A 121,896-nucleotide genomic window follows, 5' to 3' on the forward strand; every position below is an offset into this window, starting at 1 on the left:
CATGACTTCTCCACGCATTCACAATAATCTAATTATGAAAAGGTAAGCTAATCAAAACTTAGTGAAAATGGTTTTGTCAGTTAAAGCTATCATCCAAATAAGCCACCAGCGGTTAAGGATAATATTAATCGGGTGTAGAGAAAACGGCGCTAAATGTACTGCATTAATTTTTTATCTGCTGATCTTGCATTTGCATATATGTGCTCCGAATATCTCTTCGTACTCTTGTATTTCTGCTTTTTCTACATTTTTTCTCATAAAGCTTTAAATTAGTCTCTGAATGATTTAAAAAAAAAATATTTGAGTTTGATAATTGTTGCAAAAAATCTTGGAGGATCTGAAAGACTTGAACAATCTCCCTTTGATTTGGGTGGACATGCAATCTCCTATCTCTTAAACCTACTTATCCATCGTAAGCACTACACGCGCTGCACAAAGTATCGGTTCTATCTAACTATAAAGGATGAACACTTTTACACTATCGAGTTCTATCATCTCGCATTATTCTCCATTTGAGATTTATATTCAAATATCCAATGAACTTCGATACATCTGACACCAGACATCTCATAATTCATGCACGGCAATTAATTGTTGATACCCACCAAACGTTATGAGAAAATTTTGCGGTGTAAATCACAGTAGAAGATACTAGGTGTAAATAATACCTTATCATGTGAAAATTTAACAGATGGCAGCATTATACTGGTGATTTAAATTTGACAGTTGTGTTGTGTTTTACGCCATTTTTATTGGAAAATCTTTAGTGACGCTTGTGAATAGCAAAGATAAAGTAAAAATTGTAAGTTTCTTTTGTGATCTAAATATATTTAAAATGTCTCAAAGGTTTGCTCCTGGGCAACCAGGACCTGCTCCGGTTCCCGGAACACCTCGATACCAAGCACCACCTTCACAAACATCAGGTATGCGGCCATATACTGCCGGTGGAAGTTTTCCTGTGAGTATTAAATATTGATTTATGTACCAATGCACTTTTAATGTTAAATTTTATATACATTTTCATAGCAACGTGGATTTCCATTGCATCAAAATCCAAGTCAACCAGGGCAAAATAATGCAAATTCACCCGGTGGGCCCCCCTTGCATCCAAGAGCATCGCAACCAGGTTTTCAAAGTGGCCTTAGAGGAAGTGGCTCCAGTGGTGGAAACAAAAGATCGGCTGAAGCTCGTAACATTAATAGTAATCAGAGTAAATCAGATTTTGTAGCAGCAAAGAAAAAGAAAAAACTCGCAGATAAGATTTTACCTCAAAAGGTAAGGGATTTGGTACCGGAATCGCAAGCATATATGGATTTACTTACTTTCGAGAGAAAATTGGATGCCACTATTATGAGGAAGCGTCTGGACATTCAAGAAGCATTAAAACGGCCTATGAAACAAAAGCGAAAACTTCGTATATTTATATCTAACACATTTTATCCCTGTAAGGAACCGAGCAATGAAGGTGATGAAGGTTCTGTAGCTTCATGGGAGTTGCGTGTGGAAGGTCGTTTATTAGAAGATGGAAAAGGAGATCCCACTACCAAAATAAAACGAAAGTTTTCATCTTTTTTCAAGTCTTTGGTTATTGAATTGGATAAAGAATTGTATGGCCCTGATAATCATTTGGTGGAATGGCATCGCACTCATACTACTCAAGAAACAGACGGGTTCCAAGTCAAACGACCAGGTGACAGAAACGTACGCTGTACGATTTTATTATTACTAGATTATCAGCCACTACAATTCAAATTGGATCCAAGACTAGCACGCCTACTTGGAGTGCACACGCAGACACGTCCTGTAATAATTTCAGCGCTTTGGCAATACATTAAAACTCATAAATTACAAGATGCTCATGAGCGTGAGTACATAAATTGTGACAAATATTTGGAACAGATATTTGGATGTCAACGTATGAAATTTGCTGAGATACCACAACGTCTCAATCCCTTGCTACATCCACCAGATCCAATTGTAATTAACCACTTTATTGAAAGCGGTGCAGAAAACAAGCAAACTGCATGTTATGATATTGACGTTGAAGTTGATGATACACTTAAAAATCAGATGAATAACTTTTTAATGAGCACAGCTAGTCAACAAGAGATCCAGGGTTTGGACACAAAAATTCATGAGACGGTGGACACAATCAATCAGATGAAAACTAATCGGGAGTTCTTTTTGAGCTTTGCTAAAGATCCACAAAAGTTCATACATCGTTGGATTGTTAGCCAAACTAGAGATTTGAAGGTACGAGATACGCTATTAATTATTTTATGTAAATAAAAAACATATCTTAATTGTATTATTTATATAGGCAATGACGGATGTTGTTGGTAATCCAGAAGAAGAACGCCGTGCTGAATTTTACTATCAACCATGGACCCACGAGGCTGTATCTCGATATTTCTTTACAAAAGTGAATCAAAAACGTGCGGAATTAGAGCAAGCTTTAGGAATACGTAATGCCTAACTTCTCTATTTGCTTTTTAATTATTTATATATTAATTTTCTAATATTGGTATAATAAATCTTTGCATACATTTGTGTTATGTAATTATTGCATGAAGCCACAGCTTCAAGTACTATTTTTTTTATAAAATGTGAAAGCAATATTAAAAACGCATTATTAATAATTTTTCTGCTAATATATACTTATACATATACATAAAGTTGAAAATCTATAATTTACACGATGTTGTTATTAAAAAGGCGTTGGAAAATTTCTCTACAACTAGGCATCAACATTTTAATATTTCAATCAGTTTTACTTAAAAACAATACAAGTATACAAAGATAAATAAAATTTAATTAATAACAAGTAAGGAAGGGCTAAGTTCGGATGTAACCGAACATTTTATACTCTCGCAAAGTTAAATGGTATATTCGTTTGAGACTTCTTAATATATATTATAATAATTAGAAGTAGGAACCGTTGCCTTAGTTATTTACTTTTCCCTTACAGTGAAAATAATTAGAGCAATTTGTAAACTAAATTTACTCAAATTATGAGAAATCGTTCTTGTGCTTTTTGTATACGCTTATAATTGATTTTATATAGAATGCATTACAACTGTATTGAGAAGTATGAAAAGAAATCGTTTTTGAACAATGAATAACATTTTTTATTTATTATATCGATATTATTATACATGTTTAGCTTAAAAATAATAAATATTAACAACTTTAAAAATGATATAATATTATTATATTAATTTGTATATAATATTTACAATATTAAACATAAATTTTTGTAGAGATTCTTATACATATATCCAAATTATATTTCTTTTTTCCTTATACTATTTAATTTCCATCATATATTTATACAATAATGTCATATATAATTACAAATTATATTGTATGTATAATTTAAATTTTCTTAATTAGATTATTTACATATTTTTCTTAAAATTGTCTTAAAAACTACGGTCAAAATTCCTATACCATTCCAATTCGATTATATTTGGAAAACAAAATGAAGAACTATTGCACTAAGTCCGAAAACTTTAGTTCGAAATAGGGACACAAATACTGTCATGATAGTTGTGTACTGTCTCAAAAGTAATTGCATTGTAGTTGAATATTCTGCACCAAGCAGGGAACTAAAGCTTTTTCTTGGAGCAGATTTCTTATTGCAGTCCCTGTAGACATTAAACAAATGTTAAAATCTCCAACAATCAGCACATTTTGATTGCCTAACTCAGAAGTAAGGACTTCCTGAAGTTCTACAATTAATTGTCTGACAGAGAAAGCTGAATTTCTATATAGAACCAGAATATTAATATTGAAACATTTAAACAAAACCGCTTCTAAAACTTTGCGGCCTGAATAAATTTTCTTTACAGCCTTTGATTCTATAGAGCAAGCAATACTATGCTTTGCATATAATATAATGCCCCGTTTATTTCTGTTGGTTGTTTCCGTGCTATCTATCCTCAGCTCGGGAGTAAATCCTGGTATATCAAAACTTACGCAAGGATAACTCCAAGTTTCTACAAAACATAAAATATCTGAACATAGCATCAAACAGTCGCTTTTTATATCATTAATGTGAGCGTGAAGACTCTGAACATTATGGAATAAAATTTGATGTCCTGATGTTCGGGAAATCATAAAATTGAAACTTGTTGTCAAAGCTTTATTTGTGTTCAATTGCGTCAGTTCCCTAAATACGGGATCTGATTCAGAAAATTTGTTAGGAGGAATAAAATTTCCTATGATGAATAGACCTTCTGCAGAAGTAGCTCGACTACAAGCGACATATATTGAAGCTCTAGGCATTCTGGGTCGAGTATGAACTACAACTTTATTATATGTGGCACCCTGACTTTTATGAATAGTTATTCCCTCAGCCGGAACAACTGGAAAGTGATTTCTTTCAATAGAAATTTGTATATTTCTTTTATATTGAAAAGATTTTAGAACTTTTTCAATTGGTGTCCAAGAAATTTCTAGAGGATGAGGCTTTTTTGATCGTGCTATCAAACCAACAGAAGATTCCAAAAATTTAATCCACAGAATTGTTGGAAAAGAACAATGGAAATCAATTTGCATAAGTTGTCCAGCTGCCCCATTAACCAAGCCATCACACGTGTTTATGTTCACTGTCATCATATTTTTGGCGGAGGTTTTTAGTGTCAATTCATAGGGCAGTCCCTGCGTTTCAGAAGTTTTGAAAAGTTTAACTCTTTCCAAAATATTATCATTTTCATTTATACCAATTCCTTTAACTGAGTCTTTTGCAGTTGAAAGGAAACTTCTGTTGGGATTCGACTGAGCTTAAGGGCATTGAAATTATTTGTCTCTTCATTGGACCAAAATAAATGTATGGCATCATCGGGAACTTCTTCGAAATTAACTACTCGAGTTTCAATGAGTGATATGTCCTCATTTGTCATAGTACCAGATGCCATATGATTTAATGCAATTGCAAAGGCCTGATCCTCCCATTGTCTCATTATCTCTGTTATTTTAAAGTATTTAAATAACTCCCACAAAGGGGAACCAACTAAAGTGCTGTATGCATCATTGGGATTAGGAGAAAATATCCACCTATCTCCAACAGGTGAGAGTTGCTTCAAATCACCAAACACTATGATCGGTATACCACCGAAGCGACTGTCTGTTTTGAAAATTTGTTTTAATCTCGCATCAACAGAGCTAAACATACGAGCACCTACCATCGATATTTCATCAATTATGATTAATTTTAAATCGATAAGTCTGGAATACAATGAATTCACCGTGTCATTGTTAAGTGGTCTCAACTCTCTATTCAACTGATTAACAGGTAAAGAGAATATTGAATGAAGGGTCATTCCACCTATTCCGAATGCTGCTTTACCCGTAGGTGCGCAAAGAAGAATTTTTAAGGAACTTGGATTGGATCCAGGTGTAGAATTGTAACGATGGTTAAGAGCTTGATATATTGCAGATATCAAACGACTCTTTCCTATACCTGCACCGCCGCCAATGAACTCATAAAATGGGAGATTTGTTTTTAGGTGGTGCATCAAATGTGTCAAATAGGTTCTTTGCTTAGTATTTAGACTTTGAACTAAAGAAAATAATTCCTCAACTGGAATTAAATGGGGTAGTTTAATAAGTCTAATATTGCAATCAGATTCAGTGCCATTATCTCTTGAATCTTCACCATGCAACTGCAGCAACTTTATATTTGTATTTCATTTTGAGCACCTTTCACTAAGTCTATGTCATTAAAAGACTTTCTAGAACATTTTCAAGTTCTCTTTGCTCAAAAACATCATATTTTCTTTGATTTTCCTCAATTATAATACGATGTGTTATGCAAGTCTGCTCATTATCGTTTTCAATGAGATCTTGCTGTTCATTCCGCCAAGGATAGTAAAGCATTAACATTTCGTGGAAATACTCAACTCTGGCCAAATCTGGGTTAAACCTTCTATACCGAATAATACAAGGTTTGGTACGTTTTTTCACAAAACCGCTACCGTCTTTAAGAGGCATGACAACCCCGCTTTCTGGTAAATCATCGTCTTCCCTCTCTTCTTCTTCATGATCACTATCTTGTGCTTTTTTACTAGATTTAAAATATTTATACCTAGATGCAAAATCAGCTAAACAAAGAGTTTCTAACTGATCGGATCTTTGAACATAACGGTCTAAAATACCGGCTACGAATATTTCAGTCGAACCTGAAGGTTTTACGATTCGAACACGTTCCTCAGGTCGAGAGGTATTTATAAATATTTCTGCATTACTTGCTTCCGAAAGATGGAGCCCAATGCAGCAATATACTACTTCTTGTGCAAATATTTCTGTGCCTGATATAAATTTGTGACCTATATGTTTAAGTTTTTGCTTAATAGTATAATTTCCAGCATTTACCTCTGATATAGAAGAGCCTAGAAATTCCCCTGTTAGACTTGTTAATATAATTAATTATATATGAACAGCAAGCATATGCATCCAGTATATATTGGATATCCATATTTGCTCTATGGAGTTCCAAAATCAGAGGATTATAAGCGTTTATAAAACGACCTAAGGGCTAACAAATAGTCATCAAAAGACATATTTATTCTACTATCAGACAGGAAGTGTTCAAAATCGTTTAAATTAGAAATGTCTTCTGTAGTCATATTTGAATTTAAAACGTTTTGAATTTTGAAAAAGTTTTCCTTGTGTCTTTCTGAATTTTGACCTGTTTCTGTAAGAGGTAACAGTATTTGCGTTGAAGGCATTGGTGGATATTGTATACCAAAACGACAAAACTGTTGTCCTCTTATTTCCCTAGTACAAGACCGACTGTGGTTATGCTTTTGATAACCCAAATAATTTTGTAAGTGGCTGATCGAACCATCGGTAAAAATATAATTGCCAATAAAACTAATGACATCAGGGAATGTCTGAGGATCTTGAAGGTTGATCCTGGGAGCATTATTAAGCCAATACATGCCATGTACATGCGGGGAACCTCTCTGCTGAAACTCCACTCTCCAGTAGAAATTTGTAACAAAATGCTCTCCAAAAATGCCGGCATTATCTTTAAAAAGCTTAAGAATTTGTCGATAGCGGTAGTCAAAATATCTAGCACAAGTAACCGCGTCTGACCGAACTAAGCGATACCTATCTTGGGTTGTTAAACTGTTGGCTTCCTCTTCCGAAATATCTTTAGAATCAACAGTTTTAGAAAGGACGACCAAAAAGCTCAACCCACTGAGATTCTGCAGCCGATAAAGTGATAAAGAAGGTTGGAAGCCCAAATTGACGAATCATAGCGATTGCCTTTTTCTTCTCAGCTTCCCAGTGCGTAGGTGAGGATCTAACGCTTTCAAAACCTTGTAACCATCATCGTGTTTAATCAAGTTTTGAACAAAGTTTTCGTTTAATAGATTTTGGGCCGTAACTCGGTTGCGACCTGAAAACTTTCTAAGGCAAATGGATGTACTATTCTTAATTTGTAGCAGTTCTAATTTTTTGTAATCATAGAACAACTTTGGAATGGTATACGCTCTTCTGTCAAAACGGCGAATTTCAGAACGTATTATCTTGCTATACGTTTCAGAGCATGTACGCTTCTGCCCAACGTATATTGTTCCAAATGACAACAATTCTGAATTATTATCTTGAATTATGTCAATTGGTCTTTCTCCTTCACCTGGCGCTATAACTAAACGGTTATAGTCTAAGTTTTCTACAGGAATATTGTCCAAAAGAGTTTCTTGACCGCCTGGATTTAGCTCTGAAGGTAAAAGACCCGTGGGGATATTATTACCTGAGGGACTATCATGAGAAGTTTGTGCCGCATGAAAAGATTGAACCAATCGGGAATCCTCTGCAGATGCAACAAACGGAACTTCTTCTTGGTTATTAAATTCTGAAATCCAGTTTTCATTAATATTTATATTGTGCTCACGATACAGAGGGGTATTCACTAAGAACTGCAAAGCTTCCATAATCTTTGCGGGGCGTATGGTATCGATCATGTAATCATGATTGTATTCCAAACGCCTTCTTAAGTGAATTTGTATAACATGAGCCTCATCAAAGGACCTTGGTAGAGATGTCACAATATTGTTAACAGAAATTGGTATATTAACAACAGCACCTTTGAGCAAACTCTGACTGAAATTTTTTCTAGAAAGATTTTTTTGCTCTATACAAAGTCCAGCACTCTAAGAAACTTTTTTAGCATTGTTGACTGGTATATTTTATAATAAATTCAACATGATGGCTGAGAAAATATACCTAACCACTGATTATCACCAAATATTAAAAGAAATATATGTATATAGATATCTATATCTGTCACTTTAGGTGATGCAAACAACTCTTTGGTGAACAAAACTATACTCTGTTGCAACATGTTGCGAAAGTATAAAAATGTTGCGAAATAATTCAACATTCATTACTCGATTATTATTTGGTATCTTATTAACTTATGTTATTGATCATAGATTTATTTTGTGTCAATACTATTTTTTTCTCCGAAATGTTAACTTTCATAAAAAGAAGCTATTTGACTCAAACATGGTATATGTGATATAAACTGAACCAAAGGGGTTAGATTTAATATGTGGGGTATATGAGGATGCTGTTGTACCAGAGGAGCGGAAATCAGTATATTAGGATTATAACGTTTAAACAAAGTCTAGACCAATTTCATTCATATGCAGCGATATACATTATTTTTAAGAAAAACTGTCCATTTAATTTCATTAAATTATCAAATTGACGAAAAAAATTATACCATAAGTAGTACATGTGAGCTGGGAAAATCAAAGACCAGAAAATTCCTCCAAACCGTATATTAAAAAATGTTGAATTAAACATCCATTATTAAATGATATCGTGATTAAATTACAATCAAATTTTGTATCTTCTTGACTTATATTAAAGGCCATAAACTTAGTCTCAGTTTTATTGCTTGAAGTGAGATATACATAAGTATGAATTTGATATTAACTCCACCAAAGTGGCTAAATTTTATATTATAAGCTTAGGTGGCAAACGTCAACCAGAGAATCGGAATTCATTATATGAAGGTGTGAGGTTTAGACTTAATATATACTAATTTCATTCTAATTCAGCGTCAAACCACATAATTTTTAAGAAATCTTTTCCACTTAATTTCGTTAAAATATCACGTTGATCAACCGGAACGGTGTAAAGTCAGGTGGAAAGACGGAAATCATATATATTTTGGCGATAGAGAAATATATTAATTTTGACATTGCTCAGCTTTACTCGAGAACATATTTTGAAGCAATTTTATATATAAAAAAAATATTAATACTCACTGACCGACATATTCGGCATAAAACTGGTTAGAATAACGAAAAGCATTATACGTAGTATATGGAATTTGAGGGCAGTATTAACCCGATTTTATTAATTTTTTCCAATACCACATACTACTAACATGCCACAGACTAATAAAATGCTCCCACTGTTTCATTAAGGTACTTCACATACCATCACCAATCAAATGGAGTAAAGTCAGACGAATGTTCGAAAATCCTGATATTAGTTACATGGGGGCTAAGGAAAATTTTCACCCGATTTGATCTTGTTAGGAGTAAAACACGCTCTCTCATTTTCATTGAGATAACTCACATATGCGGTATATAGTCACGCGGAAGTTCAAAAATATTTATATTAGATATATGAGGGCTACAAGAACTATTGATCCGATTCAACCCATTTTTGAAACAAAGACATACTATTATCGATAGTTTCATTTATTTATTCTATTATATGAATTTCAATTATATATCTTACACAATGGCCGATATTTACGTTAAAAAGTCAACTATAGGTACTGGGGTCCACATATTCAGTACCTAGGGGCTTGAACAGTTTTGGTTCGATTTAGAGAATTTTTGGTCACAAGGTGGCATACTTTAAACGTATTATTCACGCAAAGGTTTACGCCGATATAATCATTGTTGCTTGATTTGCATAGTGGAAAGAATAAAGTGGAATTTAAAATGGTGTCATATGGAAAATAGGCGTGGTTGTAATCCGATTTCGCACCATAACATAGAAATATAAAAAGAATGTTATGTACCAAATTTGGTTGAAATCGGTTAAAAAGTGGGCGGTGTCACGCCCACTGTCTAATTTTGAACGCGGTTCCGATAAAGTCATCTCATACATCCCTGAGATAAAATTTAATGTCTCTGGCGTGTTTAGTGCTTGATTTATCGCGCTTTTAGTAGTTTTTAACAGTACCGTTACATGGGGAGTGGGCGGGGTTGTCACCCGATTTCAACTATTTTCACACCGTCAATAGAAGTGCTAAAAATATTTGCTTTCAGTGAATTTTGTTATTATAGCTTTAGTAGTTTAGGAGATATGCACATTAAACCTATTAGGGGCGGGACCACGCCCACTTAAAAAAAATTTAACTGCAGATGCCCCTCCCTAATGTGATCTCGTGTACTAAATAACAGTCTTTTATCTTATTGCGGAGCTTAGTTATGACAATTTATTTGTTTTTGATTAATGGCGTTTTGTGGGCGTGGCAGTTGTCCGATTACGCCCATCTGCAATACCAACCGTCTTACTGTACCAAGAAACATGTGTACCAAGTTTCATAAAGATATCTGAATTTTTATTCAAGTTACAGTTTGCACGGACGGACAGACGGACGGACGGACAGACAGTCACCCGGATTTCAACTCGTCTCTTCATCCTGATCATTTATATATACATAACCCTATATCTAACTCGATTAGTTTTATGTGATACAAACAACCGTTAGGTGAACAAAACTATTATACTCTGTAGCAACATGTTGCGAGAATATAAAAAGATTACAAAAATATAATAATCTATTTTAGTTAACATCCTAAAATAAGGAATACTGAATATATTTAATATGCCTAATAGGGGATACGCAACTTTATCATGTGATTGATGTTCAAGCGACATTACTGTTCATAGTGCTTATTAACCGCCAGTAGCTTTTGCCTTAAACTAGACCATTTCATAATTTTTCGCACCCGTATGTGTAATAATGAATATTGTAAAATGTTACACTTTAACGCTATGATCAAGTTTATACTCCTTCCGAAAGTTAGTAAGGAAGCCTATTTGAATTTTGTAAGCTCGAAGAAGTAATGAGAGCTTTGCTTAAGTTAAAGCATTGCACATTTGAAACCGGATGTTAAGTATTCATGCTCATCCAAACATTCTTGCTTCAGAGCTTAATAACAACTAAAACATATTATAATTTAAAAACTTCAAATTTCAAGTAAGTAGGGTCGTAATAAATGTTAAAATTCTTTCTATAAATTTAAAATTTTCTGCTGACGCTGACGGTAAACATGTTCCGTCGCTCATGTATGGAGTCAATAAAGTCGACATTGATAGTATTTTCAGCACCCCTTAAATTTATTCAGTTAATTATAGTTAGATAGACAGATTTATAGTTGCAGAATGCACTGCGTCCTGTGGTCTATTGTGTGGTCTGCTATATCACTCTTTATTTAACTCAGTTGAATCAAAGAGGTTTAGTAAAGTTCCTGGGTCAACTTTGCTGATAGTTGGACTTGTTCTTTCGATTGCAGAAAAATAAAATGTTATTTTTCGTGGCAGCACTGTTAAGAATTTTTATACATTACCATTGTTCCTCAACTTCTACTGTGCATTGTTTTTAATTTCAACGGGCGAGATTCCCTGAGAGGTTTGATTATTACTAAGAATGACAATACGTTCCCCCTGATAGTTTTCTTTTAAAAAATCTTTGCACATCTGCTAATGGCGTGGATTTCAACTTGAAAAATTCTTGGAAACCTTGAACTTCTCGAGGAAGGAGTCTCCCGTTCACATTTGCTGCCCAGTGACACTCTGAACCTTCAATATATAATCTTCTGGTAATGTCGTTTCTGGGATAACCATAGCTTCTGGGATAACTAGAGTTAACTTATTTTTTTTCTATTGAAATTATTGTCGGTACTTTGATTTCGAAAATTCTGAGTTACAAAAAATTCTAGTTATTGCTCCAATTTAAATTTGTGCGACTTTACAGAGAGTAAAGTAAGGTGGCAGCATAGTTTTGTTTGTAATACTGCGTTTACATGGGGACCCTTTTGACCCTCATTATCGGCAATTTCTATTTTGGTGTCGTTCTGTGCATCTACACGAGCAAGAAAAGTCCAGCAACTCAAGTCGAGTTTTTCTGTCATTCCTTTTCATAAAATTTTCCATAATGTTTGTGTGGTTCGGCTACGCGACACTTAGAGTGTGTTGCATATTTCATTTGTATCTTGGGATGATGGTCTCACATTTTTATTGCAATGAATTACCATAAATTTGGTACAACGATATGCATAATTCCTACCCGCTTAATAGTTTCAAAGAAATACTTAAGGCGGGAATTTCCTAATCCACCAGAATGTATTAAATACCCGCTACTAATATTTTCAAGAGCAAATTTATAACAGGAGTTTTCGAATCTTTTGGGAAGTATTAAAAATTCATAATTTTTTTACTCCGTAGTTTTTTAAATTTATTCTAAAACATGCTTGAATTAATTACAATTCTTGTTTTAAATAAAATGATATTCGAACTAAATCCTTTCCGGTTAAAAGAAGTAAATATGAAAGCATCTTAAAATTTTATGTATATATAAAAAAGTAAATGTACCATTTGTATTAGAATTATTTTATGTATACTCGTATATTATTTCATTTAATACCGCTTTATGTTATTAAAAATTAAAATTGAATATATTTGAGTATCTAAATTTTCTTCTTATTTAAAATTTTTCAAAATATTTATATTATTCTATGCATAAATACTTGCATAATACATACAAAAAATAGATAACAGAATTTAAAGTTCTGAACGAATGGTATTGTAACGGATTTCTCGATAAATCGTCTACCTGTAACCAGAGAACGTATATCCAGAGAACGTATATCATAGGGAAGGTTCAATTGCGGACCAACGTGTGAATGTCAAAACCTAACAAGATTTTAATAGAGGATTTCACCACTTTTGTCTCGGAAGGAGAAATTTTAACAGTGGAGAGTGAACAGAGCTGAGCATTGTATGAAAACTATGCTCAGAGACTTGCTTTGATATTACAGCTGCATGTTAGCCTTTTGGCTTATATTCTTATACGTTTATATGCAATCATATTTATTGATATGAATATCATTTTGCGAATTTTTATGAATGCATGCAAAACTGATAAGATCTTTTAAATTATGAAATTTCGAAATAATATTTATAGTCACTTTGGGCATTTAATAATTTTATTTAGTTTTTACCTAATATACAAACCTAATAAATATTTAATATTATAATAATAGAGATTAAATTTATTACAATATATGTATGTATGTACATCTTTTATCATATTAATCTTATATAGTCATATGTATGTACGTATGTATTTGAATGTACGCATTCAGAAAGTCAAATCATGATTTTATCACTTATCAATACACTATATGTGCGCGCATTGATTTATATGTACACGCATATATCTACATAAAATTGCCGAACAAATAATGCATACACAAACCAACCTACATATGTGTGTGCGTACACATGTAAATATGTCACCCGCAAAAACTACAAACATTGTTCTACAAAAACAACAATCGTCACAAGTCAATATGTCAGCCAAATAGGCGAAGCCCAAATTTATAGTAAATTACACAACAACAACATTCATGAACGCAGGCGTACTTTTAACAAGCAACCTCGCTTCATTCATAAAAACAGATACCCTCACATCCCCCCGAGCATGCGTTTGCCAACAAGCTTCTTTTCGCGACGATGGCAAAAGCTAAAAATCATAAATTGAGCAAATTTCTGATATTCCCTCTGGAAGGGAAAAGTTGCAACCACGCAAGCCCACAAAACACAGAAAAAATTGACAAAACTGGCAACAAAGCTTTTGTCGATTTAAAATATTTTACAATTTTAAAATATTTTTCCGTGTCTCACAAAAATCTGCGTCAATATGTATGCATGCTCATATATAAACATACATATTTACGATGATTTGTGGGCGAAGCTGTTAGAGCGGCAAGGGAAGCGGTGACAATCGGCGGCCGTTCGTTAATATTTTTTCGGCACAGCTCGGATTTTCTACCAACAACACAATGTTGTGACGCTTTGTCGTCGCGTCAGTCCTTCGACACAGTAACTCTTTGACAAGAAAACAAAAAAGCGTGAGCTTCGGCCATTGGTTGTCCGTGGCAACGGAGATTTCGCATGAAACAATGAGTGTACATATTTACATACATACGTTGCATATAGACAAATTAACAATTATAATGGGTACTTTCATATTTGTTTACATGCACACATAATTATACATATACTTACATATATATGTATAATAATATTTGCGACCGCGTGGTCTTTTCTTATGGGGATATGTCAAGCAAGAGGAGTACAAAATCAAACCCAGAAATCTGACTGAACTGAAGCAGTCCATTAAATAGATATTTGAGGCAATCTCGACTTGAACCCTCCAGCCCGCATTAATTTTCTAATTAGGTGTCCAATATGCATGGCTGAGCATGGAGGAATAATTAATTGTATAAAATAAAATTAAAATTTTCTATACAATACTAAAAAAGATTGATAAAAAGAAGCTTATTACGGTTAATTTTTGTAGCACGATTCGTGAGCCGCCCTGTATATGCAGAATATCTTAAAATTCTATGCAAAGTGGTTTGCGCATTGTAAATATACGAATTTGTAAGCGTACATTTCTTAACATTGAATTTAGCATTATTTTTCTCATTTAACATTCAAAATGCTCAATTCTGCTATTTTGCGCTCCGCAGGGGTAAAATTTTGGTGAAATCCGCTTATAATTTGTTTGAGGTGAGATCCTCTTAAGTTGGCGAGTAACCCTCCGTCAAGAGGAACATTTTGACAATCGGCACACCATGAACCTTCTCTATGATATACGTTCTCTGCTTGAGTGCGATCCCTGGATTGTTAAATAAAAGTCCCAATTTAATGGCTACACACTTATCTTTATTTTTAATTCCAACAACTTAACACTTATTGCTCGTTATTCGAGCTTACAACTTCTTGCTTATAGCTTGATTGCTCTTATCACGACAACACTCTAACTAGAACTGTGTTTGCTGCACAATCCGGCAGCCCTTATATAGTAAATCTGTAACAAAACATTGCTTCTAGAACATTCTGGCAACTACGAATTCGCTGTCTAGTTGCTTCTGGCAATTTATCGTCGATTCGATTTTGTTTTGTCATCCGTGTTCGTCACACTGCCCTCCACCTAAGTCTGATCGTCCCGATTAGACATATTTGTGGTACCAAACGCTGCAAGCCGTTCCAGATGAACCACCTTCATTTTATTCCTTGGTCTTCCAATGGCCTGTATGCGATACACTACATCATTGAGTCGTTTAATAACCTGGTATGGTCCTTCCCAATTACACTGTAATTTGGGAGATAACCCTGTCTTTCGTTGTGGGTTATATAACAATACCCAATCGCCTTCAATAAAACCTTCAGAGTTTATTGCCTTGTCGTATTTTGCTTTCAACTTATCGCTCATAATAAATGTCTTCTTTGGCCTCAGCTTTTGAGCAATGCCTGCATTCCAGATTACAGGGACGGCGGGACATGGCATCAGCATTTCCATGATTACTACCTTTGCGATGTTCTATAGAGAAGTCGTAACTTTGGAGTCTTTCCATCCAACGTGCCAACTGTCCTTCTGGGTTCCTGAATTGCAGAAGCCATTTTAATGCTGCTGAGTAACACAATAATTTCTCTCTGGCTTACTTATTGTCTGGCTGTAATATGCAACCACTTTCTCATGCCCATCAATGACTTGTGATAGAACGCCTCCTACTGCAAATCCACTAGCATCCGTATCCAAAATAAACGTTGATCCTGGGACCGGGTATGCTAACATTGGCGCAGTACTTAATCGCTTCTTCAGAGTTTGGAAAGCCACTTACTGGTCTTGATTCCATTCAAAAACTCTGTTCTTTTTCGTGAGTTCATGGAGGCTACTAGCTACGCTGGCAAAATTTGGAACGAATCGTCGATAATAAGTACACAGTCCAAGGAAACTCCGCAATTCATGTAAATTTTTAGGATTGGGCCAATCTCTGACTGCCTCGATCTTTTCATTAGCTGTGCAAATGGCCTCCGTTGTCACTTTATATCCTAAGTAACTTACTTCCCTTTTGAAAAGGGAACACTTCTTTGGACTCAGCTTCAGACCAGCGCTAGCTATCCGTTGGAAAACCTCTTCCAAGTTAGCTTTTACCCAACACGATGATATCGTCGAGGTATACTAAACAGGTCTTCCAGTGTAATCCTTTTAATACCTGGTCCATAAGTCTCTCAAAAGTAGCAGGAGCGTTACATAATCCAAAGGGCATTACGGTAAATTGCCATAGACCATCTCCAACGCTGAAAGCCGTCTTTTCTTTGTCTTCTTCGTTTACCTCCACTTGCCAATAACCACTTTTCAAATCAAGTGTTGAGAACCATTTTGTGCCTGATAACGAGTCCAGTGTGTCATCGATTCTAGGTAGTGGATAACTGTCTTTCTTTGTTACATCATTCAACCTTCTATAGTCCACACAAAATCTCATGTTGCCATCTTTCTTTTTTACAAGAACTACAGGTGAGCTCCACGGACTCTCTGATGGTTCGATTACGCCGCTTTCACTCATTTCACGTACGTTACAACTTTACGTTTTGCTAAAGGAACGCTTCGAGGAGCCTGTCGGATTGGTCTTGCATCACCTGTGTTAATGAAATGTTTCCCAACTTTGGTTCTTCCTGGTTTGGCATCGTCTTTATCAAATATGGATGAGTATCTGAGAAGAAGTTGTTTAGCCATAATTTGATGGTTTGCCTCTAGTTCCTTGGCCCATTCGTTTATTTCGCTCGATATGTCGTTTTCGTCCATGGAATCTTCCTCAAGACGTATTTCGCAATTTATCACGGCCTCAATCTCTTGACACTGCCCTAATATAGCTCCTTTGGAGAGTTTGATTGGTAACTTGCACTCATTAAGTACTCTTACTGGAACACGTTTATCTTGTCTTGTCATAGCCAGGGTTTTGCCTATAAGTAAGTTAGGTGTAGATTCTTTTGTGGCCTCAACAATCCACCACTTGTTTGGCCCATAGTCTCCATCTATTTCTGCCCAAATAACTGCTTCTGATGTTGGTGGAATCTGTTGGCTCTCTGTTGTTATCACTCGTCTGACGTTGTACTTATTATCGTAACCGAACATAAGTGGCACTTCCATATTTCTATAGGACATAATCCTGTTTTCCATGTCAATTTTGATTCCTTGATTTGCTAGAAAGTCTACTCCAATTATGACTTCGTCAACGATGTCTGCCACTATAAAATTGTGTAACTCGGCTGCCTTTCCAATTACGATCGCGCACGTTACCTTTCCGAGAACTAGGGTATCTTCTCCAGTTGTAGTACGCAACTTTGCCCCAGCTAATGGTCTCACTTCCTTCTCAACCAGATCAGATCGAATTATGGAATGTGATGCGCCCGTATCCACAGTCAGTATGCGCTTTTTACCGTCTACACATCCACTAACGGTAACGTTACTCGTATTCCTGCTTATTTGTGAAATGGAGATTACAGGGCATTTGCTTGCGGGAGCCAGCCCGTGCCCTTTTTGGCTGGCTCGCTTTAGTTTAACGATTGGTTTGATTTGGTATTTCCTTGATCTTCCTCAACTTTGCGTTTACGTCCAACTGGATTATTGGACTGATTACAGTTGCGTGCAATATGGCCACTTTTCCCGCAGTTGAAGCATTTAAACACACCATCATTTTTCCTATGCGCTTCCTTAGATTTTTCCAGTGCTTTCTGCATGTTGTCCATTTTTTCAAGTAATTGGTTCACCCAAGTGTGTTCCTCTATTTCTACTTTGTGAGCTTTAAATGTTTGATTGCAGAGCAGAGATGCAGTTTCCTGTGTCAGAGCATACGAAACGGTTTCTGCAAACGTCAATTTTGGACATGATAATGCAGCGAAGCGTGTAGTGTTATCTCGTATTCCATTGACGAAAGTCTGAATTTTCATATCCTCGATGTATTCCACGGATTTATGTGCATAAGCTAAGTGAGCTAACCTCTCAATCTCTGTAGAAAACTCTTGCAGAGACTCATTGGCTTTCTGGCGGCGATTTCGCAACTCGATTTGAAAGATCTGCTTCCTGTGCTCACTACCATACCGTCTTTCTAATGCACTCATAACTACTCGCCTCGCAGTTTGGAATGGTCTGTAATATCTCCGCTGCAGATCCTTTTAATGCAACGAACAATGCAGCTACTTTGTCTTCAGCGTTCCAATTATTTGAAGATGCCGTCTTTTCGAATTGAAGCTTAAAAACGTGGAACGGAACAGTGCCATCGAAGGATGGAGGTTTTACCTTGGCAGAAGCTGACGACATAATTGGCCGATTTAATTGTAGCTCACGGTGACGATCTCTCAATTCATCCATTTCAGTTTTAATTTTATCCCGTTCTTCCGAAATCTGTGAGGACACTTCTGCTATTTGTGAGGTCACCTGCGATATCCGTGCATCCTGCTCTTTCAACTGTGAGGACACCTGCGCTGATATACGTGCATCTTGCGCTATGAACTTCTTCCAAATGCGTTGACAATCGCGTTTCTAACTGCGTTGACATCTGAGACATACGTGTATCCTGCTCTTTAAATTGTGTCGACATTTGCGTTGACATCTGCGTCCCCATCTGCGATATTGCAGAAAAAAGCATGTTCATGTCCACCATCTTTGACGAGCATTGAGCCTCTTCCTTTTCTTCTATCTTTGTTGTCTCTTCTTCTAATTCCATGTGAAAGACATATTCCTCAACATTAATGTTTTCCGCCTCCATGGCCTCTCTCAACCGTGATTGTAATTCAGTTTTTAATCCATTTGTCGCCAAACCACGTTGTTCAAGCTCCTTTTTCAGTTGTGGAATCTTCAGATCGTTAAACTTGGCCATTTTTAAATAATTATCTCCTAGGGAATTTATTTGACAATCCCACTTCTGATACCAATTGTAACGAATTTCTCGATAAATCGTCTACCTGTAACTCACTCTTGAGTTCGATCACTGGATGGTTAAATAAAAGTCCCAATTTAATGGCTACACACTTATCTTTATTTCTAATTCCAACAACTTAACACTTATTGCTCGTTATTCGAGCTTACAACTTCTTGCTTATAGCTTGATTGCTCTTATCACGACAACACTCTAACTAGAACTGTGTTTGCTGCACAATCCGGCAGCCCTTATATAGTAAATCCAGAGAACGTATATCAGAGAACGTATATCATAGAGAAGGTTCATGGTGTGCCGATTGTCAAAATGTTCCTCTTGACGGAGGGTTACTCGTCAACTTAAGAGGATCTCACCTCAAACAAATTATAAGCGGATTTCACCAAAATTTTACCCCTGCGGAGCGCAAAATAGCAGAATTGAGCATTTTGAATGTTAAATGAGAAAAATAATGCTAAATTCAATGTTAAGAAATGTACGCTTACAAATTCGTATATTTACAATGCGCAAACCACTTTGCATAGAATTTTAAGATATTCTGCATATACAGGGCGGCTCACGAATCGTGCTACAAAAATTAACCGTAATAAGTTTCTTTTTATCAATCTTTTTTAGTATTGTATAGAAAATTTTAATTTTATTTTATACAATTAATTATTCCTCCATGCTCAGCCATGCATATTGGACACCTAATTAGAAAATTAATGCGGGCTGGAGGGTTCAAGTCGGGATTGCCTCAAATATCTATTTAATGGACTGCTTCAGTTCAGTCAGATTTCTGGGTTTGATTTTGTACTCCTCTTGCTTGACATATCCCCATAAGAAAAGACCACGCGGTCGCAAATATTATTATACATATATATGTATAATTATGTGTGCATGTAAACAAATATGAAAGTACCCATTATAATTGTTAATTTGTCTATATGCAACGTATGTATGTAAATATGTACACTCATTGTTTCATGCGAAATCTCCGTTGCCACGGACAACCAATGGCCGAAGCTCACGCTTTTTTGTTTTCTTGTCAAAGAGTTACTGTGTCGAAGGACTGACGCGACGACAAAGCGTCACAACATTGTGTTGTTGGTAGAAAATCCGAGCTGTGCCGAAAAAATATTAACGAACGGCCGCCGATTGTCACCGCTTCCCTTGCCGCTCTAACAGCTTCGCCCACAAATCATCGTAAATATGTATGTTTATATATGAGCATGCATACATATTGACGCAGATTTTTGTGAGACACGGAAAAATATTTTAAAATTGTAAAATATTTTAAATCGACAAAAGCTTTGTTGCCAGTTTTGTCAATTTTTTCTGTGTTTTGTGGGCTTGCGTGGTTGCAACTTTTCCCTTCCAGAGGGAATATCAGAAATTTGCTCAATTTATGATTTTTAGCTTTTGCCATCGTCGCGAAAAGAAGCTTGTTGGCAAACGCATGCTCGGGGGGATGTGAGGGTATCTGTTTTTATGAATGAAGCGAGGTTGCTTGTTAAAAGTACGCCTGCGTTCATGAATGTTGTTGTTGTGTAATTTACTATAAATTTGGGCTTCGCCTATTTGGCTGACATATTGACTTGTGACGATTGTTGTTTTTGTAGAACAATGTTTGTAGTTTTTGCGGGTGACATATTTACATGTGTACGCACACACATATGTAGGTTGGTTTGTGTATGCATTATTTGTTCGGCAATTTTATGTAGATATATGCGTGTACATATAAATCAATGCGCGCACATATAGTGTATTGATAAGTGATAAAATCATGATTTGACTTTCTGAATGCGTACATTCAAATACATACGTACATACATATGACTATATAAGATTAATATGATAAAAGATGTACATACATACATATATTGTAATAAATTTAATCTCTATTATTATAATATTAAATATTTATTAGGTTTGTATATTAGGTAAAAACTAAATAAAATTATTAAATGCCCAAAGTGACTATAAATATTATTTCGAAATTTCATAATTTAAAAGATCTTATCAGTTTTGCATGCATTCATAAAAATTCGCAAAATGATATTCATATCAATAAATATGATTGCATATAAACGTATAAGAATATAAGCCAAAAGGCTAACATGCAGCTGTAATATCAAAGCAAGTCTCTGAGCATAGTTTTCATACAATGCTCAGCTCTGTTCACTCTCCACTGTTAAAATGTCTCCTTCCGAGACAAAAGTGGTGAAATCCTCTATTAAAATCTTGTTAGGTTTTGACAATTCACACGCTGATATACGTTCTCTGGTATATCATAGAGAAGGTTCAATTGCGGACCAGCCGCATTGACAAATAATGTATACACAAACCAACCTACATATGTGTGTGCGTTCACATGTAAATATGTCACCCGCAAAAACTACAAACATTGTTCTACAAAAACAACAATCGTCACAAGTCAATATGTCAGCCAAATAGGCGAAGCCCAAATTTATAGTAAATTACACAACAAAAACATTTTCATTCATGAACGCAGGCGTACTTTTAACAAGCAACCTCGCTTCATTCATAAAAACAGATACCCTCACATCCCCCCGAGCATGCGTTTGCCAACAAGCTTCTTTTCGCGACGATGGCAAAAGCTAAAAATCATAAATTGAGCAAATTTCTGATATTCCCTCTGGAAGGGAAAAGTTGCAACCACGCAAGCCCACAAAACACAGAAAAAATTGACAAAACTGGCAACAAAGCTTTTGTCGATTTAAAATATTTTACAATTTTAAAATATTTTTCCGTGTCTCACAAAAATCTGCGTCAATATGTATGCATGCTCATATATAAACATACATATTTACGATGATTTGTGGGCGAAGCTGTTAGAGCGGCAAGGGAAGCGGTGACAATCGGCGGCCGTTCGTTAATATTTTTTCGGCACAGCTCGGATTTTCTACCAACAACACAATGTTGTGACGCTTTGTCGTCGCGTCAGTCCTTCTACACAGTGACTCTTTGACAAGAAAACAAAAAAGCGTGAGCTTCGGCCATTGGTTGTCCGTGGCAACGGAGATTTCGCATGAAACAATGAGTGTACATATTTACATACATACGTTGCATATAGACAAATTAACAATTATAATGGGTACTTTCATATTTGTTTACATGCACACATAATTATACATATACTTACATATATATGTATAAGAATATTTGCGACCGCGTGGTCTTTTCTTATGGGGATATGTCAAGCAAGAGGAGTACAAAATCAAACCCAGAAATCTGACTGAACTGAAGCAGTCCATTAAATAGATATTTGAGGCAATCCCGACTTGAACCCTCCAGCCCGCATTAATTTTCTAATTAGGTGTCCAATATGCATGGCTGAGCATGGAGGAATAATTAATTGTATAAAATAAAATTAAAATTTTCTATACAATACTAAAAAAGATTGATAAAAAGAAACTTATTACGGTTAATTTTTGTAGCACGATTCGTGAGCCGCCCTGTATATGCAGAATATCTTAAAATTCTATGCAAAGTGGTTTGCGCATTGTAAATATACGAATTTGTAAGCGTACATTTCTTAACATTGAATTTAGCATTATTTTTCTCATTTAACATTCAAAATGCTCAATTCTGCTATTTTGCGCTCCGCAGGGGTAAAATTTTGGTGAAATCCGCTTATAATTTGTTTGAGGTGAGATCCTCTTAAGTTGGCGAGTAACCCTCCGTCAAGAGGAACATTTTGACAATCGGCACACCATGAACCTTCTCTATGATATACGTTCTCTGGTAAATCTGTAACAAAACATTGCTTCTAGAACATTCTGGCAACTACGAATTCGCTAACTACTCTACTACTAGAACATTCTGGCAACTACGAATTCGCTGTCTAGTTGCTTCTGGCAATTTATCGTCGATTCGATTTTGTTCTGTCATCCGTGTTCAACACAGTATATATTAATTTGAAACCGAGCGCAATTGCAACCAAGAAAGGAATTTGAAAATAAAAAGGAATGCTGAAAAGGGCAGTTACGAACAAGAACACAAAGTGTGCACCTGAGCACGAGTGGTACTGTCCCTTCGTCTTTCCACGTCGTCTCCTCGCCCACAATAAAACGGTTTGGGTTACAAAAGAGTATGTGTATGAACTGGCTCTCAATGTCTTAGGTAAGAAGAAGCAGTCAACATGAATGTTGAATATGTTACTACAATCTTTCACCGGCCCAGTTGGCTAGTTGGATTTTAATAACAAAAGAAGATAGTAACAGTTTAGCTGATATTGTTTTATTTCAACTCGATGCACGTTTTTTATCGGTTCATGTAAAGTAATGCAATAATATAACCGTTATGTTTTTTCCATCAATTACAACGATATTGGGCGTTGCCTTTATGGCTTACATAGCCCATTCTATGTGGGTGATAGCGCAGCTGTTTACTACGTTACACTGCTCAGATCGACCCTGCTATTCCTCATTTCTTACTGATAATCGACGAATGCAATTGGCACTATTTACATCCATCACCCCAAACCCAATTACAAGCGAAGTGTTTAAAATTTTTAGTACTAAGAATTTCGACTATAGGAATTCATATTTAGATGATTTTCAAATTGATGTTCCATTAAAAACTCGTCGAAATGGAAGCCTCTATTTACAGGTACAATTATTTGATTTGTAAATATATTATAATGCTCATTCGATTCCAATTTCGTTTAAGGTTGTGTTGGCTTTAGAAGGAGAATCACTAGAATGGAGAACACTAAGAAGAGATGGTCCTACCGTAATCCACGTAACCAGATTGACAGAATTTATTACTCCACGAATAGAAGCATTTAATTTACTGGGTGAAAGCGTAAGTAACCGCAATGAAAAGACAAACAAACTCATTATGATTGAATCTTCCATAATATTTGTAGAAGAATTCGAATATAAATCAACCCGAGAAAAATGAAAAACAGAAATCTGGAAAACTTAGCGATAATGTTGGGGAAAAGAAACCAGTTACACACATAATGTCTCAGGTTCACATCAATTTACTCACGGATGCTATATCATTATCAAAAACCGATGTTCCACCTGAGATGGCGAAATTAATACAAATTAATCGCAACCGTCAAATAATGCCAATCCTTAAGACTGATTTCTTTAATACGCGTTTAAAAAATTTGGTACAAGTAACTAGAAATACCACCGAATTCAATATAACATTTTATTATAAGCCAATTGGTATTGGTAAATTACGTTTAATGCTTATGGTTGAACACGCAATGCAAATGATGCAAACTATAGGATTCTCTAGGAAGGATATTGATGAAGTAAAGGGAATGTTCTCTGATACCAACGTATATTTCCTCTGCGGCACCATATTTGTTGCCAGTGTACATGTAAGTATAGTAATTTTGAAACTTGTTGCAGATTAATATTGGATTCTCTTTTAGATCCTCTTTGATTTCCTCTCGTTCAAAAATGATGTTATATTCTGGCGTAGAAAAAAGACCTACGAGGGTCTTTCCACTCGTACAACACTATGGCGAGCATTCTCACAAATTGTGATTTTTATGTATTTACTGGACGAAAACACATCCATGCTAGTTCTAGTTCCGGCTGGCCTTGGAGTGCTAATAGAATTATGGAAGTGTAAGAAGATATTAAAATTAGAAGTAGGAATGCGTGGCATTCAAAGGAGACAGGCCAAAGAACAACAGTCGAGTAGAAGTGCGGAAAAGGAAACCGAAGAATTTGACAAGCAAGGAATGAAATATTTGAGTTATTTATTATATCCATTATGCTTGGCAGGAGCTATTTATTCACTCCTCTATCAGCCACATAAAAGTTGGTACTCGTGGACTCTTAACTCGCTCGTTAATGGAGTTTATGCCTTTGGTTTTCTATTTATGTTGCCACAGTTATTTGTAAATTATAAATTAAAGTCCGTTGCTGCGTTACCATGGAGAGCTTTTATGTATAAGGCGTTCAATACTTTTATAGATGATTTCTTTGCTTTCATCATCACCATGCCTACCGCGCATAGGGTAGCATGTTTGCGTGATGATGTTGTGTTCCTTATATATTTATATCAGCGTTGGCTCTATCCAGTGGACAAGAATAGGCTGGATACAGGACATGTAATTGAAGAAAATACTGAGACTGAGAAAATTATGACGTCTTCGCGTAATTCGAATAAAAAGAACAACTAATGTAGAATTTGTCTGACACAAAGGAATCTATATAAACTTTAACATTCCCTTATTTTGAGTTAAAAGCGAAAGATGTAGCACCGAAATAAATGCACTAAATGTTTTGTAACTTAACTATGCTATTGGTTTTTTTTTATCTGTATGTCGTGATAATTTGGACGAATTTTTGTGAAGAAAAAACGACGTAATGATACATTTGTGTATTGTATTTACAATTTATTACTTTGGAGAAAGTGACCCGTAAGTCATTAATGTTATAATAAAAGCTTGATTTCGGGTGCAGTTGAAAAATAATAGTAGTTTCTAAAGAATTATACTAGGTGTGTAAAATAGCTATAGAAAGCTCTAAATATTTATTCAAATCCAAGTATCTACCTTAAAGTACACCGATCTTACAGAATTCTGTTTAATAATGGTAAGGAGCAGGGTTGCGAGATTTTAAGTTCAAAAATTTTAGATTTTCAATTTTTATTTCCAATTTTGGGATTAAAAATTAAACTCTGAACTTTTAACTCTGATTTTGGGAAATTTTTAATTCCATCTTGGATTAAAAATTGAGAATATATTTTTTAATTTAAAGATTGGCGTAGCAAATAAAAAATTACTTGTCAAATTAAAAGCTGGAATGAAGAAGGATAAAAAAGGAAAGATTTATATATTATTCCTAACTGAAACACTATAACTAAAAACAATTATGTATAAATAAGATAAAAAGAAACAATATTGATATTTCAATAAAAATAAGCATTTTATTCACAAGTATCCGATTTTCTTCAATCCGGCAAATATTTTTTTCAAACCAGTGTTTGAGATTAATTTTTTTCTATCGGTTATTTGGGATTTAAAATTTAAAAATTATAATAGTTTTGTTCACCTAATGGTTATTTGCATCATCTAAAAATAGTGGAGCTAGATATAGCGTTATATGTCTATAAATGATCAGGACGCGTTGAAATCTGAGTGACTGTCTGTCTGTCCGTCTGTGCAAGTGATAACTTAAGTAAAAATTGAGGAACCTTAATGAACACGTGTTTGTTGGACGCGTTGAAATCTGAGTGACTGTCTGCCTGTCCGTCTGTGCAAGTGATAACTTAAGTAAAAATTGAGGAACCTTAATGAACACGTGTTTGTTGGCAAAAAAGTGAGGACGAGTCGTAGATGTGCGTAGTCGGACCACTGCCACGCCCACAAAACGCCATTAATTGAAATTTTATAAATTGCCATAACTAAGCATTAAATTAAGATGTGGAACTGTATTTTAATTCACAGTAGAGTAAAAACACGTCAAGTGGACCCCCCATTTTCCACTTGATCATCGAATTTGAATGTGAGTATTTTTTCATAAAGTAGTCATCATAAGCAAGTAATCCCCTGCTCAGTTTTTTTAAATTTTAATTTTAACAACAATTTTTTTTTAATTGAAAATTTTTTCTACTTTTAGTTAAAAAATTAATAACTAGAAAACTATTGGTGATTTTTTAATGAAATTTTCAGGAGTTATAGTTCAAAACTTTTATTTTGAAAAAATATGTATGAATTTAAATAATTTTTTTTTTCAAATTGTTAATTAACTTTTAAGTTAAGAAATGAAAATTTTAATGACTTCTCCCTCAAAATATAAAAAATTTTTTTTTTAGTATTTTGCAATAAACATTAAAGTAACGAAATCCGCAAAAAAATTTTACCGATCGCGATTAGATTAAGCAAAAAAAAATGTATATGACGGGCGGTAGCGCTGCCGGTATAGCGCTGCAGGTATAGCGGTTCGGCAACGCAACACTTAGAGTGTGTTGCATATTTCATTTGTATGTTGGGATGATGGTCTCACATTTTGAATTAGCATGAATGTGGTAGAACAATATGCATAATACCTACCCGCTTAATAGTTTCAAAGAAATACTTAAGACGGGAATTCCCTAATCCACCAGAATGTATTGAATACCCGCTATTAATATTTCAAGGCCAAATTTTTAACTGGAATGTCCTATTCTTTAAGTATTTAAAATCCATAATTTTTTTACCCCATATTTTTTTCTATTCATTATAAAACACCCAATTAACATTACAATACTTGTTTTAAATAAAATGATATTCGAACTAAATCCTTTGCGGTTAAAAGAAATAAATATGAAGCATCTTAATATTTTATGTCCCAGTATCTACAAGTATGTGAACAACAAAGGAATATCTCGAGCCATTCATAATTTCGTTGATAATTAATCATGAGCCTCGTTAATAAATGCTGCAATTCATTTAATTGGATATTAAAATGGATAATTAAAAAATCTGTTGAGGATGGAGAATTTATCGTTTGCCTTGATTTTTCTAAAAATTATACTTTTACTGTTTAAAATGCCATCCAATCTCATCATTGGAATACCAGTCAGGCTACAATTCACCCTTACGTTGTGTACTATAGAGAAAATGAAGAAATGAAACATATAAACTACGTGGTAATTTCGGAAAAAGTTAGTCACGACGCGAGCTCAGTTCACCTTTTTAATTTTAAATTGATAAAATTTCTAAACAATAATTTTGGAGCGGATAAAATAAAAAAAGATTTCCTATTTTTCGGACGGAGCTGCTTCTCAGTACAAAAATAAGTATAATTTTTTGAATTTAATGAATCATAAAAAAGATTTCAACGTGTACGCGGAATGAAATTTTTTTGCTACTTCTCATGGGAAAGGAGCATGTGATGGTTTGGCAGGTAGTTTTAAGAGGCAAGCTTTTCGTGCAAGTCTTCAACGAGAAAGCGATAAGCACATAACCAATGCAACTTCATTATTTGAATGGGGTAAGAATGCAACTAAAACAATTAACTTTGGTTTTTGCTCTCTAAAAGATCATGACTCCCATGAGAAGATGTTTAAATTACGTTATGACCGATGTGTGACCATAAAAAATACCCGCCAATATCATCATCACAGAGCTGAATATATGAGAATATCATCATTACACTCGAGTGCAAAGATTTCGCCAAAGGCATTAAAATCGTTACCAATAAAGTTAAAAAAAAGAAATAAAGCAATACGTATAAGTTATAAGAATTAATTTAAGAATTATTTAACTTCTTTTTGTTTATTTATGAAAAACTATTTAATTTATTATCTTTCATTTGTTGAAATAAAATTAATCATAAAATAACGATATTTTTAATTAAAAAATGAAGTAGTATTCTTTATTTATAATTACTAAGTAATTCTAAAGATAAGTCAATGACTAAGATACTCAAAAATATTCAATTTAAAGAAATTATGAATTTTTAATACTTAAAGAATAGGACATTCCAGTTAAAAATTTGGCCTTGAAATATTAATAGCGGGTATTCAATACATTCTGGTGGATTAGGGAATTCCCGTCTTAAGTATTTCTTTGAAACTATTAAGCGGGTTGGTATTATGCATATTGTTCTACCACATTCATGCTAATTCAAAATGTGAGACCATCATCCCAACATACAAATGAAATATGCAACACACTCTAAGTGTTGCGTTGCCGAACCGCTATACCGGCAGCGCTACCACCCGTCATAAAAATGTTTTTTTGCTTAATCTAATCGCGATCGGTCAAATTTTTTTGCGGATTTCGTTACTTTAATGTTTATTGCCAAATACTAAAAAAAAATTTTTTAATTTTTGAGGGAGAAGTCATTAAAATTTTCATTTCTTAACTTGAAAGTTAATTAACAATTTGAAAAAAAAAAATTAATAAAATTCATACATATTTTTTCAAAGTAAAAGTTTTGAATTATAACTCCTGAAAATTTCATTAAAAAATCACCAATAGTTTTCTAGTTATTAATTTTTTAACTAAAAGTAGAAAAAATTTTCAATTAAAAAAAAATTGTTGTTAAAATTAAAATTTAAAAAAACTGAGCAGGGGATTACTTGCTTATGATGACTACTTTATGAAAAAATACTCACATTCAAATTCGATGATCAAGTGGAAAATGGGGGGTCCACTTGACGTGTTTTTACTCAGTAGCAAGTGGCACCTGTGAGTTAACAATTTTGGAAAAAGGGCCGTGGACCCACCCTCTAAAAGGTTTAATGTACATATCTCCCAAACCATTCAAGCTAAAATAACCCAATTCACTCAGAACAAATCCCTTAAGCACTTCTACCAACACTGTAGAAATGCGTAAAATCTGAAGATAGCCCCGCCTAATCTACTAGAACGGAACTGTGAAAAATTACTTAAAGAGCGATAAATTAGTAACTAAATACGCCGGAGACATTAAATTTTACCCCCGAGATGGTATGCGAGGACTTTATAAGAGCCGCGGTAAAAATTGGATGATGGGCGTACCACCGCCCACTTTTAGGTGAAATCACATACATATCTCAGGACCTGCTAATGTCTTTAAAGTATTTATGACAAACACTTCATAAAAACCCCTGATCGAAAGGTAAGTTTTATTTTGAGAAAATAATGATTATTAATAATTTTTATTTTTTTTCTCAAAAATAATGATTATTTATAATAGTTTAAATTAAAATTAATCGTTATCGGTGAAGAAAATCGTAAAACGCAATATGTAATCATTATTACGTAATTAAAAAAAAAAACTCATAATGCTTACGGTCTCTGATTATGAATGGATGAATATGGATCTTTTGCTACAAAATAACATTTTTCTAAACGAAATATTTTTATATGATTACTTGATAGTATTAACGGTAGTGGCGAAAATATTCATACCTGCCAAACAATTAGAAATTAAGCGAATCTGTGGTAGTTCAACCTGTAGTACCATGGCTAGCTCATGTTTTAGGAACTACATAACCAGACGACCTAAATCATGCATCGGATTATCTGCTCAATTGATAAGCTCTTAGGGTGCCTGCAGAGTGGATGCTGAAAGCCGAGCGGAGCGCAAAGCTGAATTATTTTCGGTACATGGGTCTAATCAGTTGTCGGGAGTGTACAAGTCTATACAAATATTCACATTGTTAAGGTTGTAATATAAAAATGAAACAAATATGTACGTAGTTTTTTATTTGTGGCTTATAATTACTATGTACTTTAATTTTGTGCATTTGACTTATAAATCATGACATTTATTTATTTCATCGAAAATGTTCATATAAAAAATTTGTAGACCAATACATGCATACATACATATCTACGTGTACCCTTTTTTAAAGAGGTACTGAGACATGTGTGTATAGGCTATATAACTTTTATGCTACTAATCTAAATGAGAATGAGCGGATGTTTTAAAGGTTTTATATCGAATCGGTACATCTGAGTTTTCAAATGCATACTCATTGCAATTTCTGCGTTCACAGCATGAGTGCGTTCGTTAGCTTCGGAATAAATATTTATATGCATATGTTCGTTTATGACATTGTAATATTAAAAGTTAGTGCTCAAAAGTTTAGCCTGAATCCAAAGCCAGTGTTTCAAATTGCGATTCAATGTCACAAATGATGGTCGAAAATGGTTCATGATATATACAATGTGCGTTCCAAAGTAAACAGGACTTTTAAAAAAAAGACAGAACAAATGGTTATCGACAAAATCAATTAATTTTATTCAAAATAGTCTCCTTCTGCTTTAATACAGCTTTTTGCACGGTCCGAAAGCATGTCGAACGAGTGTTTTAGCTCGTTGCCCGGTATGGCCGCCAGTATGCCGGTGCAAGCCTTTTGAATGGCCTCCACGTCCACATAACGCTTTCCTTTCATCGGCAAATGCATTTTTCCGAAAAGGTAGAAGTCGCACTCATGCACTCTGCTGCGGGATAGGCAATCGTCGCCATAAACTTGTTTCATCAATTGAAACGTTTCGGTAAAAGTTTTACCAATTTAAAACAAAATTTAAAGTTGGCTTTGGGAAAGTTGTTCGAAGCTCATTTTCGCACCGTTGACAAAAACATACTGACACTTAAAACGCAATAACTTCACTTCCAATAGATGAAATGTCATGAAATTTTTACTGGAAGTCGATAAAGGATAACAGATTCTAATGCACTAGTCGACATATAGATGGCGCCACCAGAGTTTACTTTTTTACTGTTTACTTTGGAACGCACCTTGTATGTAAGTACTTATGTATGTCCATGCGTGGATAAATAGTTAAAATTTTTATTTGTACCTTTTATACATATGTACATCTAGGTATGTGTATACCATATACTCAAGGGAAATGATAACTGGCAGACAGTTCACTAGTTCAGACACTAAATAGACGCAAACTAGTTGCGCAAGATTATACTGAGCGCGACTTTATGAAGAGATGACTGCCGCGTATTGCGATGGGTCATAAATACAAAATTTCTAGAGGCTACTTCGCTACTGGTAAACTGTAACGGTAATAAAAGTCTTACAAAAAAAGGGTAATTGTGCAGGGGGCCATAAAACTGAGCCGCCTGAACAAGTTTTGCACTAGAGTATTTCCTTGCGGTATGTCAGTGTACATATGTATAACAGTTAATTTTTTTAATGAAGTTGTGCATGTTGATTGATTACAAACTTAAGGAACAAGAGTCAAATGTAAATGAAAAAGTAATTAAATACATACATATGTACATGTATACGTTAAACATATACAAATATTATATTACAATACTTAAATTAAGCGATACGCTTTTTTCGACTAGGAGACAGGATTTTCAACATGGTTACGACGGGTGCTTCGAATGACATCGACACTACAAACGATAACAGATACGAGGCCACCACGAGTCCGAAGAACAATATAACCTGTGTGGAAAAATTATAATTTTATATTATTACATATATCTTCAGATATTTCCAAGAAGATACTGCCAACATACCATTGTGTCACCGCCCAGATGAAGGGGGGCATCGGTGTTCAATGCCATGGATCGTATGACAATCGGATGTACGAGATATGCGCAATAAGTGACCCGCGAGAATGGATATAGGCAAGGAGCTGAAAGCAATGTATTTATGTAGCCGCCATATCCTGTGGAACAAGCAATAGTAATCCATGCCAGCGATAGAGCCCAGGCTGAGTGACTAAGTGAGCTGTACGCGGCTGCCATAAACTGTGACAATTCGGCACGATACAACCCGAACACGAGAACAAATAAGTTGAGCATGGCCAAAACCCAGAGCGTGGCTACCGTTAGACGTGGTAAACGAATTTTACAGTTGGTACGGAATAGTATCCAACCAACAGACATACCAATAAGGTAAGGACCCAGACGTGTCCAGGGCTTGTCATAAATTTTATCGAAGAGTGCTAGCGGATCATCAGTATCTGGACGATGGTTGTTCGTAAACGCTATGACTGCCGTGGTAATCCACGACGATACCAAGAAAAATAGTGTGGTGAATGCAGATAACTTGAAATGCCGTACGCCAATAATTAGGATGATAGCACCGATTATATAAAACTGTGTGTCATTGGCCAGATACCAACTCCATAGCATACACTGCGAAGGAACAAATTTCAATTAATTTAGATAATTTTTTATTCAATTAAGTTATCGTTTAGTGAAGTAATTTTGCTTACCATTTGATCTACTGGAAAGAGTGTGTTTATGTACAGCAAGTTACGCCACCAATATTGCGGACAAGTTTCGTGATCCATAGTCGGAGGATCGAATATTGAATAGGCTGCTAAATATTTCATGGATACTTGCACCACGCCGAGCACAAACATGTAAGGAGCTGTTAACCTACGAATTGTAAATTTATTAATGTTACCACTCACATAATCTGAGAGTACAAACCTCATAAAACGGTAGGCGACTAATCCGAAAAAGTGTGCAGTACCAGCTGCCAGCTCACTCGTTCCTTTCGTGAGTTTATTAAGTTTTCCTTTGGCGTTCGTGCGGAAATACAAATATGAAACCAAGAAACCACTAATAAAGAAGAATGTGTCCACGCTGAATGGTCCGTTGGTGATGGCCTGAAAGAAGAAATTTTTCTCCACTTCCTTGCGCATCTCCATATTGTCGGAGTATTTGAAAACCACTATGCAAGTGTGACCTAGTATGACCCATGCCATGGAAAAGGCACGTAAACCATGTATAGACGGAATAGTGTCTGCACCGACGTTTCGATCACAGATCGCATTGAAATTGGTAATAGCTGAGAATGATAATAATAATTCGGAGTAAACGCCTAGTTTTTCCGGTTCGTGCAGATGGCCTTCCAGATGTTCATCCGAAGTGCTGTTGCTACTCGAAGGACCGCCAGTTATCTCATGTGGTATGTTCAGCACTATATTCAGTTCGTTAAGGGATTCCTTGATGGACTCTTTTTTGAGCGACTCATGAGCCAGTGAATCACTGTAATCAGAAGAAGGACAGCCAATGCCAGAGGAGGTTTCGCTGTTATTCATCATTTCTTTGTCCTGACGACGTAGTGCTGCTTTCAAGCGACGGGTCAAGTATATTTCGTATAATGTACCAGCGGTTATAAGTGTGAAGACGAAAGATGTAACAATTCTAAAAAAATAAATAATTCATTACTCCTCTATAAATATGTACATGTATACATAGTAGATACATGTATAGAATATGAGTTAAATGGGAGAGAAAGATTTTTATTTTTTTATATTTAATTGTCTTGTTCTTAATGAATGGCTAATATAGCAAAAATTGTGTGTCTAAATTTCAAGTCGATTGGAGCACAATTAACGAAATAATGATTATTTTTGTACATATCGTATGAAACTTTCACATCAGATTTCAAAACTTTAAAGAATTTTCCCAACAACTTACAGTTTCAAAGTCAGTGCCCCTCATAACTTCAAAACGATTGCACCGATCGTTTTGTAATTTAGAACACTATTTCTCTACATAATTTACAAGTTAACGCTTGAGAGTTCAAAGTATCCCCAAAAAGTGTAAAATTTAAATTTTGAAAAACTCCCCTGCGTTACCTGGGCATGAAAATAAACTTCAAAACTCTCGCTCAACTTCATAATATGTGTATCAGCCTCTAAACTTACGCTACTAATAAGTTTTTCATTTTTTCTTTCATAGGGGTTATTATAGACGTTTCAATATAATGAACTTTCTCATCTACATACAAAAAGGCATAATTATGAGCAATATATATAATTCATATAAGAATGCAACTATCTAATTATAATACTTTCATTCATTAAAACTTACATTAGAATCCAAAATGTTCGATCATCGTACAAGTTAAACTTCCTGTTTGTGGGCATGCGCACATCCAAAATGTTCACCGTCCGTGTTGCCGAGGGTGTTTGTGTGAATTCTGCTAAAGTATTGACTTCTTTGGTTGAACAGCTGGAAGGTAAACAAACGCCAACGTAGATGGTTCGAGTCTAAAATTCAAACGAAAAAAATTTACACTTAACACTCAAAAATACACAAATATACAAGTATGTACATTAATTAAGTGACTATTTACTATATTATTTATATCTTACTATGGAGGCACCTATACCTGCGTTTAGCAAAGGATAATTTCTTTTTCAAATAAATTAACTGATATTAGCACCTCCGCGCAAGCGCATCCATTTAGAAGAATAAATGTTTGATTTTAAATCAAGTATAAATAATTATCTTTTATAAATGTATATCCCTAGGCTACAGTTTGGTTTACTGTTCATACCGTTTATTGCAAGCAGATAACTCTTACTACTTCCGGGAGGAAAATATTCTTATTCTTCTTTTGAGGAACTACTTATACCCATATTAAGTGGTACACGAAGCGATTACATTAGCGATCTTATTATTCCATCCCTGTAAACTTCACACGATCAGTTCCAATATTGGGTCTGTCTTATGACTAAAATCATGGCGATAGTGCATATGGTAGTTCTTAACTATTCAATTGCTAAAACAGAAGGAACAAAATAGATAATGAAAAAATCATATACTATCGGAATTTAAAATTGTGTTACATAGTAGTATGGTTGTAGTGTCATCGACCATTTTTAAACTGTATATAATGTCAAGAGAATGTTAGTCGACCAGTTGCTGAAGTATGAGATTAAGACTAAAACGGCAACGCCCTTTACATAACTTTTATACCGATTCACATGTAAACCTGCTGTGTTATTTTTACGGTAAAATCTAAAGCTTCGGAATATTTTTCGATCCGCAGTTATATCATTTTTAGTAGTTTTGGACATAATCATTGTGTGAGAAGTAGGCGTGGTTATTATCCGATTTGCTCATAAAGCTTAAGTAGCTTCTGAAATATGTACCAAAATTTATTAGTGGGTGAGACCACTCTCAAAAATGTTCACACCACAGATGATTTTTTTCTCTGTGATCCAAATAATAAATTGAAGTGGCACTTAGTTTTTGACGTAGTTATAACTCTTTATAATGAGGAAATGAATTCGTCGCAGCATACTGATAATTTTTATATAGCATATAACCCTACCGTTAGATGCACAAAACTATTATACTCTCTGCAACATTTAGTGAAAGTATAGAATAACGTCGACTTCAATTCAGTTCCTGAATAAAAGTTTTGCAAAAATTCTTTTTAGACATTTTTACGGCGGATTGGGCAGCATTCATTGGAGTTTTCAAAGTAAAACTGAGCAAAAATACCAATGTTAGCTAGCAAAATCTTGGGTCATTATCTTGAAATTTCATATATAATATGTTAAGCATGATTCACTAGATAAAATATAATATTTGTGAAAAAATGTATTTTGTTAAGTTTAGCTTCGCTCAGTTTTGTTGTATTTTTTGGGGTCCTTTCTGCAAAATTTTAGACGAATGATTTTTTTGGTAGAAACCCCTCTCAATAATCTACTTCTGATAAGAATTTATTAATATGTGTGTAATTACCATAAGCGCTGGAAACGTATCGTTCAAAAAAAGCTTTATAACAAAGAATCCAGGAATAAAAGGTGGATTCTCGTTGTAGACTGTTGTGTAAATCTGCGAATGTGCTTTGGCGAACGGAAGACCAGAGTTTTTCACAGATTTTGAATTTGAGCTATCATGATCATCTTCGTGGTAAATAGATTCACATAGCGATAGAGATCCCAGCCAATAGTTGTTTCCATAGAAGAAGCCAGATGTATAATGACCGGAAGCATCGTCCACTAGAAATAGAAACCTTATGTTAATTTGAATGGTAAAATATTTATTTAAATTTAAAATAGAAGTACAATATTTAGGAAAAAAAATATAATAATAATGAAGCTCAACTTTACTCGTTAATCTCATATGTCATCTAACACAACAACAATGGATTTATCAGATTTAAAATTTTATATACAAACATCCCTAGGTGTATTAAACAACCCTGAACAAGGTGTATTAAGTTTGCCACGAAGTTGGTAACACACAAAAAAAACGTCGGGTACCCTATAAAGTATATACGTATATACATAAATGATCAGAGCGATGAGCTGAGTCGACTGTTTTTCTGTCTGTCTGTCTGTCTGTGTATATACGTGAACTAGTCTCTTAGTTTTTGAGATATCGATCTGAAATTTCGCACACGCCCTTTTCTTCCCGAGAAGCTGCTCACTTGATCGATCAAACTTAAGTCTTTGTATGAAAAACTGTTTTATTTGACAAGGCTCCTTTACGAAATTTGGCATAACAAATTGTTCAGATCAAAACACTATAGCGTATATCTGCCATTCAAACTGATCGATCAAAATTATAGTTTGCATCAACGTCAACTAGGATCAAAGAATACAATTTTTTTTAAATTATGAATTGTTACTACTTTTATTCAAATTAAATGTTTAAATTAGTATTTTTATGAATCATTTAACAATGTTCAATTATTTTCCCAGTCACAAATCTAACAGGTGTATCTTTCAAATAACGTAGAGTTATTAAATGGTTAGAGTTTGATTTAAACAGTATGGTCACTTGTAAAATCTATATTACTTGAAAGTTTCCCACTTCCTAAAGACATTTGTTGAGCATTTAAATAACATTGTTGTCAAAGCGTTCTCTTCATTTCTATTAGTTTAAAGTTCATGCTCAAGAGTAAGCGTATGCTCTATTGCGTACTGCGAACACATAACAGAAATTGTTCTAACATGTTTCCGCTTCTTGTCCACAAGTCCAACTATTTCCATTATTTTCAGGACTTGCCTTTTTCTTTACTTCCCATTTTCAGCTCCAGCGATTTTTTTCGAAGTACTTATGAAAACAGCTTGAACGGTTGTAGCTCATGGCTCAGAAATATTACTTTTGTCGTTTAGCTTGTTAACAATCAACAAGTTCTTTTAAGAAGTAAAAATAAACAAATTTAAAAATGTGGACATCCTTCATGTTTACAAGAGATAAATTTTAAACCTTGGTGTCTCCATATCAATAATAAAAAATTTTGACTTGAGCTGTTATCGTTTATGTACTTTAAAACATTAATATTAGTAACAGTAAACACACGTATGTATGTTAATTTTTTAGCAACTACTCAATAGTTGTGTTTAATCGGTCGAGCTACATGTCAGCTGCAGATTTACTTTGAAATTACTTAGTATGTACAGATGTATTTGTACACGTTGTAAGATTGCATAACATAAACCAGATTTGATTTGCAAATTATTTTAAATTTCTTTTTGTATTCTGCTTCCAAAGTGGATTTATATATTTCTCTCTTTCACTTTCGTTTATTATTCGCTTCAGTTTTTTGAGGTCAGATTCGCGCAAATACTGGTCCGAATGTTTACTGTTGCAAATTTTTGCTATTTTGTTACATGAAGCGAGTTCCAAGTGACCAGTTTCAAAAGTTTCATACTTCATACGTATGTATGCATGAGGTTGCAAGCAGCTTTCCGTTTTTGTTTTGCCACAAATTGGCTTCCAGTTGCTGTCCGACGTCATTGTTTGCAAGTCTTCCGGGCCGGATCACAATATTTCATTGGCAATCTTTTTTTTCGGTGTTCGTTAAGCAACGGTTTTCGTTGGTTTCCTAGTAAAGACCTTGGCCAAGAAATTAAGCCAGAAACCGAGGAGGTCAGAAAAATTTGAAGCAAATTCGTTGAATCTTACGTGATTATATACATATAGATGTAAAGTTTATTAATTGCTTTTACGTACTAACATATGTATATATACGTATGTAAGTATAACAGTACGGATTTTGCAACGGCGGACCATAGTTTTCTGCTCAGTGTTACATGCAACTTCCAATTTTTCATAGCAATACGATGACCATGAAATGCCAAACGATGTAGCGACTGTGGCAGCTCCGCTTGCTTATGTAAGACTATTGACTGGAGCTCCATTCAGTCGCATGCAAATATTATTTATATTTGCCACTCGACCGGAACATGGTGGAGTTAACGGCTTCTCTTAAAATCACTAGAATGAACAACAACTTGTTGGTTTTGACAACGCATAACTTGTGTAAATATTTTAAAAGATAACACGAAATTTTCGACTAATAGCAAGCCATATTCGATTCATCCCGAGTTAATAACGCAATTTCAATTTAAGGCGGTAGTAACAATTTAGCCACCTAAGTAAAAAAATTGCAGGGATACTAAATATATGTTAGACTTTAAACAAGGGGATTTTATGCATAGCATTTATTGGTACGGAAATTATATGGAATGAAGATGTTTTAATATTGTTCCAAGATTTGGATGTGGTAAAAGTTGATAGAAATAGAAATTATTATTCATTATCTGAGATGTTTGTAGTTATCGCCCACATTAATTCATTTTCAATTACATCGATTATTTTAAGTTACCTGGATTTTATTACTTTATATCCAATAAAAAGAATATTTCAAATCAGGGCCGTAAGAGTCCAAAGTCTTCAAATATTTGTATTTCTTTTTGTACCCAACACCTTTACCAAACAAAGCACGAATTAAAATATTTATTTCGAGTTAGGGAAAACTTATAATACTATGTCGAAAGTTATTCGAGAATATGTACTTAGCAATTACTACCATATTGTGATAAACATTTTAAGGACCCAGGCTAGAAAACTGGTTTATATCCGAGTGGATGTTGTGGAGTAGAAAGTTTTTAGAAGAGTTCAAAAAGCTTTAAAATAATACCTTGATGCTGTGGGTACAGTTCCTTGAAGGACAATGTCGTATTAAATAATAAATTGCACCATCTTTGAACTACTCATACACCCGCGTACTCTCTTGTATCAACTCAGCTCATTAAATGTGTTGTTGCTTTTGCATGTAAATTTGGTAAGAGAGAAGAGCTCAAAGATTGCAGAGTAATGGCGAGTCGAAGACAGCTATTAGTAGCAATGAGATAAGTAGGTCACAGGTTGATTAAGAAAAGCTGAATAATACATTTTACTGGGTTCAATTATTTTAAGATTCCATTTGAAATTTTTAATTTGGTGAAATATTTGTATAAAATATGGTACATTAATTTATTATAAGTATATACGTATGACTTATGATATTTTATATGACGTATTTGAAATAATCTAAAAAATTTACTGTTTATATTCTTACACCATATTTGCAAGGCCAATTTCAGCCTATTGTAAATAAAATAGTTTACCATAAAAGTTATTGCATATCAATTCTAAGTTCCCGCTGTGATATACCCATAGTTGACACTTCGTAATGCATAATCAGAACTCATTCGTATGCGATTTATGAGTTGGGATGTGGCGTAACGATGAAATTAATTTTTAAAAGCAGCTGTTAAGTGTTATTGATTTTCGGAATCTTGGCACACAGTGATATTTATGATTTCTTTCACATACATACATACATACATGCTTATATGTTTATAAATAGCCGGTAATAAATCGTGGTAAATAATTTTTATTAAAATCAGAAAAAGGCTTATACCGTAAATGATAATCAATAAGCAGAACAGAGAGAGTAAAAAGAGCTTTCGCAGTTAAAAGTGAAGAGCAGTCAGAAGGCAATTTGACATCTCTGAATATCGTTATTCTAATAACACTAAAAGTCCATAAAGATGTTGATACATCCATATACTCAATTAATGAATCCATTTTTGCTAGCTGGTGACCGCTTACTGCCTTAAATTATTATATTTTCATAATAACTTTGAGCTAAAATGGAGCGAGATGATTTCCTGCATTCATACGAACACATATACGCATGTAGAAACGTGTGGTACTGGATAAATAGCGACTTATATGCGCTTGAGTAAACACATTGACACGATTTTTCATGCGTCATTCCGTCTTTTTCGATAGCTGGGTTCATTACTAATAGGTCTACAATGAGCATTAGTTATATATAATATTATGAGCTCTGAGATGTATTTAATTGTCTGAAACATAACCGTGAACTGAGTAAAAGCATTAATGCATTGTTGTACTCGTAGAAGCGAACAAAGTTTGGCCCTGTACAATACGACGGAAAATATTTATTTGCAACTTAACATTTTCGACAAATTATGGTCTTGTCGCAAATAGTAGACGATTGGGTTAATAAATATACATGTGGATACATGGACAAAAAATTCTTTAGTAGGTAAAATCGGCATTGTGTTAAAGGAAAAGGAGTTTCCGCTTAGTCTTATTAGGGCAAAAAAAAAAATTTTAAACTCGGTAGAAAACATTTCTTGCTAATTTCGAAATTTTTTTTTTATATTTATGAATTTATATAAGCTTGCTAAATTCTGTACATCATATAAAACATCAAAAACTCCACAAAATTATTTTGGTTGACTATATAAAGATATCCAAGACGTGTTGAGCAAATTAATCATGATCGAACTCTCAATTGAAGTTACTGTATTCTCCAGGAATTTAGTGACGATGAAGATATTTAAAAGGATATATGTATGTCTTTTACAACAACCATTTTTTCGAAAAGTCGGTGTATCGTAACATATAATATATAGCTCAATAGCAACTATGCTACATAATAAAACAGACTTTTGATGAAAAAAATGTGTTTCTCTTTAAAATACTATGATCTTTTCAGTCTTTCTGTTAAATATATTTGATACATAAGGGATGCTTACATTATTGACAGATATATAAGCTAGTTTCTACTCCGTTTGTGCTCCTCTGAATTATCAAGAAAGAGTTTAATGTAAACCTTTACGTACTTCTACGGAATGTAATAGACATTTGTAGGGCAGTAGTGAAAAAAGCGGGGTCCTGGAAGGATATTGGATGCAGGCTCCGTGATCCCCATGATCTATTTTACAAAATATACATACCGATTGGTTGAAAAGTTTCTGCGCTCCAAATGAAAAAATACTGTTTTTGGTACGGTTCTTCAATAATTTTATGCCATCCCTATAATGAGTTCTGCAAAATAACCGTCTATGGCTGAATAGCTTCTTCATTCGACGAAAAACGCTTTCCACAAATGCTTGCAGGTTTCTGAGCAGATACTAGTCGCTGGGAGCCAAATCTGGTGAATACGGTGGATGCTCAAGCAATTCGTACTTTAATTCGTTGAAATGTGCCATTGTTAAAACATCTTTGTGAGCAAGTGTATTGTCTTGATGAAAAATGATTTCTTTGTGCTGCAAGCCAGGTATTTTCTTACGAATTTTTTCATCCAGCTGATCCAAAAGGCTAATATTCAGAGTTGATTGTTTTACTTTTCTGCAGATAAACAATCAACAAAATTCCCTTTGCATCCCAAAAACGGATGCCATAACCTTCTTTACTGATCGTTGTGACTTCACCTGCTTTAGAGCTGAACAACCAGCTTCAGTCCACTGTAAACGTTCTTGTTTCAATTTAGGATCATGGTTTTATTTTGCTTAAAACGCTCCAAATAATGCTGAGAAATATGTTTTCGATCCAGTTTTTGTGTGCGGCACTAATTTTCCAAACAGCTTTGTAAAATATAAAGTACTTGTTCGTCTGAGATGCCTATGTCATTACCAATTTCACGCTTAGTCGAACTTGGATTTTCACTAACAATATTATGATATTTCTGGTGTGGTTGCGGTTTTTGGTCGTCTTTCGCGTGGATCGTCTTCAAGCCTAGGTCGACCACGTTTAAATTCACCAGCCCAAAATTCAACGGTGTCTACTTATACACTTTTAACAATTTTTCATAAATTTCCTTTGCTTTTAAACCTTTCAAAACAAAGAATCTAATTACTGCGCGATATTCAATTAATTGACAGAATGATTTGTGACTTTGCATGTGTTCTCATGACAGATGTACCAACTTGAGAAAAAAAATTGGAGCTAGTAGGGTTATTTCTCTGTGAGAGGAGAAACTTTTCAACCAACCTGTATGTATGTATATATATATATTTATACTCTTGCATCATTTTGCTAAAGCTACATAAAAGTTTTGTATACTTAACGGTTGTTTATATCACCTAAAACTAATCGAGTTAGATATAGGGTTATATATAATATATATAAATGATCAGGATGAAGAGGCGAGTTGAAATCCGGCCTGTGCAAGCTGTAACTTGAGTAAAAATTGAGATATCTTTATGAAACTTGGTACACATGTTTCTTGGTACCGTAAGACGGTTGGTATTGCAGACGCCCACGAACCGCCATTAATCAAAAACAAATAAATTGCCACATGCGATAAATCAAGCACTAAATACGCCAGAGACATTAAATTTTATCCCTGGGATGTTAGACAGTGGGCGTGACTCCGCCCACTTTTAGGTGAAAACCCATATATTGGGATCTGCTTAACCGATTCCAACCAAATTCGGAACGTGACATTCTTCTCATATTTCTATGTTATAGAGCGAAAATGGGCGTAATCGGGCTACAACCACGCCTACTTCCCATATAACACAATTTTAAATTCCAACTGATTCTTTCACTTTTCAGTATACAAATCAAGCACCAATAAATGTGGCGTAAAACTTTGCTTGAATAGTGCCCTTAAGTTGGGCGACCTTATTATCAAAAATTGTCTACATCAGAATAAAACTATTCCACCCCCCATGTATTGAATATGGGGACCTCAGTTCCTACATCGAACATAGTATCGAAAATATCGGTCAATCTGTGAGACATGTTATAGAAATTCGAAGAGAATCCTTTTCTGATAATAATATGCCTGTATGTCAAAAATGGGGTCAATAATTCCTTTAGCCCCCATATACCTAATAAAATGATTTTCGAACTACTGGCTGACTTTATATTGCATATATCAGCAAATAATTAAGATACCTAAGAAAAATTTACTGGAAGTATAATATTGGATATACTATAGTTTAATGCCGAAAATATGGGAAATTGGTTCACAAATTACCCAAACTATCATATACTACATATATTGATTTTCTTTGTTCTAACAAACCGTATGTACCTAAAGGTATTTCCCTGGCTTTGAACCTGGCGAGTTGCAAAAGTATGAAATCTTCCTTACTTGTTTTGTTTATGTTTTAGAAGCTCGAGTACATACATACATATATAACTTGATAATAATCTGGTAAAGCATCCAGAAGAAACATTGATACAGATCTGAAACGTGTTTTTTAACTTCCCGCTAAGAAAATGGAAAATTTTCTAAAAATCGGGAAGATATTGGTTTCACCCCATTTTGCAAAAATCGAGTTCTCAACAGATCTCGACGTTCTGAGGGTCGAGGAAGCTTCCCCGAACATTTCTACGATGATGTCCGTATGTCTGTAGGTATGTGTGGATGTATGTGTGTGTGTGTGGATGTATGTGACCCTCTTATAACTATTAAACTGCTCAACCGATTTGAATAAACTAAACGGCATTCCAAAGGGTTTCATTGCACTTGAATTTCGTGTAAGTTTGGACCCAATCGGACCAGTAGATTTCGAGAAATCTCAAAAATATCAAATCAAATTTTTTCGAATTTTTTCCAAACGACTTGACCGATCGACACCAAAAACTAATCAGTTCTAAACCTTGAAACCGGGTCGAAATCGGTTGATTTACTTGCTAGATATCGAAAACGAAAAATTTCGAAGAGCTCAAAAGCAGTGAAAAAAGCGAAATTTGAAGTTGCAGGGATGGCCCTTGAGGCCAACCGTTTTCCACATTTTTTTAATTGATGTTGATGGTTGAGCAGTCTGTAGGAGCATTATTTTAAATTATAACATTACAATTTTAAATTAGCATTACAAATATTGTCATAAATGATAGTAATTTATTTTATCAACAATTGTAGTGAATTATTGCAGAAAAAAATCATTGTTGCAGAGCACCGATTCCTCTGAGAACACTGGGTCCGGGCCCTCTCTCATCGTTACTGATCATTTGAAACATAACAGTTTGTAATCGCGTAGACTTTACAAATTCCCTATCTGACTAATGAAGTAATTTATCTCGGCATTTACTTGGACAGAAGGTATGTGTAAGAAACATATTGTGACGAACATGGACGATAGAACAAAATCGAATTGACAATAATTTGCCAGAAGCAACTAGTTAGCGAATTCGTACTTGCCAGAATGTTCCAGAAGCAATGTTTTGTTAAAGATTTACTATATAAGGGCTGTCGGATTGTGCAGCAAACCCAGTTTTCATTAGAGTGTTGCCGTGTAAAGAGCAATTAAGCTTTAAGCAATAAGTTGTAAACTCGAATATCGAGCAATAAGTGTTAAGTTATTGGAATAAGAAATAAAGATAAGTGTATAGCCATAAAATTGGGACTTTAACAATCCAATGATCGAACTCAACTCAAATTTGACAACAAAGTTATCTTATTTACGGTGGCTATAAAGCCGATATAAATGTATTCAACTATAGGCTATAACTTCTGCAACCAACATTGATGTATTACAGGGGTTCCACTAAAAATGCTTAGAATAATATCGGGTTTATCAAGGTATATTCAAAAAGGATAAAATCTAAAAGATCTTCGTATTACTTACGTATTTAAACTCTGCTAGCAACATATTACCAAACGGGTACAACGATAACTTTGATCGATGATACGATTAAATTAAATGAATCCAATAAATGACAGAGTAGAAAATAAATTCCTATCAACTATTGTATAACTGATTTAATGGATCTGATTAGTACACAATTTTACAAACAATTCAATTGACGTTAGACTCTCATATTCAAATTAACTTATTTTTAGCAGAAATCTACTTTTTTCTACAAATGTATTCATTGAAAAAATAAGATTTCATATTTTAAGACTTAAATAATTGTTGCATAAAGTTTATTTACCAATTCAATATGAGCAATGATATTTACATATGCTAACAATTATAATTAAAATATTAACCATACATATACATATATATGGTATGTATGTATTTAATACAATTTTCCATGTTTTGTTAAAATTTCTGTTTTATATATGACTCTTATATATGACTAAATTCCATTTTACTCAACAAAACATAAAACATTAGCATTTATTTTTTCTTGCATCATGCGACCGAAACTATGCTTGTACTTGTTGTCTTTTGAAAATTTGTGTGGAAATTAAAACAGCTTTGTCAAACCACCAAAATGATAGTTCATTGCTAGCAATGGATGGCATGAAATATACTTAGACATCAATTGCTAAGCATTAGCAATGTGCTGTCTCCATTCGCAATATTGCTGGCAACACAGATTTTTAGCAATCTTAAATTACCAGTCGAGATACTCCTTTATATTTGTACATAACGCAATTTACAGATCATTGTATAAGGCAGGGATAATGGGATGCACAACGCTTTCCAGTATCAGAGCGCAACATTTATTAAGATTAAATATTATTATACATGTTTCCGTTAAACATATGGAACAACTATTTGAATCCATTTTTGTGATTTTGTGATATATTAACTGATTTTTGAACTTTCAATACTTAAAAACTGAAATAATGTATTAACTCTCAATTAGTAAATGTTTTTTATAATTTACAATTGAAAATTAATACTACTAAGTATGGCATCACAAAAGATTTTATCACATACATTTAAATTTTGCATTTTCTTTCATTTTTATTGTTTTCCAATATTTGTTAGCGATCTTCAACAGCAGCAACAAATCTCCTTGTTCACATATTTTTCTGTAGGATTTAAATCTGGCCGTCCCTCTTTTTCTAGTTGCTAAACGTCAGACCTTCTGAACTTTCTTTTGTAATGCCATGCTTAGTTGCATTAATTTTCGATTGAAAATTATAAAAAACATTTATTAATTGAGAGTTAATACATACATATATATTTTTGATTAGGTATTAAAAGTTCAAAAATCAATTGTTTTAATATACAAGTATTACAAAATAACAAAAAAGGGTTTAAATAGTTGCTGCATATGTTTAACGGATACATGTATTATAATACTTAATCTTAATAAATGTTGGGTATTTTAATTTAAATTCCCAAAAATTATTATTTTGTCCGATCTGGCTACAATGGAAAATGTTATAAAAAACGCTAATTTTGAGGCGCTCTCACACTGGAAAGAGTTGGATCAGCATCCCATTATCCCTGCCTTATACAATGATTTGTAAATTGCGTTATGTACAAATATAAAGGGGTATCTCGACTGGTAATTTAAGATTGCTAAAAATCTGTATTGCCAGCAATATTGCCTCCTCGCCCAATGTCAAATAATAATAATAATAATAACCCAACGATTACCCTCCTCCCGCCCAACCGACGCGAGGGGCGCAATCCGCATACGTGCAGAATTAGCCGAGTCAGAAAAGGCAAGAGAGGTTTTTATATGTTGAGATCTAAAACTGCTCAACTACAGAATCAAACATTTCAACAGCTAAGATTTATATTGTAGTTACAATATAATAAATTGTTACATTTTCATTCATTAAGAGAAAAGAATAAAGTCTTTTTAATTTTGAAAAGTGAGTCAGATAAGTCAAATGTGCTGGAATGAGAATTAAAATCATGACATATACGGCGGAATGGCTCGTTTAGTTCAAAATTTGATCTACAGGATTTTAACAGTAAAGGTCTAAACTGCCGGGAAAAGCGAATCGGTATATTAAATTTAATTTCAGACAGGAGAAAAGAACTGCAAACTGTTCCATTCAAGATTTTCATTAAGAATATTATGCCAAGCATTTCCCTACGACTAGAAAGTGTAGGTAGATTAATAAGTTTTAAACGACTAGTGTATGAAGGTAGACTTACCCTAGAATCCCATCGGAAATGCGCTAAGACGAAAAGTAAAAATTGTTTTTGAACAGACTCTAACTTGTCAGAATGGATTTGGTAGTTAGGGTTCCATACAACAGATCCATATTCCAATATAGGTCTAACCAAAGTTGTATAAAGTGTTTTAGTAATATACGGATCTCTAAATTCTTTAGACCAACGTTTAACAAAACTGAGGACAGCTTTTACTTTCAAGACCATGGTGTCAATATGAAGACAAAAATTAAGCTTAGGGTCCATATTAACTCCCAACACAACATATGCAAGTAATTAACATATTCTTTCCTTTCGAATTCTTTCGTGGAGTTAAATGAAAATTATTACCTAATTTCTGTTAAACCAATTGATGTTACAGTTGTTGTAATCTGATAATGAAATGATAACTATGTTTTCTAAATAAACCTTTCGTCATTTAAACATACATACAAATGTATTTTATATACTATTTGCATTCATATGGATGTATTGAATAAGCTTTTAAGCATATAATATACATACTTATGTACGTGTGCAAAAGTAGGTATGTACAAAATATATTTATGGAGTAGTAATGGAGGACGATTCGTGTAAAAATACGATAATTACCAGAAATGGTAAAAAACAAATTTTTACGGTAAATGTGATGAAATTTCGCCTTGATTCAATTATTAGTAACATTGTTGTTTTTATTGTTTTTGCAGCTAGTAGTTCGTTATGTAAGCAGCAGCAGCACGAAATTCAACAACAACAGCCCTCACTCTGGCGACACGTTCAAATATGATGTGCATAATGACAACAACAACAATAAATAATTAGCACAGCTCTTGAAGATGTGGAATCAAATGTACATACATATACACATCTTTGTATATTATACATATGTACAGAGGTACCGGCATACATTCATATACAGTAAGTGTAAGTATGTATGAACGAATGCATTTGGGTTACAAATTACTTATACAAAAATGTTGTTTTTGCATTGTTGCCGGTAGAAGCCAAATCAATAAAATAAACTACTTAACAAGTTTTTTCAGAAAGTCAGATAAAATAAAATCTCCGTGTGCCTTTTCGAACATAAATGGTTTTAGGAGGAAACGGTAGAGACCCTATAAAATATATACAGCCATGGTCACAATAAGCCCTTATACAATTAATAAAGATCTTAAGTTAATGAGTAAGTTAAGTAAAAAATAGCAATATTTATTTCAAACAACGTGGCTAGAAGAACTAATAAAACATTTTTCGTTTGATCAAATATATCGTTGCTATAAGAAATGCATCTGTGAAGGGTACTGTAGCTTCCGTGTAGTCGAAGTTAATTTTTTTTCTTCTGTTTTACTGTTTTGAATTTTCAACTTTTTACTTGAAAGTAGATATGTATGTATGTAAGTATGTGTATTTTAAAGTATAGTGCATTTTGTATTGTAATATATTTGAAGTTTATATTCACAAAAGTTATTATATTTGCCGAAAAATATATAAAAAATTTATTCAGAGACTCGTTTCAATTTGTAAATGCAATTGACTAAAATTTGTACTTTCACAAAAAGATTTGATATAACTATAGTGCGTAGGCATATCACCATCAAACTACTTACGCAACAAATAATTCATCTTGACTTCTAATGCGATTCAATGCCGCAGGTTATGTTTACCTGAACTTGGCCTTTAACATGACCACATAAAGTTTTTCTTGTTGTCCAAGCATCTGCCCACTCATTGTTCATCGCAATGACAGTTCAAGAGAAATTTCACATAGATATCAAAAAAGTACCATGCCAAAGTAAAACCAAAGGCAAATAATTATCGCCTCGAAATCCAAACTTTATTAGAGGTCTTCAGCGGCAATCATCGAAAGTTGGCGCAATGACTGCTAAATGGATTTTATGCTGACATACCTACAAGCAACTCACTTATGTACATACAGATAGATAAATCCATATGTACACACATGTAAGCGTAATGTGTGTGCATGCTGCTGCCTCTGAGCAAGATTCGGCACAAGGCCGACTGGACAAAACCAATTTGAAATGGTATTAGTCGTGCGATCATTACAAGCGTACGAACGCTCGCTGTGTTGTTATTGTCACAATGTTGTTTACACTAGACGAGGCAGAGTTTCAATGTCTACACACTTGCATTCGCTTAGGTAGCCGCCTCGCCGTAGTCGCCTATGTAAATTCTACTTCTTTTTGCTGCATTTGAGGTTATCATTGATGCGCACCGTTTCAGCGCACGCAAATACATAAAAACAAAATAGTTTACATGTTTCTAATCATAGTTTACATTTTGTCGAAGATAAAAGTCCGACAGAACGCATTGCGTGAGTAATTGGTTCACCATAACTGGAAGACATCGACGACTTCTGAGCCATAGGGTCAATGTTATTTGGAGGTACATCGCATCTACATAAACGATTATGCCAATATGCAAATGCCGCACCCTTATGCATGGATACACAAATGGATGTTAAACACATACATATGATATACATATGTACTTATGTAAATAAGCAAATACAACAGAAAGTTATGGAGGAGTTGGCGTAACTGTTCGATATAGGGCTAAATATGCTTAATCAACGTGTTAATGAAAGTTTCGCTTACACTGTCTAGTACTCGTTTTAGTGTGAATTCAAGTGAAAAAATAATAAAAAACGAAATAAAAATTCGAGGGAAAGTACGCCGAAACTTATTTGTATCTAAAGAGCCAATTCCTCTCAAACTTCAATCCAGTAGTTAATACAAAACCGTAAACAAGTGCTTTGTAATAGGAAGCCGATTGGAGTAACTTCAAATGTTACATAATTTGTTAGCTGGTTTTATTAGATTTAGATTTGTTTAAAAACCCAGCATGTATGAGCTATCGATCAAGTCAATAACGCTTCAAACAAAACCTACTATGTGCCCAAACTTTTTCTTTGTAGTTCCTATGGTCAATATGTTGAATTCAATGACAGTCAGACCTCTGTCATTTCAAAGCCAACGCCACCCATCGCGTAAAATATTAATTTGTACCAAGTAATCAAAATCTTCTGATTATGAATAATAATTATTAGTAGGTAACAAATTTCGAAGAAAGCAAAGGTATCTGCGTACAAATGTATAGTTTTTATACTTCATTCATTAGCAATTTTAAGTGAATTACATAATTTCGCATTGCTTTTACCAGAAATGAAATGAAGTTGTTTGTGCACTTCGCAGTGTATAATTACGTGTCTATATGCACATATAATTTATATACAGTCGAACGCCCTTAAAGTGAACTTCCATATAATGAAGCTTTTCTTATAATAAATTAATTTCGAAGACACATCTTTTCGTTCTATTTCCGTATTTTTTTCTATTTATAATAAATTTATATATAGATAACTTTTCTATACAATAAAAATATTTGGTTTTTGTTTATAACTGCACTGCTCTTATTTTCCTCCCAACATGACTTAGTTTCTGCAACTAATGGACCAATGCATTATTTATAACATGAAACAACATTACAGAAAAATTTTAACTATTGTACAATATATAAAATATTGGCTCAACTAAATGAGGAAAATTCTGTATGGCCTTGCAGAATTCATCTGAGCATTGGAATGAAGAAGACCTTCTTTCAATATCGGATTTGGCTGCTTCGGAATCTTCATTTAAATAAGTAGCAAGTATCGAAGCAGTATTTGAGGACAACGTCAATGTTAATATTGGTGTGCAGTCCTGGGACAGCCCGTCCGAAGAATATATCCTTAGTGACGTTCTAGAAAGAAGCGATGTTTCAGCTGTACGAGTACTTGCTAAATATTTTTCATTTTATAGTCCAACCAAAATTTAATAAACATTATATCTACTTTTACACATTCAGATAACGATGAAGACGATTTGACCGTTGAAAAAAAAATGGCATTACCTACATTAGAACAAGTTTCTTCATCCGTTAACTTAATCATAATCTTTGTGGAGATTAGGAGTAACGTACCAACTAATGTTTTCAACTCTCTGAATTATTTGGAAGATTTTGTTGCAAATGAAAAATTTAAGACTGTAATTCAAGTGAACTGATTTTTAGGTTCCGGGCGAATTCACTATAGGGAAGTTCGACTGTATGTATGTATGTAAGTAACATAATAATAACCGTACATTTTGGTAGTTGAATTCAAAAAGCATTTATATTGTATAATTGTTCAATACCTTTAGCTACTTAATGCTAACTCAGCAATCGTTCGACAAGCACGTGTTTTACAAAGTATTTATTAATTTTATCAATATTACAATAACTATAACTAACATAAACGCTATGTCGAAAATTGCTGAAATATTGAAATGTAAACAGTATCGAGTTTCCCGAGGTTGTTGATATAGCAGTGGTTGCATAACTTATGGTATGTAAGCAACAGCTACGCCACTTGTATATAATATACCATACATATATTTATATAGGAGCAAGTAGTAAAAGTACTTGTAGCACAACAGTGGCTTAGTTTTCATTGCGGAAATTTTTACATAAGGAAATCGTCATACTATAAGAGGAAAACATTTCATATCTTGTACACTCGTATGTGTTTAAGCTACCACATATGGGTCATTCCATCGATAATTTACATTAAATTTTCACAAAATTTCGACGCTTGAAAAAATTACTTTTAAACACTAACGTATGCGAAGAAAAGTATTTCATCATAAAGACAAGAAAAAACATTAACTTTGGTTGCACATATAAATCTATAACACCTTTCACAAATACAAAGGTTCCTTACAATAACTTGATACCGATTGTTCAGCATGTATGGCAGCTATATGCTATAGTGGTCCGATATCGACAAATGAGCAGCATATTAGTGAGGAAAGGACACGTACAAATTTTCAAAAAGATAGCTTAAAAACTGAGGGACTAGTTCGTATATATATATACAGACAGACGGACATGGACATGATCATTTATGTATATATTTTATAAAGTCTCCAAGTCTTTCTGGGTGCTACAAACTTCGTGGCAAACTTAATATACCCTGTTCAGGGTATAATAACTAAACGACCTATTGTTTGCTTTTTTTTCTCTGCTTTCCAATGAGATATAAGTTGCATTTTTTCGACTTTCTTTTGCAAACAAAAGGTACATTTTTATAAACAAATAATTTTTTTCAATTCACAATTTTTTATTTAGTTTTTTTTTTTTTTTTTTTTAATGAAAAATGTACGTTAGGCTCTTCAGTCACGACTGTATAAATTTGAAAATGGATCGTTAAAAACTTCATCCGCAATTAATTTTTAATTTTCAACCGGGGATAAAGGGGTGTCCAACTTAGAGCGCCTCAAAATTAGCGTTTTTGATCATTTTAGAGGAATATATCCGAGATCAATTGCTTCTTCTACAGAATTAAGCATTAGTTGGTATTAATTATACCGGTTTTACTCAAATTGGTTATTTTTTTGAGTTTATTTGCACACACTTCTTTATTGGTGGTTTATTTGTAAATACCCAAAAAAGTAAAAGTAATACCTCATTATTTTTAACAAAAACTGTCCACCGACATATCCACTACAAAGTCAGATTTAAAGTCAAAATGAATGAAAAGAACCACATTGAGTATATTGGGGCTAGGCGGAAGTTGAAGAACATGTTTTCACGCACTCTCGTACTGAGCGATATATTGGCATTAGGTCTAACGAAAATCATTATTTACAAATAGTTTATGAAAGCTAGCGTAATTGGTGGACCGATTTCACATGTTTTCGGGATTAGGCTAGATTATATCCAATATTATACGATTACTTAATTTGCTAAGGTATCTTACATATGGACCGATATATACGGTATAAAGTTGATCGGAAGTTTGAAATTCTTATATTAGGTAAATGGGGCCTAGGAAATATATTGATCCGATTTTTTTCAGTCTTGTTGTTATCCAGAGATAGATGATTTCGGTGATTAAGATATCTCACAGATTGGTCAATATATAAAGTATAAAGCCAAGCGGATGTTCGAAAATTCTAATATCAGGTATAGGGAGTTAGGGAGCTTGTCCCACTTTTTCCATTCTAGACAAAATAATACAAAATTATTTGAAATATATTCTTTCTGAATCTAATTAGCTATCTTACATATGGACCTATATATGCGGTATAAACGCCACCGCAAATTTGAAAATATTTATAATTATGTACTTTGGGGCAAGGGAAATTATTGAAATGATTTTATCAATTGGCAAAAGTGCATGCTGTTCTCATTAAAACATTATCTGCGAATATCAATATGCCATATGCACTGGGATCCACATATTCCCATATCACATGAACTATTTTTGCAAAGTATTATTGAATTACGTCATTGACTCTCGTTTACTAAACTGTAAAATTAAAGAATCAGATTGAATTAAAATTGATATATATGGAAGGTAGGCGTGGTTGTATCTAGATTAGTTTTAGGTGATTCAAACAACCGTTAGGTGAAAAAACTATAATACTCTGTAACAACATGTTGCGAGAGTATACAAATTCGTGGTTCCAAGGCAAACCCCAAATACCCGGCAGTTTCGTTGTATAATACAATCAAATCTCTGCCTGCTTATTTATTTTAGGACTTAAAACTAATATTTAGACAATTTGGCAATATCTGTAGCGAAAATATATTTGGGTTAAGGTTAATTGACATATTGAAATATTTCTACGAATACGATTGCCGTTATTTTTATTTATTTTGCAATTTAATGCGTCATTACTGGAATTATACAATAAAAGAGTGGCCAATTGCACAATCACGATAATTATGGTATGTGAATTGAAAACGGAGTAATGTTGGTATGAACCATCTACAACAATAGTGTGAGCAACCAACAATGGTAACCGTTTTATAAAATGCAGCATATACATACATATATACATATGTATAAACACATTATATATGTATGCATGTAGCATGCATATTTGTGTAACTGTACAATTTATTGCATGGTAGTCACTAATGTTGCATGAAAGAAATTACTTGCTTGCTTAACTCGCAATTCTGTGGTTTATAGGACATTTCGCTACTTTTGTTGAGTTTTCGCTAGATTTTCTGTTTAGAAATGCTTATATTTGGCTTAAGGTACAGAAACGAGTGGATTGTATCACCACTGCATATAAACTTAATTAGTTGTGCATGCGACTTCGTTCCCGTGAAATTTACCAAAAGTTGAAATTCTTCTATTTTGCTAATTAATAATTGGTTTTTTGTTATATTCATCCATACAATATATTTTTTCGTTTTTGCATTTTTAGTTTAATTATTATTTATTTTCAGTTTATCGAATTAGATTTATTTAAACTAGTCTTTATATACAACAAAAAGTAGTCCAAGTTACTTCCTTTTACATTAGCTTTCGGTCTGTGAAAGTTAAAGACAGACAAAAATATAACAGAATGTTATTTTGGCACATACCTATATGTACCGTGTGTACATACATATGTATATCGGTATGCATTTCGTAATAAGCTGATATTTTAATAGTACAAACAAACACTCCAATTTAATATATCAGTATAGATTGAAAGATGCCGTTATATGGGCATGTATATAGATACATACATATGTAGTTTTGACGAATATCAACTTTACCATTCTTGAATATTTACACGCATGACTTTTGGGAATATTTTGAGTAAAGAAATCCTTTAACAGGCACTATAGTTATCATTACACTCCAGTATTTTCTCTATATCCCCGTGATTTTGACATTGGAAGCATTAATTTTGCAATCCTTTCAATGAAACAACGACACAAGATTATGCAAGATGGAATTAAAGAAAAAATAAGCTTTATTTCAGTGGCAAAAATCTTTCGACGCCCGGTTTTTGGCTTTCTAATTAAGAATTAAATTTAATAAACTACTACTTCATTATTTAAAATTAATAAAGTAACTTTTATAAATCATTATTTTTATATATTTAATTATAGAAAATGAAATTCGTTGAAAAAACACTTTCTTATAGTAAATAAGCCCCTTGTAAAATGTAAACAAATAAAGCAAGGCAAATGTCAACAAGTAAGGAAATGCTAAGTTTGGGTGTAACCGAGCATTTTATACTCTTCCAACTTGCAAAGATCCGGTCCGGGGAAATAAATACCTTCAGGTATGGGAAATATTAAAAAACCAATTTTATTTGCATTGAGCACATACTATAACTTTATAACTTTAATAAAACGTGCCCACCTAAGTTTATTAAAATATCATACATTTTTATCAACCTAAATGGTTTAAAGTCAAGTGGAAAGTCTGAAATCATTATATAGGGTGTAGAGGCAGAGAAATGGAAGAGCTGATTGCATTAATTTTTGACATTGGCAAGCAATTTTGTAAATATATAAACATATATGGAGTCACGTCAGCCAGTCATAATCCTGAATATCAGTTATATGGGGCCCAAGGAAAGCCTTCACCCGCTTTTATCTATTTTAGGGAAGTATATACCCGATTCAACCCATTTTTGACGCAAGGGTAAATTATTATCAAAAAAATATTTTCGGCGAATTTTAATAACATATCTCACAGATTGACCGACATTTTCAGTCACCACAAGCACTGAGGTCCACATATTCGGTATGTGGGGGCTTGAACAGTTATGGTCCGATTTTTAGACCTGAGATAGCATATCTCAAAGGCTCTATTTGTACAAAGTTTTATCCGAATATAATCATTAGTATGTGTTATATAGAAAGTGGGCGTGGTTGTAGTCCGATTTCGCCTATATTTCTACTTCAATATACGAATGTCATAGTAATGCAACCTCCTGAGTTTGCTTGAAATCGGTCGAGCAAGTCCCGTGATATGGGTTTTTATCTAAATATGATCGGTGCCACGCTTATCGTCCAATTTTGAACGCGGTTCTTATAAAACCCTCTCATACCATCCTGAAAATAAAATTTAAAGTCGTATTTAGTTATTGATTTATCGCGCTTTAAGTCGTTTTTTAACCCCCACCGTTATATGGAGAGTGGGCGGGGCTATCATCAGATATCATACATTTTTGCATTGTCGGTAGGGGTTGTTAAGAGATAAAATATTACTAATTATTGATAGTGGAGTACTCGAGAGCTCGTCTAGAGACACTGTACGCGTATATTATCGTTGTACTATTGTTTATTGTAGTAATTAAGTTTATTAATTTTAATCAAATAACGTCCACAGATTCCCCTTGCTGTTGCGATCCCCTGTGCCAAATTACAGTTTTATATCTTAATTAAATGCTTAGTTACGGTATTTTATATGTTTATACTCTCGCAACATGTTGCTTCAGAGTATAATAGTTTTGTTCACCTAACGGTTGTTTGTATCACCTAAAACTAATCGAGTTAGATATAGGGTTATGTATATATAAATGATCAGGATGAAGAGACGAGTTGAAAACCGGGTGACTGTCTGTCCGTCCGTCCGTGCAAGCTGGAACTTGAGTAAAAATTGAGATATCTTTATGAAACTTGGTACACATGTTTCTTGGTACAGTAAGACGGTTGGTATTGCAGATGGGCGTAATCGGACCACTGCCACGCCCACAAAACGCCATTAATCAAAAACAAATAAATTGTCATAACTAAGCTCCGCAATAAGATACAAGACTGTTATTTAGTACACGAGATCACATTAAGGAGGGGCATCTGCAGTTCAAATTTTTTTTTAAGTGGGCGTGGTCCCGCCCCTAATAGGTTTAATGTGCATAGCTTCTAAACTACTAAAGCTTTAATAACAAAAATCACTTAAGCAAATGTTTTTAGCACCTCTACCTACGGTGTGAAAATGGGTGAAATCGGGTGACAACCCCGCCCACTCCCCATGTAACGGTGCTGTTAAAAACTACTAAAAGCGCGATAAATCAAGCACTAAACACGCCAGAGGCATTAAATTTTATCTCAGGGATGTATGAGATGACTTTACAGGAACCGCGTTCAAAATTAGACAGTGGGCGTGACACCGCCCACTTTTTAACCGATTTCAACCAAATTTGGTACATAACATTCTTTTTATATTTCTATGTTATGGTGCGAAATCGGATTACAACCACGCCTATTTTCCATATGACACCATTTTAAATTCCACTTGATTCTTTCACTTTCCACTATGCAAATCAAGCAACAATGATTATATCGGCGTAAACCTTTGCGTGAATAATACGTTTAAAGTATGCCACCTTGTGACCAAAAATTCTCTAAATCGAACGAAAACTGTTCAAGCCCCTAGGTACTGAATATGTGGACCCCAGTACCTATAGTTGACTTTTTAACGTAAATATCGGCCATTGTGTAAGATATATAATTGAAATTAATATAATAGAATAAATAAATGAAACTATCGATAATAGTATGTCTTTGTTTCAAAAATGGGTTGAATCGGATCAATAGTTCTTGTAGCCCTCATATATCTAATATAAATATTTTTGAACTTCCGCGTGACTTTATACCGCATATGTGAGTTATCTCAATGAAAATGAGAGAGCGTGTTTTACTCATAACAAGATCAAATCGGGTGAAAATTTTCCTTAGCCCCAATATAACTAATATCAGGATTTTCGAACATTCATCTGACTTTACTCCATTTGATTGGTGATGGTATGTGAGGTACCTTAATGAAACAGTGGGAGCATTTTATTAGTCTGTGGCATGTTAGTAGTATGTGGTATGGGAAAAAATTAATAAAATCGGGTTAATACTGCCCTCAAATTCCATATACTACTTATAATGCTTTTCGTTATTCTAACCAGTTTAATGCCGAATATGTCGGTCAGTGAGTATTAATATTTTTTTTTATATAAGAAATTGCTTCAAAATATGTTCTCGAGTAAAGCTGAGCAATGTCAAAATTAATATATTTCTCTATCCCCAATATATATATGATTTCCGTCTTTCCACCTGACTTTACACCGTTCCGGTTGATCAACGTGATATTTTAACGAAATTAAGTGGGAAAGATTTCTTAAAAATTATGTGGTTTGACGCTGAATTAGAATGAAATTAGTATATATTAAGTCTAAACCTCACACCTTCATATAATGAATTCCGATTCTCTGGTTGACGTTTGCCACCTAAGCTTATAATATAAAATTTAGCCACTTTGGTGGAGTTAATATCAAATTCATACTTATGTATATCTCACTTCAAGCAATAAAACTGAGACTAAGTTTATGGCCTTTAATATAAGTCAAGAAGATACAAAATTTGATTGTAATTTAATCACGATATCATTTAATAATGGATGTTTAATTCAACATTTTTTAATATACGGTTTGGAGGAATTTTCTGGTCTTTGATTTTCCCAGCTCACATGTACTACTTATGGTATAATTTTTTTCGTCAATTTGATAATTTAATGAAATTAAATGGACAGTTTTTCTTAAAAATAATGTATATCGCTGCATATGAATGAAATTGGTCTAGACTTTGTTTAAACCTTATAACCCTAATATACTGATTTCCGCTCCTCTGGTACAACAGCATCCTCATATACCCCACATATTAAATCTAACCCCTTTGGTTCAGTTTATATCACATATACCATGTTTGAGTCAAATAGCTTCTTTTTATGAAAGTTAACATTTCGGAGAAAAAAATAGTATTGACACAAAATAAATCTATGATCAATAACATAAGTTAATAAGATACCAAATAATAATCGAGTAATGAATGTTGAATTCTTTCGCAACATTTTTATACTTTCGCAACATGTTGCAACATAGTATAGTTTTGTTCACCAAAGAGTTGTTTGCATCACCTAAAGTGACAGATATATTTTCTCAGCAATCATGTTGAACTTATTATAAAATATACCAGTCAACAATGCTAAAAAAGTTTCTTAGAGTGCTGGACTTTGCATAGAGCAAAAAAATCTTTCTAGAAAAAATTGCATGAAATAAATATTAGTAATGTAGTATCAAAAGGGCTAAAGATTTTTATGTGGTTATAGATAAACTGCGACCATCGGTTTACATGCTACTGTCTATTATTTCAGTTTTGCGATACATTTTAATATGAAGGTCATGAGGTGAACTGTAAACTCAAGAAAATTACATTTTTACCTAGCGCCGCTGGCAGCTTATGAAAGGTTTAGATATTAAGACAGAAAGAAGAAAATCTACATACTTGCTCTACATATGTGTATACCATACTTAATTATATGTAAGTTATTGTTAATTTAGCCTTCATGCGTTTAACAAAAGTAATTTACGGAGGGATTTTCCGAGAACTTAATTTCAATACAATGAAATAAACTACTAATTTCTAAGATATAAATATAACTAAATATTATGTATTATTATGTTAGTGAATAGCTAAGTAATATAATATATAGGTATACAAAAGTACGTAAGCTGTACCAACATGTTGCAAGAGTATAATAAATATCAGTACACTGTGTTTGTAGCTTCAGTTTCACTAGATGTCTTTACATGCAAAGTGCTTTATTCAAACTAATTTTAGTGTATTACACAGTACAGTGTATAGTGACGAGCAATAGCATAGCAAGGACTTACAAGGAATTACAGTGAAAGAGAGCAGCACCTAGGATCCAACTTTTAACACCCGGACGGACTGAATTATATAAGTATTATCTATAAGTATTATAATATATTAATCCATTTATTATTAATTAATTATGCCTAGATTAAGTAGAAAATCTATATTACTAAGTCGTCTTCAGAATAGAAGACGTGTGAGAGTTCTTCGTGCAAACTCTTTATATAGAGATAAAGAGCAGTCACAAAATACTTTAAGTCACGCTAATCGTAGATTAGATTTCGATGTACGTCTGTCCGAACAAATTATCAATACAAATTAACATAGAACCAGGCGGGAAAATCCGCAAATTCGCTCTGAAGAGCAAATAAGAGATACTCGAGGTCATAGATCTCGTCGAGAAAATCCTGAGGTACGTTATGATGAACAAAGTAGGAACACTAGGGATCATAGAGAACTTCGCGCAAGAAATCCTGAGTATAGGAATTTAGAGCGCATTCGTGATCAAATGCAAAGGGAACATGCAAGAAGAAATCCTGAAATAAGGAGAGAGGAGCGTGATAGAGAAACACAACGTTGACAGCTTAGTAGGAGGGGTAAGACAAGGTCAAGTTCGCCTTCGTAGAAATAACCCACTCAATAGACAAATTGAAGACCAAAGGCAGTCCCAACGAATCCGATTAACGAGAGAAAATAATGTTATAGAAACTAATAATAGTGGCAATTTAACAGATTTCAAAAACATTTATTTCCAAAATATAAATAAGGGACCTACTGAAATATGTATTTGCTGCGGCGGCTTATGGTTTTCACACCAAGTTCGCAAATTAAATTTCGAAACTATTGCGCAAGGTCACCCGAATGCTGCATCCGCCTTCTTTTTAATGCAAAAATTTCCTTCAGAAGATGGAAATTACAATTTTTGTGCTACTTGCAAAAATGCGATTGTTAAAAAGAACGTTCCAAAAATATGTTTAGCTAACGGTCTAGACTTTCCTGAAATACCGGATTGTTTGAAAGGTTTAACCCCAATTGAAGAACGTCTCATAATGCCTAGATTGCCTTTTATGACAATCCGTCCGTTAGGATATCAAGGTCAGAGTTTGCTCAAAGGTGCTCTTGTTAATATACCAATTTCTGTTAACAATATTGTGACATCTCTACCAAGGTCCTTTGATGAGGCTCATGTTATACAAATTCACTTAAGAAGGCGTTTGGAATACAATCATGATTACATGATCGATACCATAAGCCCCGCAAAGATTATGAAAGCTTTGCAGTTCTTAGTGAATACCCCTCTGTATCGTGAGCACAATATACATATTAATGAAAACTGGATTTCAGAATTTAATAACCAAGAAGAAGTTCCGTTTGTTGCATCTGCAGAGGATTCCCGATTGGTTCAATCTTTTGATGCGGCACAAACTTCTCATGATAATCCCTCAGGTAATAATATCCCCACGGGTCTTTTACCTACAGAGCTAAATCCAGGCGGTCAAGAAACTCTTTTGGACAATATTCCTGTAGAAAACTTAGACTATAACCGTTTAGTTATAGCGCCAGGTGAAGGAGAAATACCAATTGACATAATTCAAGATAATAATTCAGAATAGTTGTCATTTGGAACAATATACGTTGGGCAGAAGCGTACATGCTCTGAAACGTATAGCAAGATAATACCTTCTGAAATTCGCCGTTTTGACAGAAGAGCGTGTACCATTCCAAAGTTGTTCTATGATTACAAAAAATTAGAACTGCTACAAATTAAGAATAGTACATCCATTTGCCTTAGAAAGTTTTCAGGTCGCAACCGAGTTACGGCCCAAAATCTATTAAACGAAAACTTTGTTCAAAACTTGATTAAACACGATGATGGTTACAAGGTTTTGAAAGGCGTTATATCCTCACCTACGCACTGGGAAGCTGAGAAGAAAAAGGCAATCGCTATGATTCGCCAATTTGGGCTTCCAACCTTCTTTATCACTTTATCGGCTGCAGAATCTCAGTGGGTTGAGCTTTTTGGTCATCCTTTCTAAAACTGTTGATTCTAAAGATATTTCGGAAGAGGAAGCCAACAGTTTAACAACCCAAGATAGATATCGCTTAATTCGGTCAGACGCGGTTACTTGTGCTAGATATTTTGACTACCGCTATCGACAAATTCTTAAGCTTTTTAAAGATAATGCCGGCATTTTTGGAGAGCATTTTGTTACAAATTTCTACTGGAGAGTGGAGTTTCAACAGAGAGGTTCCCCGCATGTACATTTTCCTCTGCGAATGGCAGGCACCTTGCCGTGGTGCAGGGGCTTAAGTCGCAGGCATTCTCGGCATCTCCCAACTGGTGCGAGCGGTGCTTGCACCCTCACACTGGTTGTCAGAAGCCGTATGCGTGCGACAACCAAGAGCTGCCACCTCCTAATCCAGGGTGTTATGCGACTCCCGTGCCCATTGGATGATTTGCAGCCAGGAGGAAAATTCGGCTGTATTCTAACGGAGCCTTCCCAACACCGGGCCGCATTGGGAAGTAACGGTGGCCTTACCGCGTCAAGGGGCTCTGGCGCGGCGGACTATTTGTTCCCCTTTCCAATAGCTGACCCGACGGCGCGCCTCGTCGTGCCAAGGGTCGTACGAACAAGATGAACAACAAAGACAACAACAAAACCACAAGAACAACAACAAAAGGATCCCGGCAACAACAACAGCAAACGACGATGGACATTGATAACGACAAGGGCAGCGGTGCAGGTAAGGGCGAATCAGGGGCTAAACGCAAGTTCAGCTTCCTGGACGCCCTTTCGCCAGAGGAGTGAGCGCTGTTCGAGGAGCATGCCAGAGACGACGACGATGACATGCCCTCGTGCAGCGGCGTTCAGCAGGCGAATTCGACTGCGGCCGCTGCGCCAAAAGAAAAAGAGAAACCCACGGAGACTCTCTCGAGCAGGAGCAACTGCTCGGATGCAGAGGAGTCGCAACGGGCGACCTCCGGTGGGGCTCAAAAACGGAAAAGGAAGAGGGGAGGCAGACTTCCCCCCCTGCCACCAACGGGATGTCCGGGAGGACAAGACGATCCCAGAAGGAAAGGTATGAGCGGTGCCAGCCTGAAGTGGTACCTGAGGCACCTCCAGGAGGGAAGAACTCCGGAGGTAGCAGAAAGCCTAGCGCGGAACAGGGTGAGAGGTGACAGCACTTCCCCGGCTTCCGAAAAACATAAGGGTGGAAATACCGCGGCCATTAGGAAGCGCAATGGCAACAATCGAGGCCACTGCCCAGTAAACGCAACTCAGCCCGCAGGCCGAGGTTGCGAAAGGGCAGCTCCCTCGACCACCCAAGCGGCTAAGCGTAAAAGCGGACAGCTGACGCCACAGGAGCCGAACAACACCAAGCGGCAGAGGGGCAACAACGCACAGGCGACTAGTGGCCACCGCTCCGCCCCAAACCTCCCCCGGCCAGTGGAGGGACAGCGCAGGTATGCGGACGCCCTCAAAGGCATTCGCATGGCTGTGCTGCCGCTGAACTACCCGGCGGAGGCGCTGGGTGCGGAGGAGCTCACATCGCTCCAAGACTTACTCATGGAGGAGGTATTCAGAGGATCTGGATACAAGGCCTCCTTCCATGGGGTATATTTCAAGGGAGACATGCTGCAGGTTGACTGCAAGGATGAGAGGTCGGCTTGTTGGCTGAGGGAGATCGCTCCCAAGCTAACAGGCTGGAACGGCCCCATCCTCTGCGCGAAAAAGGGGGACGAAATTCCGCCCATGCACAGCATGACGGTCTTCCTCCCCAGATGCGCAGGAAAGCCTTACGAGTTTGCTTTAGGTCTCATTCGCAATCATAACGATGGCCTCGATACATCGGCCTGGCGGGTGACCAAGAGCATAGCGGAGGATTCAGGATGGAAGCTCAACCTCTGCATTGATGACGAATCATACAAATTCGTCAGGAGGGTGAGCTTCCGCCTGAACTACAGGTTCAGCTCGGTGGTCCTGAGGCCGTTCAAGCCAAAAACGATCACCGAGGGCGATGCGGGAAAAGAAATGCAGGTGGATGAGGTTGCGACTCAACCCTGCGCAAGTACGTCGAAGCAGGCGGCAACTGCTGAGACAATGGCGAAGGTCCCCTCCGAGAAGACGGGCGAGCAAGGAGGGGCGCTACCCTCCACTCAGGAGCTTCTGGAGGGGCTCACAAACCTGGCGGGAGACATCGCGGAGGACGGTGAGCATGAGGACCAACTCCTCATGGAACCGATCCTGTAGTGGGGCCGCATCTAGAAGTTGCCCAGGTGAACCTGCATCACGCGGCGTCAGCCTCGGCGGTTATCGCGAGCAGGTTCACGATGGATGGACTGGGCATACTGCTGATCCAGGAGCCGTGGGTCAATAAAGGAGAGGTCAGGGGCCTCAAAACGGAGTCAAATAAGATTGATATCACGCTCAGTAACGAGTCTGAGGTAGGGCTGATCTCACAATGGAGGGTATCATCGGAACCCTCCATGTCGGATCACCGTATCATAAGATTCGTGCTGGGGATGGGGGTCAAGCAACTCCCTCCCAAACGTATCCCTGGGAACACGGACTGGGCCGTTTTCAGGGAATTACTCGCAACTAGAATTAGCAGTAGGGAGCAGCTGGATAGAAGCGCAACGGCTTCTGGATTGGAGAGCAGACTGTCTGCCCTAAACCAATCCATTATAGAAGCTTATCATAGCAGCTGCCCCCTAAAGACAACCGCCAAGGGCGGTAAATGCTCCTGGTGGTCTAGTAAACTCTCAGTACTAAGAAAAACGGTGCGCAAGCTATTCAATAAGGCTAAGCGCACCGGAAACTGGGAGGATTACAGATGCAGCCTAACTGCTTATAATAAGGAGATTAGGACCGCGAAACCGAAGAGCTTTAGGAAGTTCTGTGAGAGCGTCTCCTCAACCCCAGAGGCAGCTAGACTGCATAAGGCTCTGGCTAGAGGAAAGACGGACACAGCACTAGCGATTAAACGATCTGATGGGACCTATACGTCCAGCGCAGAAGAAAGAGCTACGGCTCTTCTACTAGCGCATTTCCCGGAGACGATTCAAGAAGACCAGATTCGACCTATGGTCGAACGTAGGCCGTCACGCTTGGACTGGACAGTCGCAAAACAGCTCTTCACTGCAGACTCCATCAAGTGGGCGCTGGCCTCCTTTGAAAAATATAAGTCACCGGGTGCGGACGGTATCCTTCCAGCTTTTCTGCAACAGGGGGAGCAGGTGCTACTGCCCCACCTTGTTCGGCTGATGAGGGATAGCCTAGCGCTGGCGTATATCCCAGAACCATGGCGCACCGCAAAGGTGATCTTCATACCCAAAGTAGGGAGGAAAGACTACTCATTGGCGAAATCGTTCAGGCCAATCAGTCTTACTTCCTTCCTACTCAAAAGTATGGAAAAGATCATAGACCACGAAGTACGATCGAAGGTGCTGAAGGCTTCACCGCTTCATGAGAAGCAACATGCTTACAGAGCAGGCAGGTCAACAAACACTGCTCTGTACCAGCTAACCTCAGAGATCCAGAATTCGTTAGATAGGGGCGAGGTGGTGTTATGCGCCTTCCTCGACATAGAAGGTGCCTTTGACAACACGTCTCACGAGAGCGTGTCAAGAGCACTAGAGAAAAGGAGCGTGGCAGCACCAGTGCGCAGATGGATTACAGCCGTACTGCGCACTAGGGTGGCGGAAACCGCAGTAGGAGAAACTAAAATTCGTCTGGGAACAACAAGAGGCTGCCCACAGGGTGGAGTGCTATCCCCCCTACTTTGGAGCCTAGTTGTGGACGATCTCCTTGAGCGGCTGACTAGCAATGGAATCCGCTGTCAGGGATATGCGGATGACATTGTTATCTTAGCTAGAGGAAAATTTGAAGACACACTCTGCGATATCGTTCAGAGGGGATTGGGACTGGCAAAGGGATGGTGTAGTGGGGTTGGCTTAAGCATCAACCCCGCTAAAACTACAATCATTCCCTTCACCAGACGGAGATCACTGCCGAGCCTCAGGAGTATATCCCTGGACGGCAGAGTGGTTGAGATGGCCAGCACGGTCAAGTACCTGGGCCTCACACTGGATTCCACACTACGATGGAATCAGCATGTGAACCAGACCTTAACCAAAGCTACTAAGGCACTCATGGTGTGCAACCGACTTGCTGGGTGCTCCCCAAGGACTATCAGGTGGATGTACACCATGATCGTGAGACCGATTATCACGTATGGAGCGGTATCGTGGGGTTCGAGAGCATCGCAGACTTCGGTAGGACTTAAACTGTCGAAGCTGCAAAGACTTGCCTGCATCTGCGCGTCGGGAGCAATGCGAACGTGTCCGACCGCAGCACTGGAAGTCATGCTAGAACTTTCACCGCTACACCTGGTAATCAAACAGACTGCCAAACGAACTCTGCTCCAAATGACAGCAGAGGGAGCTGGCAAAGGGAAGGTAATCTCATCCCAACAGATGAAAGAGCTAAGTGAGGAAATACCACTAGCCCTTCTCCCAAGGGATAGCATTACCAAAGTAGTAAACTTCAGCAGAAAGTTTCAAGTAACCCTTGGCAGCAAATCTGAGTGGAATGACTCTTCACTGGACCGGCTGCTAAGGGGTAGCACCATCAAGTGGTACACCGACGGGTCGAAAACGGAGGAGGGGATTGGTGCAGGGGTCGCTGGGCCAAGCACCAAACTCTCCATTCCCATGGGAAGTTTCCCAAGCATTTTCCAAGCTGAGGTCTATGCTATAAGTCGGTGTGTAGGGATAAACCTCCAACGCAACTATCGCAATAAGAGTATCGCTATACTCAGCGATAGTCAGGCGGCACTAAGAGCGATCTCAGCCTATGAGGTCAGATCTCTCCTAGTGATGGAGTGTATAGAACGGCTGAACAGCCTATCTAAGCAAAACCGAGTACACCTTATTTGGGTTCCTGGCCATAGGGGTATAGCTGGGAACGAACTAGCTGACGAATTAGCCCGCTCTGCAGCCTCTACAAAAATGGTAGGGCCGGAACCATACATAGCGGTTGGTCCTCATACCATCAAAGAGCTCCTCCGAAGGGAGGAAAGAGCAAGCAGGGAGATACATTGGCAACAACTTCAGGGCATGCACCATGCCAGACTGCTATTGGGGGGTTACGACCTCAAGCGGTTTAAAGCCATAATTAATCTCCCCAGAAACAAATTCCGGCTACTGGCAGCGTTCTACACCGGCCATTGCAGGCTCAAGAAGCACCTCTTTAACATGGGCATAGCCTCTTCTGCAAACTGCCGGTTCTGCGACATAGAGCCGGAAACCCCTGAGCATCTGCTGATGAACTGCACAGCAGTCTGCAGACGCAGAATCAAGGCCCTGGGATCCATGTTTCCACACAGGGATCGTATCGCCTCACTAGCACCCAGCAGAATTTTGGAATTTATCAACATGCTGGGTCTAGATGATACGATATGACTTAGGGGAGGGCACAATAGACCATAGGTCGCGGTGCATACCTCGAAACTAATCTAATCTAATCTAATGTACATGGCATGTATTGCCTTAATAATGCTCCCAGGATCAACCTTCAAGATCCTCAGACATTCCCTGATGTCATTAGTTTTATTGGCAATTATATTTTTACCGATGGTTCGATCAGCCACTTACAAAATTATTTGGGTTATCAAAAGCATAACCACAGTCGGTCTTGTACTAGAGAAATAAGAGGACAACAGTTTTGTCGTTTTGGTATACCATATCCACCAATGCCTTCAACGCAAATACTGTTACCTCTTACAGAAACAGGTCAAAATTCAGAAAGACACAAGGAAAACTTTTTCAAAATTCAAAACGTTTTAAATTCAAATATGACTACAGAAGACATTTCTAATTTAAACGATTTTGAACACTTCCTGTCTGATAGTAGAATAAATATGTCTTTTGATGACTATTTGTTAGCCCTTAGGTCGTTTTATAAACGCTTATAATCCTCTGATTTTGGAACTCCATAGAGCAAATATGGATATCCAATATATACTGGATGCATATGCTTGCTGTTCATACATAATTAATTATATTAACAAGTCTAACAGGGGAATTTCTAGGCTCTTAAATGAATGAATGTTTAGCTGATTTTGCATCTAGGTATAAATATTTTAAATCTAGTAAAAGAGCACAAGATAGTGATCATGAAGAAGAAGAGAGGGAAGACGATGATTTACCAGAAAGCGGGGTTGCCATGCCTCTTAAAGACGGTAGCGGTTTTGTGAAAAAACGTACCAAACCTTGTATTATTCGCTATAGAAGGTTTAACCCAGATTTGGCCAGAGTTGAGTATTTCCGCGAAATGTTAATGCTTTACTATCCTTGGCGGAATGAACAGCAAGATCTCATTGAAAACGATAATGAGCAGACTTGCATAACACATCGTATTATAATTAAGGAAAATCAAAGAAAATATGATGTTTTTGAGCAAAGAGAACTTGAAAATGTTCTAGAAAGTCTTTATAATGAAATAAACTTGGACGAAGGTGCTCAAAATGAACTACCTATCGTGGAAAATGAGTTCAGAGTGTTGGCACTTCCAGAAATAAACCGAAATATAAATTTGCTGGACTTGCATGGCGAATATTCAACAGATAATGGCACTGAATCTTATTGCAATATTAGACTCATTAAACTACCCCATTTAATTCCAGTTGAGGAATTATTTTCTTTAGTTCAAAGTCTAAATACTAAGCAAAGAACCTATTTGACACATTTGATGCACCACCTAAAAACAAATCTCCCATTTTATGAGTTCATTGGCGGCGGTGCAGGTATAGGAAAGAGTCGTTTGATATCTGCAATATATCAAGCTCTTAACCATCGTTACAATTCTACACCTGGATCCAATCCAAGTTCCTTAAAAGTTCTTCTTTGCGCACCTACGGGTAAAGCAGCATTCGGAATAGGTGGAATGACCCTTCATTCAATATTCTCTTTACCTGTTAATCAGTTGAATAGAGAGTTGAGACCACTTAACAATGACACGGTGAATTCCAGACTTATCGATTTAAAATTAATCATAATTGATGAAATATCGATGGTAGGTGCTCGTATGTTTAGCTCTGTTGATGCGAGATTAAAACAAATTTTCAAAACAGACAGCCCCTTCGGTGGTATACCGATCATAGTGTTTGGTGATTTGAAGCAACTCTTACCTGTTGGAGATAGGTGGATATTTTCTCCTAATCCCAATGATGCATACAGCACTTTAGTTGGTTCCCCTTTGTGGGAGTTATTTAAATACTTTGAATTAACAGAGATAATGAGACAACGGGAGGATCAGGCCTTTGCAATTGCATTAAATCATATGGCATCTGGTACTATGACAAATGGGGACATATCACTCATTGAAACTCGAGTAGTTATTTTCGAAGAAGTTCCCGATGATGCCATACATTTATTTTGGGCCAATGAAGAGACAAATAATTTCAATGCCCTTAAGCTCAGTCGAATCCCAACAGAAGTTTCCTTTCAACTGCAAAAGACTCAGTTAAAGGAATTGGTATAAATGATAATATTTTGGAAAGTTAAACTTTTCAAAACTTCTGAAACGCAGGGACTGCCCTATGAATTGACACTAAAAACCTCCGCCAAATATATGATTACAGTGAACATAAGCACGTGTAATGGCTTGGTTAATGGGGCAGCTGGACAACTTATGCAAATTGATTTCCATTGTTCTTTTCCAACAATTCTGTGGATTAAATTTTTGGAATCTTCTGTTGGTTTGATAGCACGATCAAAAAAGTCTCATCCTCTAGAAATTTCTTGGACACCAATTGAAAAAGTTCTAAAATCTTTTCAATATAAAAGAAATATACAAATTTCAATTGAAAGAAATCACTTTCCAGTTGTTCCGGCTGAGGGAATAACTATTCATAAAAGTCAGGGTGCCACATATAATAAAGTTGTAGTTCATACTCGACCCAGAATGCCTAGAGCTTCAATATATGTCGCTTGTAGTCGAGCTACTTCTGCAGAAGGTCTATTCATCATAGGAAATTTTATTCCTCCTAACAAATTTTCTGAATCAGATCCCGTATTTAGGGAACTGAGGGAATTGAACACAAATAAAACGTTGACAACAAGTTTCAATTTTATGATTTCCCGAACACCAGGACATCAAATTTTATTCCATAATGTTCAGAGTCTTCACGCTCACATTAATGATATAAAAAGCGACTGTTTGATGCTATGTTCAGATATTTTATGTTTTGTAGAAACTTGGAGTTATCCTTGCGTAAGTTTTGATATACCAGGATTTACTCCAATTAACGAGCTGAGGATAGATAGCACGGAAACAACCAACAGAAATAAACGGGGCATTATAATATATGCAAAGATTAGTATTGCTTGCTCTATAGAATCAAAGGCTGTAAAGAAAATTTATTCAGGCCGCAAAGTTTTAGAAGCGGTTTTGTTTAAATGTTTTAATATTAATATTCTGGTTCTACATAGAAATTCAGCTTTCTCTGTCAGACAATTAATTGTAGAACTTCAGGAAGTCCTTACTTCTGAATTAGGCAATCAAAATGTGCTAATCGTTGGAGATTTTAACATTTGTTTAATGTCTACAGGGACTGCAATAAGAAATCTGCTCCAAGAAAAAGCTTTAGTTCCCTGCTTGGTGCAGAATATTCAACTACACCTGCCGGTACACAAATTGATTGGGCATTTTCAAACATGGATCCTTCCCGTGTAAATGCAATTACTTTTGAGACAGTACACAGCTATCATGACAGTATTTGTGTCTCTATTTCGAACTAAAGTTTTCGGACTTAGTGCAATAGTTCTTCATTTTGTTTTCCAAGTATAATCGAATTGGAATGGTATAGGAATTTTGACAGTACTTTTTAAGACAATTTTAAGAAAAATATGTAAATAATCTAATTAAGAAAATTTAAATTATATATGACATTATTGTATAAATATATGATGGAAATTAAATAGTATAAGGAAAAAAGAAATATAATTTGGATATATGTATAAGAATCTCTAAAAAAATGTATGTTTAATATTGTAAATATTATATACAAATTAATATTATAATATTATATCATTTTTAAAGTGGTTAATATTTATTATTTTTAAGCTAAACATGTATAATAATATCGATATAATAAATAAAAAATGTTATTCATTGTTCAAAAACGATTTCTTTTCATACTTCTCAATACAGTTGTAATGCATTCTATATAAAATCAATTATAAGCGTATACAAAAAGCACAAGAACGATTTCTCATAATTTGAGTAAATTTAGTTTACAAATTGCTCTAATTATTTTCACTGTGAGTGAAAAGTAAATAACTAAGGCAACAGTTCCTACTTCTAATTATTAAAATATATAAAGAAGTCTCAAACGAATATACCATTTAACTTTGCGAGAGTATAAAATGTTCGGTTACATCCGAACTTAGCCCTTCCTTACTTGTTTCGATTAATGGCGTTTTGTGGCCATGGCGTGATCCGATTACGTCCATCTATGAACTCGTTTTCACTTTATTGTCAAAGAACACGTGTACTAAGTTTCATTAGGATATATAAGTTTTTACTCAAGTTACAGCTTGCACAGACAGACTGACGGACAGACAGTCTTTCCTCGTCATTCTGATCATTTATATACATATATATAACTCTATATCTATTTTGATTGTGTTTAGGTGATACAAACAACCGTTAAGTGAACAAAACGGTTATACTTTGTAGCAACATGTTGCAAGAGTATATATAACAAGTAAGGAAGGGCTAAGTTCGGATGTAATCGAACATTTTATACTCTCGCAAAGTCAAATGGTATACTCGTTTTAGATTTCTTTGTGGATCTTGCCGCCTTGTTCTATGTTAACCGATATTTTCGGTAAAAAGTCAACTATAGGCACTGGAAAGTGAAAGAATCAAATGGAATTTAAAATGGTGTTATATGGGAAATAGGCGTGGTTGCAGTCCGATTTCGGCCATAGAAATATAAAGAATGTTATGTACCGAATTTGGTTGAAATCGGTTAAGCGGATCCCAAGTTATGGGGTTTCACCTAAAAGTGGGCGGTGCCACGCCCACTGACTAATTTTGAACGCGGTTCCTATAAAGTCATCTCATACCATCCTAAAGTAAAATTTAATGTCTCTGACTTGTTTAGTGCTTGGTTTATCGCGATTTTAGTATTTTTTAACAGTACCGTTATGAGGGGGCGTTCACCCGATTTCACCCATTTTCACACTGTAGGTAGAGGTGCTAAAAACATTTGCTTCCAGTGAATTTTGTTATTATAGCTTTAGCAGTTTAGGAGATATGCACATTAAACCTATTAGGGGTGGGACCACTTAAATAAAAACATTTTAACTACAGATGCTCCTCCTTAATGTGATCCTGTGTACCAAATAACAGTCTTGTATCTTATTGCGGAGCTTAGTTATGGAAATTTATTTGTTTTTGATTAATGGCGTTTTGTGGGCGTGGCAGTCTGACGGTACTAAGAAACATGTGTACCAAGTTTTATAAAGATATCTTAATTTTTACCCAAGTCACAGCTCGCACGGACGGATGGATGGACGAACGGACAGACAGTCACCCGGATTTCAACTCGTCTCTTTATCCTGATATATATAATATATAACTTTATATCTAACTCGATTATTTTTAGGTGATTGTTTGTATCACCGTTAGGGGAACAAAACTATTATACTCTGTAGCAACAAGTTGCGAGAGTATAAAAATTAAAGAGTGACATCACCGTGCTAACTAAACTTGACACAAAGCTTTTTGTGTGATCTGGCAATCGTTAATTCATGGAACCTTCGGGCACAGTGACCAATTAGTACTGCACACATAAATATATTTGTATACTTTATATAATATTATATATAAGTATACTTGGTTTGAATTCAGTAGCAAAAAATGTAAAGGTCTCTCATTAAACTTCATTTGCTCATTCATTTGCTTAATGCTTTAAACATGTACGCAGCATGTTTGTTTGTAATTTGACCAGCTTAATGTGAAAAGTGATATTAAAATTGGCGGGATAACACACGGGTACCCTTTTCCATTGTTATTATATACACATACATATGCATTCGTTTTTTTAAGGTGATCGCATGAATGGCACCGATTATAAAGCTAATCACTATTTTAGCTAATTAAGTAAAAAGTTGAGTTTCGCACCTGCGATAATGTCGTAGGAGTTCAGGGAAAAGTCTCGGAAAGTATTCTCTTAATGACGCTGAATGAAATTTGAACGCATCATCATGCTTATAATGCTTTTTTGCCGAACTAAATACATAATATTTGCATGAAGTGGCTATTGAGTAGACATATGAACATGTTTGCCCTCAGAATTCTTTAAAATTAGAATAATAATTATTTACTTTTATGTAATAGCACTCAGTTATATTTTTACTGTTTTGCAAATTCCACGGGTGGAAATAAATTTATTGCCCACTAGAATCATTCCTACCACATTAATATTTAATATCTGGCTATATTAAATGCGACTATTACATAAACATAGACATATGTAGATATGTACTTATGTATCATATTTATTTTAATTAATGAAGTTAAATCAAGCATTCCCAGATATCGCTTAGAACTCTTCCAGTATATGATTCAAAAGCAAATAGATTCTCAAAACATTTATTCATATTCAATTATTTTTATACTATGGCAACATGTTTCTACAGAGTATAATAGTTTTGTTCACCTAACGGTTGTATCACTTAAAACAAATCGAGATATATATCGAGTTATATATACAAGAATATATAAATGATTAGGATGACGAGACGAGTTGAATTCCGAGTGACTGTCTGTTCGTCCGTTGGTCTGTCCATGCAAACGATAAATTGAGTAAAAATTGAGGTATTTTGATAAAACTTGGTGTATATCTTCCTTCGCACCCAGGGAGCTTGGTATTGCAAATGGGCGGAAACAAAACCTTTTAAAGTGCCATAACTAAGCCGCAAATTAAGATACAAAACTGTAATTTGGTATAGGAGATTGCAGTAGTCAGGGACACCTATGACCTAAAACTTTTTAAAAAGTGGGTGTGGCTTTACCCATAAAAGGTCTAATATATATATATTTTCCAAACCGCTTAAGCTATATCAACTAAACTTGCTAAGAGAAATTATTTGTATCACCTCTTCAAACTCTGTGAAAATAGATAAAATATAAAAAAATTAAATTAAAAAATAACCACGCCCACATCCCACATAACTGTTATGTTGAAAACTACTAAAAGTACGATAACTCACTAAATAAATGAGTCACAAGCATTAAATTTCACAACCAGGATCGTAGGGACGGGCTTAGTAGGAGGAAGAGTAAAAATTCAACAGAGGGCGGTGCACCGCCCACTTTTAAGTGAAATCCTATATCTCAGGAACTACTTGACCGATTTCATCTAAATTTTGTGTATGAGGTTACCCAATCATTCCTATTAGACACTCCAAAAATCCAAAATCGGATGACAACCACGACTGCTTTCCATATAACAAACGTTTAAATTCCACCTGAATCTTTCACTTTACAGTATGCAAATCAAACATCAATAAAGTTATCAGAATAAAACTTGTCACAAATATCGCCCCAAGGTATTTCGCCTTACATCCAAAAATTATCGAAATCGAACTATAACTTGTGCCAAAGATGGAAAGAAGGTCAACACTTCCTCCCTTATACCTATCATAAACATTTTCGAAGCTTGATCAATATGTAAGAAATCTTAAAAAATTCTGAAAAAATATCTCTGTAATAACAGTGGAGAAGGAAAGAGGATGTCCTTAAATGGATGAAATCAGGACGATACTTTCCTTAGTTTGATATAAATTTTTGCAAAACATGAAGATGTTCCTCCGCTTTTGTTCCTTTCAAGTTGTAAAATGTTCGGTAACACCCAAACTTAGCCCTTCCTTACTTGTTATTATTCATTTGCTATTTTATTTACCAAAATGTTGTTTATGTTTTCAAAATATCTCATGTATATTCATGAACCTACCTATATTTGTAAACATGTAAGCAATACTATGCTGCTAAAATGCCAATTTGTGGTAAATTATGATGATTTTCGCCGCGATATCCTTTGAAAATCGCAAAAAATATTTATTTGTTCACGTCAATTATAATGACTTTAATCAAAAATTTCATTTGAAAATAGCATGTGACAAAATATTTTTGAGAGTACTTTTTTATTTATATACGAATTGTTCATAAAAAGTTAAATTTATTGCTATTTCATCGTGGAAAATGACAAATGTATCTCTTGAATTTAAGCGGGTGCCAGCTGCTAATAATACTTGTCATAAATTAATTTTTGAAACTCATCTCCTTGATTGTTGATTATTACTTAACATTTTCATTAACGGTATGAATAGACGGAGGTTTGTATAGATATTCAGCGCGTAAGGGTATAATGAGCTATTATTTATTACTGCTTGGTCAAAGAAGGGTTTAATGATTTTTGAAGTAATTAGGTTTATATATGTATGTGTAAACTACACTAATTGGAACTTTAGTTAGAAGGCTTTACCGAATTCACAATTTTCATACTAAAATCTAAGAGAGTGTCCTCAAAATGGCATATAAACAAAAAATGAGCTACATATACGAAAATAAGTATTTAATAAAATTTAATTAATTGTTTTGGAACAAAATTTACCACAATACTAAGATAAAGGAAAAAGTATATTCACAGTAAAGTGATTTAACGGAGTATTAACTAACGAGTTACCGGATAAACATGTTCGGTCTGAATACCCCTGTTATATTTGTGTTTAACAATACTTTATAACTTAATCACAGATCTTTAAAAATGGATGGCTCTAAAAATTGCCACTTCTGTAATCTTAAAATTATTTACTTTTGTTGGCTCTCTTATATAATATATTCTTTGACTTTATCCGATAAATGGAGGAAGGTATATACCAGTTTTACGTCTAACGTCTTACGTCCGAACAGCTGAGAGATGTCATAAAAAGGCTTTTGAAGACAGATTACACTCGTGTTTTACCGGTGTATGTAATGAAACATGCGCTCTGGGGATCAACTTTTCTGGCCGCATTGAAACACCAATTTGAAAACCTCCATCATGCAACATATCAATTTTAAATGACCGTCAGTAAAAACTATCCATTACAATATATACATCCTAAAAAGGACTTGTCTTAATTAAAAAAGCTAGCTGACTCGGTCAACTTTCTACCCCAAACAGACAGTGAATAAGTAATTCCATTGAAGTAATACCAACGGAAGAATAAGTGCAATTCGATTCAAATCAACACTTCTAGAATTTCTTCTTGAGCGTTAAAGTTGTCTCGTTGCTGATCTGTGTGATAAGCCAAAAGATTTCAAATTTCTAATCGAGCAATGTGAACGGCTGCTCTTTACCATCGTGTTTGAAAAGCCGACTTTGCTCGGGCCCTAATAGCACAGGGCTCTTTTTGTGTGATGTCTCGTTTTGAATTAGTGGATTGATTGGAGTGTTCAAAGAATTTTTCATATCATACATTCTGTAGTGTAAATTTCATAGGACATAGGATTGCTAATAACTCGAATTATCTGGTATATAAGAGATCAAGGGTTTTGACCATTGCTGTAAATTTTTCTTAGATATAATATTTGTGTTTGTATATATTTCTAGATAATTTTATTGAGTAGGACTTACAGACATTTTAATAGCTAATCGAGAAGGAGACAAATTTAACAAATCAGAGATCATCGGCCCAGTCGTTCTTAAGTCATTACTAATGTTACTAATCCGACATACCTAGTTTTATTTAAGAAACTTGAGACAATATAAGAAAAAAAATTTAAAAAAAATTACATAAGTAAGATTTTACATATCCGCTGTCACATTTACGTTCATCTTACCTAAAAACGACTAGAGTTTGTAAATACTACAATATATAAACATGAAGTAATTATTAGCAATAATTTTCGTAAGCTTTCCGCCAGTGTAACCTTGGCTCCAAATATTATTCAAAATTACAATTATTATATACATATATATATGAACTTTATTATTTTGCTCATAAAATCGGCCTTCTTTAATGCATAAACGAACTCTTCGATCAACCAGATAGTCACACCGGAGAGCCGCATATGCCGACAATTCAATGGCTGCATTTAACCTTTTTATCTAGCGTTACCTTCAAAATTGATACGTTTTGAGCATGTTGTATGTACATATACATATGTAGGTGTGTGTGTATGCATACTTCTTATGTGCTTGAAAATAAATGTCTGGAAATATAATACATATGTGTGTAGTAAAGCTCTTGCAACTTTTCGGTATTTATTAAGTAGTCATATGTTTTAATTTTTTAATCAGAAGCTTAGCAATATGGCTGATGCATGAAATAATTCACCGACCTTCAAAAAGTGAATAAGTATGGTAGTTCCCTAGCATACAGCAACGTGGGCACATATAATATGTTGTATTTGTATGTAAGCTTGCAGTCACTCGTCTCGAGCCTATCTCTAGACCAGCTCGTAAGTTAACATTAAAAACTTGATATTGCACCATTTTTGTTTTCATTCTTCTTCTTCCGGTAGTTTACTTCGTATACGATTCGTGTTTGTGTTTACACTGGTTGAGTGTGTAACTGTAGTTAACGATTGATCTTGTCATTGGCGCCGAACACCTCCTTGATTGCTCGGAAATTGAGCATTTGCAGCCAGAATACTACTGTAGGACTGGAGCCCCATTTACAATTGGCATCTAAATCGGCGAAGTCTCATTGATAATCATATACCATACATATGTTTTGTAAAAAATAAAGAAATGAGTGAAGAAAAGAAAACAATTCAAAACTTGTATCTTTTGACACACTTTGACGGCGACAAACAATTAAGAGTGTAATAAACCAAATACCCAAACTGGAAATTTGCTTTCGATTTGCGCTGAGGGGACGAGCTGGTGCACGGTCGGTGCGGTCAGCAAAAAGTGGCAAAATGTAGTAGCAAAGCTCGAAAACTGTGTTATGGTGCAAAAGTCTCTAATCTATGTATGCCTACGTATATGTTACCAATGTGTGCAGCTATGCAGGTCACGTTAGCAGTAAGAGTATATAATTAAAGACATACAGATATTTGTCCATTAAGTCAAATGGACGGACGAGCCCTAATTAATTGCATAATCACACAGAGTTTACTACTTTAGGTATTCAGTAATGTTAAATAAATCTGTTATGTGTGTGTGTGGTAGGTAGGTAGATAGTTGGTGTGGAAACTAAAGCACTTATGCAATGCTAAAGAAAAAAGCATTGCTGCTGTAACTGTGCGCTTCATACTGAAGGAGTAGATGCGTTTAATAAGTGAATTTTCCACATGACCTTGAGCTTATATAAAATAGAACTCAAAATATGTTAAATGAAGATGTATTTTCCACTTTTCTATGTTGCTTGAATTGATTCAATATATTACTACTTAATACGAATAAGATATGAGATGTGTTTTTAATTCTTTTATGTTACTTGAATACATTACTTTTTAATGAATGAATCGAAATCGCTTCGCCGATTCAAAAAAAAAAATTATGGGTATGTGTTATATCTTTGAGACCATGGCGAACATATATACATGTAATGCCATATTTGTGGAATAATATTCAATAAACATATTTGTAACTGGACAAGTCGGATTTTTTTGGATTTCTTTCTATTTCAATTTAAAATTCTGAAATTTGTAATCTGATATTCGGTGCTGTCTCGAATTATGTCTCGAAATTAAAGGCCATTAAAGTAAGCCATGTGTTTCTTAAGTTGTAAATGGTGTAAGTAATCCATTATTTTATTTGTATAGTTTAATTCCGATTTTTCACAACATTAGATTATTTAAGTAATTGATATTTATTTCTAAATAATAATTTTTAGTGCTTTTCATTTATATATTTGAAAATTTTAAATGAAAGTTAAATGTTTTGTTTGAATTTAAATATACGTTTTATATAGAGATAGATAGATAGATAGATTTGAATCAGATAGTTCGGGTGTTTGATAAATGTAAACCAAAAACATATTAATAAAATATAGAAAAGTAATTTTATAATCTTTAAATAATATAATATGAAAACATAGATATTTGATACAAAATTTAGCATCGTCACCCTAATTTTTTTAAAAGTCATGTAACATTACTAAATTATCACAAATCAATTATCTTGAATAACAATACTTTATAGGAGTAGCAATTGTTTTAATCTCACCCTTCACGAAATACTTTACTAAATTGAGTTTTACTTTTACTTCAATTTGTGTCAAAATATTTAAGTTTTTGGTCGGGAAACATGAAGCGAACTCTAAAATTATATTTTTCTTTTTACAAAATCAACCCATTTCGCCTTGCTAGTTCGGTTTATAAATATATGTATCGTTTAGTAAATCATCTGTGCAAATTTTTTTATGGAATTCAAAACTCTGACAAATTTGGAGCTCTTTGCTTTGATTTTTATTTCGACTTTGTTTTTGTTGTTATTACAAAAAGATAGTGGCAAAATGCCAAGCGGGTATTGCTGTTGGCTGAAGCAACTTTTTTAATGGGGCAAACCGAAGATTGCGTATTCTCTGTGTTTTCCTTGTATTAGCACACACAGTTGGTTGGCATTCAGTATAACACATCCTAAGTATCAGTACAGCTACATACGCATCTACCTATATGTGTAAAGATACCGGTGCGTACCTGTTTTCATAAGTTTCTTCAAATCACAGATGCAACTTACAGACACATGCGCATATGCACTTTGGTAGGTAAGTTGGTATACACTTGGAGGGTCTTATTGAAAGACCCGCAACTCATATATTATATTAATTCACTTTACTCACTTTTCACTGCCCATATATTAGCTGCATTCAATCCGAGCATGTAAAGCTCCAAATCCTGTGAGCAATTGCTACTAATGGACTTCTGGATGTTGCCCCAATGCTCCGACACGCTGGATATATCGAAAATGCTCAGCACATCTCTTAGTCGTACTGAGGTTCGCGGGTTCCACTGTGATGCCGTCACTTTGTTCGTCACCATTTCATCAGCTTTCGACTCGGGCAGCTGAAGATTGATGGCGCTATGGCTGGACATCATTGCTGCCAACGAAGTGTTAGTGGTTTTGGGCAGATCGCCATTACTGATCGCGGCGCCATATTCCGACACATTCAATAAAGTCACTAAAATGGCGAGATAAAAGCCAATGTTTGCATTCACCGATATAGGCACCAGAGGACGGTACATTGTGGACAAAATGTAGAATAACTTGCATACACTTATGGAAAAGTAAATATATATATGTATTTACAAATTTTCTTCGGTTTTTGATACACACTTCGTTTGGATTTTTATTCGTGAGTTGTTGTTATTTTTGACTTAGTGCATTTTCAAAAAATATGGGGCAAATACCAATTAGCACCCACTGGCTAGTTGACATTTTTTTAACAGTTTTCACTTCAACTCGTATCTTTATTTATTTTTTTTTTATATAATCAAATGTTAACTGTATGACCCAAAATTATACAAATTGTTTGAAGGAAACTGCAGGACGTAAATTAACCGTTACTAACGAATTCGAAAAACTGACCAAGTTAACAATTCATTCACGCTTCTGTTATTCTCTTTTACTTTCCAATTTTGGCCGTTATACTTGTGCTATGAATATTTCTACAAGTGTTTCGTAACTTCGGACCTCCATAAATGAACAAACAACCAGAGGAGGAACACTTTTACTTTCCTTATTTACGGGCACCGTGCACTATTGCGGTATTTCTGTGTGTTATTCAACGATCAGCGAGCTAAAATTCGTTTTTTGTATGCCGTGACTTGTTTCCTTACCCAGTAAGTGGGCGAGTGTGTAACGTACGCAAGCAGTGTCGACCGATTTGTGCGATAGCACAAATTCGAATTGCGGTTGCGCGGCGCGGCTTGTTGTAAAAATACATTAACAGCGTTGGACGAAGATAGCCGAAATGAAGGTTCGTTTAAGTTTCTTTTGGAATAGTGAGCGTGCGCGGCGCTCTCGCGAAACTTTTTGGTAACGAGCTGCCGATTTTAGTGAGCGATTATTGTTTGTTTTGAGAACCTTCTTCAAGCCGTGCTCTCACTCTCTGCAAGATCACATAGGTTTGTTATTAATACAAATTGCTTTTAGCAAGGACGTTACGAGCTGAACGTGTCTTGACTGATTGGCCATCGAAAGTGAACTGAAAAGTGCTTTTCTTCTTTTGAGACAAGCAGACAGGCTAATACTCCGAACAATTGTTCGAGGCAAGCGTTGGCCTCAATCTTGTAGCTTCACAACTACAATAATTGGTTACTTGTACACTCGATCTGCTCTGCCTGTCCATGCTTCTGCTCGTATCGCTCGTGGCTGTCGAAATCTCTTCCCGACTTTAGTTAAAAGCCTCAATGCATTCAATGAAGATGATGATACAAAATGCATACACGGCTTTTCTTTTGTTGTTACGCCTTGCTGCTGTTAAAAAACACTCGTATATTGGTATGTATGTATATTGGTGGCTAACTGCTGTTGTGCTTCACGTAGCTGGCGTTTCAATGCGGAAAATAAAAAGTTTATGTTGGTCAATAAACACGTAATTCGCTTTTATTTGCTTATTTTGTAACCGTGGGCATCGGTGCAGCGCTTGACTGATGCTGAGCGTAAGCCAGCGTCTGTTATTGTTAACAGCTGTCGCTGAGCATGTGAATACAGCCAATTGTACGGCTATTTACATTCTGTGTATATATATGTGTGTGCGTGTGTTTATTAATGGCTTAGTCTATATATTTAAGTATAGGCGGCACACAATTATCTAGAGCTTAAACTATTGCAGTATGTATATAATTTTTAATTTTGCTTTTTTGGGTTTATTATTGTTCATTGCATTGTAGACTTGCTGCAATTTTCTTCTTCATATTTATGTTCATACATATGCTACGTGTAGATACATCTATACATGCAAAATGTATATTCTCTTATAATATGTTCGTAAAATTTTATGTAATCATGAGATTTGTAATTGTTGTAATGACTTACTTAGTATGTTTTGTATTGAATTATGCTTCCGGATAGAACTCTGCGGGATATGTATGTACCCATACTCTTCGCATGCTGTTAATTGTTATAAATCATTGGGATGAACAGGTATTTGTGTAGGTATGCGTGTAGGCATGTATGTATTACTTTTTGCTTAGTGATTGGGAAGGATGCCGATTAAGTTATTGTACCTTGGCCAAGTATAACGCCATCCATCAACAAAACAAAAATAGCAGATTCTGATTAACATTGAAAACAGTATATGCGTAGAGTTGACATCAGTCTGTTAAAAACAGTAATTTATCTGTATTTAAGGATGAAATGATTATTGGTGTACCCATACCATATATGGTATAACGGTATATAACGGTCTTTTTACTGTTTATACTAGGATAATTTTTTTTAGGTCCATCCACTCTGTTATTGACGATAGCATCGAAAAAGTTAAAGAAACAATGCTTGAAAATCGCCAGAGAGAAAGCAGATAATATAAAAATCACCTATGGATCGACTCAATAACTTTTGGTTAACGACGTCGAATAGAGGTCGCAAAAGGCCTATATTCACCATATTCACCATACGTATATGCATCATTAATGTCGACTAGAGATAGGTTTCCTTTCTTTAAGTTGGATCAAATTGCACACAGTATGCTAAATTTTATTAAAATATTGTAGGTTCAGTATGTGTTTATCCCGGACAAACACCGTGACACTAAATTTTTATGTATATACTTGTATATATGTATGTATCAATGCATAATTCAGTTTTATTGTTATTAAAAGAGGTTATAATCGCGAATTCTCCAGAAAAAAGCTTGACTTACTTCATTTTGTTTGTAACAACGTGTGTACTGACACAAATAGAATATTCTTGGTATAGGAGTAGAACGGAACGGCATTAAAAACAACAAAACAAAGCGTTAACTTCGGTTGCACCGAAGCTTAATACTTTTCACAAATACAAAGGTTCCTTACAAGAACTTGATTCTGATCGTTCAATTTGTATGACAACTATATGCTATCGATATGTGATCTGATATGAACGATTTCTTCAGAGATTACATTGTTGCCTTAAGAAATAACTCATGCCAAATTTCGTTAAGATATTACGTCATTACGTCAAAACAAAAGTTTCCCGCATTCCGATTGTTCAGTTTGTATAGCAGCTATATGCTATCGTGGTCCGATATCGGTCAGGTGCAAAATTTCAGATCGGTAGCTTCAAAACGGAGGGACTAGTTCGTATATATACAGACGGACATAGCTAAACCAAATCAGCTCATCACGCTGATCATTTATGTATATATAAACTTCGTGGCAAACTTAATATACATATATGTAATTTGTAATTTAGTTCACTGAAAAGCTCTTTGGATGTTTTACAGTGATCACAGGCAAACAATTTGAATAAACCTTACTTACATATGATATTATAATTTTTAAGTTCTTGGATTAATAAAATTTTATATTGTGAAATAGGCCGTCTTCGAATCATACAATTTGTTAAACACGCTGCACTCTCTCTTCCTCACTTACAGACCTAATGCTCAAATTTTAAAGTGTGTATTTACATATGGTACATATGTATGTATGTTCCAACACCGCACCCGAAAAGTGAATACGTATGCAAAGTGTGCCGAACTTATTAACGGTTTTAATCGTAAATTTTCACCTGCCTCAAATCAAATGAACAAGTATGTACATTGCCACAAACGCATATGTACATATCAGAGCCTGTGTTTCATGAATCTTTCTTACACTTTCGCCATTTACTTTGAAATTCGCATCCGTGCCTTTCGAAGCAAGGGAATCGTCATTGGTATCGGCAGTTTGATATTGAACGAATGAAAGTTATGCATACTTTTAGTAAAGTATGAAAATTCGAATAAATGAAAATATCGGTACTCCGCATTTCAAAGCGAGTAAAAGTCAAGAGAGGGGCAGGAAAAGTCAAATCGAAGAGAGAAGCGAAAATCTAACTCAGTCGCTTGCTCCGTGCGATTAGCTAAGCTCGCGCAGGCTAAGAAAGCGCCAAAAGAGGACACGAAGAGGAGTCGCATACATAAAGGTCACCAGCAGATATTGCATAACCGTTATTTGTTGAATGGATTTCATTGTAAAATAAGCGATGTCGACAACTTTTGCAGCTTTATGTGGCTCTAGAGCAAATAGGTTTAACTGCCCATGTGTGTGTGTTATGAATGTATGCTTGTAAGCGCATATGTATGTATGAAAGTGTGCATTTGTGTATGGTTTGTGTATTGTCTGCGTCTTTTGGCTTAAATGTGATGGCCGCTTTTGTTGATACTGCTGTAATGCTGGCAATAGATCCGCCGTAGCTCTCCGTTGGCTGCGTCGCGCAGCTTTTGTTGATTTGTCCACTTTCAGTTTCGTTTGCCTCTCCGCACGCGCATTCGTCCGCGTCATCTCACTTTTTCTTAATGGATGTTAGCGGGTTCATCTTTTGTGCATGTACGACGCTTACGCATGTGTGCCTGTTTGTGTGTTAACTTATTTATTTGGAAGTTAGCTCATTTCGGTGTTACCTTAATAATTTTTTTTTTTACTACCGCTTACAGTTATGTAATAATATTTGGCGATGAATGAAGTAAAAAAAATGAAGTTAAATAAACCAAAATATTTTGGTCTGGCCAGCAGTGCAATAAGCTAAATTACTCCCTTTCGAGTTTTTATCTGGGAGAAGACCGAGTTGCAGAGAAACATAAAAACTTATGTATGTGTGTATGCATATACAATTTGTTATTGTTTCTATGGGATTTGGTGAACACAGACATGTGTGTTTGTTTTTGAAACATTTTATTATCTTAAAAAAAAACATTAAAACACTCAAAGGCAGAGGCTAAAAATGGAATGCTTACTTTAAAAGTTTGCACATAGTGTGTGTGAATACATATATTGGTATGCAAATTAAATGTCGAAATAAAATGGGAATAAAATTGTAAGTAGGAAGGGGTCAGCAAAAATTCAAGCTAACAGTCGGCATATTTATATATGACGACAAATTTTTATTGATATAACTATTTAATTACTTTGTATAAATTATGTATGCATAGCAATATTTGTACATACCTTTGTGTGTATGTATGCACAGTGTGATATTCGCATATGTTAAGAAGAAGTAATATTTAGTAGTCAACGGGAATATCGAATATTTTTAACTGGCCACCTATTAATAAAATTGCTTGTAAAAGAACTGTAACTGTACTTTTATTTAAAATATTTTTAATTGATTGCCGTATTTGTTTGTATTGTAAGTTATATAGTCCCTACAAGATTTGGTACAATTCAATACGCTTTGGTTATTTATTACACTACAACTTCAACTATGGTAGACGCGTTCTAAAATCTAATTAAGGGGTAAGGTCTGTCTAGAGTCCTCAAAACAGGCATTACTTTAACCATCTTTTCTGATAGTAAAGAAAAATATTTGAATGTCTCTCTTTCAGGTTTTATTAAACACTAGTTTTACCCCTTCGTTCTCATTGAATTCCTTAAATAAATATCGAAGATCACTATCTAAAACTAATAACTAATTACTTAAGTACATACTATACCGTGCTGATCATCTTCGTAGCGGTGGTGGTAACCAGAAAAAAGCAAATTTTATCTGACCCGTAGAGTTCAAGACATTTTTTGTTTTCTTAGATTTTAAAATTTTATTTGACAAACAATCAAATCTACCAAAAATATTGATATCGATAATACAAAATTTCAAAACTTCACCCAAATGCAGTTGGCTTGAAAACCGTACTAGGGGCTTTACTGGTTTTAAAATTGATAGAAAATGGAAAATGGGTAAACTAATACTATTTTATTTACAATTTTAAACTATATTAATTAGTTAACCACCGTAGAAAGTAGAAACATTTGTTGAGCTCGTGGAGCAAAATCCCGAAACTGGACGAGCAAGCTACAATTTGGAAACTGTAAAAATATGGCTAAGCGATCGTGTGAAGTGTTTCGAACATAAATAGTCGATACAATCTATTTCTCCTAGGCATATACTTTTTGAGCAAAATTATAGTTTTGAAGCGTTTAGCTCCTCTTCGGTCATTTGTGTTTTATCCAAATATGGTGTTCATAATATTTAAAAGCAGGTTTTGTGGCAACCAAAAATATAGTAGATAGTTTGTGGTGATGTGCCTTCAACTCATTAAGTAAATAACAAAATGATTCCTTCATTTAAACGAAATAACTAATGAATCGGAAAAAAAATGTTAAATTGTCATTAAAACTTTGGCTGATTTGGTGTTAACAAGTTATAATGGATTTGAGTGATTGTAATATAAATCAACACTAATGTCCATTTTAATAATTGTTCACCTTTTCGTGAACAATGACTAAATTTAATTCTTTTGATTTTTCTCTTAAAAATTTTCAGCTGTTTAACTATCTGCCAAATCTTCATTTTAACTCTAAATAAAACTTCGACTAAAAATATTTGAAGTTCATAATAGCAGATAACAAGATATGGGTATTCACCTAAATCTGGGCGGTCACGCCCATTATCTAATTTTGAACGTGGTTCCTATAAAATCATCTTATACCATCCCAGAGATAAAATTTAATGTCTCTGGCTTGTTTAGTGCTTGATTTAACGCGCTTTTAGTAGTTTTTAACAGTACCGTTATATGGGGTCACCGATTTCATTTTCCATTTTCACACCGTCGATAGAGATGCTAAAAAAATTTGTTGTAGGTAATACAAACAACCGTTAGGTGAACAAAACTATTATACTCTGTAGCAACAAGTTGCGATAGTATAAAAATGGCGATTTTGCTTAAATAAAGGTATTGTAGGCAGGGAAGCATAAGTGCCGCATGAAAGAGTAAGAGTATGGAATTGTTGCAAAATTTCAGAGACAAAGCTTCTTATGAAAATGTATCAGTTCCCGCAATAATATGAGGCACAGAGAGAACCATATGAATAGGTGGATATTCAAATAACTGGTAAAGCTGTATGTATAACCAATGTACTAACAAATGTGTTGGCATGTAAGCACTCATGTACCGAGATATGTATTTATGTGTTTAAAACATATGGTGCGATTGCGATTACGCTGCGGTGAAAGTGTCAAAGCTTCGTTTCCCTATTTTCCTGCAAGTCCATTTAGCACCTCGGAGGCCAAAATTAACGTGCATTCGAAACGATAACAGAAGGTGCACTCACCGTTAGTTTGTTTTTGTACCTGACTTACAAACAAACGATGGGTAATATTACGAATCACATGAAAATCAACCATTTGGTAATATCTGTTCGTCAGATGAAAGTAAAAAAATAGAGCTATTGTACATAAGCCTTAGAAAATTATTTGATTAGTTAATTTTCTGTCCCATGAGTATTCAAACCAAAGTAGGAAAAAATTAAAGAAAACAGATGTTCGTTTGAATATAACGGTAGGAACCAAATCCTTCCCCTCTTTTCTTTCATATCGTCATGAGCTATGTAATGTAAGTTTGGGATAAATATCAATGCCCTCTTGAATTCAACTCTCAACTAGCTAACTCTCTTTCTCAAGTTGATGCTCTACGAGAAGTCTATTGTCTGACTATTTAGAAATATACCTGTTTCATAAAATTGTAAAACAGATGTATTATATGTGTCTAGTTTAATTTATATTTAAGGAAGAATTTAAATTTGAAGTTTTTTTGATTCTACGGTATTTTTTGGCAAAAATACTGAATCTTTGATGTTACTCTGTTTTTTTTTTCTGGATCAACTTTCAACAAAATTGGTATTTTTGTTTTGTTTTAAAAGTTCGATTTTAGTCTGTAAATTTTTGTTGCATGCTGGTATCTATACTTCTTTTCAGGCCCAGCGTCATATTTGTCAGTTTACCAAACACCCTATTAAACTTGATAGTGATTGTAGTATCAAATCAATTTGTCTTAATAAAAATATAATTTCGCAGCACTTAACATTGGTTATCTCTGGCAATAGAAATGTCATCTTTAAGAGATTTATTTCTAAAATTTAGTGAAAACTGTCCAAGAAAACTGTCTAATCCAAAAAGTGGATTATGTTGCTGACTGTGGCCTTATAGATTTTTTATATACATATGTACATAAATTTGTTTTAGGTGCTCATAGCATGAATGTCTGTAATCTATTTCGCCCGTGCTTAGCCCCACCCTTTAAATATTTTTAAAAAATTTCCCGAATTTTACAACCACTTAGTCCTTATACGTGTATATATCTAGCAATTAACGTTTGTCGAAAATTTTCTGCTATTTTAGAATTGCTTCCTGTAGAAATGCACAAAGAGGTCCATCGAATAGAACATGAAGAAAGAGCGCGCTCAAGTATGTCATCAGCAAGCACCCCACAAAAATTGAAACCTGCAAAAGTGTTGTTTTATTAAATGTGATAAAGGTATTGAATTTTCTAACTCACCGTGTGTCCAACAGAATTGTAGATGGGCGTGTCAGCTGTGAAAACCAGCAGCCGAATTACAATCGGACCCACAAGTAGACAAACCGGTGACAGTCGTTCCAAAACATATAAAAATTTCCCATCAAGCAGAAAACTAAGCGGTCTCCAAGTCTGATAGTTTTCAGCTGTTAGAGTTGTCCAGAACAGCATCAGAGACCACATAGCATGCGAAATGGTGAAGAGTGTTGCGTGGCACCAGCGTCCATACGACAGGTTAGGCAGGAGTTTCTCGTAACCGTATTTGTAGCCAAATACAAATAAGCCCGCCATTAGCAAATACGTAAGCCAACCTTTCGGACGTCATTTTGAGAGTATGAGGGTGGGTGAGTGTGAGCAGAAATTCTACAATATGCATGCATAATTACCACAAACTAGCACCACGAAATTCATTTTCAAGCTGGATTGCGTCCGCTGCAGAATGTATCCAACACATATGCCCATTATATACGGAGACATGCGCAGGCAAATGTTATCGAAGACCAAATTGAATTCAGCTAGTTCCTTTTGCATAAATGTTCTGTGGCAAAGGTAGAAGAAAATGCTTGATTGGGTTATTAAAAACTTCGTTCTATTATGTTTTTGCCGTGCATCATACCCTATCGAGAATTCTGCGTTGGTGATGGGATCCGATTCCCATACTACCGAAGCTAATATGGATATAATAAAAGTAGCCACGCCAATTATTATAGCATACGTCGAGTGGATCTCGGCGAGGAGGAGAACCAAGGAAGCCACAATAAAAAACTGCATTTCCAACGAAAGAAACCAGGTCCAAGGCATGCACTGGAGGGATGAGTTGTAAACAATTATCATGAAAATGAGTTTTGTGATTTTTTCAGTTTCCAGGGAATCGTAATATCAGTTTAAATAAAAATTCTCACCCGCTGCTCCAGTGGATAGAAAGTGTCCACATATAGAACGTTGCTTAATTTCTTGTTGCATGTTTTGTAGTCTAATGATGGCATTTCTAGGGCGATGTTATTGTAAAAATGTTTATCTAGCAGATGCTCAGCGAAGGTGCAAAACGCAAATGATGGAGTTACTCTGGGATGAATAAAAATACGTGATAAAAGAAATGTTCTTTAATATTCAAAGGAGAACGTAGAAATTCTTTAGGTTTTTCTTTTTTAGCTTAACGAAGTCATCAACCACTCCACTGTGCATGGTGACATCTAGTGACAAAATAATAACGTAACACTTAACGGTATTTAGTTAACGTAACTAAGAACGTAAAATCACGTTCTTTGCTTTAACGTATATGTATGTACATATGGATATAACTATTGTATATACATATGTATGGAATGTGTTAAAATTAAATTAAATTGTTAAATAAATTTTACCATAAATAAATGCCTGCCAAATAAAAATATTACTATTTTTTGGGTATTTAAGTTAACATATTATGTAGTATCAGTAATCAATTATTATTATTTTTTCTAATTTTAATAATAACTAATTTAGTGAATGTATATTCAGTAGAAAATAAAGTGAATTTACACTACTTACTAATTAATAAATGCTAAATACATTTCTTTTCTTTTATGTAAATTCAATTGTTCAATATTATTTGACATAATTTTAATGTGGTCTTCAATATTTCTAATTACAAAACGTCAAACCTACCCAATCCAGTCAACTATGTATCAATTGGTTGCAATTTAAACTCTCACGATTATTTGTATGCTGATTTCCGTAAGTTCGTGAAATATTTGGAATACTAAATTAAATATTATAAATAAACTAACTAAACAAAATAAAAGTATTTTTTCTCAGCTTGATTGGCATCTATATGCCATAATATTATCGGAGATTGCAGTGAAAATCCATGCCAAATTTTATAAAGATTCCTTGTCAAATAAAAAAGTTTTCCATACAAAAATTTGAGTTTGATCGGTCAGTTTGTATAGAAGCTATATGCTATTGTTGTTCGATGTCGGCAGTTCCGACAAATGAGCAGCTTCTTGGAGAAAAAAGGACGAGTGTAAAATTTTTGAGGGACTAGTTGGTGTATATACAGACGGACAGACAGAGGAACAGACGAACATGAATAAATCGACTCAGCTCGTCACGCTGACGAATTTACCATATATACTACATACTTTATAGAGTCTTTCTTTTCCTCTGGAGTGTTACAAACGTCGTGGCAAAGTTAATATACCCTCTTCAAGGTATAACATTTAACATGTTATTCACATGGTGAATGTTAAACGAATCGGGAATTGAATTCGTTTAAACTCAAAGGGCGTCATCAAAGTCTTTAGTGCTCGATTTTTCGTTATTCTTCGATAGATTGATTCGGAATTTCATAAGGCCTTATTGCATTACGACTTTGTTCGAAAGGTTTTTTCAATTTGAGTATTTTCTATGTAATTGGATATCTTCCTAGAATCAGCGGTTATCAAAATCGATTCAGTAATTTTTGAGTTATAAGTCGGGTGTAACTAATCCGATTTTATATTTGAGTATACCAATTGTAGTTATAGAATAAATATAAAATACTTACGAAAGAGCCTTCTGCAGAGTTAGCTTTAAAACAAAAAACATTTGCTGCGAGACCTGATACTTTCCACTGGGAAATTTTTGTAGAAATTCAGCAGCCAATTTTGAACCACTGTTGAATAAAAGAGAGCATTTTAATTTATTAAGGCGGTTTTAACAAGGTATTTATTGGTCAACAAGTGAAATGAACTGGAATTCAACTATACAATTAGAAATTTGTACTTCCAAGAGTATCATTCCACCCATAGAACCTTCTCAATTGACTTAACTTTACAAAGAAATAGATGTCAATCAAAAAGCTGGCGTAGTGCAGCACAGGAACTGTTGGTGATTGCTTTCCATTCCTGGGTTCAATGTTGCTCGAAACAGCTTTGATTTGTGTGTCCAGGGATTCGTAAATTATGAGTAACGTAAAGGCTACATAGATAAGTGTCTGCGGTGTTATATCACCAACGAAAGTGTTATATAGAACATTATGGGGCGAAATAGCATTTAGTATCTCGTCCAATTTGTAAGAGCGTGGCTTGGTCGAGATTTGCGGCATGCTTACTGCGGAAGATGGAACAATGAAATGTAATAGTATAAACGGCAAATGTAATAAAAAGTAACGCAACGAAAGTATCGTAATTTCTCTTCTACCATTCTTGGTTAAGGCCAAATAAACAAAATTCTTACGACGCCTTACTTAAATAAGGGCAAATAGTGTATGAATTTACCTCCGAATTTTATGTCCACAGTTCCAGTGTTGGTTGTAGTTTTACGGGTAAATCGTTTCATATTTCTTAAAAGAGAGTTTTTGTAATCTACCACAAACCCGAAATTATTTCCAAACGCATCAGTGTTGGAGTCGGAGTAGTTGATTATTGAGTTGTAGCTGCGCATAACAAAGAACAAGGCATAAACGAAGAAAGAACTGCATACAAATGTGCTGAAATTATAAAGGTGCTTTATAAATGCATAAATATACAAAAGGAACAGGGATTAGTTTGGGTAGGACCGAACAGTCTAATATGTTTTTACAAATTGTAGAAATATATAGGGAGTAACAGGGCTATATCCTTGTTCTAATTAAGCTTTACCGTTCTATAATGTCAATCCTCAAACCAAGACTGGGTTTTCTAATTGAATAGGTTATTGAAGGATCCCACTTTATGGGTCATTTCTTTATTAAGACATAGGTTGATAATGTTATCCGAAATTTTAGATTCTTATCTCTTCGCTTTCTCCAACTTAGAGTCTTATAAGTTTCTAGCAAAACAAACTTTTTGTTTTTTTGTAATTGTAGGTTTTCTTAAATAGTAATGTTTTTCTTAAGTTTTGACTGAGTTCCCTAGATCGTATTAGTTGTTATTTGAATTACGACCGTTAACCAATGCAAAATCTGATGAACCCAACAAAATTAATAATATTTCTAAAAATGTATTAAAAACCCTCATATAAGGGACCCGAAACCAACAAGCTATTTCAAATAGTAGCATAATGGAAGAAACCGAATTTATAACCATAATATAAAGACAAGTAAGGAAAGGCTAAGTTCGGGTGTAACCGAACATTTTATACTCTCGCAAAGTCAAACGGTATACACGATTGAGATTTCTTTATATATTTAAATAATTAGAAGTAGGAACTGTTGCTTCAGTTATTTACATTCACAGTGAAATTAATTAGAGCAATTTGTAAACTACTTATATTAAAAAAAAACATCTTGAATTTAGATATACAAGTACATATGTATGAATGAGATATTAACTCCACCAAAGTGGCTAAATTTGATATTATAAGCGTATGTGGAAAACGTTAACCAGAGAATCGGAATTCATTATATAAATGTGTAATGTTTAGACCAAGGTATATACTAGTTTTTTTCTAATTCAGGGTCAAATCATATAGCTTTTAAGAAAACATATCCACTTAATTTCAATCAAATATCACATTTTGATCAACCGGAACGGTCAAGTCAGTTGGAAAGGCGGGTAAAGTCAGTTGGAAAGGCGAAAATCATATATATATTTGAGATAGAGATCGATATTAATTTAGACATTGCAAAGCTATACTCGACATATTTGGAAGCAATTTTATATTTATATAATAAAAATGTTAATACTCACTGACCGACATATTCGGCATATAACTGGTTAAAATAACGAAAATCATTATAAGTAGTATAGGGAAGTTGAGGGGAGATTTTTATCAGACGCATGTTCGAGAATCCTGATATTAGTTACATGGTGGCTTGGTAAAATTTTCACCCGATTTGATACCTTGAGACCAAAGATACCTTGTTATGAGCAAAACACGCTTTCTCAATTTCATTAAGATAACTCAAAAATCTATCAAATACAGGAATATCAAAAGAATGTTATATACCAATTGAAATTGGCTGAACGGGTCTCGAGATATGTGATTTCACCTAAAAGTGGGCGGTACCACCCCCATCGTCCAATTTTGACCCCGGCTCCTTTAAAGTCCTTCATACCCTCTCGGCGGTAAAATTTAATGTCTTTGGCGTATTTAGTCATTGACTTATAGCGCTTTAAGTAGTATTCATATGGGAAATGAGCGGGATGTAACTAGATTTCATTTATTTTTACAATGTCGGTAGGGGTGCTTAAGGGAATTTCCGAATTTTGTTATTTTAGCTTGAACGGAATGTACATTAAACTTTTTATAAGGCTACAGCGATCCCCTCTGACAAATTACAGTTCTATGTCTTAATTTAGTTATTATATATGGCACTTTATAGGTTTTCGTTTAATGGCGTTTTGTGAGAGTGGCAGTAGTCTGATTACACCCATTTACGAACTTCTCCTTTTTTGTCAAGGAATACGTGTACCAAGTTTCATTATGATATCTCAATTTTTACTCAAGTTGCAGACAGATGGACGGACAGTCACTCGGATTTCAACTCGCCTCGTCATCCAGATAATTTATACATTATATCTAACTCGATTAGGGATGGAAGAAAAATAAACAAAGCATCTTCATTGCTCCGCCGAAACCGATCTTTAAATAAGAACTATAGAGAAAGTTAAATAGAAGTAGCTTAATTCGTAACATAAGTTTGTCTGGACGGATTGTGCTATATTAAACTGAAGATTAAATTATTGAAGTAAATATATACTTATGTATCGATTTATGAGCAAATCCAAAGGAAGGAAAATCAGCATATTACTTATATCGTGGATAAACGGAAGTATGAGAGGATTGTTTTTCTAGTATTGTACTTCTAATGATACAAAACTGTATATTTACACAATTTTCCATCTACTTTATATCAAGTGTCATCATTGTGTTCCCATATATTCCATTTTTATACTCTCGCAACCTGTTGCTACAGAGTATAATAGTTTTGTTCACCTAACGGTTGTTTGTATCACCTAAAACTAATCGAGTTAGATATAGGGTTATATATATATAAATGATCAGGATTAAGAGACCAGTTGAAATCCGGGTGACTGTCTGACCGTCCGTCCGTGCAAGCTCTAACTTGAGTAAAAATTGAGATATCTTTATGAAACTTGGTAGACATGTTTCTTGGTACCGTGAGATGGTTGGTGTTGCAGATGGGCGTAATCGGACCACTGCCACGCCCGCAAAACGCCATTAATCAAAAACAAATAAATTTCCATAACTAAGCTCCGCAATAAGATACAAGACTATTATTTGGTACACAGGATCACATTAGGGAGGAGCATCTTCAGTTAAAATTTTTTTTAAAGTGGGCGTAAGTCCCGCCCCTAATAGGTTTAGTGTGCATATCTCCTAAACCGCTAATGCTATAGTAACTAAATTCACTGGAAGCAAATTTTTTTAGAACCTCTACCTACAGTGTGAAAATAGTTGAAATCGGGTGGCAACTTCGCCCACTCCCCATATAACGGTACTGTTAAAAACTACTAAAAGCGCGATAAATCAAGCACCAAACACGCCAGAGACATTAAATTTTATCACTGGGATGGTATGAGATGAGTTTATAGGAACCGCGTTCAAAATTAATCAGTGGGCGTGGCACTGCCCACTTTTAGGTGAAAACCCATATCTTGGGATCTGCTTAACCGATTTCAACCAAATTCCGTGCATAACATTCCTCTCATATTTCTGTGTTATAATACGAAAATGGGCGAAATCGGATTACAACCATGCCTACTTCCCATATAACACCATTTTAAATTCCATCTAATTCTTTCACTTTCCACTATGCAAATCAAGCAACAATGATTATATCGGTGTAAAACTTTGCGTGAATAATACGTTTAAAGTATGCCACCTTGTGACCAAAAATTGTCTAAATCGAACCAAAACTGTTCAAGTCCCTAAGTACTAAATATGTGGACCCCAGTGCCTATAGTTGACCTTCTACCGAAAATATCAGTCAATCCACAAAGAAATCTCAAACGAGTATACCATTTGACTTTGCGAGAGTATAAAATGTTCGGTTACATCCGAACTTAGCCTTCTTTACTTGTTATTAAATATTTTTTATTTTCTTGAATAGAACGGGGTATAACGACATGGACATGACAATGATATGTTTTCGAGTATTTGTAATACTAACAGATCCAGAATTTACTCAATGTCTTTTATTGCACGGACAGACAGATTATGCGAAATCCATTCGCATTCATACTTAATGTCCGATAGTCTTACAAAGTGAAAATAACAATTATATTCTTTGTAATATATTGTGAGAGTATAAAAGCCTTACTAATTTGTATACAATATGTGTGCTTACATCAAAATATAAGAATCCGTGTCGTTACGAATACTGTACACATCGCTGAGGACCCGATGCCACAAAAAAGTACTATTCCTTACGACATGATTGCTTTGAAAGAGGTACACATCTAGAATCTGCTGCAAGTCCTCGGCAATGCAGGATGATGGAAAGCAAATGAGCTGTTCTATTTTCTCAAACTATGTTATAAATTGAGTACGAGAAGCCTTCTGATAAAATCAATTTCCAAATATTATTCACATTTTTCACCTTAAAACCTCCTTCATAAACAATCTCCAATAAGTAGTGACCCACAATGATTTGTACGGCGAATGGTACGATAGTTTCATTTGCAAGAAAACTCCACGACGTGTGTTGTACTTGGTTCTTGTACTGATGCAGCAAGGACCGACAGATGTTTGGGTTGTGGATCCGCACATTTGCTGCACCGCCCAATGCCCCACCTGCATAGTAAGCCGTCGCATCATACACTTAATTAAGCATATGCACAAAAAAATTTTAATTATTGAAATTAGCCGGTTAAAATTACGGCCGTACTGCACACTCACACTTCACAGCCCAAAGAGAACCACGCCGAAGACCCTCCAAAAAGTTGTACATGTCTCTTATGCAGTTCTCACTTATGTTCCAGCCTTTATCGTTGAATTCAAAGAAGCGCAATGTTGCATATGGGCTGAAGCCTTCAAATATGTAATTGACACTGGTGACAACTGTGGTGCTCACATGACCCGATTCACACATTACTAACAGAAGGCCACAGGAAACCCCAACTGGCACTGACCACTTCATTTTACACTTCTGTGAAAATTCTGAATAAAGGTATTTTAAAAATAAAACTTTGACGGCCAACAATTTTTGAAATTAACGATAAATACACACTCTAAGCTTACAATTTCTTAACTGAAAGCAAAGCCACGCTTCTTTTTCTTCATACCTATTCTTTTTCATATACCCCATATCACTTCTATTACTAATCGTCTTCAATAATAATGTGAATTGAAATTTTCACTTGCCATTATGCACGTCGTTGCAAATATGGAGTACATTAACACTGGTCTGAACTCTGGGTGAAATTGAAAGTTAAAACTAATGTTACTTTTGCGGCTTTTAGTTTCTTTTATTACTAACCGACGCTTTAGACATTTCAAAGGAGTTCACTGGTTAGACACAAAAACATATTACATTACTGATATTATAAAGCAATTGGTCATCCTATCTACTGGTCCAAACTCGCTTTTGAACACGGCCGGATTAAAGAAAGTGCTATGGTAGAGGGACGCCAGAGGAGTTATGAGCTTGTGAACTCAAAAAAAGGAAAATGGAAAGTACAAAAATATGAGGTGTTGTTTATATAATGGTCTCTCGGAAATTTTTTAAAAGAAATTATGCGTATAAATCAACATTCGTTATTAATATTCGTGCTAATTTAACTTCTAATTTGGATAATATTATAATGGTATCTTGCTCAGAATATTATATATTGCTGACTTTACCATAGAGTGAATCGGACTACCCCTGTTCCATAAATGTAGTATAAACTCAACAAATGAAGAAGAAATTTATATATGCTGTATATGGGGTCTATAAGATTTAGCCATGTCCGCCTGCCTGTCAGTATATATGCCAACTAGTTCCTCAGTTTTGGAGGTATCGATCTGAAATTTTGCACAAGTTTTTTTCTTTCCAAGCTACTCATTTGTCGGAACCATCGATATAGGACCACTATATGAAATTGCTGTCATACAAATTGAACGTTTAAAATCAAGTTCTTCAAAACTATCGGATTTAGGTCATGAGATTGGGCGGGCCACTCATTCACATTAATATTTTGGTTCTGAAACTATTTCTTAACAAATTTTGAGGAATGTTTGTAGTTATTATCCTGCATGTAGTCCCATTTTAATACCATTTCTTCCCCTCGGCACATGGCAGCATCACCAGCGCAAGTACACCTCGATATGTTTTATACTTCTTAAATTCTTACGAATAACAAAGCTAAGTATCTACCTTCATAACTAAATGCTATTAACATAGGCAAAAGCGAGTCGCGGTGGGTACTTCCTGATTAGTTATACCATAAATACAACTCATACCATTTAAAGAGATTTTTAAAATAATTACATGTACCTTAGTTATTGTGTTCCTCCTTGGTAGCAGCTAGTTTTATATCAATAGTAACACATAAACTTAGTTTTATTTGGTTTTAGAATATCTTTTGTTATCGTTTGAGGTATTTAAGAGATATTCACTTTCCGTCCGAAAAGGTGGATTTCGAAATAATCGTTAAGCGAGATCAGTGTTAAGCAGGATTGTGAATTTTTTAATTACAAAATAGAAAATTTAATTTTTAATCCAAGATGTTAGGTTTTCAATTTTAATTAGATTCTTAATTTTTAATCCCAACATCTTGGATTAAATATTAAATTTTCATTTTTATACTCTCGCAACCTGTTGCTACAGAGTATCATAGTTTTGTTCACCAAACGGTTGTTGGTATCACCCATAACTAATCGAGATAGATATGGAGTTATATGCGTAGGTTGCCTTTAATATTTTCGGATATAACAACCCTATTGTTGCAATTTGGTAACCTACAACTTTATCGTAAAGTTTGATATTAATGATTATTGATATGAGCGCTATGAAGTTCCATCAAAGAGCAGTGTTATCGTTGATATGGTGAATACAATCGGATTCTCACAGATCACTCCAAGACGAATTCCGTGAAGGTCGTCCAAAATCAGTTGTTTTTCCGGAAACTAAGGATGCCGTGCGCAAACTGATATTGCAAAATCGTCATGTTACCTATCGTGAGATTAATACAACTATAGGCATTAGTGGGACCAGCATACATTCAATATTGCAAAACAAATTTTTTCACGTTGTATCTCATACAATTTGTCAATCGCTAAAAACAAGCTTCGTGTTGATTGGTCGAGAGAAATGTTAAAAAAGCACAATAGCGGTGCTTCGAAATACGTCTATGACATCGTGATAGGTGATGAATCGTAGATTTACGCGTATGAGCCCGAAAGTAGACAGCAGTCGACTGTATGGGTCTTTCCAGATGACCCGAATTCTACAAAAGTTGTTCGCACACGAAGCACTTCCATAAAAATACCACCATACCACTAGAACGACGCAAAACAGTAAATTCTGAGTGATACACAACCATTTGTTTGGCAGTTTTTTTGCTGTTAATCAAATGCATATTTGAGCACTCAAAACATCGATTTGATGAGTCATCCACCATATAGTCCTGACTTGGCACCGAATGATTTCCGTTAACGTCTTTCGACACCTTAAGAGGCGATTGATGCGTTCAGAACTCATATTTCGGAGACACCTCGAACACAGTAGCAAAAGTGCTTCGACAATTGGTTGAATGCATGCAAAAGTGTATAGATCTTAATGGAAAATATTTTGAAATACAATAAAGCGATTTTCGTTGACTAATATTTGATTTTGTTCTCTAATCCCGAAATATAAATGGCAACCCTCGTATATATAAATAATCAGGATGACTTGCCGTCCGTGTAAGCGATAAATTTATTAAATTGAGATACCTTTATGAAGCTTGGTACATATGTATGTGCCTTGGCTCCCAAGGATGGTTGATATGTGCGGAATCGGACCATAACCATGCTCACTAAGCTCCAACTTGAGATACAAGCCTGTAATTTGGTGCAGGGGGTTGCAATGGTGAGGGGCACCGGTGGTTTGAAAATCCTTAAAAAGCGGGAGAGGCACTGCCCCCTAATAAGTTTAATGTACATATCTCTCAAACCCCTTAAGCTAAATCAACCAAACTTGCTCAAAGCAAATCTTTTTAGTATCTCCTTTGAATGTATAAAAATGGTTGAAATCGGATTACAACCCCGCCCACAATAGTTCGTGTTAATATGATATTTTCCAATGTTATTATATTGAAGGAATAACATATTTCTTTTTGACAATTACATTGGAGTAATGTGGGCATGGTTATTTATTGCCTGTGTCCATTTTTATACTGTGGTATGAGCTGCTAAAATGCCTTGAGGCAATTAATTAAGTATACGTTTTGTTTTTAACATTCATGAGACTAAAAACTGTGCGATGCGAACATACAGATCTCATTTCAGAAATGCGTTATATAATTTAGTTAGATGTGTTTCCCCCATTAAAGTGGCTAAATAATAACATTTCAAATGTAATTTAATATAATTTTATTTTATTCAACACTGAAATAAAGGAATTTTTCTTGTATAATGGAATTTAATAAATACATATGTATACGAACAGTTCACCATTAACGCTTAATTTGCTAACAGTTTTGAATTCCCTTATTCGACATGAATAAAGGAGTAGTAACTCTTTACAGTTCTTCAGTAATAGTCCCGAGACTCGAATTATCGAGCAACTTCTAGCATCCTTTCTGGGTTTTAGTTATATTTTTAATATGCACATATTTTAGAAACACTAATTGAAGCTGACTAAAACTAAAAAGAAGTCTATTACATTTACAATTACAATATAGCATAGAAGATTTAAGTTTCGTAATCAACATTTATTTACTTTGGGTAAATATTGGGGTATAGGCATTAATTGAAATTTAATTCCGGCGCAGCTGCTTCGAAAATTCGTTATTGTTTTTTAAATTACACGTTCTGTTTATTAAAGTACGTTCATATATTCTTATAAATGTGATTCTAACGATGCTTAGTCCACTTTAACAGTTTATTATTGTCATTTCAATATCGAGTCAACATTTACTACATTTTATAGTCAATGCAAAGAGCGGCGGTCGTTTTTGCTTTTCTTTTTGTTTTTTTACCAGATGGTCCAAAATAAAAATTTACCGAACATATTGACAATCAATAAAACTGAAGCTTGCAGAGCGCATGAACTTTTTGGGCATTACAATCACTTGTTTATTCTTTATTATAATACTTGAATATAGTCATACAGTATATATTTTTAAGCGCCAAACAAAACTACAGTATAAGCTACCATATGACCATATCTAAAAGGCTCTATCGAAATAAAATTTTAAATGTTTACTTGGAGTTAGATTACATTCGATTCAACTACCAAAGATTCTCGTAAAAATATAATTTGGACTGAAGCATCTTAAATACATACAAGTGGGTGGAGAGGTGCTGAGATCTATCGTGCTTAGAAAATTAAAATCATAAAAGTAGAGCAGACCTTGCAGCGCTAAGAGGTATGTTGCATATGTTAGCATAGTTTCTTAAGGATAAAACGCGCCAAAGGCCAACCACAAAATATGTCTAATATGTAAAACACGAACTATATAAATCAACTTAAAGTAAAATAGTGACAAGATTTTTGAATTATCGAGCACCATTGGAGCATTGCTTTCGCAGTTTGTACACACATACTTAGATATAAATCCATCTGTGACCCTTCTTTCCAGCGAGTCCACTATGTTTGCCTAGGTAAGACTGTCTCAAGCTCAGTTAAACTTTAATTTGATTTCAGCACTTACATACATACATAAGTCCGAGTGTACTTGTGCCAATACACCGTTAATTAGACAGTAGCAGTCCTCAAATGTGATGTTGTTGTTATCGACAATTAGTTACAGTTTTTAAATATATAAGTCTAATTTTTAACATTTTTCGTTTTATATCTGTGACTTCACATTTATTATATGTTAAATACAAGTATTATATTTCGTAATATCAATTTGTTGTGTGTTTCGGTTAAGGATTTATTTGTATAAATGAAATCTTACACATTTTGATTTTTCAGCAATAATTTTTTGCATCTGGGTTCGGCAACTGGTGATTACTATGCCTTTTACCTTGTTGAATTTACCGTTGTGTTCTATCTGTATGCTTGACGTATGAACGTGTGTGTGTGTGTATGTAAATTTGTTTTCGATTTGTGTGATGGACTTTTTAAGTGGGGCAAGTTTATATGGGCACATAGTTGCCCTTAGGCTTGTAGAATATTTTGCCAGTCAAAAGTCGACGTCGGATTTCGGAAAGTAGCAGGCGTTTCTCCTTTTGAATTTTCTTCAAGACACCTTTATTCTCCTGTGCTCGCCGAGACAAATATGGCAAAACTTCATTGACTGGTCCATAGGGGATGTACTTGTACGCTGAGTAGCCGGCTTGACCTGGAATACATCTTGGTTATTTATCTCTCCAATATCTTAAATAAATGTGCAAAATCTATAACAATAAATAACATATTTATCCGTTGTAAATTAAGTGAAGAAGTTTTTGGTTTCATGATCAAGAGAAATAAAACGTTGGAGACTCAAAGCACTTAAATCTGACTTCCTAAGCTCTAGTACTTGTATCTTTTCCAATTGGCCTAAAAAATATTTTCATCTTTGGTTTAAAACAAGTGAAAACTTGTACTTAGTAGTCGCGGCGGAGTATTGGAAAAGTAGAGGTTTTTTCAGAGGAAAGCGAAGGTAAAAAATAATAAATTTGTTTCCTAACGTCAAGGATGCAAATTGGTTTTGAATCACATTTTCTACTACAACAGCTTTACTTCTGCCAATACAAAGGCGTCGACTGAACCTTCCATTCGGTTGTCTTTAATATCGAGAAGAAAAAAAGTTTTTATTACCAAAGTCATTTGGAAGTAGAGGATGTGATATAATTGAGAAACTACTCTTCTTTACACTCCCATATGACTATAATTTATCAATTTTCTAGACGACTGACGTCTAGAGCACACACATACATTCATACCTAGTGGGAAGGTGATATAATCGCACATTCCCAATAATTGACCAAAGCAGATAACTTTATCTTCGGGTGAGATTCCAATTTCCTTCATTCTTTCGATAGCAAAGCGGACAGTGTCCTCGTTGTGTGATGCCACCATAATTCCAATCTTCTTTGCATCCTCACCGGAGTCCTTCAATAACTGTAAAATAAATGAAACAAAGATATTTCCAGTTTCGTTTTGTAAGCATAAAAACTCATCGTTTACTTACCTTTATCCTTCGCAAGCATTCAGTCAATGTTTTGTGGTACATGTCAGTGGTAGCCTCATAATTGGCGCAGATTGGATCTGGATAGTTCATGCTAGCCGCCCGCTCTCGCTCTTGTTCCATATATGCGCCACGCACTAATTTGGCCCCAAAATAAAAGTTCTGACGTTTTGCTTGTTCCAGATCAGTGCACACCTAAAATAAATGAGTTAATCAATAAGTTCATAGAAATTTTCAGATTTTTAAATGACTATGTATTTCTCTACCTCTCCGAAGGTTTCTCGCAAGTAACACTGATAGGTGTTGAATACGATGGCCTTCTCCTTGTTATACTTTCGCATCATTTCCAGAGTGATGCGCGTAATGGCAGGTTGGAAATAGGTTTGTTCAGCGTCAATCATTATGCGCACGTCTAGATCGGCAGCGGCCTACAAACAACAAAGTTCCTCATAAAAAAAAGTAGAGTTGACGGAAAAATAATAATAACCTTAACAATTGTATTGACACGGCGAATCATATTCCTGAACATTTCCTCTTCCTTGGGCGGAATCTGTGAGATCAGTCGACGCATTTGTCCAGTCTGTGGGTCTGGCACACGGAAAGTGTCACTCAGCTGCGAGTCCTCATCTACAATGCCAGACCAGGGGAATAAGTGGAGAATACTTTGAAGAAAAGATATATTTAAAGCTCATGTTCCTACATATGAAGTATTGATGAGGGACTCACCCCTCCTTGTCCGAAGTAACATTCTTCAAGAAATCTTGCACATTTTTATTGTCACCGAAACTGGAATAATATTTTTCCAGATCTTTGATAGTTTTGTGATGAGTCAGCACATTACCCTGACCACCGACTAGGTCCTCCATGTATTTACGAGTGCGCATTATCACTTCCGAAACTTGCAGCTAAAAGGAAAGGAACCCAAATAATTTATTATAAAATTAAGTGTCTTTAACGGCATTTTCAAACTCACCAAAAGCTGTGGCCGTCCAAGCGCCGTAAGCTTAATTGCCGTAATACCCGTACCAAAAGTGGCGCCTGGGTGGGATGATATCAATTAAAATCACGACAATTAAAGCGATGGTTGCTACGACTTTATATAGCTTAATAATTATATATACTCGTATATAAGTATGTATGTATTTACATGGCGGGAATACTATTCTATTTGTATGACACAGCAGCATACTCAGTGGGCTTACAGGTGTACATACATACATACAAAGGACGAAACATTTATTCCTATGTACAAAATGGTATATTTTCGGCAAAGCTAGAATACAAACATTGTATATCTATAAAATTCCAAGTTTAGCTTACCCTCAGCAACGGGTCGAGGTACAGTTTTGTGATCATCATCTTTGTTAGTGGGTTAGTGGAAATTATTAGTGTGATTTTTTTATTTCAAAAGCAGTAAACCAAATTTGAGTGAATTCATTGGTGAGGGAAGAAATTAATAATGTGTTAAAAATAAATTTACTACTTAAATACTTAGTAATTTAATTAACATAGCAACAAAAACCGAATAGTTTAAATAATAATAATTTTAATATAACATAATAATATACTTCGGGAGTAACGGAATAATTTCCACGATCTAAAAGGCCAAACCGTAGATTTTGTCTAAATATATTGTTAAAAATAATAGTTTACTTTTAATAAATAATAAGATATAGTTTGGATAAAAGAAAGTTTTAGACTTTTCTAATTTTTCGGGAAAACTTAACGAAAAAGTGAACTAGTGAAGAGTGAACTAGTATTTAGTTTTTATACTCTTGTTTGTAACACGTTGAACTAATCGAGATAGATATAGAGTTATATTTTGAAAATGATCAGCATGACGAGAGTAGTTGAAATCCGAGTGATTGTCTGTCTGTCCGTCCTTCCGTGCAACCCATAAATTGCCACGTGTTCTTGACACCCAAGAAGGGTTCGTATTGGAAATGAGCAGAATTGGTTTATTGCCACGCCATAGGCAACCACAAAATTACAGCAGTAGGAAGGGACATCTATAGGTTAAAAATTGTTTAGAAGTGGACATGGCCCCATTCCGTAAAAGTGTGATAACTCACTGAATATTTGCGCCACAAGCATAACATTTCACAATCAAGAAGGCAGAGAAGGGCTTTACAGCATCAGGTATAAATATTGGACATATTGAAACCATATATCTCGGGGACTACTTGACCGACATTCCAATTATATTAACAAATTTGTTTTATTTTAACTCTAAATATGCGGATTCCAGTGCATATTGCTGTTTTTTTTTTACCGGGCATATCGGTAAATTTTTGAAGTCTTGTATTGAAATTCGGGAAGTTTATTTTTGTATTAAGAATGGGTAAAAATTAAAAAAGGAAATTTTGGTAATGATATGTCCATATGATATGTAAGACTAAAACTGGATCAAATCGGTTCAAAATATTACCTAGCCCCCATACACCTTATATTGTATAAGAAAATTGATAAGAATTATATAAGAATTTCAAACTTCCGGATGGCTTTGTACAGTATATATTGGTCAATATGTAAAATATTTTCCCGCCTTTGATTTTTTTCAAATTGCGAGAATGTAAAATGTTCGGTTGCATCCGAACTTAGACCATCCTTACTTGTTTTTGTCTACTCTTGATATATGAATAATCAAATTTAAAAAAAATGTGGAAAACGGTTGGCCTCAAGGGCCATCCCTGCAACTTCCCTCTAATTTCATACGCTAACGTTCAAATTTCGCTTTTTTCACTGCTTTTGAGCTCTTCGAAATTTTTCGTTTTCGATATCTAGCAAGTAAATCAACCGATTTCGACCCGGTTTGCGGCAAACGATGTGTTTCTTCAAGGTTCAGAACTGATTAGTTTTTGGTGTCGATCGGTCAAGTCGATTTTTCAAAATTTTTATATTTGAGATTTCTCGAAATCTACTGGTCCGATTGGGTCCAAACTTACACGAAATTCAAGTGCAATGAAACCCTTTGCCGTTTAGTTTATTCAAATCGGTTGAGCAGTTTAATAGTTATAAGAGGGTCACATACATCCACACACACAAACATACATCCACACATACATACAGACATACGGACATCATCGTAGAAATGTTCGGGGAAGCTTCCTCGACCCTCAGAACGTCGAGATCTGTTGAGAACTCGATTTTTGCAAAATGGGGTGAAATCAATATCTTCCCGATTTTTAGAAAATTTTCCATTTTCTTAGCGGGAAGTTAAAAAATTAATAGTAAAAATATCAATTGCATCGAAATTCAGCTCATGGTGAATTTCTAGGGCTCTAATCGATATAATGGACATACTCTATTTATGGTCACTAAGGCCATCAGTGTCTTTAAATTGTCTAACATTTTCGTATATTGTTCGAAATAACAACACCGAACCGTTGATGTTAAAGTTTAGGTCCGGTTAATATAATATCAAAATTTTAGTCCTTAATCCACTGTTTTACGACTCTTGGGATTTGAATGAAAATGTTGTCTTGTTGAAACCACCCCAATTCGAAAGTGAAACTGTGGTTTTGATTTAACACAATCTTGTTTTCTGGGATCATGTTAGTAGTAAATGCAGTTATCTGGTACACCAGGGTGATATTTCCTTCTATTAAGAAAAGCTACTGACTATTCTTCTATTAGAAAAAATACTACTGATGTTATTTAATGCCAACAGCATTCATAAAATTATTTCTCGTGACTCATAATTTACTTCACCCTGTCTATTATAAAGTAAAACTGAATTCCTTAAACCTATTCTGATACTCCGAAAATATCAGAGATTTTAACGAAAAAATATTACTTATTATATTGCTTTGAAAATTATCAAAATTGAGGGGCTTCAATTCCTGGAACGAAATCGTCTGCTCTTTAGCAATATTTACAACGTCATAGAAACTACTCGAGCTAATTAAACTCATTCTGGTGTTAACTAGGAATAACAGCCGTATTTCGTTTATTATAAGCGCACTTTTGTATGAAAAGTCTCAATTCAACCAAGATAATTCACACACCCCATCTAATTCAGTGATAATTAGTTCAAAGATGTCAAACTCTTTTCTATGGGTTTAACTCAATTTTCGGCTGTCACCAATTATGGATTCACGTGCATTTATGAACACATGCATAAACGTAGGTACGTAGTGTTTATTTACAACTAATTTGACTTGTTTTTAATAAGTCTTCTTTGGTAGAATTGACTGTCGTTGCTTTCATTTTGAAAATGGATACATATGTATATTTTTATGGCGACACTGTTTTTATTGATAATTATTTATTTGATTATGGGTGTACCATATTCCAGCTTCGAACTGCAACTACCCTTACCTTCAAGAGCTGGACTAATACATTTACAAGTATATTCATAAAACGATAAATTGCCACAAAATAAGTGTAAACAAATGAAAACATTCGTTTAAACGCCATTTTCTTGTGTGCGAAAACAAATTTGGGGTTTTGTTATTGACAAAAGCTCGTCGTATAAACATATGTATTTATGTTCATCTGTACATAATTTATGTGCAAACAGCACAAGTATTTATATTTAGAAGTTAATCATTAGAAACCTTATACAAAGAAAAATGAATTCTTCAAAATTTTAAAAATTTTATGAGCGATCACATTAGTGCAAGAGTGTATATGTGAATGCGTAAGCAAATATAAGATATGTAGAACAAAGACAATGTTTTGAAATTTTCATATGCAATTGGAGACAGACAATTTCGAATATGTTCGAAAATCAGTCATTTAATCTTCACGAAAGTCGGTCACAGCATTTGGTAAAGTTTCAGCTAGTTATACTATTGTATTTATTACTGATTATCTATAATTTTTGCATCAAATAATTGTTTATTTATTATTTTTCGCGCTATAAAAGTTAGTAGTGTATATTACAAAGTTTCCTAGAAACAAAGTACACCACGGAAACTACTAATCGCTAAAATATCACACGTTTTTGGAAACTTTGTAGCATAGGATAAGATCGTCGATATTTTGGTTGTGTTTTAATCTATGAGAATATATGCATATATCTAGAAATGGAACTAAAAAAGATTATACAATTCTAATAATTTAGCCAAAAAAAGTTGTCAAACAATTATCTAAAAGGAGTTTGGATAGAAATGGAAATGTTAAGAATTACACATACCAGAAGGTTTTATTGGGGAAAACTGATAGCCGATTTTGTTATAATGGCTGGATAATTTCTAAAAATATTGCCTAATGTCTTGGAAAACGATTTTTCCAAAAGCATTTAACGTGATTAAAGAAAGATTCACATAACATTTCAGACTAATTCCACAATATATACGAGTACTCTGACTGATTTATGAATTTATAGGCGTATACATATAACCTTACAGGAGAGGCTAATCTTTTTTTTTTTTAAACGTGATGAAGGAATAAATTTTATGCTATTAAGAAGTAAATATCATATTGAACTGTAATTTTAAATAATATTGATTCCGTTTAAGGAGAATTAGACTTTAAGTCTATATCTATATATCTTATTAATATTCTTTGATCCGGAAATGTGAAGTTTTGGTTGATATTCGAATATTATTTAAAATTGGTTTTCAAAATTAAAAAGGATCGTGTTCGTTCTTCGAATTCATAGTAACTTTTTCCTGTTGTGCACTCTTTTAACCATTAAACTAAGATGGTAATACTCCTTCAGGGATTCTAGTTTTGAAGAATAACATCCACAAGGAGGTAAAACTAATTTGTTTTTTAATGATACAAAGTTAGGTTAGGTAAATAATTGTGATTAGTCGATATTAGTTTATTTGCGGCACTAATAATTTTACTGCTTTTAAGCCTATGAAAATGACTCGCGCCCAACTATTTCGCTCCCTTACCTGAGACGGCCTCTAAGCATTTTATGAAAATTTCCATGTTACGCTCGCAAGTAGCTTCATTCAAGTAGAAGTAAGTTCGGGCGCTGCTTACTTTGTAACGTCGGTCGGCGAAGGACTTCTCTACATGATATTGCGCTATCGTACCATCATCTTTGACATCGCCAGCGCTAGAAACTGAAGATCTGTAATAAAGGAATTTGTAAGTAATCAACAAGCAAGTAGGAATAGTGGCAACTCACTCAACTTCGCGTTTCTCAGCCTCTTCCTGAGAGAGATCTTCCTCCACAGAATAATCAAGAATCGGTTTCACGCCAAACGAGCGCAGCCTGGAATGTTTCCATAACATTTAGCAAAAACCATAAATAGGAGCTAATCGCACGAGTATGTTAACGGTTATTTAGTTGAATGTGCATTTTTAAAGGTTTCATAATTGTCATTCAAAATTTGTGTGGAAAGTAATGGATTATTAGATGCAAGTAGTCAAGTGAAGTATAACATAACTGCAGTACGCTTTCTACAAGTAGGTTTGCACCAGCAACACAAGTATACTTATATAAATGTATGAAGGTGTTTTCAATTGAGCTGCGTCACTGAGATCGGAATAATGGCCAAGTAAATTTCACGAGTAACATTTCGACTATGAAAATTTAATTGCGGTGGTGAGTGCGGGGATTCACAAATACATATGTATGATTACGGATTATTGATGCTGTTCGATTTAGTTGAAATTACTCAACCTCTAGGTACTAGTGTCATGTGACACACTTTTATTTAGTTACTCTATGCTTGTGTGTGTGTGTGTCATATGTGTACACAGAAATAATTTTATAATTATTTAATGGTTCGATCGTTAAATTTTAGTAAATTGTGTTTTTGTTTTAAATTTTTAAAGTCATGCCACATGCTTTATTACCCGAGTACATACAAAGATATATGTACATATGTGAATGAATATATTATGTACTCGCATAGGTGAAATTAATAATAGGAACCTTTCAAGAGTAGGCACGATAGTACGTCTATTTTCGCCCGCAACAAAGTGTCCATAAAAAGATAACTTCATCAGTAACTCAAACAGCCGGTCACCTATTAAAGCGCGTGTAATTTTCATTATCTAGGAAAAGCGGCAGCATAGCACGAAAGCCGTTAGCAAAAGCGTTGGCGGGAGATATATTGCATTTGTCGAAAGCGGGTAATTATCGGAGTGGCATGAATGGTGTTGGCACATGTGAAAATATAACAAAAATAGAAAAAAAGTGTTAGTTTCGTTTATTTTGGAAAATTACCTTTCTAGTGTTGGGATGATTTTGACTTGATCTTCGCCAGCTACAAAATGACCGTAGAACGTAGCCTTCATCAGCATTGTAAACAATTTGTCGCCGAGCAAAGTATTGGCGATCTTCATTAGCTGTGATGTGTGGCATATACAAAATGTATGAATATCAATGCGATTAAAGTGTAAATAAAATATATATGCATTAAGTATTTATAATAAATAGTTGTGACACAATAAATTGCCTAACCATCACTTCATTGATATAGTCAAAGGAGCTGTATGTTCTTATCTTAGGGGGGTCCTTAATAGTAGGAAGAACATTTTTGAAGCATATTTCCGAAACCCCAACCCCTAGAACAGTATTATCAAAGTCTAATCCAATATATATAGTAGAAATTTTTTACATATATTTATATAGAGAAAAAATTAAGAAAGTCATACATCTGATTTTAAAGAACATCATACATGTACATATTAAACTTTAACAATTTTGAAATATTAGAATTGTTGTATTTACCACTGTAACAGGGGGAAAGGTTTAAGATTTCTGTGTTGTCTTCTTAATTATAAATTTCTGAGCATTAATAATTACTTCTAATCAGGTCTAGAATTGTAAATGCCAACTATTTCCTCACAAAATATTAATGAAATATTTTAATTATTGTGTAATGAAATTAGAAAATGGCAAACGAATGCAAATCACAACCGCGTTTTTCTTCTTCGAAGGAATGAAACGAAAGGAAAATTCAATCATTGTTGAAAGTAAATAAATTAGAAGTAGTTCTTGTTGTGCAAAAATCAGAGACAAAGAAAAAGATTTTATAGTTAATGATTTTCACTTATAATTGAATGGAAAAGATTTATTTATATTTTTGAACTCCAGCTTTAGAATATAAATGATTAATTATTGCCAAAAATATATACATACATATGTATATATATGTATGTATTTAATTTATTTACTTTAAAGTGAGCGAAGTAAAACATAATTTATCATAATTAATCATTAACTTGAGCAATGGTTATGATGGTATTCAAAGCCTTTTTCTTGTAACTTGCTACATCTCTCAACAGAACCTAATGATCGATATACATATGTATACATATTTACATAGGTATATCTTCAACAGCTAGACCTTTGATCGCACATAACGTACATGTAAGGACGCGAGCTTGGAAAAAAAAACAATTTTCACTTTAGCTACGTGAATCTATTTCTGTCAAAAATTTCTATATTTTTCATGGTCCCCAATTGACGTGCAATGTACTCATAGGTACATTTCTGCACACAGACACATATGAATAGATGTTTCAATATGCATATAAAAGTGTTCGTACTCGAAATACCTAAATAATGCCAGTGGTGGGATGAATTAGTTAACTGTCTAACCGGCGCAACGTGCAATCGTCGCAACGTCAAGGCCATAGTCATTCACCAAAATTCAACCCACGGCGAAGTACCACAAATTCTCTTAAACACTCGGTCGCCAAATTTAAACTGTGAGATTGTCAGATTTTTAATTTTTGTTATGGTAGCAAGTACTTATTGTTACGTTTGTTTGTATGTGAGCCTTTGCAGATGCTAAATAGATAAATTGTGTTGATTTTACGTTTGCTATCGTATGTATTTAAGTGGAATTTTGAAAACACTCCGTTCACGTTTTACATGCGAAATAATACACACGAAATTATTAGACTAATCAAATATAAATATACATATGTATATACACATATAAAGTTCACCTTAAGAATTATACTCCTTTATACTACTTATGATTTAATAATGCGGAGGTTCATTGATAGCATAGTCTGTTAGATACGAAATCGTAAGCCACAGTCTAAAAATATGTTCGTAAACATTACATGATACAAAAGCAGTAGATAGTAGTAAATTTGTTGAGTAGTTAGTTCACAATCTTTTCTTTTCAACACCGCGTTAGAGATGTTCATCTCATCGCTTCAAGCCCCTGAATAAAGTGGGATACAATTTTAGCTACCTGTCCCTGTTACTGTACTATAACCGCTAGTTTTTTCGGATTGGGAAAAGGATAATATTACCTGGGATAATGTGTCCCATTGGGTTATTTACATCATGTTAAATGGGACTGGGATATTTAATCGGTAGTGTATGTTTTTAAATAAGAAAACGCGAATTTTTTAAGTTTGATTTTTTACAATTTAATTATGAAAATAACCAAAACATTCAAAACAAAACGGTTCTTTGCACATTGTACAAATGTAATATGTACGATATTCCTCTTACATTGAGCTGCATAAAACAGAGCAATGAAAATAACAATGCACTTTAGACGCAATTAAAAGCTCGAGAAAACGTTACGCAACTATTTCTTGTGACAGTTAGGCGGCGTCAGAATGGGTACGTTTATATGGAGTGCGACAGATTGTCAATGCGTACTTTACCAGGGAAGCAACCGGTAGACTAACTCTTAACTTTTTGCATACGGCAAATCGGCAAAAAAAATTATTATAAATTAATCGAAGCCATTTGCATCCGTACGCCACTTCATTCGCAAACTCATCCGTCTTAGACGGAAACAATAAATAAATATAACTACCTTTGGGACGGTTTCTTAATCAAATACAATGCGAACTAGAAACTAGGGATTATAGTTCTATCCCCATGGTAGTGAAGGGGTTAAATATCTAAGTTGTTCAATTTGTTACTTATTACACAATTTGTTTGCACGGGTGCAACGAGAGACCAATTTATAAACGCATGAATATTTTCAAAAGAAAAACCAACGTTAGAACATGTACTCATATCTAACGGTTAATTTAATTCAAATTGAGAGTTTTTGTGTACTACCTTTCATTTAAAAGGTATTTTAAAAACACCCAGAAGAGATATCACTCTCAAACAATTGACTATATAAAATGAGACTGTTTAGCATAAATAATGCCCACTTCAGATATGCAATAGCTATTTTTTTTCCATATTATTAGGTTAACCAAATTTAACTCGAAATTGTATATCTCAGTAAAGGTTATCCTCTTTCAAATCATTGTCATTCATAATATGTCACGAGATAAAAAATATCCTTGATATTAGCGACGCAACTATTATTTTGAACAAAATATTGAGCAAAGTTTTCATTAATTTTAACTAACTACTACTTGCTGTATATAATATATATATATAATATATACATACATGTAAGTGTATTTACATATATGTATTCCAATATTTCATATTATATAAAAACGAATTATTGCAAGCAAAATATACTTAAAATATTTAAAATATACATATTCCTGTGGAATGTAAGTATTTTAATATTTTTGAGTTGGCGATATGTTATTTGACTGGCAATAAATTAAAATGTTTTTGTGAGAGAATTGTGCATACCATACATAGTACCTACACATATTAATTTGCAAGCAATTACTCAAAATATTATAATATGTGAAGAAACAAGCATGAAAATTCTCTAAATTTTATATAAAGAATCTCAAAGGTACATATGTATATATACATCATATTATTCGCGTGCCTAATAATGAAATATATTAGCCACACTTTATTTGCCCGTTGTTTGCTCAAAGTGTACTTAAAGCATAAACCTGCTGAAAGCGTAAAACAAGTTATATAAAGGCGGCTGGTTGAAGTTTAGACAGTGAATCATCTGAAAAAAATACGACAATTGCCAACTTAATTATATTTTAGCAGCGAAAGAATTTGGTATAATGTCGAACGTATCTTGTAGGAAAAATGCAAACTTAAATGGAAGAATACCACATCCATCTGTCTAACTTGTTGTTCATTCAAGAGCTTGCCACTTTTATTTAGCTAAAGATAAGAGAAAGTATTATTGTATATATAGTGACGTCCAATCTCGATGAACCTTGTATTTAGCCAGAAGCAAAAATATAATTTCAGTAGCATAGTATCGTGAACTAGTGAATAGAGATGTCACGTGACTTTTTAATAAGTTTTCATAGCAACTATCCAAAAAGTGCTAATTAAATACATATTGACAATCCGTACCACTCCACACTTGGCATGTAAATATGTAAGTACATGTATGTACGTACGTGTGCATTATTTCCGGGCGCCATAAAATCTTTTCACATAGAAAATTTATCTGCATTAACCGGCGCAAACTTTTCTGCGACCGCCAGCGTGTTTGCGTTCGTGGGCGTCTATTTACTGGTACTCTCCATTGTCGGTTGGTCGGTGGCACTCTCTGTTTTATCACATTCGTTCGTCGTTGAATACATACATACTGTAAGCATTCGTATTCTTTCGTTTATATGAATGCCTTTCTTGTGGCCGGTTTAGGGGGCTTGTCGTTTGATGGCGTCACCACTATCAGGCCTGCGATGCCGGTGGCAATAAATTTCACCATATATTACATATAAGTACTTGTACTTACATATATACAACTTACAAAAGCACCAGTAACCCGTTTCACTTAATTTAAAACTTTTTTCATGAAAGCATGTACATTATATGCATACATATATCTACACTGTATATCCAAGAAAATAGCTGTATCACACGACCAACCATCAATGTCAGAACAAATCGCCATAACTGATGTAAGTGCACCATTTGTTTAATTTTTTTCAATTAGTGAAAGCCAAAATGCCTGACTCGGGCCGTTAATAACAGTTGGCTTATGCACTTGTCTAGCAAATTATTTTTAAACTCTAATGTACCAGGTACCTGGTTGAGCTTTTGAAAGAAAATCGAGTGATTTGCCATACATTTGAAACGCAAACAGCAACTTTGGGGGCTACTTACATTACATATGATTTGAGGTACAATATATGGTACATGTAGGTTTAATCAAACAAAAAGAATGTATCCTTTCTTTTTATTTTCTTGATATAAGAATTTAGTTTTTGGAGCTCTATGGAAAATTTTAAAAATATTTCACTAAAATATGCTATTTTGATAGTTCTATGTGGTACAAGTTCATTATTCCTCTAGCTGAGAGAACTGGTTGTCGGATATGGTTTATACTATAAATACTATATTAAATGCCTCAACTGGCTTAGTAATTATTTAAAGGCTATGTTTTTAAGTCGGCCCTAACCTTTCTAAACATCTAGAGAATATAATATATTCTGTATATATAATTAAAGCTTGTCTCAAAAAAAAAAAAAAATTGATTTGGTTATAAATATAATATATTATTAGTTAAAATTATTTGCAACCCTAGTGAGTGAATCCTTTAGCTACACTTCTGGTGAAATGTCAAAACTCTGATGTTAGCGAAATTTTAAATCTGTTTCATTTATAATTTATGTACAACCTCTAGATACATCTAATATGAAATAATATAAATATACATGGGTTTAAAATTTTTACATTCATCTACTTAAAGAATATGTGAAGATTTAATTTACCTTGAGATTGTTCTCTACTACAGGTTCAATGGAACAAACGGTGTATACCAAATAAGCGCGTATCAACTCCCATGTTGTTTTGCTCTTGAATGACGCGATTGGATCATTGAAACTGACATCCAATGGATCACGTTGGGGATTAGCAGGAACATTTGGTTGTTGCTGTGGGGGCTTATGAGATCGGGTTCGTTTTACCTCAGGTTCAGCCTCTTGCCGAGCAGCAACTACAGATCGATCAAGCGGACCTTTCGTGAATAGTGTATGTCGCGAGTTGTAGGCAGGTGAGAAAAGGATGCTGCTGAGAAGTTGATGTTGCTGCGGTTGTCGTTGACTTATCTGACTCTGTAATACCGCTGAGTATTTGAGATCGTCTGATTTACGATCACTTACATGACATACCTCCTGCTGGTTCGTTGATCCTAAAGATGACGAGGTCGATATTGATGCTGTGGCAGTTGCCTCGCCACTCGATCTCCACACAGATGTGGCGCTCCTATTACTTTTATTGCGACTATAAACCAAATTTGATGTGGCACGTTGAGCACAAATGGAACGCAAAAACGCCATTACATACACACACACTGGTATTAAGTTTAAAGTTGTACGACGGGAACAGGAATGAAGTAACTGATTGTTGCACTGAATTAAGCACTCACTATTAAATTCTCGGCTGCACTATTTAAAGGTTGACTGTGTACGTCTTCCGTGATTGTTCTGCACTGTTATGGCTATAAGTGATATGACAGGAATGTGTTGGTGCAAATGGCAAAATTTACTTCTAACCCCGCAACAAACAGTTACAATTCACCACCAAAAGAACTCCACAGAACTCAATTACAATTCACTCTTTTGAAGACAGTTTTGTATGTATGTACGATTAAAATTTGACCTAACTAAATTCAAATGGCGCATGCGTTTACACAATTGCTCTTCAGTTTCGACCGGTATTGGCGCTCCTTAGAATTTGCAACCGAACGCACAACCGCATATACATACGTATGTATATATGTATTTATTTATATAGCAAAACTCTTAAATGCACGTTTAACTTTTTTTTATTTTCTTATATTTTGATATTAAATTTAAGAAAGATTTTTTTGGGTTTAATTTGGACATGTAATACTTCAAAAAAATAATCAAAATTGTATTGCTTATTTTTATAGTATTTTTTACTGTTTGTATCAGTTATTTTCGTCGATTAAAAGAGGAAATGAACTCGAATTTGGGAATTTTATTCATGAAAAGATGCTCCAAATTTGTTTACGTGTTGCTCAAAGTGTACGAAAAAGATGTATGCATTCTATGTAGGTACATAAGAAGTTATACCTAAGTATACTATACAATTATATCACAACTTTAAGATCAACTTTATTTATCTTGCTTCCTTTATCGTTTGTCATTGGCTTTGCTACTCCTCCGTATTGAAATTACTCCATCATTGAGTGAACACTATTTATTTACTGCTTTACTCTACACTGCTTAATTGACAATTCACTAGACCGTTATCAGTGCAGCAATAATGATAGAGACAAGATTTCGGCATGCTCATAAAGGCAACAAACTGTCAAGCTTTAATTGTAATTGTATACAAAACCCATCCCATTCTTTAATTCATGACGCCACGAACTATGTTTATTTCTATCAAATGCATTTCAAATAAGTAGCAGAACAAAACTTGCGTAATCCCTATTCTTATCATTTCACAACAATTTCAGTCTTCAACGCCTTTCTTCCGATTATAAAAACTCCTTATTAAGAATATTTTTCAATTATAAAGAAGATAACTTTATATATATACCTTGAACAGGGTATATTACGTTTGCTACGAAGTTTTTAACACCCACAAGGAAACGTCGCCAACTCTATAAAAAATATATATGTATAAGTGATCAGCATGATGCGAAGAGTCCATCTGTCTGTCCGTGTCTGTATACGCGATTTAATCCCTGAGTTTTTAAGATATCGATTGAAATATCGAAATTTTGCACACGGCCTTTTCTCCCCTAGAAGCTGCTCATTTGTCGGATCCGCCGATATCGGCCCACTATAGCATATAGCTGTCATACAAATTAAAAAAATCAAAATCAACTTCTTGTAAGGAAAACTTTTTTATTTGACAAGATATCTTCACGAAATTATTGTCCAAGGCAACGGTACAATATCCGAAACAATTGTTCAGATCGAACTTCTATAGCATGTACATGCCATACAAACGGAACGATCAAATTCAAGTTCTTGTATGGAAAATATTTTATTTGTGAAGGGTATTATAGCTTCACGGAAACCCAAGTTAACGGTTTCTTTGTTATGCTTCAGAATCCAAAAAAAAAAATTATAAGCTCTTTTAATTTTAACAAAAGTATTTAATTGTATGTGAGTTATTAAAGTTAATATAGTTTATACTCTTTTTGACGTCAATACGCAGCAGATAGAATGATTTTCCTTCTACGATATTCCATTGAGCATTCGTATTTCTTTCCTAGTTGAAATTCGGCAACGGAATCAGCAAAATTACACTTAACTTTTTTACTACTTAAATGCATATATGTCATGTACATATGTATATCTAAATAAGCGAATCCTCAACTTTATTGCTTTTGCGATTATAAGATCAATTACAAAGTCAAATATACTGATCCATTAATTTTTATAAAAAATCACTGCAGTCAACTATATTTGTATTCCATATGCACATGAAGCTTAGTTTCAATTTATTAAAATCAATTTTAGAATAATTATGGTCGAATTTCATCAAGATGTATGTATTTAAAGCTCATTTGTAATTGGCTTTTACTATATTTTATATACATATGTATATATAAGTAAGTATTATATATTGCTAGCTTCGGCAATATACGGCCGGAAATTGGTACCATTTCATTCATTGGTTCATGTACGCGCAGAGTAAGAGGACAACGAAATCGATTTAAGACTATGTAATGCGTAGTAAGCATTTTCAGTCAAATGTAGAGATTGCATGCATGATTCAAATATTCTCTAAGTGAATTTTTGGGTATGAGAAACCTATCTTTCTCATGTATTTGTACCGAAAATGACCTCTAGGATGTGCTTTAATGCAAAAATCTCAATCTAAAATCAACTTTAGGTCTTACTTTGATGCTCAAGTAGATTTGCTCTTCAAAGAATAGATTTTACTCCCCTTTAAAGTTATGCTTACGTATACTGAAAACGCTATCCTTAGAACTAATAATGAAATTGCGTAGTTAACAAAAATGAGCGAAAGCTGATGATTTCAGTAGCTACAATATTAAAAGTGCACAGTGAATGTGCAAATGGGAATGTGCAAATATCTCACAGCGCTAATTTTAATAGACACCAAAAAAACGAGTTTTAATCAAATTGACTCATGTGATCTGCCATACTTTTTCCGTTAAACTTAACGTGCATACTTTGTGGGTTTGCTTATTTACATACTTATTGATACATTTGTAAGAAGGCATATGCAAATCGGTTGTGTTTACACAGTGATCAGTAGTGTGTCTGCTGTTTAACTATATTAACTATTTAAGATGTGTGAAGATAAAAGTGAACGTGAAACCCCACTTAATAGATTTTCGGTCCAATATTTGCTCGGCAAAATCAGAAGCAAACGGGAGAAGGGATATTAGTGCATTATAACCGTATATGGAAAGTTTAGGTTAAAGTTGAAAAATGTTTTTAACTTTATAGACAATTGTGGAAGATATATGGCATATATATGGATTTTTTTCAACTTTTGCTCTGATTGATCATGAATATGTGAAATATAAATATTACTGTTGGCCGGTGCCCCAAAAGGAAATTGGAGGTTGACATTTTATATTTAAGAGAGAAAGATTTATTTACTGAATTAGCTGAAGTAACCTTTATCTTATTATACCAGTTATTATAGCTGCAGATTTTCAAGTTGTATTTGTTTTTGATAAGAAATATTCTTCTAATAGCTGTAAGACTTGATTTTTGAATAATATTTTTCATAGTAATATTTTGCATTTTAAGAGTATTTGGAAATATAAGTTTTCTGCTCATCGAACACATATGGTACCTATTTAAAGTATGAATGTTTGGTTAAGATTTTGAGTAGTATATTAACACGTTTTTTAGATCTCTCACTTATTCGATGTATGGAATGGTTCGGTCATATGGAAAATATAACACGTGCATCAGGTTTTTTGACAAGTCCAACATTCTAATATTATTTGAGAATTTAATTAAATTCTTTGGGCATATAAATTAATTTCCTGAAAAAAACATAAGAAAGATATGACATAATGGATTAATAAATATTTTCGTAAGAAGAACCACGCTCTCCAATAATACAACCTTATATAATTTAATCATGGAAATAACTCTAGATTCGTCTTTAAAAACGTAAACGAATTTCGTCTAGACTTCCAAAAAAAACTTCCTCGCACGTACATACATACATACAATTGTATGTACACAGGTGATATACAATACATATCTTGCCCTATACCGAACCGGCGAAATTGTCGTGGCTTGCAGTTAAAACACGCTTTAACTGTATTTATTTTAAAAAGGCTGTCTATGTGGTTTTGATTACATACATGCATATAAAGGTACATAAATGTAGGAGAGATATATCTATATTATATAAAATAAAAATACGTAATATCTGGTGCCAACGGTGCATACATTTATAAACATAAAATGTAAAAATCTACATATCCAATATCCGTAACTCATGAACTTGGGAGATTTTAAGCACAGTATCTATTCGAAATAAGTGCACGAATCGATAATTCACTTCAGAAAAGCCTTTTATAATATGTATCGTTATTAACAATTTAAAGCGAGTTTATTTTTAATTTAATGCAATGCTGCGCATTAAATTAATTAGAGCTATTTTTGCTAATTTCACTTTGATTATCACCTTTTAGATTGATCTGGTTACGAAGCTATCTGACTTCTCGGGTTGCTGAAAGTATATGTAAATATGACAGCTGTGTTTCTCTAATTTTCTCATGTGCAATTATTTGCGCTGTCAACTGTCGCATATATCTTTCATCCTTTCATAGTTAAACTAATGGAATGTAAACTCAAGTAAATATCTAAATTGTGATATTGCAGCTGCATCTACATACATACATACATTAACGAGCGAGAGTGAAATACCCATGAATGAATTCTGCAGCAAATGCAATATGTACCGTTATTGCGGTATTTTTATTTTAGGTGCAACTACAGAACAGTTTCTCGGTGAGTTTGTCACTGCTTATTACAAATATATATGTAAGTATATCACTAAGAATGGTTTAGTTCTAAGGTGATGGTCCAAATTAAGTAACTTATAATGTGAAAAGATTCATAAGCTCTTGCTGGAGCAACTGTCTTTACTTACATATGGAAATTGTTTTCACTTGTTCGATTTCTCTGCTGGGCATTTATGTATGCATGCCGTTGTATATACATACATACATATACTTTATAAATGAGAACAGCTACAATGTATTCAAGCTTGTGGTGCTTCAACAAATCATTTACTCAACCCTGTGTTGCCACTAGTGTTGGCATCGAGCAGAAAATTAGTATATACAAAAGCAGTCAATGGATAATTTTAGTATATCTCTGACTCGATTCGGCTCAGCGAGTGAGCGAAACACAAGCAACGTGCGTTCTAACGTCAATCTATACATGTGCATATTTATCTCCGTCGTCTATGCTTCTCAATATACTTGCTTTGAGTTATATAACTTTTTACAGGTCCTTTCAGTGTCGCTCTCCCACATCATTCTTTCATAAAGAATTCGCCAAAAAAAACTTTTTGCAAAGTAGCTAAACTTATAAATTTTTCTTTATTCTATAACTTATTAATTAAATATTGAATATTTAAGAAGCCAGAATGTTGTAAATGCACAAAACATGCTAATTTTTCATTTCTTTAACACAATCGCTGCAATTTGAGCACATATTCCGTTCCGTTCTGTGTTTGTTTTCGTTTCATAGTAAAGAAATCAATACGTTTTGCACTTTTCACTAATTAAACACTGTGTTGTTGCGGGGTCGTATATTTTGAATGAAATTCGTGATAATTTATTGGATTGTTGAACTTTATTCACAAAAATGACTTCAAATATTTGTTTGCTTAGCAAATTTGCAGTGGAAAATCTGTATACGCAGAGTTCTCAGCGAATCGACTACCTTTTTTTTAGATTTTGGTCAACCGACCAGCGAATCACAAGTCCCGAGCTGAACGGTGCACGACTGACTAACTGAAACCAAATTCTGATGAGGTGAATCTAGCCAAATTGACAAACGGTGGTGGCTATAATGACGACGGTAGCAACGGCGAAAATGTTGATCTGACCGCGAATTACACTCAGTGAGCGCACGAATAAGGCATACTACTAACATATTTAGCTTAATACCGGTTCTTATTTTTGCGCTGTAAGCTGTTTGCACGCGATGCTCGGCAGGAGATGATAACTCGGTCGTATGGGAGAAATGTGACACGGGAGGTACTGGTAGCAAAGAGCAACATACACACTGTGTACATTTGCAGTCATTTATGGTACACGAGTGTATCTACACAGCAATTTTCGTTTGCAATTATGTACTTATTTACATATGTATTGTACCATAACCACATGTGCTGGATAAAAAATAGTACTTTCGTTTGAGGGGCTGGGACCAGAAAAAAAAAACAACGAGGAGCAGTGAAATGAGCAACGCGCATGCCAACGATGTCATTCTCATGGGAACAACAACAAATACCAAAAATTTGTGAGAGACGGATAATGAAAGTGGAAGAGTTAGGAAAATTTTCACCTCTTCAATTATTTTTGGGTTGCAAGAGTTATAAAAATTCTAAAACGACTGACTTTGGTGGAAACAATAACCGTGTGCCAATTAGAATTTAAGTTCAAATTATTTCACCACACTTGGGAATTGAAATCTATCTAAACAGCATTTAATTTAATTATTTGTGGCGACCAGATTATATTATATACCGTTAGTGCCAAGTTTCATTTCCTGCACCCTTTGTGAGAACTGTGATATAAAGTATATTCGTCTGTCGAACGGCGACCTCTGCTGAAATTAATTAAATTATGATGATCCAATAACATG

General features: G+C 34.7%; 5 protein-coding genes across 10 annotated transcripts; 2 read left to right on the forward strand and 3 right to left on the reverse strand.

The window, feature by feature from the left end:
- Nucleotides 1-738: 738 nt before the first annotated feature.
- Nucleotides 739-2,546, forward strand: Bap60 (Brahma-associated protein 60). Its single transcript, XM_014241811.3, has 3 exons — nt 739-958; nt 1,027-2,253; nt 2,321-2,546. The coding sequence occupies exons 1-3, from the start codon at nt 836-838 to the stop codon at nt 2,474-2,476; spliced, it is 1,506 nt and encodes a 501-aa protein (XP_014097286.1). The 5' UTR covers nt 739-835; the 3' UTR covers nt 2,477-2,546.
- Nucleotides 2,547-23,174: 20,628 nt separating this feature from the next.
- LOC106624691 (lipid scramblase CLPTM1L) lies at nt 23,175-25,326 on the forward strand. 2 transcript variants are annotated; one of them, XM_036363556.2, is made up of 4 exons: nt 23,175-23,672; nt 23,733-23,867; nt 23,935-24,399; nt 24,454-25,326. In XM_036363556.2, exons 1-4 carry the CDS (start codon nt 23,364-23,366, stop codon nt 25,210-25,212), a joined length of 1,668 nt encoding a protein of 555 aa, XP_036219449.1. In that variant the 5' UTR covers nt 23,175-23,363; the 3' UTR covers nt 25,213-25,326. The 2 variants fall into 2 exon arrangements, with proteins under 2 accessions (XP_036219449.1, XP_014099930.1); XM_014244455.3 differs by having other exon boundaries at nt 23,178-23,672; nt 23,932-24,399.
- A 4,878-nt stretch (nt 25,327-30,204) lies between these two features.
- LOC106624690 (nose resistant to fluoxetine protein 6) lies at nt 30,205-80,957 on the reverse strand. Its single transcript, XM_036371939.2, has 7 exons — nt 79,466-80,957; nt 35,978-36,237; nt 34,313-34,491; nt 32,921-33,640; nt 32,701-32,866; nt 31,997-32,620; nt 30,205-31,922 (listed from the first exon to the last, which is right to left on the reverse strand). Exons 1-7 carry the CDS (start codon nt 79,866-79,868, stop codon nt 31,794-31,796), a joined length of 2,481 nt encoding a protein of 826 aa, XP_036227832.1. The 5' UTR covers nt 79,869-80,957; the 3' UTR covers nt 30,205-31,793.
- Nucleotides 80,958-85,960: 5,003 nt separating this feature from the next.
- LOC118682627 (nose resistant to fluoxetine protein 6) lies at nt 85,961-88,897 on the reverse strand. Its single transcript, XM_036371976.2, has 4 exons — nt 88,713-88,897; nt 88,483-88,634; nt 88,079-88,407; nt 85,961-88,023 (listed from the first exon to the last, which is right to left on the reverse strand). The coding sequence occupies exons 1-4, from the start codon at nt 88,895-88,897 to the stop codon at nt 87,913-87,915; spliced, it is 777 nt and encodes a 258-aa protein (XP_036227869.2). The 3' UTR covers nt 85,961-87,912.
- A 10,645-nt stretch (nt 88,898-99,542) lies between these two features.
- slgA (proline dehydrogenase slgA) lies at nt 99,543-121,125 on the reverse strand. 5 transcript variants are annotated; one of them, XM_014237580.3, is made up of 13 exons: nt 120,970-121,125; nt 114,808-115,535; nt 109,151-109,272; nt 108,398-108,484; nt 108,159-108,340; nt 103,630-103,668; nt 103,283-103,347; nt 103,036-103,214; nt 102,797-102,971; nt 102,576-102,737; nt 102,313-102,504; nt 102,065-102,242; nt 99,543-101,478 (listed from the first exon to the last, which is right to left on the reverse strand). In XM_014237580.3, exons 2-13 carry the CDS (start codon nt 115,372-115,374, stop codon nt 101,273-101,275), a joined length of 2,154 nt encoding a protein of 717 aa, XP_014093055.1. In that variant the 5' UTR covers nt 115,375-115,535; nt 120,970-121,125; the 3' UTR covers nt 99,543-101,272. The 5 variants fall into 5 exon arrangements, with proteins under 5 accessions (XP_014093055.1, XP_036227841.1, XP_014093056.1 ...); XM_036371948.2 differs by lacking the exon at nt 109,151-109,272 and adding an exon at nt 109,445-109,566 and having other exon boundaries at nt 120,970-121,124; XM_014237581.3 differs by lacking the exon at nt 103,630-103,668 and having other exon boundaries at nt 120,970-121,124.
- Nucleotides 121,126-121,896: the final 771 nt, after the last annotated feature.

The sequence above is a fragment of the Bactrocera oleae genome, chromosome 5 (genome assembly GCF_042242935.1).
Source record: "Bactrocera oleae isolate idBacOlea1 chromosome 5, idBacOlea1, whole genome shotgun sequence".
Lineage (NCBI taxonomy): Eukaryota > Metazoa > Arthropoda > Insecta > Diptera > Tephritidae > Bactrocera > Bactrocera oleae.

Bases quoted from the DNA above. Each gene is read 5' to 3' on its own strand.
- slgA (XM_014237580.3), bottom strand. From the start codon at position 115,374: ATGGCGTTTTTGCGTTCCATTTGTGCTCAACGTGCCACATCAAATTTG. The intron at 108,341-108,397 runs GTGAGTTGCCAC...CCTTTATTACAG, and splicing joins GCTGAGAAACGCGAAGTTGA to ATCTTCAGTTTCTAGCGCTG. The intron at 103,348-103,629 runs GTAAGCTAAACT...CATCCCACCCAG, and splicing joins ACCTCGACCCGTTGCTGAGG to GCGCCACTTTTGGTACGGGT.
- LOC106624690 (XM_036371939.2), bottom strand. From the start codon at position 79,868: ATGTACCGTCCTCTGGTGCCTATATCGGTGAATGCAAACATTGGCTTT. The intron at 34,492-35,977 runs GTAATTACACAC...TTTGAATTTTAG, and splicing joins ATACGTTTCCAGCGCTTATG to ACTCGAACCATCTACGTTGG. The intron at 32,621-32,700 runs GTAAGCAAAATT...GTTCCTTCGCAG, and splicing joins TCTTTCCAGTAGATCAAATG to TGTATGCTATGGAGTTGGTA.
- LOC106624691 (XM_014244455.3), top strand. From the start codon at position 23,364: ATGTTTTTTCCATCAATTACAACGATATTGGGCGTTGCCTTTATGGCT. The intron at 23,673-23,732 runs GTACAATTATTT...ATTTCGTTTAAG, and splicing joins ATGGAAGCCTCTATTTACAG to GTTGTGTTGGCTTTAGAAGG. The intron at 24,400-24,453 runs GTAAGTATAGTA...ATTCTCTTTTAG, and splicing joins TATTTGTTGCCAGTGTACAT to ATCCTCTTTGATTTCCTCTC.
- Bap60 (XM_014241811.3), top strand. From the start codon at position 836: ATGTCTCAAAGGTTTGCTCCTGGGCAACCAGGACCTGCTCCGGTTCCC. The intron at 959-1,026 runs GTGAGTATTAAA...ACATTTTCATAG, and splicing joins CTGCCGGTGGAAGTTTTCCT to CAACGTGGATTTCCATTGCA. The intron at 2,254-2,320 runs GTACGAGATACG...TTATTTATATAG, and splicing joins GCCAAACTAGAGATTTGAAG to GCAATGACGGATGTTGTTGG.
- LOC118682627 (XM_036371976.2), bottom strand. From the start codon at position 88,897: ATGCCTTGGACCTGGTTTCTTTCGTTGGAAATGCAGTTTTTTATTGTG. The intron at 88,635-88,712 runs GTATGATGCACG...CCTTTGCCACAG, and splicing joins AACGCAGAATTCTCGATAGG to AACATTTATGCAAAAGGAAC. The intron at 88,408-88,482 runs GTAATTATGCAT...GACGTCCGAAAG, and splicing joins TTTCGTGGTGCTAGTTTGTG to GTTGGCTTACGTATTTGCTA.